Genomic DNA, 108,782 nt, shown 5'->3' on the forward strand with positions numbered 1-108,782 from the left:
TATTGTGCAGCCATCGGCCAACTTGCATCAGTAAGCCGTGCAGTGTGGACACGTCAGGCTACTGGTTGGTGTAGTCCATGAGGAGGGACAGAAGACCCAAAGCTTCTCTATTTCATTTCTGGCTCAAGAAAGAAAAATATCTCGTTGACTGTCCCCAGTGATGACAGGCTCCATTACCTTGATTTCCTGAGGGTCAGTGGACTTAGGAAACTAGATAAAATATGAGTATTTTAAAAATAGTCCACATTGAACAAGACCACCTGTTAAAGGCCAACTCTACACGTAATGTGTTTTTGCTTAAAAACCAATCATGGTGAATTGCCAAGCAGGCACAGCTTTTCCTCATCCAAGGTTTTCTCTTCCAAGGACTTGCTCCTTTATTTAGTGTTGTTACTCATCTGCTGGACTGACCATTCCCATCTTTTATTTATGCCTTTTGGAGAAAAATGTATTTGCATGGAAAATGAAAATCACCTCGTAGGCCAGCTTCCCCTCTTGGTGATGGTTTGTTCTTTAAAGGAACCAGTGAGTCGCTGGCTCCCCCCTTCTCATTTCCACTCTCACCCACCCACCCCTCACCGGAAAAAAGGATACGTTGTTCCGTGAGTGTGTGTGGGTTTCTTTAATGGGATTCAAGTTGTCAGTGTATTTCTCACTTGTACTCACGTTTTGTTTCTCAGACATGCCTTGTCTCCTCATATTGATCATGATTAGGGATTTGCTAAGCGCTGATTTGCCGGACACAATAGCATTTTGTCTTCCCTTGGAAACAACTGGAAGGTAGGCTTCTAAATCGCTGCCATTGCATTAAAGGAAATGTACCCAATCCCAGCTGCTGTGCTGTCTATGAAGTATTTTGTTTCGGCTCTTAAGATTTCATACCCAACGATATTATCGAACATATTTTCATTTTTTATAAACTGCATTTTCTCTGATTCCCATTTAAGTGCTTGCCCTTTGTCTTATCATTCATTGGGAAAGTAATAATTGTTTTCTAACAAGTATTAGGGCAGCTTCATTTATTCTACTGTCTCAGACCAATAAAAATAAGTGTGCATTTCAAAGAGTTCCTGGATGGGCTTTCCTAGGACTGCCTGTGAGTGTCTGCACATTTGGGACCCAGAGAAACTTCAACCCTGTGGTTTGGTTTTGGCCTTTGTTGTTGTTAAGTAAGTAGAAGATTTTTTAAAACAAACACCTTAGCCCATTCGGAGTGTGTTTTGGTCTTTGTGGCTGGGCCTTACTCCTGGTGCTTAGAGTGTTCAGGGTATCCCTGCGACCTGACCTTGGGCTCCCCGAATGTCCTTCAGAGAAAGCAAATCACGTATTTCCTGAGTATATGGGGATTCTTCCTGAGTATATGGGGAGTCTCTGTGTGACTTAAAGAAAAAATACTCCTATGCTTTACACAGTAGGTTGAAAGTGTCATGTGAGATGTGGATTCACTTAACTGGTCTGAGAACTGACTCCATCCTCACTTGCTCCCTGCTTGCATTGGTGGGGCCGGCTCTGGTCATCACCTTTGATCCGTGCACATGGAGCCATTCATTCATTGCTGCTTAAATAGCTTCTGATACCTTTAGGGCTGGGTTTACTGCTCTGCTGTGGCCTCACGTTCAGCTTGAAGCTGTGTGCTACTGAGAAGTCGGCACCTCTCAGCGTTGCAGTGAATGACCTATCCACCCATCACCTCCGAGGCCAGCAAATGGGTCGCCCTCGGGCCATGCAGGGCATGACATTTGTTACGTTTTTGAAAAGGTGTGAATTTGTAATGACTAATAACCACTTTCTGGGAAAGTGTCCCATTTCCTGTCACCCTGCCACGCTGGGGCCTCACTGCAGGGGCCAGAGGCACAGTGAAATGGTGCCTCCGCCTAGGCAGTACACAAGGTGGGGCCTCGAGCGGATCCGTGGGTGTTGGCACCAGCAACAGGCTGCTGTGCTCTCCGCGGTCACCCGTTGGGTGCACCTTCCTGCCGCCCCTTCAGCACCCCTCCAGCTTCCCCACCCCCTCCTCCCTATTGATTCTCCTTTGGCTTAGGGCTTTGGCATATTTTTAAGATACTCGTAATAGTTAAGACACAGGGCTTCCTATGGCCCAGGCCTACTTCTGAGCTCTCTACGGGCATGTGGGATGACCCAGGAGTATAGCTGACCCTTGAGTTCCGGGGTTAGGGGCACTGATGCCTGAGTCAGAAACCTGCATGCAACTTCTGACTCCCCCGAAGTAGTATTAATAACTACTGTCTCCTGTTGACCAGAAGCCTTACTGGTAACATAAACAGTTTATTGCTTATTTTGTGTATGTGTTATATGCTGTATTCTTAAAATAAAGTGAGCTGGAGAAAAATGTTTAGGTTGTTGCAAATAGTTGACAAAAATGTGCGTGTAAGTGGACCCGTGCAGCTCACACCCGTGTTGTTCAAGGGTCAGCTGTACTTCCCAGCTGCACTGTGCAGCTGGTGGATTGGCCCCTGCTTCAGCCTGCATGGAGCCCCCACACAGTGCCGTGTGCAAGCATTCGCCCCGTTCATCCCTGCGGCCGCCCAGCTTACAGACTCCATCACTGGCCCTTGGCAGTACACTGCATGCGGTCAGGCCAGCGGGTAGTGCAGGGAAGTGGGGGAGAGATCTGGGTGAGCTCTCAAAAGCTTGCAGCATTAAAGTAAAAACAAAGTATTAAAATGGTTAAAGACTGGGTGCAGAAGCTACACAGCCTGGGCTCCTGCCTGCACTCACTGGCCTGTGTCTCCTCTGTGGAACGGAGGGGGTGGGGGCTGCCCTGCCGCCTCAGGGTCAGGACTAGGTGTCTGCGGGTGATCTGTCAGCACAGCTCCGGGGCACCTTACGGACCACTACCGTCTGAATTTCTGTCTTCCGCCTACCTCTAGCTTTGACCCTGCTCGCTTTGTTCCCTCATCTGAAATCTTTGGTCCTGTTGGTTCTGGGTGCTTCCGTTCAGCCCAGACGGCTGGGTGGTGTCCCCTCCCTGGTCACGGTCCGCCAGGGTGACAGACATTTGCTGCTGGCCGGATTTCCACTAAGAACCTGGGAGTCTGGGCAGTGGGCAACCCAGTCCGCCACAGACTGCCCCGGAAGTGATTCTGAATGGCTCTGCAGGCGATGTTACTGCCCCCACTGCCTGTCTCTTAGATGCACGATCCAATGTTGGCTGCATCCGTTGCATTTTGCTTTTATACCCGTCTTCACAGCTATAAAATGGAGCTTTTTAAAGTTACCAGTGCGCAGGACAAAAAGACTGGTCCAACCTCAGATCTGTTTTCAAAGAGGTGAAATAAAAAACTCAGGTCACCCCCATTTACAACTAAGAAGAAAGCATGCGTTTCATTCAGTAAACACAGCAAACAACTTTAAAAATTCGCTTTAATTCTGTATTGGGACCAGTGAGGGGCCCAGCGGACTGAGGCTGAGGGGAGCGCTGTTCCTGGTAGCTCCCAGCCCCCGAGGTGAACTTCGCTGACACCCCCTGACCTCTGTGGGGAGACAGCTGGCCCCGGTTTCTCTTGTGGAAACAGTTTACTCGGGAATTCTGAAGGTCTTGGTGTCTGGGGAAGGGTGTGCATGTTAGAAATCCACTCTGAACTTTAGAGAAGCCATCTGCTTGGCCTGAAGGCCTGCTCGGAGTCCACAGCGGGAAGGGGTTGCTTTGCGTCCCTGGGGCACTGGGCACTTAGGTCGCCAGCACCTGAAGACCCCACGTCTACTCTGCCTTTGGAGGCCTCTCCTCCCGAAGCCCAATCTATTTCACTGTTTTTGTCCTGTTAGTCCTAATGGTGACAACGTATGTTTCAAAGGGAAATGAAAATACATCAAAAGGAAAAAAAGTTAGAATAAATGTGCAATGACTCTTCACTGTTAGGTCAAAGTGCCACTTCGTGGAGCAGCAGCCACACAAGATAACCTTACGGGGTCTGGCCAGAGCGTCGCCTTGCCCACTCGTGTCCTGGACTGGATCAGTGAAATAAAAAGCTTCGGCTCACCCCCATTTACAACCAAGAAGAATTCATGCCATGGACGCGGCTCAGACCACGGGCACAGCCAGCAGCTCCCTGGCGCTGACCTCCTGGCCGCTGAGCACATGGCTGGGCTCTGAACTCCCCCAGCGCTGACGCCCAGAGCAGGTCGCGCCGATTGAGCAAGAAGGGCTGGGCCGGGCCCTGCCCCGCTTCCTGGGACGCTGAGCTCCCCGAGGAGGTGCCAGAGCAATAAAGCCCGGGGTGGGGGCTCTAAACCAGACGCTGTGTGCTCTCGCTCAGGGCGACGGCGGTGGTTTGGAAACTACTGGCAAGGAACCAAGAGGCTGCCACGAGTCTGCATGTCCAGATGGTTTGTATTTGACTTGGAAGACCCGAAAACCAAACCCTGTAATTTTACTTGAATGAAAGGAATACACGGACTAATTCCTTCCCACATTGGTGGGAGCGGTGGCAAAGCCGACGACGTAACGGGCAGGACCTCGGCTGCAAGCGCTGGAGGTGGGGGCTGCCTGGCATTGGCCGCACACACGTGGGAACTGTCCCGCTCGCTGGGCTTCGCACGCCCACCAGGTGAACGTAAGGAACATTCACAGACCCGGGCGCCCGGCCCCCTCCCTGCCACTGCCCCGTCCATGGGGGGACTTAGCCCTTAGCGGCTGCCATCTGTGTCTCACAGGCGCTGTGGGCACCTGGGCTCAGTAATTCTGTGGGGTGGGGGGGGCCTGTGCGCCGCAGCATGTTAGCGGCATTCTGGCCTCTACAGTTGCCTGGAGCACCACCCACTCCCCATTTGTGACAGCCAAAAATGTCACTGAGCATTGTTATATGTCCCTAAAAGGGCCAAAATCACCTCTGCTTGAGAACCACGGCCGTTGATAATTCTGTTTGGAACTTCGTATAAATGGCATCACCAATACTCTGGCTGTCTTTTCATTCAAGATAATTTCTCTGACATAATCTCAACTCACCCACGCGTTGGTGTGCCCCGGGTATTTGTCCTTTTTCATTGCTGAGTCGTATTCCATTATGGGAATAGCCCGCAGTGTGTCCCTGTGCTCTGTTGGCCACCAACAGTGTCATTTCCATGAGTGGTGGTGTGACTAAGGCTGTGAGCTTTTGCCTACTCAACGTTGGTGCACGAGTGTGCTAGTTTCCCTGGGCACACACCCAGGAGTGGGCGTGCGGGCTCCCAGGTGCTCATGTGTCTAGCTCACATGGTGCTCACACGTCTCGCTCACGTGTCACACCTCCCAAAGTAGTTGTACCAATTTCCACTCCCACCAGCCACAAGAGAGGACGCCAGTCATGGTCTCTGGTCACGGGCTTTAATGTCCTCCACAGTGAATGTAGATAGTCTTCTGATGTGCTCAAAGTCTCCGTGTGTTTGAATTCACGATAGGGGGCTTAAGCTCATAAATATATCCAGAGTGCGCCAGTTTTAATAACACAGTATCCGCTAGTAAGTTATTCTCAGTGACAAATTCTCAGTTCAGAATGACATAAAAGCCTTTTCTTCCTGGGTACCATTGATTGAACGCTCACTGGGTCAAGTGCCAAGCTAAGCAGGTGACATCAGATTGTCCCACAATATCTTCCTATTCTTCGCCCAGATCTTGGGAGGTGGGGCAGGATTAGTCCCATTTAGAAACCGGGAAGCTGAGGCTCAGCTAGTGGCTATTTGCGAAGTGACCATGGTCTAGCCGCCACAGCACGAGTGTCTTCTCCTGTCTGCTCCCACTCCGGTTTCACAACCTCCATGAGACAGGCAGAAACCAGCGTCTGTATTTTCTGGGCAAAGTTCGGATGCGTGGCCAGCAGCTGACAGGAATCCTGGCTCCTGGCTGGGCTCACCCCACTGCCCACCAGGAGGACTCCCCAGCCCATCTGCTTTACCAGAGGGACCCACCGCTGAGCAGCCACCCAACTGCCCCTTTTATTTCAATCACACAGGTGCACCTGATAGCCAATTCCCAAAGCCCGGGGCAAAAAGACTGAAGGCAAATAAATACCGTTGTCTAAAACATCTCCATTGGTTGTCTCTGTAGGCTTTTTAAAAAAATCTTTCCATTTGTGTATTCCAAGTTTTCTGCTTTCTTAGTTTAAAAATATTTCTCCTGTGTCTCCACACCTGAGTGTTGTCAGGCCAGGGTAGCTGCTGGAGTCCCCTCTTCTCGAAGACCAAGGGTCCCCAGTTCTCCAAGGCCCCGCAGCTGGGCCTTGTTGGAACCCAAGGGAATTATCTTGATAATATTGGGGAACATACCTGCCCAGTCTCCATCCTTTGGAATTCAAATACTGGTGAGGCAATTAACATGAAAGTCACCGTATGGATCCGAAGTGCAAGTTTCTGATTCCACGTTTAAAATGCAGGGAATGTGGGCCTTGAAGGCATCGTGTGCCATTCCACTGGGATGAGTTCAGCACAGCCTAAGGATTAAATTCTCCTTTAAATATTTACGGGTTTCCAACTTCAGGGAAAAACATGCCTGGGAAAAATGTCTTTGAGGTTTCTTCAAACACTTGGAAAATAATATGAAAATATTTTTCCAAACCCTGGATGGTTCCAGCCAGAACCCCAATTGCTACTTTCTGTGTCTATAGAGGCTTTTTCAGGCTGTCGCTAGGTCTCAGAATGGCTCAGGGGACTTCTGTGCTGAGAACTTAAACCAGTGTAAGTGGGGTGGGAGTCACTCTGCTCTGGCCAATCTCCAGTGTCAGGAAACAGTCTTTTTTTTTTTTTCTTCCCAGAAATACTTGCCCCAAGTCTACTATTAACCATTCCAGAATCAAACTTTGAGTCAATATCAAGTGTCCTCAAACTTACTAAACCCTCAGTGTCAGGCTTTGCTTGTGGGTACAGGATCAAAAATAAAAGGAAGTGAGAATTTTTACAACTTTGAATTTGGACAGTTGTGAAGTTTTGTAGGTCAGTGGGAGAAAGCAGGACCCAGGTAGCGGGTGGCAACAGTGGGGAGGACTCAGGTCCCAGGACAAGGTCAAGGCCTGGGGGAGCCCAGGGCGGGCTGATGGGCAGTGCTCGGACAACTTTATTCTTTTTCAAAATTATTTTCTCCCTTCTAGGCCTTATGCCTTTCCACAGTGATTTTAGTATCGGCTTGCCTTTATCTACAAACACTTGTGCTGGAATTTTTATTGGAAATGTGGTAAGCCCTAGAGATCAAATTGGGGAGCATTTACAACTTAATTATATGAAGTGTTCCAGTCCATAAGTGTGGTATGTCTCTCCATTTATTTAGGTCTTTGATTTCTTTCATCAGCGTTTTGGTAAAACATACAGGTCATGTGCAAGTTTTGTTTGCTTTATACTTAAGGATTTCATTTTGGGGGGGAGCAATGGTAAATGGTATCATTAAAAAAATTTCAGTTATTGTTTATTGCCAGTTCATAGAAATAGTATTGATTTTTCTATGTTGACCTTGTGTCCTGAGACCTGAATAACCTCATTGCTTCTGTGTCTTTCATCAGGTTCTTTAAGATTGTCTCCATAGACAATGATGTATGCAATAGAGACAGTTGTGTTTCTTTTCTTCCAGTCTGTACGCCTGTGATTTCTTTTTCTCGCAGTATTTCATTGGCCATACCTTCCAATAAAATGTGGCGAAGGAGTGGTAAGACCATAAATGTACTTGCCTTGTGTCTGCCTGAAAGGGAAGCCATTGACTCTTTTCACCATTAAGTGTACTGCCAGTGCGGGATGTTCATAGATGTCTTCTATCAGATTAAGGAAGGCCTCTTCTACTCTGTTTTCTGAGCATTTTTATCATAAGCGAATGTCGTATCCTGTCAGATGTTTTTCTGCACCATTGATACAATCATGTGTCTATTAATGTGATAGAGTGTGTTGATCATATTTAGTACTTCACCAGCCTTTAATTTTTTCTGTTTTTTGTCTGTGTTCATGATGTACACTGGGCTGTACACATTTCCTGTACTGTCTTCAGATGGTTTGGGTGTCAGAATAATACTGGCTTCATAAAATGAATTGTATTCCATCCTCTTATTTTCTGGGAGACACTCTATAGGACTGCTATTATTTCTTCTTTAAATGTTTGGTAGAATTCATCAGTGAAGCCATCTGAGCCTGAAGATTTCTTTGCTGGAAGGTTTTTAACTACAAGTTCAATTTCTTTAATAGATACAGGACTCTCAGATAATCTATTTCATCTTGGATGAGTTTGGGTGAGAAATAGCTCTTATTCATCTAAGTTGTTGAGTTTATGTGTGTAGTGGTGCTGAAGTACTCCCTTATTATTCTTCAGTGTCTGTGGTTTATCTTTGGTGATAGCACCCTTTTATTCTGAATATATGTCCTCTCTCTCTGTCAGTCTTGCTGGAGGTTTGTCAAATAATTGGTCTTCATAAAGTACCAGTTTCTGGCCTTCCTGATTTTTTTTCTATTCTTTTTCTGCTTTCAAATGTCAGTAATTTTTTGTCTTACATCTTTATTATTTCCTCCTGCTTACTTTGGGTTTATTTTGCTCTTTGCTTCTTAAGGTGGGAGCTTCAATTGTGGAGAAAGAAAGATTTGACTGGGGCAACCTTTATTATTTTTCTCCCATTTTTTCTAATGCAGTAAATTTCCCTATAAGTATGGCGTTAGCTGCATCCCACCAATTTTTGATACTTTGTATTTTCATTTCCAATTCAGAACATTTTCTAATATCTCTTTTGAGACTTTCCTGCATGTGCAGCTCAGAGATGTTCCCCCTCCTGTGGCCAGAGAGCCGGGCCCCTAATTCCCACTCTGCTATCATCTTTCGGCCGCTGTCTGCCTGCAGGACCACATGACAGAATGAGGGAAAAGTTACAGGGATCCCGGCCCACATTCTTGGGACCACAGTTTTTCTAATTAAGAGAAGCCCTCTGGCCTTCAGAGTTTAGATGCCTGTCCACCCCACCTCCCTCCTGCAGACCACTGGGGGCTGGCACAGGAGACAATGGAGAAAACACAACAAAGGAAAAATAGCCCAGGGCACTGCCTCTACTCTCCCTGACTCTTCAGAGGCCCCCTGAGGTGTGGCTCAGTCCAGACACAGGGATTCTTTTTCAGGCCTGGTGTGAGGTTCACTTCCAGCTGCCTGTGAGCTCAACCGTGACATGACTTCGGAGAGGCTTGGAAACACACCTCGGCCGCGGCCCCCACAGTGCTTTGAGCTCCGGCTCCTTCCCCAGTCTGTCTGCCTCATTTACTTCTCAGATCCCCAGAGAGCTGCTCCCTACGGCCGTCAGGGGTTGTAGCTGCGTTCAGTGGGAGAGAAGAAGGGCAGCGCTTATCCATCTTGAAGCGACCCAGCCCCCACAGTTGTATTTTTAATTACAATAACTTGTGTGGGAGCCTGTGGTGGTGGAGGCGTCCAGGAGCTACGCACCTCCTGGCATCTCAGGACCCAGGAAGCCAGTCAGTTGGGAAACTTAGAAAGCCATTTGCCTTGACAGTAGCGTGAGGTCACATCTGACCCACACTTGCCTGGGCGCACGTGTGTCCCACATCTTCATTCCACATTGTGCATGTTGAGCTGAATTTTACTGTGCTCTTCATTGGAAGAGTGGAATTCCTGCCCTATTACTATTGGGGAAAGTGAGGTACAGAGAGGAAAACTGGCAGTGATCCTGGCAGAGCTGAGCGCCCCACCTGGATCACGCTGTTCTGACAGCAGGCAGTGGTGACCCCCAGTAGCCTGGACAACCCAGAGGGTGCTTGGGGTCTTGGCTAACAGAGCATGACTCATCTAGGGAGTGAGGCACAGCCACGAATCTATTTTAGGTTCTAATAGTAAGAGCTACCATTTATTAGACCTGTACCTGCACACCGACCACTGTGCACTTCCCAGTTACTAAGCATTTCATAATCCCCATTTACAGATGAGGGGAGTGGGGCCCAGAGAAGGGAAGTGACTTTCCCAAGGGTGCACAGCAAGGAAATGCTATGGCAATTACTCAAGCACAGTCCTATTTTTATGGCAGGATGAATTAAAAAATAAAATTCTGCAGACATATCTTCCAGGTAAACACAGTAAGCTGGCTTATCTCTCAGTGATGTATTTGGAGAGCTGCAGCCTGTTGCTGATAACAGTTTTTCTAATGAATAGCAGATCTGCCCGCGCCAGCAAACACTCTCCGCAGAGACCTTATAAAGATGCTGAGTAGTCAGGGCTCTCTCAGATGACTTTAATTTATTGGCAGGATATGTTAGTAAAGAACAGTTAGTTACCCTTGAGAAGTTTGTACATTTATGGTGTTTTGGTTTGATGGAGAATTCCGGGAAGCCAGAGAAATCTTTCTGCGTAGAGAGCTTCATTTCCCCGCCAAAGCTGACTCCTGCGGTTGGAGCAAGATCGTGTCACCCCTGGGAACTCCATAACCTTCTCGTCCGCTGACCCGTCCCAGTCGTGGTCAGCAAGACTGACTCAGAAAGGTCAAATCCCCTTCTCTCCTTAGGGCTTGTAAGGAGGTGGAACTAGCAATTTCCCCAACTCCCGGTCATTTTGACTAATCTCAGAAACAGGCTGATGAGAGGGGGGTGGCTGCCCCGGGACCCCTTTAGGCTGTGCCTGTGCTCCAAAGGCACTTCTGTCTCTTGCTGGCACCTCACGTAGCTGGTTGCTATTCTCAGCCAGTACCCAGTTTATAACGAGGCTGCAGTTTTATACTGTTTAACAGGTGAGTTCCTTCTGCTCCAGGCTCCCGGGATGCCCTTCTCCTGCAAGTCACCGGGCAGCCATGTCCCGCATTTGACAAAGCTTCAGAGGGTGGGGAGGTATCTACTGGCCTGCAGATGCCTGCCAGTCCCTCCGCGCTGCCCTATTGCCCAGGGCATTTAGGATTCCCTGCCAACTGTCTTCCCTTTGCTCCTTCTGTCCCTTCTTTCCTTATTTTTTCCCCTCTTCTTCCCTTCCTCTCATTTTTCTTTCCTCTTCCTATTTTGCACATTTCCTAAACATTTTTATTCAGTGTAAAACAGGAAAAAAAAAATACCTCCCTAATCTTGTCATTCACATGCATGGATGTTTCTTCTTTCCTTTGTATATTCCTTTTTTTCTTTGTATATTTAGGATTGTACCTGTGACACAATGCTGTTTTCCTGTTTTTGCTTAATATATTTCATATCTTTTTCTCCCCGGCCATGGAAAATGCCATCATTTATAGTGGTTGATCTAGGGACTTCCATGTGCTTCTCTGACTTATCACAGCCTACCAAGAGTTGCTATTGAATCACTGCAGGAAGATATAGGACCCTTGCAGCAGTGTATTTATACTGATCCCTCCCCTCTACTTACTGCTACTGTAGTCACCACATATATCATTTGTGGAGTACATTGTAAACCCAGCGTCACAGAGTTACAATCTAATTTATTTATAGTGTTACAACATCATTTGTTCTTTAATGGGCTGTGCTTTTGATACTGTATCTAAGAAATCATTGCCTAACCCAAGGTCACAAAAAGTTTCTCCTGTTTTTTTCTGGAAGTTTTATAGCTTTTGGCTTTACATTTAGGTCTATGTTCAAGTTAATTTTTGTATATGGTGTGAGGTATAGATAAGAGTTAATTTTTTGCACATGGGTATCCAATTCTTCCAGAACCTTTTGTTGAAGATATTCTCCTTGCCCTATCAAATTTGCCTTTTCACCTTTGCAAAAAAAAAAAATTGATCATATATATATGTGGGTCTGTTTCTAGACTCTGTTCTATTTTACTGATGTGTTCGTCTCCCTTGATGCCAGTTCCATACTTTCTTGCAGACTTTTATAGTAACCATCTTGAACACAAATGTAAACCTTTGTTCTTTTCTCAAAGTTGTTTTAACTATTTTATATTCTTTGTTTTCCATATGCATTTTAGGATCTGCTTGTTAGTTTCTACCAAAAAAAAAAAAAAAGGAGAAAAAAGCTTACTGAGGATTTATTTAGGATTGCATTTTTTATATATAGATCAGTTTGGAGAGTTCCTTAAATTCTGGTCCATGGACACAGTGTATCAGTGCATTTCTCTGTTTATTTAGATCTTTAATTTCTCTCAATGACATTTGTAGTTTTCAAATAGGTCTTGCTCATTCTTTGTGAGATTTAAGCCTAAGTATTTCATATTTTGTATACTATTGTAAGTGGCAGTTTTAAAATTTCACTTTCCAACTGTGATTTGGGTTTGTCTGGTTTTCCTCTCAGTTCTATAAGTTTTTGCCTTAAGTGTTTTACAGCTCTATTATGAAATAGGAATTTCATATACTCTTAATAAGTTGGCCTTATCATAATAATTTCCTCTTTATGTGCAGAAGTAGTCCTTGTTCTGGAAATTTGGAGATATTAATATCACCACCCCAACTTGCTGGGGATTAGCATTAAGTGTGTTGAGTGGTATACATTCTTCCTTCCCTTTATTTTTAGCCTATCTGTATCCTCGTATTTAAAGTTGGTTTTTATAGCCAACATGTGGCTGTGCCTTGCTTTTTTATATAGTCTGACAACCTCTGCATTTTAATTGAAACATTTAGACCATTTACACTTAATATAAATGTCAATATGGTTGGGTTAAGACCTGCCATCCTGTGATTTATCTTCAATTTGTCTTATCTCTTTTTCCCCCCATTTTTCTTTTAGATTAATTGCATAGTTGTCTGATTTCAGTTTTTGTTTGCAGATATTAAAGAGTGAAATTTTATTAGGTAGGGATGTATAGAAAGTACAGGTTTTCCCTAAAGCAATGAGACCACTCATGATACGATGGGGTAAGGAAAAGATCAGTAATAATAGTGAACATTTGGATTTACCTCTGGTTACCACTAGGAAGGAGGATAAACCTGTGCCAGAAGCTGAGGACATTTTATTCCCTAAGCTCACAGTTGTGGGGTCTGTGGTTCGGATCATCACCGGAGCAAAGTGGAGAGCTCTGGAAAATTTGAGAGATTAGGTAATGGGCTAAAAGCCCAACTGTCAGAAATGACGTGCTCGCCTTTGCTGCCCGTTCCCTGGGGTCTCCTTCCTTCCTTCTGCGAACCTCTCTCTCCGGAGCTCATATTCCTTCCTCCAAAGCTTCCCTAGACAAAGGACGCTTCTCCTTAGCGTTGTACAGTTGTTATCCTTTTTAAGCACCGTGCATGGGTTAGCTCACACGTTTCTCCAATATATCAAGTTTTAGGGAGTATTTTGGGGGCTGGCAATGTGCCAGACACTGTATTCAGAGCTTTACCTACATGAGGTCATTTACTCCTTCCAGTGATGGTCCACACTCCTTCTATCCCCACTATTTTAGTATCAAGCCCTCAAGGAAGCTGCTGGGGTTCAAACCTGGGCCGCCCAACGATCAGACCCCATGCTCTTTGCTTGGAGCGCCGTGGAGAAGGCCTGTCATGCTTGGGTCTCCTGTCTCTGTCTTTTCTTCCCCATGGCTAAAATGAATGATAGGTTATTTTACAGGCCTTCTGAACGTCTTCCCCTTCGTGTATCAGCCCTGTGCTGGTGCTGGGAGATGGGTTGGGACCTGGTTTCTGTCTTATAGATGCTTTTTGTAAAAGGAGGGGATGGAACCATCATAGCAGTCGGCTGTTGCCGCAGTGACGCAGGTAGCAGACCACCTGGAACTCTGGCTCTCTCTCGCTCCCACGTCTGCTCAGCTGGAAGTGAGGGCTGCGGGCCACCAGGTCTATGCCAAGTTCAGCTGGACTTGCCTCCAAGCTGCAGGTTGGGTCCCATTCTACGCCACACATCTTCATCCTGTGCCCAGTCCAGTCCTGCACGTGTGACCTGGGGCATGTCCTCCTTGTGGCTGAGGCAGAAACCCCTTGGGCAAAGCAACCAAACGGCTAAGTTCAAAGTCAAGAGGTGGGCAGTACTCTCTGCCCACCATGAGGCCCTGGCAAACCCCAAGGCTTCTAGCAGAGTAAAGAATTGGGACCAATAATTCGGTTTACCTCATCCATTTTGACAGGTGAGTAAAGCAGTCTGCATGATGAATGCAAAAGGGGGGAAGCAGAAGACACGACTAAGGAAGACAGAGAGATGAGCAACGGCGAGCTGCCAGCCACGTGTCCTCACAGGGGAGGGGGGATCTGTGCTGGGTCTTGAAAGGTAGGGTGAACTTCCTCAGGTGGAGGGGTGCAGCATGTGCAAAGGCCTGGGGGCACCAAAGGCCACTGTGGGTTCAGGGAGCAGGAGGAAGTTTGGTGAAACTGAGGTATAGGGTGGATATATGTGTCTGCGGGTGGGGGCAGGGAGCTAGGGCAGTAGAGGAAGATGGGCCCAGAAAGCCGCTGGGAATGAAGCTAATTGAGGTTTTTTAAGCCCTGGAGAGTCTTGGTCAGGTTTGAGTTTTCAAAGGATAATTCTGGCTGCAAAGTGGAAACCAGAGAGGAGGCACAATAATAATGGCTGTCATTGACAGGGTTTTAAATTAAGTGCCAGGCACTTCCTATGCCAGATTGCATTTGAACCTCACAACAAGCTAGTGGAACAGGTATTCATTCTTTCTTAGACATACAAATCAGTGAACTCTTAATTATGTAAAAATCTTTACTCACTGGCCAGGCTTGACGACCTGGCGGCTTGAATGTGCTCACCTGTAGGGGAGGGAAGGGTCAGACCGACTCCCAGCAGGCTGTCTGAGCCATGCACCATCTTCTAGAACAGGCACAGCTGGGGAGGTGGGAGGCAGGAAGGCGTGAGGGAGGCGGGGTGGGCGGGGAGGGTAGGCGGTGGTGGAAGCATTCTGGGTGTGGCTGTGTTTGCGGGGTGCAGGCGGTTGTCAGAAATCACATTGCCGCGTGCACTTCGTCGCATATCTCGCTGACCTCTTGTGAGGTTGATTCAAAAACGCCTCTGCCGCCGCCTGCTGGTGAGATCGGGTCGGTGCGTGCATGGAAGGGGGACCCTGTTTTTGGAACACCTGGGGCACGTGACCTTTTCCCTTCTCAGTTAAGGCTCCTGTGTGCCTGCAGGGGACTGGGAACGCTGAACGGAGCTCGGCAGCAAAGGAGGGGGCCAAGAGTTCTTATTAGGATGAAAGTCCTGAGACCTGACGTAGGTAAAAGACGGGTTTCCTAAATTCCTTTAGCTCCCTCTTACGCATCAAGAGTCAGCCTGTTGAACTTCACCTTCGAGCTGATTATTAGCCAGAGAAGTGAAATGCCTCATGAAAGGGGCGGCCTTGCAACGCAAGAAGGTGAGAAAATGCTTCCTTCCCAGCTCCAGCTAGGGGAGGGGGCACACGAAAAAGAGATAGAGGGGTGACATGTCCTGAGCTGCCCCCACATCCCACCATCCAAATCCTGGAATTGGGAGAAGGGGGGAGGTCTGAGAGCCTCCCACCGCTGCTGTGCAGGGCAGGCTCTGTGCACCTGGATCCTCTCCAGGGAGGGGTGGTGCCGTGAGCCCAGGTCAGGAGAGAATGGCCAGAGTTGGGCCCACGCTTGCTGTAGCACGTTGAAGGGGGGCTGCTAAAAAGACGTGCTGACCCCCCAGAACCTGTGAATGTGACACATTTGGGAAAAGTTTGCAGAGGTGACTGAATAGCTGGTCTCAAGGCGAGGCCGTGCTGGGTTTCCCGGAGGCGCCGTAAATGCAAGGAGAGGTGTTCCTTTAAGGAGCAGAGAAGACGGTGTGAGGATGGAGCAGAGACTGGAGGCACAGCCATGCCTGGAGCCCCCGGAAGCTGGGAGACACAGCAGTGGTTCCTCCCCAAGATCCTCTATAGGGAGCGAGGAGCTGCCCACGCCCGGGTTTAGGCTTCTGGCTCCAGATGGGAGAGCATGAATCTCCCATGTCTTCAGCCCCAGTTTGTGGTCATTTTGTGGCCACCCTGGGAGACTGCTCTTGGCTCCTATGCCTGGGAAAATGGTCTGGGGTGGGGGTGAGCCCCTTCCCCCAGAAAAACCATGAAGACTCTAAACTCTGCTTCCCGCAGGTGGTATTGCAGGAGGTGGGAGCCAGGCACCGCCATGCGCGGCTCTGGCCGGCCCAGCCGGGGACGAGGACCCACAACAAAGATGATGTCAAGTGAGAGAAACCAGGACGCTGCTTCCTGTCAAGCGCAAGTACCACTCCCCACAGCCGCCTGTTAGAAAATGAACACCTCGGCGTGGAAGCAGGTGTGAGGGTGGCCGCCAGTGCCTCGCAGGTGAGGAGGGCACGGCAGGGCGGGCAGCTTGGGGAGATGGTGACGACATGGAGGGCTTCCTGCCCACGGCCTGCACCTCTCCTGTCCAGCCGGGTCTGGGCTCCTGCAGGCGCTCGGGGCTCCGCAGATGGCGGCGGGACAGTGGCTGCCCACAAGACCCCTGCAGGCTCTCGAGGGCATGGGGCCACCGGGACAGCCACTGGAGCTGAAGAACCCAGTGAAGGGGCTCGTGTGGACCTCCCAGACCGTGCAAAGTCACACTGGCCACTGTTCGGTTTTTGCATCTGTAAAGTGTTACTTGATCACTAGAGAAGTAATCAGGGCCAACCCAGGGCATTTCTGGTAAGGAGGCTCTGAGGAGGCGCCTCTTGAGCTGGAGCCGGGTGACTCAGGCTGTGCCGAGTGCTGTGTGGTCTGCGAGCCCACGGCTGCCTGGCCTTCTGCACTGCGCTGCCTGGAAGCTGCTCGGCGCTGCTGCCGCTGCTTGCGTGCTTTCCCCACCGAGGGGCTGCACAGGAGCCCCTGGCCCCACTCTGCAGCCACCCCAGTGCCCTCCTGCGAACACAGCTCACCGTGGATCTGTGTTCGTGTCCCGTGGCTGCTGTAATAAGTGACCACAGCCTCAGTGGCTTAAAACCACATATGTGTGCTGACAGTCTGCAGGTCAGAGTCCAACACGGGGCTCACTGGGTTCAAGTGAAGGTGTGGCAGGGCCCCTTCCCTCTGGGGCTCTGGGAGAGATTCTGTTCCCTTGTCTTTTCCTGCTTCTTGAGGCACCTGCCCTCCTTGGCTTGGGGCCCCACCTCCACCTTCAAAGTGTGTCCCTGGGGTCTCTGCTCCTGTCCTTGCATCCTCTTCTCTGACTCTCACTGCCCCCCGCTCTCCTCGTGAGCACACCGAATCCATAGTCAGATTCAGGATTATCGCCTCACTTTAGGATCCCTGGTCCCACTGTAAAGTTGCTTTTACAGTGTACGGTGGGGTGAATAGTATCTCCCCAAAATTCATGTCTACTCAGACCCTCAGAATGTGATCTTCCTTGGAAATAGGGTCTTTGCAGATGTAACCAAGTTGTGGTCACACTGGAGTAGGCTGCCTGCCCTACTGCGCCATGCTGCCTGGTCAGTCACTGGCAGCTTTGTAAGGAGAGGGACGCTTGGACACAGACACGCAGCCAAGGAACACAGGTCCCCTCCCAGAGGCCCTGTTGATGACTTGATTTTGGACTTCAGGCCTCTGGAGCTGTGAGAGCGTCAGTTTCTGGTGTTTGAAGCCGCCCTGTCTGTGGCCCACTGTTGTGACAGTCCTAGGAAGCTAATGCACTGTGTGCAGTGACGTGGCGAGGAGAAACTGCCGAGCCGGGAGGGGCTGTAAGGTTGGAGACGGATGTGGAAGGGGGCCAGGCTGGGGCTTTGAATCCCTGCACTGCCTCTTAGCTGTGTGCATGCGGGGAGGTTAGGCAGCCCCTCTGGGCCTGGGTTCCTTCACCAGTGAGAGGGTAGGGAAGCGACACATACGCTCACCGTCGGTGTGAGGGCTGCGCAAACACAGTGTGGGCCTGCATATTGTAAGTTTGATTCAGCAGGTAGTGAGTGTGGCCTGTGAGGGCCGGGCGGGTGCTTGGAGAAAGGGCGTGGTGGTTCCTTCTCCCGTGATGGCAAAGTGGGGGTTGAGCTAAGGCCAGTGCAAATTTCCAATTCAAAGGTGTGGGCAAGGGGGAGGCAGGTCTCAGCCTCAGCTGGGTAGGAAGTGTACTAGTCTGCTCAGGCTCTGTAATGAAGTGCTGCAGACCATGGACTTAGCAGAAATTGATCTTCTCACAGATCTGGAGGTTATAAGTCCAAGGTCAAAGGGTCAGCAGTGTTGGTTCCTCTGAGGCCTCTCTCCTTGGCTTGTAGATAGATGGCTCTTTTGTCACTGTGTCTTCACAGTGATGTCCCTCCATGTGTACCTGTGTCCTAATCTTCTCTTCTCATAAGGACAACCAGTCAGGTTGGGTCAGGGTCTACAACAATGACCTCATTTTACCTTAATTCCCCACTTAAAGACCTATTTCCTACATACAGTCATACTCAGAGGTACTAGGAGCTGGGATTTCAACATAGAAATTGGGGGGACACAATTCAGCCCACAACAGAAATACAAAATATTCCCTGGGATTTTTCAGTAGAGGTTGGCTATTTGGAGGGGAAATATATGGCTTTTAGAACATTTTCTCGTAGACAAATCTGTTGCTACCTGACATGATCTGTTAGTTAGACTTTGCTGCCTGAGAAAGCATCCCAAACTGTAGGGTCTTCAAACAATGGCTGTGCAGTCTCACCGGGGCTCACCGAGCAGCTGTAGGTGACTGCCAGCTTGGCTGGGGCTGAGGGTGAGGTTGTCGGCCCACAGGCCTGGCAGTGGGTGCTGGCTGTCAGCTCCAGGTGCCCTCTCATCCTGTGGCAGGCTAGCCTGGGCTTCTTTACAGCACGGCTGTCTCTGAGAATGAGAGACTGAGAGTGGGGGCTGAAGACACCTTGAGTGCCTAGCTTGGAACAGGTGCCCCCTTGTTTCTGCCATCATCTATTGGCCAACGTAAATCACGTGGCCAATGCCGGCACAAAATGGTGGAGAATTAGACTCCACAAGTCTAAGGGCAAAGGTGTGAGGACTCAGAGAGGTGTGATTCATCGGGAGCCTTGACTATGATGATTCACCACATGGTGGTCATTAGTCTTCTGAACAGACATTTTTAGCTTTGGCTTGAATTGAAAGTAAGACCCTCTGAGCCACAGACCCCAGTCATTCAGCTGATGACAAAGGGATAGGGCATGTGCGGCAGGATGAGATGGTTCTTGCAGTCGCCCCCAGGTTGGAGCACCGGCTGGGATTTGCACATCTGCAGGTCTCCTGATTTGCTTACTCACCCAGCCAGAGTCTGTCAGTGATTCTGGAAGGCCTGCCTTCCATTAGGGGGTCTTTATTGCCCATTTACCAGGAACACTGAAGCCACCCCATCCTTTAGAAATAGACATCTCAGTTTATCTTGGTTTAGGCAAGAAGGAAGACAGAGCCCTGGCATGTTCTACTCAAGAGATCACTGGGGATGAATGACTTCAATTGTCTTTGCCACGCAGTTTCTTGGGACTCAGAGATGATTCTGTTCCGGCAAGCAAGCATTTGGTGAGCACCTGCTGTGTGTGCACCACAGTGTCATAAAAGGAACTGATTGGTCCTTCCTATTCCTGTTGTATAATCCTGTGCAAGAAAACACCCAAAGTTCAGTGCCCAGAGCAACAACGGTTTATTTTGCTCACGCGTCAGTGGGCCTAGAGGACCCCCTCCATGGCGGTGTGTGTTCTCATGGCCGCAGGTCGGCGCTGTTGGCTGCCGACTCCCGTCCACAGGGCAGCTTGGGCTTCCTCACAGCATGGCGGTGTGGGTTTCTAAGAGCAAGTACCAGAGGAAGAAGCGGAAGCTGCCAGTTTGTTAAAGCCTGGCGCCGCGTCACTCCCACCACATTCTTGGTTGTGCAGTTCAGAATTAAGAGAGTAATGTCCTTGAAAATTTATCTGTTCATGGAACCTCATAAAGCAGCCTTCATTGGAAATAGGGTCTTTGCAGATGTAATAAGTTAAGAGGATGTCATGGGGATTTAGTGTGGCCCCAGTCCAATGAGAAGAGAAGACACAGATCTGAAGCTCTAAGGGGCAAGCAAGGATCCTTTCCCACAGGCTCCAGAATAGTATGGCCCTGCTGGCACCTCGGTGTCAGGCTCTGGCCTTGGGCACTGCAAGACAGTGAGTTTTTGTTGTTTGTTTCAGACCCCCAGTGTGTGGTCATTTGTTACAGCAGTCCAAGGACACTAATGCACTCCTTCACCCTGCTTTTCAAACTTTGACCATGAATGATACTTATTTGACTACCTTCTGGGGTGGGATGATGGGGGGTACTCCATACGAGGTAATGCTTGGCACGGACAGTATTTATAGAGACAGGAGTGTTGACATTTTGGAGAACAGTAATAGAAGGGATGATTCCAAGTGAGCCTTCTCAACAGTTAAATCATTTACTACAGTGGCACTGTAAGTGGGTCTATTATGTTCCCATGTTACAGATGAAGAGTCTGAGGGACAGAGAAGTCAAGGCATTTGTCCCAGGTCTCAAGCCAGGAAGTGGTGAGCTAGGACCCAAGGCCCAGCAGGGCACCTGGGAGCTCAGTGTCATGAGATGTGTGGGGGCCCCTCCCCAGCAGGAGGGATGGGGGCTGTGATTCCTGAGCTTGGGCTGCAGGGAGACCAGTTGCCATTCTCTCCGTGCCCCTCTCCCCTGGGCTGGCACAGAGGGGTCCAGCTCATGTGAAGACCCAGCACACACCCTGGGGGACACCGTCTGGGAGAGAACAAGCAGCATCTGGAGGCCTGGCTTCCTCCCAGGCTGACAGAAAGGTTAGAATCCTCCAGAAACACCACACCCTGGCTGTGAAACCCAGGGCCCATCCTTCCTTGGAAAAGCTTGGTTTTCACCTAGGGAGAAAGCAGTCCCCGTGACATCATTTGTCAGAGGAGCTGGATTTCCTGCGGAATTCCCAGTGTGGTCATGGCGTTGCCCAGCTCCTGTGCTTGGGCACTGGAAAGGCCAGAGAGGGCGGAAACTGTGCTGATGGCAGAAACCCAGGTGGGTTTCGGACACGGGTGAGCAATATCAAAGCAGCATGAGCAAGGGATCTTCTATGAAGTTGTGAAATGGCCTCTCCCCTGTTTGTAAAGATATAAAGACTCTTCTCCATGGATCATCTCATCAATCTGGCCTTTGGGTGTGTCCACCCATAACTTGTTTTCCCGTTCATGTTGCCTTGGTCTCACTTGACTGACCAGCGGTGGACATCTGGTCCACCAATGGGCCAATTCAACTCTCTCCATAGGAAGTTAGAAGTGGGAGGAGTCTGGGCACAGCCCAAGCTGGTCCTGGAACTAGGGAGATGTGGGCCCCCAGGCTGGTGGGGTGGTCATGTTCCCAGGGAAAGGGCAAGGCCTGGCTGTAGAGAGAGAAGTAAGGACCCCTGCGCGGAGAGGTGAGAAACACACAGGAGGTACTTCCAGGGTGCCTGGCACCCTCCTGGGCTAAGTCTAGTTCTTTGAAGGTCTTGACTGTGCTTGGGTTCACAATGACCCAGTATCCTCCCAAGATACACTAACTTGAGTGGGTTTCTGTCACTTGCAACTTGAGTTCATTGAGACATTGACCAGATTTCCCCACCAACAGGGCTTGCACTGCCCCCGTAAGGTGCCTGCCAACATAAGGCGTGGAACTTACATCTCACAAGTCAGGCAAATCCATCCTGCCGAGCCCCTGGAGGACCACACAATTGGCACCTGTCAACACAAAGGTGTCACCACCTTTCCTGTCCTTTCGGTTCCTCATCATAAGATGGTATCCCCATGTCTCCTTGACTCAGATTGTTAGTGGTCTTTGCTGGTGAACTGAGGCTCAGGGACATTCTGCAGGGTGTGACAGGCACAGACAAGATGCTAGAGCTCCCCAGCTTGGCTCATGATGTCTAGTTCAAGAGATCCCAGTGAAAACAACTGGTAAAGAAGATACTGGTGTGAGTTCGAGACCCATCAGTTCTGCGGCAACCGTGTAGAGATAGGAAAGACATACGCTGATCTTTGCCTCCAAGGATTAAATCTCCACGGCCATCTGGTGTGGCCCCATGGTTCTATACTGACGTGTCCTCCCATCAGCCCACCCTGATTCTGAGGAAGTGGGGTGGGTGGGCAGAGGGATGGAAACTTCCAGGATGTCATGACCAGGCCTAGGCATTTCTTTTTCCAGGCTGGGCTTCATTCTGACCAGAAGCACCTTTTCCTTTGTCTCAATGTCTCCATGACTTAACTCCTGCCTGGGTAGCAAACAGGATCCTTTACTGGGATTTCCAGGGACAGAAGTAGCCAGTTTTTTCCCAGGAAGATTCTTGGGTGTATCTGGTCCTTTCCCATCCAGGATCTCCCAGAAGCCCATGTTGCCCATGACACACCATCTTATTCAAGTTCAACTGTTATTTTTCGGAAATTAGATTCTCAGATTGCACAATGATGGAAAAGTTGGTCAAAATTGAATTTCTCTGACCCTCTTTTTTACTTTATTGGCTCTAATCACATTATTAACTAACACTTGCTATGTGCCAGGCCCTATTCTAATTATTTTCCATATATTAACCTTTTAATATTTTAACGGCAACCCTGAAGGAGAAAGATGCCGTTATCAGCACCTCCCATTTTACAGATGGGTAGCCGAACACGAGGCTAACAGCTCGTAAGTGGAGGAGCTGGGATCGGAACCCAGTTTGATGGATCCAAATGATGGCACCGGCCAGCCAGCTGTGGACTCAGTCTGCCCCTTGGGTGACCCAACCTGGGGGGCAATTTTAGTTCAGAGAGGCTGCTGAGCTGAGCCCAGACACAGCTGCTACACGGCGGAGTCAGGATTCACGCTTATGCGTCTAGCTGCACCAACGGGGCTCATTCTGCAGAACTACCTGGCTTAGCCCCCTAAGACGGACAGGGGGTCTTCTACTAGGAGACCTCCTGTTGAGTGTCTGCTCAGTGCCAGGCACTGTGCTGTGTTTTCACATATCTTGCCTGCAAATTTTATATTTCCCTGTTAGGAAGTGTGATCTATACCTCTCTCCTTGACCCTAGGTGGGATCTGTGATTCCATCAGGAGTGTGGCAGAAGTGATGTTCTATGACATCCAATGCCAGGTCCTCAAGGGTCATGCACCTGTCACCTGGTTTTCTTGGGAGGCTTGCCCTGGGGGAGTAGCCCTGAGACTGTCGTCCTAGAAAGGGCATGTGGAGGCACTTTTGTCAACAACTCCAGCTGTGCTCCCCAGACCGGGTGAGCCAGCGTGGGTGTCCAGCCCAGCCAAGTCTTCAGAGGTCTGCAGCTCAGGCCAACAACATCTGAGGGCAGCCATGGGAGGGACCCTCTGGAAGACCATCTCACTGGGCCTGTCCCAGACTCCTAACCTACAAACTTAGGAGCAGAATTAAATGGTTGTTTCCAGCCACTACATTTGGGGATAATCTGTTACACAGCATTTGTAACCATCACAGACTTATGGGCATATTAAAGAGAAATGAAATAGCTCTGAAACTCCTGGTGGATTCACACAGCAGCAAACCCAAGCTTCCTAATTAATGGCCTCAGGTGACCTGGTTTAGAGACCAAGGTCATGGGCCTTGGTCCTGGGCTGCCTCAGTTGAATTTTCAGTCCCACCACTCAGTAGCCAACTGGCCCTGGGCAAGTGTCTTCACCTACTTGAGCCTCAGTTTCCCCATCCATAAAACAGGGCCAACAGTGGCCCCTCCCCTCATCGGGTTGTGAGAGGGTCATGGCCAGTGAGCCCTGGGCACAGTGCCCAGCCTATTTAAGTGCATGCTGTGAGTGAGGGCATGATCAGATGCCAGGCCATGGAGGCTTAGGGGCCAGATGAGAAAGCAGGGGGCAGACGAGAAGACCACAGAGGGAGGAGAGGAAAGGAGAGAGGAAGGCTTGGTGGTGTTCAGGGAGCCAGGGCAGTGACTGCCAGGCTGGATGGGAGTTGAGAAGCCAGCCAGCGGATGGCATTGTTGAGAGGTGCCCTCAGGTTGCAGGTCTGCCAACAGTGCCCCCAGAGTGGCAGGGTGTCCCCAGAGCCCCGCTGGACCCGCATGGAGCCACAGAGTTGACTTGCAGAGCGTCAGTAAGGCCGTGGAGGTCAGAGTTAGCAAAGCTGTGGCCATTTCAGCATGACACCCCACCCAGTGCTGGGCCAGTGAGAGACCTGATCCTCTGCAGCTTCCCCCCTACCCCACGTCTATTCCACTCCCCTGCACCCAGTGTCCAGTGGTGCACATGGTGGCAGCAGTTGAGTGGGCAACAGCATGAGTTCAAATGTCAGTGCCTCCACTTGGGAGGTGTGGGGCCCTCTCTCTCTGCACCCAGTTTCCTGATGGTGACGGCACCAGCCTCCGAGGGTTGGTGGGGTGGGGGATGGGACAGGATGTGCACGTGCAGCCAGGTGCCTGAGAGCTGTCTATTAGTAGTATACCGCCTCCTCTCCCTTTGGGTTTGCTCTTTGTCAAACCAGGGACTCTTCTGGAACAGTCTGGTCACCACTGAATACTCCAATGCTTGGAACGAAGCCTGGCACATAGTAGGTGCTCAAGTATTGGATAATGACAGCTGAGAATGATGCTTCAAAAACTGAGAAGAAAAAAAGTAAAAGAGAAAAGATAGCAGAGGATGTCTGTGTTACTCTTTATCTGCATTTAAGCTGCACCAAAATGTTAGGCAAGGGTTTCTTCTGGCTTTCCGAACCCATGTCACACATGCCCTGCCAGTCACCCTTCTACCCTCATCCCTGCCCACCCACTCCCCATCTCTGTGCCCCTGGCACCCGTGCTCTGACCAGTCTGGGTGCCCCAGCCTGACACCCCCAGAGGGTGCCTGCTCACACCGCACAGCACAGGGCTGCTGCACTCGCTCCATAGGCGCGGGCTGACTCTGTGGTTCCATTCAGGGTTAAGCAGCAGGAGTGGGGGATAGGGGGGTGCAGGCTCCTCCGGCCCTTGTCGGCGCTCAGCAGGTCCACCCTGGGTGGTGTCTTTAGCTCCTCCGGCCTTGACTTCTTCACCTGCCTACGAGGGCTGGATTTACATGTTTCATGGTGATTTCCCCTGGCTTTAAATGGACGCTTACTTACTTGCACATACAGGTTAAGGATGCTAAATGCCTGCGGGCAAAATGTAGTTAAGAGCAAGGTTTGAACGTGCGCTGCCTGCCGTTCACTAGCTATGGGACTTGGGACGGTCTCTCGTCCAGGCCTCGGCTGCGAGATCTGTGAAGTGGAATAATTTCCACCGGGCTGTAATCCTGTGAAGTGTCCGGGGACAGAGACGGTGAAGCGCCGGGCCAGGCCGCGGTTTTCCTGCCGGCTTGCGGGAAGGTCCCCGAGTCTGGTCCCTCCCTGTTCTGCACCCTGGGACTGGCGCCTGCGTCTCAGCGCGGCCTGGGTGTAGAGGGTGGGAGATAGTTACGAAGCTTGTATTCTGCGCGACGGGAGCCCCCGCCCCTGCCGATCTTATTTGCTAGGATCCCGGAGGTCGCCTCCCTGTTCCCATGTTCCAGTTAAGCGGCGAGACAGTTGGGATTTGGGAAGTTGGCAAATCCCCGGTGGAAAGTGCTTGGCACCGCGCGGGCGCATGGGAAGCGCTTAGTGGAGACAGTAGTTTTATGGTCACGGTGAGGAAACAGCGTGTCCTCTTCTCAAGCCGGGATCTTAGCACGCGGGTGGTCCGCCCTGATCGGCGGCCCCTAGACCCAGCGCTGGCGCCGCCGGGTGTCCTGGAGGCTCGCGGGGCGTGGCGACAGCGGAGGGGCGGAGACGTGGTGACGCAGACCAGACAGCACTGCGGGGCGGGGCCTACGGGGCCCGGGCAGCCTATAAGAGGCGGCGCGTCGGGCGCCACGCTCCACTGCATCCCTCGGCGGCCCGGGTGTCCCGAGACCCGCCCTCTGTGCCAGCTGTGCCCGCGCTGCCGCTGCTGCACGACGCAGGAGACGCCGGAGAGGTGGTGCTTGGAGTCCTGCGGAGGTAAGTGTGACCCAGTTTCCTCTCCTCTCTGAAAGCGGCGACCGGAGGAGCTGAAGGAAGCTGAGCAATGCCATCTCTTGGCTCACTGTGCGCGGGCACTACGCTGAGCGCTGCCTGCATCCCAGAACCGGGCTCAGCGCCGTGCCCAGCGCCGTGCCCTTTCACAGATGAGGAAACCGAGTCTCAGCGAGGACAAGTCGTTTGCCCGAGATCTCACAGCCAGGAAGCGAGGGAGACGGGACTGACGGCAGGTCCGAACCCCTTGAGGCTCTGTACTTGAGCCGACTTTGTGAGATTAGCTAGCATCTGTTGCGTTCCTGTGTACACAGTGGGCGTCAATAAATGGGAAGTTGGTGGCACAGACGTGGCAGGAATTTGAATATGTCTACCCACGTGTGGATGCCCGGGTCGATCCTAACGGTGTATGCATTCTGCTCAGCAGTTTACAGGGCCACGCCCCTTTATGATTTCATTTGCTGCAACCTGCGAGGTAGCCTTCCTCTTCCCGTATTTCAGATGAAGATACTGAGGGTCAGAGAGGTGAATTGAGCTGTCCAGGCGGAGCTGGAGCTGGGACTGGAACCCAGCTCTGCCTGCCTCCAAAGCTCCAGATTGATGAGTCCAAGCAGGGGGCATGTCTGAGTTCCTGCAAGCTCGGGAACACCAGTCCTGGGTCTACAGCCAGAGCGGGTATCTGCATATACTGTGGGGAAGAGTTGTGCTGGGAGCTGAGGGCTTGGCTCTGCAGTCCTGGGGAGACTGGCTGCCCTAGGTGGACAGAGCCATGGTCAGCCCCTCCTGCCGTGTAGACCCAGAGCCTCCCTCACCGAAGCGCTGGGTTGACAAGCCGGAAGGGGCTTAGTTGATACCTGCTCATTGAAGTCCAGCTTGAATCGGGCACCTTTTAGTCAAAAGGTGAGCTGCTGTTCTGGCTGAGAGAAGCAGCTGGGAGCCTGTGCGATGCCCAGCTTGCCTTGCGACCATGGTGGGTTTCTGTTTCCACCTTGAGCATTTGGGCCCCTTGTTCTGGCGGAATAGGTTGAGCTTGCCTTCGTCAGTGGGCATCCGGGGTCCAGGGTCTGACCAGTGAGTGACCAGGCCCTACGGAACAAGAGGAGGGCTGTGCCGCCTTCCCCAGATAGACCAAGGGGGCATCTCCTAGGGTTTCTGTGGGTTCTGTGAAACTGATTTTGTGCTTCCTCCTCTGACCTGGCGGTTCCCACACAGGAGAAGGAGCAGAAGGTGTGGGGGCTGGAGTGCCTGCGTGGCAGGTGTGAGACCCCATGCCATGCCCTTTACCTGCATTATCATCTTTGCAACACCTGGGTGATAGGACTCTTGATGCCCATTTCAAAGAGTAAAACACTCAGGCTCAAAGAGGTGACATGCACACGCAAGGCCCCCTGGCTGGTGTGCCACCGCACTGTCACATCTGCTTGGTTGCAGACCCTACACTCCTAACTGCTGCCTCCTGCCTCCTCAAAGACACTTCTCTGCCCAACCACTAGCTCCACCTCTGCACCTGACCTTCACACAAGGTGTTGCTTTGCCTGGAGAGGGGCTCCAGGTGAAACAGCTGTCAGCAGAATTGAGCCCGAGCTCCAAGTCTCCCACGATGCACCCTAGCAGGAGAATGAAGGGGGTGATGTTGATTTTTTATATTCTCTGAAGATGTAAGAGTAGGAATAATAATGACATTTATAATCATTCCAGTGGCTGACATTTACTACTAGTAGCATACACTTGCCATGGCCAGACATGCCCAAGGTTACATGGGTGATCTGACTCTTTTGTGAGGTGGGCACGTGCTGGGCATGGGTCACTGCTGGCTCTCAGAGTCCTGCCTCCAGACCAGAGAGCAGAGCTGGCTTGGTGGGGGAGGCCGGGAGCCTCAGCAGAAGAACATGAGGCCTCCGGAAGTGCCCATACTCGCCCCTCCCCAAAGACCCCACGTTGGATATCTGGCTTTTTGTAGGTTGCATTTGAAAACTGGCTTTTAGAGGCCAGACCCCCGAATGCTGACCCCTGTGGCCTTGCAGGAGCAGGAACATTTCTTTTCTCTGTCACCAGCGTGATTTACTATGTATTGGAGGTGCCTCTGTGTCTGCTTGCTCACGACCTAGGAGGCTTTTTTGTTTTTTGCAAACTCACTGGTTTTTGATTAGTCCCAGATGTTATAAACCCAGCATCGCTCAAAGAGGCTGATGGTTTGTCAGGAAAGGAAAACACAACACAGACATCATCTCATCTTCGGTTCATGAATCTAAATGATGCTCAGACCTTCACGGGATGGGGGTCCGGAGCCTCTTGTAAAGTCCGAAGTGGAGCCCGCTCTGCTCTGGAGCCCGGCGGCTCAGACAGGTCTGGGTGGGGGTTGGTAGGACCAGCCATGCCCTTTTTTCTTTGTTTTCCTTGAAAAAAAACTTTTATTGTGATAATATATACATAAATATAAAATTTACCACTTTAAAGTGTACAAGTCAGTGGCATTTAGTATGTTTGCAATTTTGTGTGGCCATTACCACTGTCTAGTTCCAGAACATTTCCATCATCCCAGAAGGACACCCCCTCACCATCATTAGCAGTGATCCCCGTTCTCTTCCCGCAGCCCCAGGCAACTGTTACTCTGCCGTCTCTCCCAATGGACTTGCTTATGCTGGAAGTTTCCCTGCATGGAATCATGCAGTTTGTGGCTTCTTTCACCTAGCATGATGTTTTCGAGGTTCACCCATGTTGTGGCGTGTGCCAGAGCTTCACTGCTTTTTCACGGCTGAGTAATATTCCATCGTCATCTCATTTATCCATTCTCGCACTGATGAAAGTTTGGGCTGTTCCCACCTTTTATGCTCTCGCGTGATTTGAGTAATGCTGTCAACCTTTGTGTGCACATTTTTGTTTGAACATTGTTAGTTGGTTTGGGTCTATGCCCAGGGGTGGCATTGCCAGGCCCCTTGGTGACTTTATGTTAAATGGATTGAGGAACCCAGGCTCTCCTCTTTTTGGCTTCCTTACTGACGAAGCATTGACTCAGGCCGTCTCATTCCACGACAGATGGAGGCCATCTCGCAGGCACAGGGAAGTCTGGCCTCTGGGTGCCTTGGGGGAGGTGTTGCCATTTCCGCAGGGTCATGGCAGCAGCTGGCAGGGAACCCTGTCTGCAATGTTCCTTGGAGAAGCCCTGCTTTGCGTCTCAGGCTGTGCACTTGCGGGTACTTGCCGACAGACAACCCCCTTTCAAGGCTGTGAGGACGGACAGTTTCTCATGATCCAGCCAGAGCGAGATTTGTCTTCTCTGATTGTCTCAAGTGCTGTGTCAGCTTAGGCAAAAACCACAGATTCAGGGGAAAAGGAATAGTCCTAATGAGGATTAGACAACTTCTGAACTGTCGTTTAAAAAAAATTACAAATTATGAAATCCCACAGTTTCAATCCGAACTTCTGGACTGTGTCCCGTTGTGAGTGCAGAGTGGCAATATCCCAGAAGGAAAGAGAATAGAGCTTCCATTTAGCTTGCTGTCAAGTGGGCCTGGAACTGAGCCTACCTCAGAGTTCTTCTGGATTGGAAAAAACCCACTCGATCTCTCTAGGCTCAGGAGCTGGCATCCAGCTGGCATCAGCCGAGATTGACCCAAAAAGAGACTGAGACGCCCTTCCTGGGCAAAGAGGCAGGTTCTCCGGCAGGAGAAGGTGATGGTGGGTGGGTGGGGAGCTGGCGAGAGTGCATTAAGCTGAGGGGCCATGTGTGTGCAAAGGCCTGGAGGTAGGGAGGGGACTGGCACCCTTGGAGAATGGCAGGAAGTTTGGTGTGGCAGGAGTCTAAGCATCTGTCCACAGAGCAGCTCGGGTTTGCACTACAGGTGGGTGAGCTGGGCTGAAGTAGGGTTTCGTGCCACAAGCTTTGAAGTGGCATTTGTACTTGAGAACAGGTCACTCCACAATGAGCAGTGTCCCCCAAAGTGTGGGGAGCCCGTGTCTGCTGGTCCCCAAGGTGACTGAGCGTGTGCGCAGATCCAGCAGCAAAGACCCCAGTCCAGGAGCTGCTCTTTCAACTCTGTCGTCCTGCTATGGCGAGACAGATGTCTCAGGCGGCGCCCTTTGTCCCCATGGCCTCCCCCCAGCCCTGAAGCCCCTTCGCAACAGAGAGAGAGCGCTCTTTACAACAGAGCATTTGGCTGGCGTCAGTGCACAGCTGAGAGGTCCTGCCCTGGTCGCGTCTCCATTGTGTTACATTTTGCTCCTGCCTGGCATTCAAAGCAGAAGTGGTCAGGTTCTCTGCAAATGGTGGGGACAGAAGTTACCTTTTACAAGTAAATTTCTTTGAACCCCCCAGTACTGGGCAGCCTAAGTGTAAATACAAAATATGTATTAGTACAGATGGTAGGAAGGTGGGGAAAGCTTGGGAAGATGTGCACTGAGGTTGGAGGTGGGAAATGCTGGATTAATGAGGGGCGTGAGGAGACTTGAGATTTGAGGAAATTTATTATAATCTGGAGCATCGGTTCTCAAAGTTGTGGGGGAGTATAACTCTTTAGAAATGCAGATTCTCAGGCCCAGCTAAGGGTGGGGCTGGTAAATTGTGTTTTAATGCAGCTTCCAGCACTTTCTGGGGCAGGCTTAGATGGGAGACCCGCTGCCATGGAAGGCTGGTGAAGACTGCCCTGGAGTCCTGGCATGAAGATGGGGTGGGGGCAGCTGGCTGGTGGGAGTAGTTGTGGAGCTGCAGGGGAGGTTCTGCCCACAGGGCCTGGGGGGGTCTAGAGGAGTCACATGGCATGAAGGGAGGGAGTGCTTGGGAGCCCACCTGGGCACCGCCATCCAGGGTTGAGCGGCCCCCTGAGCACAAGCTGCTAGAGTTTTCATGGCCTTTCTTCTGGGAGAATGCCCAGTTTGTTGGCACTCATTGCTCTGGGGCCTGAGCAGGTGACGTGAGGATTCTAGGTCTTCCTTGGGGCATATTCAGAGCCCTGTGCCCAGGAGCTTGTGAACTACTTCTATTTGGGAGCCCTAAACATGCCCTCTGAAAGAATGAGTTATTTACACAACAGCATTTCAAATGTGTGTGTGTGAGTGTGTGTGTGTGCGTGTGTATGTGTGTGTGTGTGTGTGAGTGTGTGTGTGTGTGTGAATCCTCTGCCTCCTGCCCCAACCTGCCTCTCGACACAGCCAGTCTGTTCTCACTGGGGGAAGCACCGGGCCTGCTGAAAACTCTGTTTATTCCTGGTTATCTGCAAGTCTTCACTGGGACTGAAGATGTTTTCAGCTTTGGCCTCAGTGCACAAAGTGCCCTCTCAGCCTTGGGATGAACTGGGCCCTGTCTGGGAGAGCCCCGTCTGGTCCAAGTGGAGGCCCCCGCCAGCCTCAGGGCCTTATCTGGGCTTCACTTTGAAGGGCTGCCCTGGGCCGGGCCCCAGCCTTGTCTCAGCCTTGAGGCCCTTGCCTCCTGCAGATTCAGATTGGCCTCCTCACGGCCAGCCAGGCTTCTCGGCTGCTTTCTGCAAAGGAAGCCAGCGCGGTTTCTGCTGTTTTAAACAACTTGGTATTAACGTCTAATGTACTAGAGAGCAAAGCATTCCCACGCGTTGCCTGGCTGGCAGTTGTCGCAGAGGGCACGTGGTGGTTCCCCCCCGACTGGCTCCCTGGGCCCTCCTCTCGCCCCACCCCGAAGCATAACCATTTCCAGACTTTTAATGGCAGAGCTTGGTTTTGCCTGGGTTTGAACTTTAGATAAGCAGATGATGCATGTTTGATCACGGGAGTCTGGCTGCTGTGTGCTCCTTCACGTTGCACACTGACAGGATTCCAAAGCATACACCAGACCTATCGCCATCAGCTCCCATGCACACTGACACTCCTCTTTGTATTTAGGGTGAAATCACTCCTTGTGGCTTTCACGGCCCCTGGCCATCTGGCCTGTCCACCTCTGAGCCCATTTTCCCCGCTCTACCAGCCTCGCGCTGTCCCCAATCCTGCAGAAACAGTGACCACCTCTGAGCTTTTGTGCTTGTGGTTCCTGCTGCCTGGAGTTCCATTCCCTTGAGATCCCAGTGGGCACTCGTCCACCTTTTATGTTTATCTATTGCTGTGATGTCTCTTCCCTCGTCCCATTCCCCAGGGCAGCCTGTCTTGTTCACTCTCATATCCTGAGGGCTCCTTGGCCACCTGGGAATTGCCATCCACAAAGCAGTGTGGAAATTCCATAGCCTGGTGCTTTCGTTTTCTTGAGTCATGTGTCTTCGAGCTGGGTTCAGAACCAGTGTCCATGCCTCATCCTCGCAAACACCACCCAATACCTGTGAATCATGCATTTCTGGCAGAAGGCTGGTCCAGGTTCTGTCTGCCCTGTAGCCTGGAGCAGAAATGATCTGGAAGGCCTGAGTTCACCCAGGAGTTGAAGGGAAGGGAGTAGGCCTCAAATCACCTGGTGCTGCCGCCGGGCTCTGTAGAGCCACTATTTTTGTAGTCTTCACCCTCTCCCTCCTCCAGCCCTGGGCAGCCTGCAAGGGAAGGACGGGGCCTGTATCCTCCTCCGTCCAGCGATACTTCCACAGAGGGTTTACAGAAACCGGCTGGGTCAGGGCAGGCAGGGAACCCCCACCCCTGCGGGGAGTCTGGTACTAACCCAGATGCTCTTCCCTGGAGGTTCTGCCCAGGCCTGGGACCTGCCTGAGACACTCCGAGTGTCCGCCCGCCCTCCTCTCCGCCTCCACTTCATTCCTGGCATTTCTGAGTGGTTTGTGGGTGGGACTCTGGTCTGCCCTTGGCCTGGCTCGCATTTTGAGTTCTCCTTTGTGCTTCTGAGGAAGAGCAGAGTCTGGGGGCACTGCCCGGCCCTTGGGGTCAGCTGCTGTCGCACACGAGTGCCTCACTGAACGAGGCCGGTGGACATGGGACCCGCGTGAGGGCTGCCCCGATGCTTTGAAAAGCTGCTGCACGGCCAAGCCAGGATAGGCAAACAGTCGGAGTGTGGCAGACACACCGCTGTCCTCTGGCGTTCCCAATGACCGTGAGCACGTTGCTTCTCTGTTTTAAGCCTCAGTTTCCTCATCTGTAAGATAAGCCTAAGAATTGCAGGGCCCCATCAGTCAGTGGAGAGGATGAATTCTGAGCTGCTGAGAATAGGGGGGGCCAGGACAGCGTCTGCTGCTTCATCTGCACTCACCACTCTGTTTGTCTGGTTAATGCTCACTGGGGAATAAAGTTAAACAAGCCTCGGTGCCAGCCCGTGGTGTGCCGGAGCCGGCTCATTAAGTTCAGTTATGTTTTCAGAAAGGTTGTGAGCCAGTTCAGCACAACCATCATGAAACATTCTATAAACTTACAGTTAAGTAAGTCATTAAAAACAGGGAACAAATACTGAAAACTTAACCTGCCCTAATGCTTACCGGCACTTGGCTGTCATCTCTGTTCTGGAGGCTGCTGGTGTCCATCCCATCCACGTGGTGGGAAGACCGCAGAATGGTGCATTATTGCCAGTCTCCACCAGAAACGCTATGTCCAGTGACCTCACGCTGGTGGCTCAAAGTTGGGGATATTTGTACTAAGGCGACTGGCAAATACTATAAATCAGGGCACTTTGCTTTTTGCTTTTCTGAGCAGCCGGCACACTGTGGTTCCAGCCTTGAGGTAATTGGTGGTCTAGCTGGAGATGCAAATAGGAGCAGACACAACACAGGGTAAGGAGTTCTAGGGTGCTCACAGACCTGTTAACTCAGCTAAGACTGAGCCCTGGAAGGAGTTCAAACTTCATGGCAGCAGTGGCATCTGAATGGGGTCATTGTCATCAATGAGAACGACCAAGTACATTTGTACAGGTGGTTCCTGGCCAGATGGTCAACATTAATGCTCCAGACTTGGTTCATGACATCTTGGAACTATCTTCCCGAGAAAGCTGGGAAAAAGTGGCCATAGCTCCAGGCACATACTGAGTAAAGTGTGTTTCAAATTCAGGGGAGGTTTATTTCCTGCCCTGCAAGCATTAGACATTTAATAGGATTTTTAAACATTAGATTTTGTCTCAAGGCAGAGGTGGAGCTTTGAAATAATGTGGCGGACAGAGAGCAGTCCTGTTCTTGGCGTTCCCCGTTAGTCATGCCAGCCCTTAAACACTGCGTCTGCGGTGCGTTCTGCAACAGCAGCATTTATGAAACCTAACGCTGAGTACTCACGTTCATGACCTCATTCATTCCTCATCCCACAGCTCAGCCATGACCCCAGCCTGCCCCCTCCCTGGCCAGGCCAGGCAGGTTGATCCTTGCTCATCAGGGAAGACTCAGGTGAAGGGTCGCTGCCTCTGGAAGCCCCCTGGAGCTCAGGCGCACCCACAGACCTCTAGGCTTGTTCACCACTGAATCGCCCGTGTCTGACAAGTCCCTTAATTCCCCTCTACCTTATAGACATGGAAACTGGGGCCCAGAGAAGCTACATGCATGTCAAAGACCACACAGCTGGGGGGCAGTGTCAGGAGCCAACCCAAATCTCTGCTCCCAGAACCCGTGCTGCAGTCTGGAGCCAAGGAGCTGGCATCTTGCGAGGTCCTTATACGGCTCTTCTGATCTCACTGGGGGGAGGAAGAAATCTGTACATCATGCTGTAAATATTTATGGAATACCAACTCGGCAGACATTGGCGATTCAGTGGTGAATAAGCCTGCAGGTCCGGGGTGTGAGTAAGCAGTGAACCCGGGGTTAACCAAAGAGCAGGAATGAATCTGCCCAGCCTGGGCCCGGGGAGGGGGCAGCTTGGGGTTATGCAGTGAGCTGTGGGGGCAGCATGTGCAGAAGCAGAGAGCTTGGCACAGCCTTGGAGCTGACGGATGACAGGCTTCGTCCTGAGATTCGTCTTTCTGGCAGACTTTCCTCAACACAGGCGGTGGCCCGGGCGAGATGACGCATTGAACTTAAGCCGAGTTCCCTTTCTCTCCACTGGGAACACGAGGGTCTGCTGAGTCCCTGAATGTGCACAGAGCCTGTCGGGGTGGAGGCGTGGTTTTGGAGCTGAGATTGCAGTGGCACCGTGTTGAAAGTTCCTAAGTTCCCAGAAAGCTTGATTCTGCCTCAGACTAGCCGTGCAACCTCACAAATACCAGGCAGTGTCTCCTGGACTCAGTTTATTTTCAGTAAAATGGGGTTGAAAACAGCTACCTGCCTGGCAGAGTTCACACGCATCCAAAAACTCTGGGCAGCACTGCAGGAATCTGACCTGCCCTTGCCAGGCTCGAGTTTCGCTGTTGCCCTGGGACTTGACAGCTTCGTTGGTCTCCCTTCCCCCTCCCTGGTGGCCCGATGTCTGATATGTTCTTCTGGGACACTGGTACCATTATCTTATTTGTACTCTTATTAGCTCTGCAGCTGTGGCAAAGGAGAGCAGCGTCGTCCAGAGGGCATTTCTACTGTCCCGTACAGCCGCTCGCAGCACGTGTTCCAAGCTACTGGTAAGAGGCCAGAGGTGACAGAGCCTCAAGGAGGGCCTCTCTAGGAACGAGGTTTGCTCTTCACAGCCCTGGGAGAATCAGAGAGCACCCAGCGATGTCAGACATCAGCTTGTCACATCTGACTCAGAGGCATGTCAGCAGTCAGATGGGTGCCAAACCTGGTGATGGAGGCTTGTTTTGGTGAAGTGTCACCGCGAAGGAAAGGTTTCACTTCCCTGGGCCAATACCCAGATGCCTCCTCATCGACAGCGCACTGTCTGCCTTGGAGGCCAGTGCCTGAGTTCCGCTGAGCCCAGCAGTCTGTCCAGGAAACAGAGAGGGGGTGCAGGACTGCAGTGTGAGTTCGCATTGCCTGTGGGGGGCCCTCCCCTGCAGGAAGCCCACTCCTGCGGAAGGCGGGGTGGCAGTAAAGAAAGGGCTGTGGGGCAGATGCCTTTTTCTGCTGCTGGTTGCATGACCTTCGGCAGGTTCCTGAAGCTGACCCCAACCTCTGGATCATCAGGAGACAAAAAGGGGTAGCAGCCCGGGTCTAACCCTGCACATGCACCCTGCACACACCATAGTCAGGTGCACAAACACACAGATGTGTGTGTGTATATGTGTGTGTGTGTAAGTACATATACAATATAGCCATTAACTATACAAAATTTGGTTTATGTTAAAATTTATACAAGTCGTACCATTAGCGTAATATCCAAAACTTGCCTTTTGAGCCCATCGTATTTGTGATTTACTTATGCTGCCACTCACAAAGCTGTAGCTCGTCTCCTTTTACCTGCTATACAATATTCCACCCTACAGTTTATTTACCCATGCCCTACCTGATGGCTGTTCGGGTTGTGCACACTGGCGATTTAAACCAGGTTTTAGTCTAGTTGAATCACGGTGGGGTCACATAAGCAGTTTGCATCTCATGCCTTTGGGGGTGCCCTGTCCCTCAAGCTGTTTAAGTGTAAAATGAAGCAAATTGAATGTTGTCATGATGCCAGAGCGGACGCTCTGTGACGTCAGCCTCTGCTCTCACTCCGTCTCCAGTCTTAATCCAGCTTCGGTGTGTTTTGGCCTCTCTCTCAGCCTGGCCTTCTGCAGCTGGAACATGTTCATATATGGTGGTGTGACTAACCCGAGAGAGAACTTGGGGCACATAGAGGTTCTGCATTGCTGGTTTGATTCCCAGTGAGGCGAATGAGCACGCAGAAGTCCTTCCCCAGTGCCCCCGGGGTTCTGCCCCAAAGGGAACTCCTTGGGACGGAGGGCACGTCTGACCCACTCCGAAGAGAGCCAGGCCTCCCCTCTGGCCTGCAGTTATTTTTATCCGAAGCAGTGGCTGGGTCAGGACCCTGGAGAGCTTCTGGGAACTCTCAGAAGCAGAGATGGGGGCCACCCGTTCCCACAGCTCCTTGGCCCGGCTCTCCGCCTCCTGGAGTGCCCGCTGGGCCTGCCCCTCCCTGCCCTGCTCCCGTCTTGCCCCTGAGGATGCCCTCTGGCTGTCGTTCTGCGGCCCCAGCCAACCTGGCTGGGGAGACCCTGGTTGATGCTGATGTGTGAAGAGCAGGGGAGCCTTGGTGAGAGGACTGGGCCTCTCTGGGCTCCGGACGGCTGGCATCGAGGCCCAGCTGCCACCCTCCATGTCCAGGTGGGATTCTGGAGCCCCGACCCCCACTCCCTACACTGTCGTTAGTCAGCCCTGTCCCACTGGGTGGGGCTGTGGGCGCTCCTGGAGGCCAGGGACAGTGTCCTCTTCATCTTCATGTCCCAGGGTCCAGCACAAAGTAGGTGCCTGGTGAAGGTCATTGGGGGACTGGCCTCCTTTTCCTTGGAAATAAAGCCGAAGCAAGAGGCATATATGAGCACCCTACTCACGCCCCGCCTTGTCGTCTTGGATCAGGAGGAGGACCGTGGTGCGTGATCCTTTAGTGGAGGTGGACCCCTGCCCCCAGGGAGAAAGGAGCGAGGTCAGCATGTGGAAACCCTGGCCCTCAAGGTGTCCCCCCAGTTCCAGTCTCGGTGCTTCCGCTTACCAGTAGGGTGGCCATGGGCTCACTGCCATTTTCAGCCTCGGCTTCCTCATCTGTAAAAGGGAGTCAGGACAGACAGACCTCCCGGTTGTCGTGAGGACTGGAAATGGTGAGAATGAGGTGAATGGCCCACGGAGGGGCTCAGGAGGGCTCTCGGGGGGGAGCGCAGGCTCGGCAGGAGTTCCCCCAACCAAAGTCGGACCTTGGAACGTAAAGGCAGTCAGTGTGCTCCAAGGCCGGGACGGCTTTTCCTAAGAGGCGTGCCAGGGAAGGTAGGTCAGTAGGACATACTGTTTGGGAAAAGGGGCTGTAAGCCGAGAGACAAGGAAGGGCCATCCAGTTGCAGTGCACATGAGGGCGTCGGCCTGGTGCCGCGCGGGCGTGAGCCCAGCTGATGCGATGAGCCCGAGCCCCACGGCCCCCAGCCCAACACACGCAGGCTCAGGGCCCCAGGGACGCTCTTTGGGAAGTTCCCCTCCAAGCCGGGGCTACGAAGGTCCAGGAGGCCCACTGCCTTCTGTCCCCGAGGCTCTGCTGCTGGTTTTGGTCCCTAACAGGTCACGGTCCTGAGAAGGTCGTCAGGCACTAATTACCCACATGAACCAGCCTTAGGGCCCCACCTGCAGCGGCTGTAACAGGCTCAGTCTGGAACCGGCAGGCGAGGCCGCATGATTGGTCATCTAGTGGTCTGCCGGGCAGCTCGGGGTGAGAGTGGGGTGGACACACACTTCTTGGTGGCCCTCCTCTCCTCCCACTGTCACTACCTCCAAGGATCGATGGGCTGGTGAATGTTGCTCAGCTGAGTGGCAGCTGGGTCCCCGGCTGGGTTCTGGGTGACCGCATCACAGTGGTGTGGGTGGTGCCTGGTGGAAGGGCTGAGATGACAGGGGCCGTGAGTAGTGATGGTCCAGGGATGCCTGTTAACCAGTTTTGGTAAACTGAGCCTTACTTCACAAGGACTGGAAAGTTCGCTACTGCCGTTGGCTCCTGGCAACTCCCTTGCTAATGTGTAATGGCTTTATCAGCCTGTTTTGGGGGCAGGAGATGGAACTTGATTCAGGCTGTAGATGCCCCAAGTCCTGAGTGGGTAGAAATGCCAACTCAAAATTAGAAAAGATGAGCAAGAGAAATTGAGTCCAGGAGAAACAGTGCCAGGACATCCTGTGGGGAGCCCGGGCAGCTTGCCTTCGCCTGAGTCCCGGCTCCGCCATTTCCTGGCTGGGTCATTTCGCTTCTGTGAGCCTCAGTTCCCACACCTGCAAAGTGGGAGAATGGGGTCGGCTCTGTTCGGTGCTCCGGCCAGTGCTGTCGCTGGGTTGGCACTGACTGGCTTCCTCTCCCGCCGCCCTCTGCTTCCTTTCAGAGCTCTCGAGTGCCCACATCTGCCTCAGAGGTCCAGGCTGCCCGTCGCCCCAGACTTGCTGCCGGTGTGGAGCCATGCGCTGTGTCCCAAACTGCATTGTCCCCGTGGGGCTGGTGTTGCTGGTCTGTGGGACCCAGGGCTTCTTCCTGCCCAATGTCACGCACCTGGAGAAGCTGCTCAGTAAATACCAACAGGACGAGCCCCACTCCCGGGTGCGGAGGGCCATCCCCAGGTCGGACAAGGAGGAGATCCTCATGCTTCACAACAAACTTCGGGGCCAGGTGTACCCTCTGGCCTCCAACATGGAGTACATGGTGAGCGCAGGGCTCCCACCGAGGGTGGGACCTGGGCTTTGCCCCCCTTTGGTGGGTGTGTGGCAGGCTTGGGGTCCCCTGGCAAGAGAGAGTCCCCTGTGCCTGCTCTTGACCCCTGCCCAAAGGGCATGCATGAGTTCACCGTGCAGAGGCCACCTCACTGCCAGCACCTCATGTCACCTCTCCACAGCCCACCCGGGCACCCCACTCCAGGCCCTCCTGGGCTGACCTTTGGGCGAGTCCAGTCCCCACCCCGCCTCCTCCTAGCTGTGTGACCTTGATGTCTCCTTAGCCAGTGAGAGCTCAGCTTCCCCTTTGAGAATCCCAGCTTGCGGGGTTCCTCTGACAGTCCGATGACCTGATGTCATAAAACGCTCCCCCCTGGGTGGAGGCATCACTGGTGTTACTGTGCCAGCTCAGTGTCTGTGCTGAGCCCCCTCTGTCAGAGCAGCGATGGGAGGCCGAGTCCGGGAGAGACGGGGTCCTGTCGGAGAGGGGAGGTGGAGAAGGGATGCGGGGGCCCTCTGTGGATCTGCAGGAACCCTGCACTTAGTCGCCGAAGAGCATCAGAGCTCCGAAGCCCAAGTCTCAGCCCTGCCTCGGCTCACGAGGTCCGGTTCTGCCTGCCCGTGTCCCGTCCTCCCAGGACTGCCCCTCTGCTTCTCTGGCGCGGCCATCGCTGCTCAGAGCCTTGTGCTCTGACATCGGTGGTGCTCATGGACGGGACTGTGCCTCGTGCCTGCGAGCCCCACACTGTCACTCTCTGTGCCCTCATCAACTGTAGGGCAGATGGGGGACTTCCTAGTTGGGCAGAGCACCCCGGGGCGAGGCTGTCCTTGGGAACTCATTACACAGCCATTTCTCTTCTGCCCTCAAGAAAACTGTCCAGGCAGTTACCCTGAAGGGGCTACGGCTTGTTTTAGGAGCAAGAGCAGACGCCCTTTCAAACTACTAATGCGTCGGCAGCCTGTGCAGACCTTTGTAGGGGTAAAAAATGCAGAGAATTAGGGGCTTTGGGTGAAGACTGCCCGCATCCATTCTGGGACCTGACGATTCGGCCCCAGGCCTTATGGGGAAAGGACACCCTCACTTCTCTCCGGACAGGTCACCCCACTTCCTGTGCCACCTCCCACCCAAGGCCCCTCTTTGCCTCGGCCTGAAGCCTGCCCCCCTCGGGATCCTGGCTGCCTCCTACCTCTCCTCGGGAACAGGCTGGGTGTATGCTGGTCTTCCCTCGCTGCTCTGCACCTGTCCGGTGCTTTTCTGGAACATTCAGCACAAGGGAAGAGAGCTTAGCTGTGCAGGAGGCAAGTGGGACACCTGGACAGCCCCTAAGGAGACCGCCATGCTTTCCTGCTTGCTTTGTGGCATTGCAGGATTGGAATCAGGATCTGTGTCCTTAGGTCTGAGTCGCCCACCTGTCAGGGAGCTAATCCTCCATGGGTGCTGTCGGGGCCCCTCCAAGGAGGGCGCCACCAGGCAGGGAGTCAGAGGCCCAGGGCGGCCTGGTGGCTCCTGTTTCTCCCCAGATGAACAGCACTGATTTGAGAGTGTCTTGAAAACGTAGCTTCCTGCTCAACCCTGCCTGCTGGGGCTTTGAGCCACAGTCCCCAGAAGGAGTCTCAGACCCCAAAGGCGGATTTGAAAACTCCACGTCTTAAGTGGACGGGCGCTGGAGCTGACCTGCCTGGGTTTAGGTGGCTGCCCCTTGCTGGCTGTATGACTTTGGGCAGATTACTTAGCCTCTCTGTGTTTATGTTTCCACATAGCACAATAAGGACAGTAAAAAACTTCTTCAGAAATGTAAAATCTAATTTGCTGGCCAATTTAATTTCAATGAATTTCAAAATTCTGTCCAAAAAAAAGCTTCTTCACAGCCTTGTTTGGAGGAGCCAGTGAGCTAATGCACGCTAAGGACCAAGTAAATGTTAACTATACTGTCGCTGTTATTATTTTAGTGAACTGGGACTAGCCCTTGGTGACGGCCTGCAAACAGATGACTCCCCTGGAAGCCAGACAAGATTGCTTGTTAGTTTTGACTTTCGGGCTGTTTGACCTCAGGCAGGTGACTTGACCTCTCTTAGCCTCCAGGTGTTTTTGTCTGCAGCAATGGAAAAATAAAGCCTACCCCAAGGGCTCACTGTGGGAATTAAAAAAGAAAATGGCGCTCCTGTTCTCTGGCAAGTGGCAGGTGTTCAGAGGCTGATGGCAGGCTCCGAGGTACAGGGCCCTGGCACATAGTATAAGGTGCTTGGAAAGTTAATTTCCTTACTATCCCATGCCATTTACTGAGGGCTACTTTGCACTTCATGTGGGGTGGGGAAGGAGGTGATGATGTCTGCTGTAGTTCGACCTTCCGCCAAAGCTGAACCCTATTCCAGCAGGTGCCATTAGCCGGCTTAGAGATAGGGGCACAGGCGCAGCGCGGTAACAAAGCTGCTTGTCCAAAGTCATACAACCAGCAAGGGGCCGAGCCTGGCATCATATGCGAGCCCACCTATCACTCTCACCAATGCCCCGCGTGCCCTGCTCGCTCCCTTTTCCCGCCTTGAGTAGCTCCTTTGATGGGCAGGCAGTGTCCATCTGTGCCGTCCCCGCAGCAGGACCCAGACTGGCTGGGAGGCACGCCTCCAGGTGGGGAGCACAGGCTGAGGGGAGGTGGGGGGCGGCTGGGGACCAGGGAAGACCAGTGAGGACTGAGGGCCACAGAGCCTGACCGCACCACACGCGCATGCGTGATTCTGGGTGGTAGTCAGGACATTTAATACTGCCGTGGGCAGGGCAGGCGTCAGGAGAGTGTGAGTTCGCCGGGAGCACCACACGACACCACTGAACACCTGACTGCCAGCCCCACACCCCTTTGTTTGGAGAGCGTTGCCTTGAGGCCCTACTGTGCCCATGTGGCTGAGCCGAGAGAAGGGTGGGAGGTGAGGAGGGGCCCGGATGGGGGTGTCAGCCTCATGAGCAGGGAGGGGAGTGCCCGTGAATGCCGGGCTCTCGCCCACCGAGTCCTGTTGCAGACAGGATGTCAAGGCTGCACGTCTGTGGCCAGAATTTCAGAAGTCTTTACCCCCAAGAGATTCCCTAAGTCGGCCTTTGCCTGCCGCGCTCCCCTCCCCACTAAGCTGCAGGAAAATGCTGAGGACTCAGACCAACCGCCAGCAAGGTTCAGGTTAATGGTGACCCGCGGCACAGAATAAATAGTGAACTTTGGAGAAGCTGGTGACATGACCCCACACCTGCACAGACTCTGCTTGCCTCCCCGGGCCCTGCGAAGGGCCTTAGCTGGCCACTTCGAGAGGGATCTTGGTACGTGTGCGAGCTGCCCCGCCCCAAGGCCCCCCTCTCCCGGTGGACAGGGTCAGGTGGTCCCCTCCTTGGAGATGCACTGATGAGCTCCGTGCAGGTGGCTTGTTTAGGGGAGTGATCCATGAGCCCAGAAGACAGGGAGGAGGCCGTTCAACACTGGGGTGTGCTGTGGGGGTCTCGGGGTGGGGAGAGGGTCTTGGATCTGCCGGGATCTGCTGAGTAAAGGGAGCTGCAGGGGGATCACCCACCTGGGGGCATTTATTCCCAGCCTGCCCTCCATTGGCTGAGTGGCCCCCAGGGTGCTGGCGCCTCACTACAGGCTGTGCTTGGGCTCTGGAGAAAGATCACAAAGAGACGCAGAGGCGGCACAGGGCTTGATAGACGCTGAAGTTGGGGGGCCCAGAATATCCAACCAGTGGAGGAGGGCAGTGGGTCAAGGGGTGTGACTGAGGCCCCCACAGGCATCTTCCTGAGGGCAGGACTTGCCCCTGGTGTTCAGGAGTCTTAGTTACCTGGGCTGGAAAGAGCCGGCAGGACAGGAGGAGAAGAGAGGGATGTGTGGCTCCCTGATATTCTGCATGGGGGTCGTGGGGGAGCCTCAGCTGGGTCAACAGGTCCTGTGTTCTCAGGCAGGTCCCAGGGCCCTGTCTGACTGGTGGGCACCTGCTGCATGCCAGAGCCAGGGACCCCCACCTGCCCGCGTGCTCCAGTGTCTGCCTAGGGATGCTGGAGGTGGAGTGGCAGCTGGCTCGCAGAGGGCACGGAGGGCCGCTTGGCATCTGTCCCTCCGCAGGAGAGGGATGACCCTGGGCTTTGTTCTCCACGTTCTTTCCCCAGGTTGTGTGTGTTCCCCGGCCAGCTGGGAGCCGGGATGGGCCGGGAGGCCTGCTGCAGATTCTCTGGCCCAGGCCCCTGGCCCCTGGCCCCTGTTTCGGGCCGGGCTGTGTGGGAGGGTGCAGCACTGGGCGAGTCGAGGGCGTTTCCTGCTGTTTTTTAATATAACAGTAAAATAAACAGACCATGAAATTCACCATCTCAGCCACTGTAAGCACACAGTTCATGGTATCAAGTACATTCACACTGTGTGCAGTCGTCCCCACCGTCCTCCTGAACGACCTTCATCTCCCCCCGCTTCCGAGGTGTGGGGAGCAGGGCTGAGAAGAGGGACTTGCTCAGTGTCCCTGTGAGCTAGAGGCTGAGCAGGACTGCAGACAGCTCTGGACCCAGGCTCCTCTGGGTTCTTCACTGACCAGCCACTGCCTGCCGGAGTCAGGAACCCAACCAAAATATGCAGGGGACCCAGTGCTGAAGCTGAAACAGGGCCCTTGGTTCCCCTGGGGCCCGAGCTGGGGGCATGGCTGCGTATTTGGTTCTTACCTTCATCCCTGCCTCTGACCTCCCGGTGCCTGGTTCTCCCCCGCAGACCTGGGATGAAGAGCTGGAGAGGTCGGCGGCCGCGTGGGCACACGAGTGCATCTGGGAGCACGGGCCCACCAGTCTGCTGGTATCCCTCGGGCAGAACCTGGCCGTCCACTGGGGCAGGTAGGAGCCTCCGTGGTCCCCCTCCTGTGAGAACTGGCCGCCTCTGCTGGGCACCTACTGTGTGCTGGGCTCTGTGCTCGTTGTCCTTCGCTGCACTTAGCCCTTGGACCACCTGCAGAGGGAGAGCCACCAACCCAGCCATTTACATGTGGGGAAACTGGCTGAGCGCCCAGGACCGCTTCCAAGTAACGGGTAGGAAGCAATCCAAGCCTGGTTGCTGACCAGATGTAGATCGCTGGGCCGGTTTGCAGAGCTCAGGCTGTGTGTCCCTTCACCCTTATGGTTCTTGAACCCCAGTTGCAGCTGCCAGCAAGGAGCTGGCTGGGGAAGCTGGGAAATGGGAATGTTTGCTCTCTGCTGGCAGGTCATTAGTGCTTCTCCAACCCAGCCTGTTGGGTTCTGCTCATTCTTAAGGTTCCACCTTGTGGGCAGGCGTCCCTCACCTTCCCCTTGCTCATGCCCAGGGGTCCTCCAAGGCCTCCTGGCCTGGCAGTGCCTCTGGCCCCTTGCAGGAGGTGGCTGACAATAGTCTGTTAAATGTCACCCACTGGCCTTCCCCAAAGTCAGCTGGGCCACGTGCCCGAGCACCTAACCCGGCTAAAAGTCCCCTCCCGGCTTGAGAGCTGGTTGCATGAGAGGAAGTGGGGGTGTCTTTTGAGCCTTTGAGACGTACTGATGGGCCAGGCATCGTGCTGTGCACACGAGCCCTCGAGTCCCGACCCAGGGGGAGCCAGGCCCTCAGGGACTGCATTCATTTTTCCCGGCTCATCAAAAAGCTGGACTGGACTTGAAATATCCCTTCGAAAGAGAAGCCAGGGTTTGCTTGACTTGAAACCCAGCTATTTCCCAGGTCCCTAAGCTCTGGAGATTAATTTGGCCACAAGCAGCTGCACTTTCCTTTAGGTCAAAACCTGGGCAGGTGTCACCCCAGGGCCCGAGGACTTCGGGAAAGTAGATCAGCTCCGTGCTGTTGTTTTCCTGTGAATTACACTTTTTATAAAATCACTCTTGCATTAAAAGAAAATGTCTAAAAGGGGAAAATGTGCATCATTCCACCGCCCTGGATCAGTTCCTTTCATGTTTCTGGTCCTCTGTGTAGCATTTGGCTGTAAGCCAGCATATTTTTATGTGGTTGCAACTGTGGCCAGAACAGCTATTAATTCTTTTTCTCCCCCTTTAATGCAGTTATCAGACAAGTTTTCTATTTCATAGCTGTCTTCCGTTGTTGTTGTCTCATTGGAATCATTTCATTAGGGTAACTTGTGGGACTGACAGGTTAAAGGGCACGAAGACTCCCCCCCTCTGGTGAATGTTGCTACCGTGCTGTCCAAGGAGCCCCTCATTCTCAGGGTGCCTCGCAGCAGCCGGGGATCACTCCACAGCCACCTCTGCCCAGCCTGGAGGCCCCAGGGACGTGGACGGGGTGCTGGGGGTCCTGCCACCCTGTAGCTCCGTTGCTGTGTGGCCGAGTGCATTTCTGTCCCCAAGCTGGCCCCAGGAGCAGAGGCCGTTTCCTCGGCCACGTCGCTGACCGCGACCAGTCGCTCTGTGTTCTGCCAGTAATTGTTACAAGACCTCTAACTGCCTGGCTCACCGCAGGACTCTGAGAAGTGGCCACCACTCCTCATGTCTTTTCTCTTCATTGAAACCGCTTTGTTTACACTGGTGACAGCGACTGGGGATTTGCCTCCAGTTTATTTTTCTTCCTTGTAAGAAAATAATGGATGCCAGCCTGGTGGACAGGGATAGGGCGGGCATTGACCTCCAATGATGGCTGTCCTTGCTGGGGGCGAGTGAGGGCTCACATGGGAACACCCTAAATGGGAGGCCCTAGAAGGCTTTGCCCACCTGACTGCAGAGCTCTGTGTACATGAAGGGACCGGCACCTTGCTTTCTGCCTGGATCCCAGTCCTCGGGGCCGAGCGGTGAGCCAGCCACAATGGATGGTGCAGAGACCAGCGGGGGGGGGGGGGGGGATGGACCCTCCCGCCCTGTCCCCCATTGCCAGCTACTTCCCGACTTCCAGACCTCCGGGGCTGTGGTGGGTGTCCCATCTGTGTGTCACCTGTTCAATTATTTACTTACTACTTTTCTCTATATTGACCTAAATGAACTCAAGCTTAAATCAAGTTTTGTTTTAAGCAATGCTCTCTGCAAGATATGGGGGTCATGGGCTGCATATATTTTCCCAAATGTAAGTGAAAATGAATACAGAACTGTTAATGTAAAGAGTGACTCACTAGGGGCCAGGTAAAAGCTTCCTGTACACACAGGTGGCATGTGGGCCACCTGTGGACATTCCTGGAGCCCAGAGGGACTCCAGGGACATCAGGTGAGCTCCTGAATTTGGCACTTTTTACTGGTGCTGGCTGGGATCTGGGGCTGTTTGCCTGCCCTGAGGATGCGGTGCCCCAGCTGCAGTCCATCTGCTGGGTGTGTCGGGGCTGGGACGTAACTGGCTGGTCTGCCCCGGCAGGTATCGCTCCCCCGGCTTCCACGTGCAGTCCTGGTATGACGAGGTGAAGGACTATACCTACCCCTACCCCAGCGAGTGCAACCCCTGGTGTCCAGAGAGGTGCTCCGGGGCCATGTGCACCCACTACACACAGGTAACCCTGCAGGCTCAGGCCATGACTGCAGCCCTGTACCCCCAAGCCCAGTCACTCCCACGGCCCCTGCAGGATCGTACCCGACTGGAAAACCTCTGTGCTGTCACTGCCTTGATTTTTTTCCCTTTAATTTGGTGCTCCTCAAACTATAACTTGGGGGGGCAGAGCATCCATGACCCATTCCCAAGTATGGAAACTGGGAGTAAGCACTAGAAACCCCCGTGGCAGTTTTACATTGCTAAGGCATTGTACCTGTGGGGTGTGTGTGTTGGGGGGAGGGGAGGTGATATGTCTGGATCTCAGTGGGTTAGGGAAGGAATCCGGTCCTTCAGCCCTCCTCACGGATCCCCGTGGCCAGCCCCCTGTAGACGCAGGTCAGACCACATTATACTGCCCTAGTGTGCTTTGCCCCTTGAGCTCTGAGGCGTGGATATTGTCTTCTCAGATAGTCTGGGCCACCACCAACAGGATCGGCTGTGCTGTGAACACCTGCCGGAGGATGAACGTCTGGGGAGAGGCTTGGGAGAACGCAGTTTACCTCGTCTGCAATTACTCACCGAAGTAAGGACGAGAGACGGGCTGTATGGGTTGGGATGCTCGCGCTTGCCTCCCAGGGAGGCCCCAACTGGCACCAGCTGAAACGGTGAAATCTCTTCATTGTCTCACATAACAAGGCAGCTAGAGGTTGGTGCACCCAGGTCAGCTTAATAGCTCTGCAGTGCCAACGAGGACTCAGCCTCTCTCCATCTTCCTGCTGTACTAGCCTCTCCTCACAGGTCCAAGATGGCTGCGGAGTACCAACATCACATCTTCCCAAGCAGAAAGGGAAGAGGATGGTAGAAAATGGCTCTCTTCAGGCCTTCTTAGCCCTGGCCTACTTTCTTCCTATGTCATTGGCCAAAACTAGACCAGTCACAGACAAAGGGGAACAAGACTTCCCCAGATGGTTCTGACCAGTGAGCATGGCTCTGCAAGTCATCCTCTGGGACCACCTGCAAGCCAGAGGCAGGAATAGCTGTTGGCTGGCCCCAATATGGTCTGCCAGAGTGACTTTATTCCTCTGCAGATATGCAGTAGATAGCACTCTGGAGCCCAGGGCTTCATGCTGGGCCTAGTGGGTACATCTTTGTATTTCCATCCTTGAAGGAGCACACCAAGTCTTTCTGTTGTAGCCCCGGCCTCTTCACATCCTGATACAAGCAGAGTGCCACCTATCACTCCACGTGGCCACGTCATTGCTCATCAGACAGATGTGTGCTCTGCTCACCCAGTGCGTGGCTTGTCGTCTGCACACTGACCGCTGGGCCGGCTGCAGCCCTAGCACCGTCCCTGCACACAGTGGGCCCCGACACATATTTGCCCCGTGACTGGATGGAGCAAGAATGACATCATGTATTTAGTTTGGGTCAGGAGTGACCGTGAGGAGGTGGGTGAGGGAAATCACTGAGGTTGGGAGGGAAATAGCTCGCCATAAACTGCCGGGCCTGCCTGTGCGGGCAGTGTCTCCGCAGTGCACAGGGGTAAGGGCAGGGGGACTATGTCATCGCTTGGAAGGGGTGCAAGCCTTGTGGAGGGGCAGTAAGCTGGTCCACGATGGCGGAGTTCCTGGCAGAGTGGTAGCTACGGAGTGAGAACAACTCGATTTGACTCTTTATATAAAAAACCCACCAGGAAGTCCTATCAGAAATACAATTCTTCCATTTTTAGCCCCCACCCTTTACTTGAAAAAATAGTGTAGGCACAGTAGAACACACTAATCTTAAGGGTGCAGGCAGCCTGATCGGTTCTCACACGTACAGACGTGTATTCGGCTGCTTGGTCCCACCATAGCCAGGCGCCGGAGACCGGGGGCTGAAACCACAGACATGTATGTTCCCTTGGCTCTGGAGGCTGGGAGTCCCAGATCAAGGTCTGGTGGGGTCGGTTCCCAGTGAGGATTCCCTTCTGAGCTTGCGCCTTCTCCCTGTGTCCTGGCCTGCTCTTTTCTTGGTGTATACAGAGAGAGAGAGAGAGAGAACATGAGAGACACACAGCAGGGTGTGCTGGGAGAGAGAGAGATGTACGGACAGAGGGGGCGGGAGAGGGCACACAGGCTGGTGTCTTCCTGTAAGGACACTGAAGGACTCTTAGGACCTCACTTAGCCTTAACTACCTCCTCAGAGGCCCCACCTCCAAATGCACCCACCCTGGGGTTAGGACTTCAACATAAGAATTTGGGGGGGCACATATTCAGTCCATACTGTACGTATATACCTGTGTAACTACCACCAGGTCAAGATAGAGGATATTTCCAGTGCCCCAGGATGCCCCCCAGAGGGGCCGCCATTCTGATGTCTCTCCCTGCCAGTCAGTCTGCCTAGCTGGACCCTCATGTGACTGGACCGGGCAGAGATGCCGCTCATGTCCAGCATCTCCCGCTCAGCACCGTGTCTCTGGGATCTGTCCATGGTGATGTGTGTTTGGTGGGCCTGTCTTTTTCATTGCTGCATAGTATTCTGGTGTCCACAGCTGCATTTGTCAAGAGTGTGATACTCTAGCCAAGAAGAAGGCTCCCCACTGGCACCAGGCACGGGGTCAGGGGCAGAGAGGGCTCGCAGGTGGTTCTGGGCTCAGATCCTTTGGGCAGGGGTGGGGATGGGGGGGGTCTTTGTGTGAGGGAAGGACACTTCACAGGGTCATGAGAGGAGAGGAGTAAAGGGGTTGGCCACAGGCCGTGGGTACAGGGCCTGGCATACAGCCCACACGCTCTTAACACTAACCTGGGGTCATTACTCCCAGGACACAGAGGAACGGTCTATGCCAGAGGAAATACTGGACCCCAGATATGCTGACAAACTTGGCAGGGCGAGAGGGACAAACCTGTCTGGGGGTCCAAACAGTCTGAAGATGGTCTGAGCCTCACCCAGTGACAGGATGGGATCCGAGGCAGTGCCTGGTGGTGGTCCACTGAGGGAGTCTTCCTGAGGCCCCGTGAGTGCCTAGCCAGCCCAGATATCCAAGCAGAGGTGGGCAACTCTGCTCGCACAGGAGGTCTGTAAGCACAGGAGGACGCTGTCCCTTCATCACCCTTGATGTGTGAGGGCTGGAGAAGTGTGCCCACTGCCTGCTCTCCCAGGCCTAACACCACATGGCCGTTCCACTGTGAGCACTTTGTCTTCCGGCCAGCTCAGCAGGGCCCTCCCTGCCTCCCTGGAAAGCCGTGGCTCCCGTACGAGTCTGTCGATTGAGCAAATGCTCACAGAGTGTGCAGCGCTCACCACCAGCAGGGTCCTGGTCTCGGGGTGTCCACTCTATGAATTCTCAGGGCAGCCTCCTGCAGCACCCCCATTACAGGGCAAGAGACAGGCTCAGGGCTGCGGCAGCTGGCGGGGGTCCAACTCAGGGAAGCTGGAGGAGGCTGGGGCCAAGCTTGGCCTAGCAGTGGGGATGCAAATCTCTTTCCTGAGTGAACAAACAGATGACTGGGTCAACCACAATGGAAGTTTCTAGAAGGTATCAGAGACAGGTCCCTGGTCACTGAGGCTCCAGCAGGTGCAGCCCAAGGCCCAGGCGCTGCGAGGACTTTGAGGGTTCCGCTCACCCCATGCTGCCTGGCCCCGGGGGAAATCCCCCTGAGCGGCCTCTGGTCATCCTGCCCCAAAAACTTCAGAGGGAGGTGGATGGTGCCTCTGACACCCAGTCCTGAGGGCAGAGAGGTCAAAGGCTCTGAACTCCACAGCCTGGGCTTAAATCCCAGCCCCTGCACTTGCCCCCTGTGCAACCTCAGGCAAGTCACTTGGCCTCTCTGAGCCACAGTTTCATCCTCTGAAAAAGGGTTGAATTCCAGCACATCCCTCCTGGGGTGCTGGAAGGATGGAGTGACCTGGGCTACTATGAATTTGGAGAACATGAGGTACCCCTGGAATGTGCTGACTTTTACTCATTTGAGAAATGCCTTAAAAGAGGGATCCCAGCAGCTTTCCAGTGCACAGGCGTTGGGGCTAGAATGGGGGTGGCTGACTGTGCAGAATGGTGTGAGGGGAGCTGATGGGCAGGTGTGGGGCTAGGAGGCGGTTGGCACATACGCGCACGTGACAGGCCAAAGGTGCCAGGGTGAACTTGTAGCTCCTGGCTGGGATTCTTCTAGAATTCTCTGGGCTGTGCAGGAAGGGCCCAGGGCTGCTGCCTCTCCCCTTCCCCCTGTGCCACCCTCCCTCCTCCTCCACTGAGAGGCCCAGGAGAGGGGTGAGGAGCTGTTCCCAGGTGCCTGAGCGGCCCCCTGACGTGTGTTTGGTCCGTCCTCAGGGGGAACTGGATCGGAGAAGCCCCCTACAAGACCGGCCAGCCCTGCTCCGAGTGCCCGCCCAGCTACGGAGGTGGCTGCAGGAACAACCTGTGTTACCGAGGTAGGAAATGCCATCCTGGTTCCCGCTGCCTGTCGTCTGTCATAGCACAGGTTACACAAGGTGGGAGAGCTGAGCAGGAGTCCAGGGCGCCCCGGCTGGCCTCAGCCCCTCCCCTGCCGCCCCATCACAGACTCGGGGTTCAGCCCCCACTCTCTGGGACATCCCCCCAGCAGGCACCTCAGACTCTGAGCTGGACGCGGACGCAGCGTCGATGCAGACACGCCCCTGACCTCACGGTGCCCGCAGCTTGGTGTAAAACAGAAAATAGGCGAGACATTTCAGGCGAAGGACAAGACTGTGATGTTGCAGGCGGGCTCCTGGCTGGGCAGCGGTTCCCTCTGGGCTGTTAGACTCTGTCCTTCCCCTCGTCACCCACCGGCCGCCCACCCCGGGCTGCGTCTTGCTCATCCTTTGCCAGAGTCCTCATAACCCTTCCCGCTGCCTCTGCCCTTGCACTGCCGCTCGGGAAAAGTGAGCTTTCAGAGACATTACATTTCCCGCCATTTGCTGCTCGTCAGCCATGCATGATGTTCCCACTGTCCCCAGTAATGCACGATTTTTGTGCCTAAAACATTTCTCACAGTTTAGAATATTTCTCAGGCTTTGTCCCAGGAGGGGCCCAAGTGGGCCCAAGGGACTGACCATGTTTTCATGATTCAGATGCATATTTTTCACGTGGCTCCATCAACAGACTTTGGGAGGGTCAAGAAGGGCCTTTCAGGAGGGCTGGGCATGCGGAATGCAGAGAGAGCAGCCACTGCGTCGGACCCCTCTTCCGGAGGGAACATGGGCTCAGCCTGCTGGGCTCTGGGGGAGGGAACAGATAGGCCAGCGCGGGGGTCCCAGACCCTCTCGGGGTTGCCCTGGCCAGTGTTCGCCACTGATTCTGCCCATGTGGGGAGGGGTGGGTACAGGAGAGGCAAGGATCTGGGCATCTGACAAACCAGCTGGGCCGCTGCCCTGGGCCATGAGTCGTCTTGGGGGGCTGAGCCTCCAGGTGCAGGCTTGGAGCTGGTTCTCAAACCGCCTGATCACTCTGCCCACCAGCACAGGAGGTGTGCACGTCCGTGACCTATCTCAGGCTCAAAGAAGAGAGCCAGTGCCTTTGGTAGGAAGGTGCTGGCACTTGCTGTGTGCCAGGATGTTGCCGGGGGACACCAACTGGGGTAGCTGTGGGGTCCAGACCATCATGGTCCCACCCTCATGGAACTGGGGTCCAGCGGTGTCCCTGTCACAGGGAATGACACACATCTTCTTGGGGAAGAGCTCAGGGTAGGGGCCTCGGCTAGCATCTAGTGGAGGCAGGCGGGCTCCCCAGAGCAGGAGGTCCTAAGGGGGATGACAGCCTAGTAAGGAGAGAAGGGAAAGGCGTTTCCAGCAGGGGACCAGCACGCACAAAGCCCTGGAGCAAGTGGGCAGTGTGCATGAGCCTGGGGGGCGGAAAGCCCTGCACAGAGGCGTGGATGCCGGTGGGGCCTGCCACGCGGGACCGGCTCTGCAGCGCCTGGTCACTGGAATTCCTCCCGCTCACCCTTCAGGCGAGCCTCGTCATTGTCCTTTAGAGGGGGCTCCTCCTGCCTGGCTTTATCCCTCTGACTCCTGGCTCCTGAGACAAGCATGGGATTTAGAGACCAGAACAGCTGCTGTAGGGATATCCACCCCGCCACACCCCATGGGCACCCTGGGTGGGCTGTGTCCCCCCATGCCTTGGTTTCTGAAAGTGGGGGAATGTGCCAAGCCCTGGGGTCCTGGGAGGGCTGCTGTGGGGTGGGGTTGACCCTCAGGCACGTTGGGCCCCTTGCTCATGTTCCTCAGAAGGGTCAGGTCCCCCGGCAGGTCCTGAGTGATGGTCTGGGGACTGTAAGGGAGGGATGCCCACCGGGCTCCTCTGTAGGGCCCTCACCAGTCTCTGCTCACATCTGATTGCATCGCAGCGGGTTTGTGGTGGGCTCCATGTGCATGAGCCGGAGTGGTAAGGTTGGGGCAGTCCCTGCTGTTACCATGGCTTTGTGAACTTGGTGTTTGGCTTGTGTTCTTCGAGCCTCAGTTTCCCCATCTGTCACTGTGATGGGAATAGTCCCTCAGTAGCAGATTTGCTGGGAGGATGCAGAGAGATGGGACTGAGTAGCTGGCACAGCCACCTGCACGTGGTGCTCTGTGAGCACAGAGACGCGGGGTGGGGAGATGTGACTGCTCTTACCATCTTGCCTGGGTTCCCCTGTCACCTGGGAGAATTGCAGCCCTGACCCTGTCTGGGGGGCCTCATCCCCCTCAGGTATTTGGCAGACATGTTCTCCTTGGAAGGACAGCTCTGGTGTCACACCTCCTTCAGGGAGCCTTCCCTGACCACACAGCCAGCCAGTGTCTCTGCCTCTGGGCTCTTACAGCACCAACACTCTCCTGAGCCTTGACCACCTGTTACAATGGCTGGTTCTCTCTGGAGTCTCCAGGGGCATGTAGCAGGTGTGTTCTGCTTGGCATCTGAGCACACATCTCCCCAATATTCACAGAAGGTCCTTTTCAACGAACAGATGCACACAAAGCTACCTTAGATGCTGGCTTACCTACCCAGTGAAGCATCTGTACTTGTTTCTTTATTTTTGGTGGAAAACACCCAACATCATTTGGCAGGCATCCCAGTTTTCTTAGCCAACCAGGCAGAAAGTCTCCTGCAAAGTGGCTTATCTGCATAAGCTACTTAATAGGCGCTTATGGAGGGTGCCCGGCAAGGCTTTGACCTACAGTGGAGATGGAGCGGGAACAAGCATCGACTGTAAGAGAAGCCTCTGTTCCTCCAGCCATTTGCTGTGTGCTGATAAAGGTCATGGGCTTTGGGGAAAAGTGGGGTGAGCCACTTTCTAGCAGTGTGAGCTTGGGCAGGTAGCTTAGCCTCTCTGAGCCTTGGTTTCCCTTTTGTGAAACGGAGCCGATCATGCTTCCTCAGGCAGTGAGAAGATGACTTGAAAGCACGCCCAGGACGGGCCGAGTCAGTGGGTAATCGTTCGGTCCACATTCAATAAACAATGGCTATGAACTTTGTCACCACTTACAGACCAGGTGGGACTCTGGACTGATGTAGCAATGCTACGAGCCCGAGCCCAAGACCCCTGGTCCAGAGCTGGACGGTGCGCACAGTAACCTTACAGTGACCTCAGGCACGGAATTTCCCCAGGCCCACGCTGGCCCACCAGGGGATCTTAATTAGGATGTGCTCAGATCCAGCCCGTCCTCTGGGTAAGCACTCCACTTTTCATGTGTGTGTTTGGGGTGAGGACTGTCTGCCCATTTTCTTAAATAGTGAGCCCTCAAATGCTTTCGACTGCTCAACCGAACTATATTCGGCTGCATAAAGCCATGATTATGATGTATAAAAATCCTAAAGGCCAGTGGAAGAAACCCTGGCTTATTCCAGAGACAGCCCTGGCTTTCAGCGAAGGGCAAACGTGAATAGCCACATTGACAGGAAGAGCAGCCCAGAGAATCTGTGGGTGCCAAACGACATTTGCAAACCTAGCATCTTCGTAAAGATTTCACCTAGTTTTTGGCTGCAAAGAGTGCTTTCAGAATTCCCTTCTTGAATGTTTTTAAACTTCACCGGGACTTTTTTGTTTTTCTCGAAAAGAACTCGAGGGCAGTATTCTTTAAGGGTTTTGGTCATACTTCATTCAGCGACTTTTGTTGAACAAGTACTATATGCTGGGAGCTGGAGTTACAGTGGGATATGAAGCAGGCTGGTTCCCGGCTTTGGGGAGCTCGCAGCTGGGGTAGTGGCAGCAGGGGGGACAGTCCAGCTGGGAGCATGCTGCCCAGCAGTGGTATGTGGTGGCCCACGGTCTCTGACGACAGCAGGACTGGGCCTCAGATTGCCCTTCACCTCCGGCTCACACCACATTCTCTGCCCAGGTTGGTGTCCGCCTGGGGTGGCAGTTTTGCCATGGCAACTGGCCAGTGAAACAGGCGCAGGGCATCCCAGCCTTGAAAAGCATCGAAGGGTCATGCATTTGCCCTTCCTGTGGATGCTAGTTTTGTATGGACGCGATACCCTTGGTCTGCCCTTTGGAGAGGAGAGTAGCTGCTCTTAAGGAGAAGTGGGAATAAGGCCAGGGGCTGATGTGCACCTGAGGAAACTTGAATTTGAATTGAATGACACAAAGAGACCTGCTCAGGTGTTTCTTAGCTCCTCCTTGAAATTGTTCTGATCCAAACACGTCTATGGTCTTTTCCACTGGGGGAGCTCTGAAGGCAGGGGTTTCCGGCTCTGCTCCGTGGACATCCCTGGGGGACCGGAGTGCACACTATAAAGGTAAAAACAGATCCCACAGCCAAGACACACATCGACCATCTTTGACAAGGCCATGCAAGCAAATGAAAATAGCCAAGTTGTTTTCCTTTGGCTGGAATTCAGTTTGGTATCCTTGTGGCCTGATTAGGAATTCTGATGAGCAGTTAATACTTGCCTTTCATGAAGAAAACTGGAAGATAAATAAATTGATGCTTATAAAAAATGTCTTCAAACAAAGGGGTCATGGTCATGGTTGGAGAACTATTAATATTTGGGTGGGGACGAGATGGGGACCCAGCGGAGTCACTCTTTAGTAACCAGGACTTGGGTCCTTGGCCAGATGTCTGTGGCAGGTCCGGTGTTATTGGGCAGCGAGACTTTGGAGCAGAGCAGGGAAATGAGTTGGTCAGGTGCTCTCGATGCACAGGGGTGCGGGAGGAGCAGGATGTGCTGGTGGTGAGCGGCAGGGCGCCCAGGAGCGTGGGCACGGGTCTTTGTGCATCGTGATGGGCACGTAAACAAGGAAGACCCGCCCCCAGTGAACAACGAAGGCCGGAGGGACCGCAGGGGAGCAGCTCCAGTTTGGAGTCAGCAGCTTCCTGAACTCGCTTCTTTGGGCACAGTCGTGTGCAGGGGGTGGTGGGACAAGAAGCCGCTGTGACAATCCGGGTGTGGGCACTGGGCCCTCTCACCTCTGGTCAGCCCCGCTGCCCCGGGGAACAAGGCAAACCAGCGAGCAGAGAGCCTGTGCCCACCTCCTGGCTGGTAGAATTCCACCTTGCCAGCGCTGCTCAGCAATATAACTTTCTCTTTGCCGCTGAAATGACTCTTTGTAAAAGAAAACCTCAGACGGGTTTCCAAATTGCTTTTCTGCCCCCACTGAAGTGCATTTTGTTGAATCCCAGCATGTTGTCTTTTTCTCCCTCTCCACTATTAAGAAGAGACTTACAACCAAAAACCTGAAACGGACGAGATGAATGAGGTGGAAACAGCTCCCGTGCCCGAAGAGAAACACGTCTGGGTCCAGCCGCGGGTGGTGAGACCCCCGAAGCCCAAGAAGGCCCCCACGGTGCACTACATGAGTGAGTCGGCCTCGCCCTCTGCCTGCCCCCTGCACACCTCTGAAAGGGAGCCTTTTTCTCGGGGTGGCTGGAGGGGGGGAGCTGGTGGGTTGAGAAGTCTCCAAGTCAGCAAACAGTAGGGAACAGGGTGGGGCATGGCTTGCAAAAGCACGACTTTAAGACGTTTTTTAAAAATGATATTTTTAAGTCCTTTCAAAAGCAAGCATTATAGGAGCTGTGCTTGGGTGGCATTTTTGTCCCTGGGCAGGTATTTTAAGGTAAGACCTTGTCCTTTCAAAGGGGATCTGGGCTGAAATGGGTTCCTTCTGGAAGCACCAACCTCCGTAAGGGAGAGCGCCGGGCGTGGGCGTGCAGGGTGGAGGCCGGCTCCAGTGGGCTCCTGCCCTTTGCCATGTGCCAGCTGGTGACCCGGCCAGCCGTCACACTCGGCTCTCTGAGACTTGATCTGCTCATCCATAAAAAGGGGGCAGTAATGCCTGTGGGGGTTGCTGGGCAGATTGTTTGAAGTAAGGGGGGCCACCCCATGTCAGCTGAGATCCCCCTGACTGTGAGAGCGAGGGTATCCAACAGCCGCCCGCAGGCGGCGAGTCGAATGTTTTCCTGAGACCTCTGGAAGTCCCTGGCTGCTGAGCGTGTTCATGCTCACCCCTGGGCCTGCTTTCCCCCTCCTGGGCTTCCGGGCGCCTCCCCTTCCAGGGCTTTCTCCTGTCCACCCTCACCTGCCTGGGCTGGAACTCAGCATTCCCCTGTTCCCGGCATAGCGCCTCCACTGCAGGTCTGGGGCTCTGGAGGCGGGTTTCTTACAGTCACCCCGCACGCACGGGCAGGCTGCCCCTGACCCTCTCTGTTGCCCCTAAGCCTCAAGCAGCATAAAACTGGCCTCAGCCCGGATGCTGATTCTGGCTCGCCTTTCTCAGAAACCTCTCCTGGTTTCTCAGCTGCTCTCTCCCTGGCCCCACCGGCCTCTCCAGCCTCTTGGGCCTTCGGGTGTCTTTCCCTCAGGATTTCTGCTGTTTAATCACTCTGCAGCTTTCTTTGGTGAGGAAGTATGCTGGTGTTCTCATCTGTCCAGAAGTTCAAAACAGGTCCATTGTTTTTAATAATTTATTATAAAATTACAGTATAATAAATACCATTTTGTTACTATAACACTACTGTGAGATTCTGGTATGTCCCTAAAAATAAATAAAAAAGGAAAGCTTGGCAAAAATCATCTTGGCTTGAGGGGAGACCACACCGTCTTGGCTGGGTCCCCCCGTCCCTGGCTGGATAAGGCTCTGAGGTCCCGCCCTCTGTGACTGTGAGGGGCTATCGGGCACTTAGTGTGTGCCAGGCTCCCCTCCCAGGCCGCGCCTACTCTCTCATTTAATGCTCTCTGGAACAGCACCTGCTCTCCTTACCCCCACCATTCATATATGCGGAGACGGCCCTCAGAGAGGGGAGGGTCACACTACTACTATGAAGTGGTAGGTCTGGGATTGGAACCTCACAATGGAAGCCTGCGGCCTTTGGGCAATGCTCCTGCTCTCGGTATGGCATGAATTCCAGAATGTTCCAGAAAGTTCCTCAGAGTTGGGGAGTGGGGTCTTCTAACTCATACTCACCTTCCTGCTTCTTGCTGTGACGTGTATTTCTGCATTTCCCTCCTAGCCCAAGTTGTCAGGTGTGACACCAAGATGAAGGACAAGTGCAAAGGGTCCACGTGCAACAGGTGAGGTCTGGCTGCGTGCCTCTTTCGCTGCTGCCCTTTGAAGCACCTGCTGGGGGTTATGGTCATGTCACAATCACTCAGCTGGTGGCCACACAAACCAAGCTGGGCAGAAACTCACAGAAAAATGGCATCCTCTACTTTCAGCACAAAAGTTGTGCTGGGTTGAATAGAAAGATTACTCAGTTCTTTTCATGTCCTAAACCAGACTGACCAGGACATCCCACACTTCCCTGTGCATGGCATGCAGAGATGATCCATTTCTGTCAACCTAGACCAGGGTTTCTCAATCTGGGCACTACTGACATTTAGGGCAGGTGATTCTCTGTCCTGGGTACTGTAGAATGCTGACTGGCATCTCCGGCCTCCACCCACTGGGTGCCAGGAGCACCCCAGCTCCCAGCTATGGTGACCCAAAATGTCTCCAGAAATTGCCCAATGTTCCTTGGGGGATAAAAGCGCTCCCACTTGATAACCTTTGACCTAGAGAGTTGGCGCAAGCTCTGGGTCTCCTCCTACCTGGACATATATTCCAGTTATGTGTTTCGTCTCTGCTGGGAGGAGGTGCCCAGATTACAGGGGCTCTGGGTTATTGGTTCAAAAGGAATTCCCCAGCTGTAGGAACACCGGATGTGCACGTAGTAAGTGCGCTACAGACACGGAGGTCTTGCCAGTGCTTTTGTGCGGCTGGGGGCTCCATCCCACCTGTGTGTGTGAAGCGGGTCACAGCGTGGCCCAGAGCTCTGTGCAGGGAGGATCAGGGCTGGGGCAGCAAGAATGTGGGGCTGCTGTGTAATCTGAGAAGGGCTGTTTCGCCATGGGCCTCCCCGTGGAAGGCCTGCCGCGTCCCCCAGCAGCTGAATGACCTCAGCCGGCTTATGGAGTTGTTCAGTATTGTCCGTCAGATGTTGGAGGACGTCTGCCAAGAGGAACAAGCTTGGTTTGGGCCGTGCTGTGCTTCCTCGCAGTAAATGGCCAGCAGGTGCAGCGGCCTCACGCAGAACCTCAGGTTCATGGTAGGAAAGCCGTGGCATCCAGAGGCGGGTCCTTATTAATCTTCCTGTGGATTCTGGCATCCATTCGCCTACAGCTGAATCACAGTGTTTAAAGCAGATGCAAGAGGGAAGGTAGTAAGTGCTCTTTAATACCGTGGGGATTTGGGTTATGGTCTGCCAGGAGAACACGTCCCCTAGTCTTTGGCCAGAATGTTGTGAAGTAGACTTGGAGCAACCCAGTCTGAGGTCCTGCAAGGCCTCACGGACAGACCCAGAGCAGCTGGCGATAGGCCAGCACTGCCAAAGTAAAACCATCGATTTTATGGTGAGATGAGCAGGACGTGGCCATGGTGCTGGCGGGATGGCCAGCACCGCGCACGGTGTTAGGGGACGTTTGCACATCTCTGTGCTGGGCAAACGGAGAAGAAAGCAGGCAGCATCTGGAAAGGGTGTGCACCTTGCACACTCACAGATCTGGGACCTCAGGACACTTCAGAGTTGTCCCTTTGTGACCGTGCCTTTCTGCCCTGCAAGCTCGTTATGACAGCATCACACCTGAGCACGCAGGGGAAAAAGTATGTGGTTGGGAGAACATCCCTTGTCAGACATCACCGAAAGAATGCCAGAGTCAGGGTAGATGGGAGCCTCCCCAAACAGGGAGAAGGCAGGGGCCCATCCACATGAAGACAGTTAGAGGCCGCCAGTCGAGCCTCTACCTCACCCCAAAGGCAGACGGGCGACCGTCCAGTCTCTCGCATGGAAGCCTTCCCACCCCCTGGTGCATCAGTTTTGTGTACATGGTGCTTTTATAAAAGTAATACTGACTGGACTTTTGTTCTGATTTTAAAAGGTATTGGTGTTTTTTGTAAGTAATTCAAGAAAATACAAGAAAAGAGTGTAAAGAAAAAACACAAGGGTCCCCGAATCTCTTCTGTATCGGGAGCGATTTGCTGTGGTCCTTCGGGTCTTTTGTCTCCGCACTGGGGAGGCTGATGCTGCTCACGCAGCCTGTGTGTCGCTGTCCCACGTAGGCTTTCCCAGAGTCAATGAATAGTCCTCAAAAACTTCAGGTCTCGCGGCTGTGTGATCCTCCACCTGAGGGTCTGCTTGGCCGTTGCTTCCACACCCACTGGCTTTATTTCCGGTTCTTCCCAATTATCCACAGATGGAACAACATGTAGTTCTGACTGCCTGACTTCCTTCTGGAGATGCACACTTACAAGGGAAAGAATCGGGGGCCATGTCTTGTTAAGTCTTTCTGGAAAGACTGATTCATACTTGTTCACGGACCTGAGCACCATCACTGAGTTTTATTCCATGAAAAATGCCTGCAGCTTGACACCTAGAAACAGGCACCCCCTTTTGCTCTGTCCTTCCAGTGGCCGATGTTGCAGGGCTGGTCTCGGGGCCCTGAACTGCGAACTGTCCATCTAGTCATGTCTCTGCCTTCCACGGGAAGCTTAAGTCTGTACACGTCGGATTGAACCTGAGGAATCTGTATTTGTGTGGCTATAAACTTCAGCCCGAGTAAATGGTGACCTGCTCAGAAGCAGTGGATTCTACATCCCTGAAACCCTGCTTTCTGTAATAATAGAGCTACTGAATTAAAAAAAAAAACCAAAAAAACCTTGATAAACTCTGATGAGATTTAACAACAAGTTTTCCTCTGAGACCCCTTTTCTTTCTTCCCATCAGATACCAATGCCCAGCAGGCTGCCTGAACAGCAGGACGAAGATCTTCGGAACTCTCTTCTATGAAAGCGTAAGTGTGGCTAATATTTCTTCAAACGGCTTGTGTGGACTCCTGCCGTGTGCGTTTAAAGAAGGCTGGTGGTTTTCATGTGAGGGGATTTTCTTTCCACTCCCTAGTCCACCCTCACGCCCGTAGAGCTGATCCGGGCAAAGCCACCTTTGGGAAGTGGGCTGACTCTCGTGAAGGTTGGTCTGCATTTCCGACCGAGCATTAATATGCTCCACTGAATGGGGAGAAAGGGCTGTTTGTCACTGTTCTTGCTTTGAAAGCAACTCGGGTGAGTTTTTTTAAGATAAGCAATCCCAGGAACAAAGACATGTTCTAAAGAAGTCAGAAGTGGGGTGAGCTTGGCTTTCTGTGGGCAGAGAACAAACATCGTGGGTATTTTGAAAAAGACGGCTGGCAGAGCTGACTTCACGTGTGCTCACGGGCCTGCCCCTCCCCCCCAGTCCTCCAGCATCTGCCGGGCCGCCATCCACTACGGGATCCTGGGCAACGAGGGGGGCCTGGTGGACATCACTAGGAACGGGAAGGCCCCCTTTTTCGTCAAGTCCAAGAGAAACGGCGTGGAGTCTTTGAGGTAACTATTCTGCCATCAGGTCTCCTTAAAACTGTTTTTCTCATGATGGAAATACTGTCAAAACTTTGAAAACTACTGAACATATAAAGAAGCAGAAAAAAACATCGAGATGCCTTGCTCCCCTAACTCAGAAATCGCCCCTTAAGGCGAATTAACAGATTTCTTCCAGTGCGTTTTCCTGGGTGCGTTTAAGTAGGCTGTTCCGCATCCTGCTTTTTCTCCCATCCTTGAGTTTGTAGGCTGATTCTTCATTAGCCTTTTTTCTTAGTTCCTAGAGAAGTAGGCTTTTTATTTTAAAAAGATACTGACTTTTTCCACAAGGTCATGTTTTGCAAGTAAGGTGTATGGTGGGCGATGGGGCAGACCACCCTCGCCATTCTGCGCTTTGGGGACTGGCAGGGAGGCCACGCGGAGCGGCAAAGGGCCGTCCCTGCATCTCTTCGAGGACTCAGAGGCGTGAAGTTGCCGGGAGTGTGGAGCCCAGCGGGGGCTCTGGGATCACACAGATATGGCTTTACCTCTTCCCTGCTGTGTGACCTGGGGCCAATTTTTCATCCCTTGTGGGTGGCAGAGCCTTCCCTTGTAAGTGAGGGCCACGGCAGGACCCAGGGCTGATGTCCCCAGCTAGTCCGCAGCGTGACAGTGCGCTGTTGAAAACTAGAAACACTCCCACAGTGGCTAGGAAAGAGCTAGTGCCGCAAGCCCTCAGCATGCTCCTCCCCATGCCCAGGAGCTCCCTCCCCACCCAGGACCTAGTGCCTGGCCTAGCAGGGGTGCTGGGGACCCTGCCACAGCTCTCTGAGCAACGCCAGCTCTCTGCGCTGCCGCAGGGAAGGCACTGAGCAAATGCTGCTGCCATTGTTACCGTTGTGGGGCCACTCAGAGCATTGCACAAACTCCGTGAGTCATGCCCGGTTGACAGGGCTGCCTCTTCTGGCGGTGTTGCAAGCTTCCCTCTTCCGTCTTAGCTACGGACTTGTGGGATTATGTGGACAGAAAAGAGCACGAAAGTCCACAAGGGCGCAAAGAAGATTTTCAGGAGGAAGGTGCAGCTGTCATTTGGGTGAACTCAACACGGGCCACGGCGACGCCCGTCCCAGAGCTACCCTGGTCCCTCCCAATGCCCAACTTTGCATCAAGAGCGGGTCTGTCACATTTTAGAATTCAGGGAGTCCATGAACATCCACACAAAGCAAATCAAAGCCTTATTTTCACTAACCTCTAATTGAAGTGATACATTTCCTTCTGCTCTGAATGTCGGCCCCAAATCACAGTAGCAATAGCAGGGCCGGTGGCTCTCACTGGTAGAAATCCAGTTCCTGCTGACATCGTGAAGCACTGTCCCTGCTGTCGTTACCCTGAAAGGACAGCGGCCAGAAGACTCAAATCTGGGTTCTGCTTTAATGCATTAACGAGGAAGCACAGCTATTACTCTGATGCAAATGTGTCCTAACACTCTGATAGCGATATTACTAATCATGGATTTCCTTTTAATATTTTAAAGTTGTCATATGTATTTTAAAATCATTTTTCTGAGAAGGGTCCTTAGGTTTCCCCAGGCTTCCCCAGGGGGTCTGGGGCACTTGGGATGTTTTAAGGGCTTTTGGGCTGATGGGAAACAAGTAGGAAAATGTAAAGTTGAGCTATAAATAACATAAATGCTGGAGCAATCATGTCCTTTTGGAAGCAATTCTGTTTGCATTTACCTAATGTTTTCTTTTGCAGCAAATACAAGTCTTCCAGCTCGTTCACGGTGTCAAAGGTGAAAGGTAAGTGGGCTGGTCTTTTGGTACATGACCATAATACACAGGTTACCTTGGGTTTCCCTGAAAACATCATTCCCCTTCATTACCAATTCAATGTTCATCATGCCTGCTAACATTGCAAAGGCTTTCTAAACACATCTGACCTTGGCCCTAGATACCTAAACAGGCCTGGGGTTCTCAGCTGAATGTCCCAGAAATTCTAATGCCTGGGTCTAGATGGCTAATAGGTTACAGAGGGAGTGTCAGTTTCTACTGATTGATCGATGCTACCTGGAGCATTTTTCATTGAGAAGGATTCCGAGATCTCATTCTCGGCTCAGCAGAAAACAGGGCTTGGTAAATGAGTAATGACTGCCATGGACAAGAGAGGGGAACATGGAGAAGTGCACGGCCCGCATTTGCCATCTCTGGCCCGGCCTTCTGTGCTGCTTGGTGTGCTCATTATGCATCCATGGGGGAGCACGCTGTAACCGCAGGTGGAGAGACGGGTTATAGTCGTCCAACTGGGGGTAGGCTCAGGAGGGACTCAAGGGCACCCGCCCAGCGCCTTCCCCAGAACCTGCCTGCCGACCCCTCCTTTCCTTAGGGAAACCTTTCCTTGCCATTTGCCCTGGATGCAAGAATATCTGACTAGGCATCTTTATAAAAACACATAGCAGTTTTTTTTCTTTATTACAAAATTAATGCCTGTTTATTCCAGATAATTTAAAAATACAGAGAAGCATTAAAACAAAGACTTGACCTAAATGCCACCAGTCAGAGATAACCATCATGAACATTTGGGTGAACACCTTTACAGTTTATTGTCTCTATGATGAAGAGTGCATACCTTGGTAACATATACATGGATGTACTTTTAAAAATTCAAATGGAATTTTTAAGTCCGGAAACCTAATTCTTTTTCAAATAATAAGGTATGGGGAAGATACTTCTGTGCCTTTAAGTAGTCCTCCAACCTGATTTTAATGATGTCCCTGGCATCCCATTGTGTATCAGTCCCTTGATACACTAAACCAATCCCCTTTGCTGTATTGCTGCATGGATGTTTGTTTGGCCCTCCAGATGATAGGCTGGACCCGGGATTAGTGTACTGCCGTCCTCGGGGCCAAATCCTGCCTGCTCTCTGTTTTATTGGCAGAGCTGTGCACACTTACCCATCATCTGTGGCTGGTTTATGCTACAACTGCACAGTTGACTGATTATGATGTAGACCATGGGGCCCACAAAGCCAGAAATATTTACCCTCTGGCCCTTTAAGAGTCTGCTGAGCCCTGGGCTAGCAGAGGACATGCTGTCCGAGACTGCAGGTGGCCAGGTTTAGAGCCATTTTCTTACATTTGCTCTTTAAACTAATGTGACCTGAAGAAGAATTCTAGCCTGCGAGCTGGAAACCTGGGCTCCCGCGGCGGCCTGTGTGGCCTCAGGGGGTCTCTCAACTCTCCTGGGCGTCAGCTCCCTCATTTGTACCTGCTGTGGGTGAGGCTCCCGCGTGATAAAATAGGAGAAAGGCTTCAAAATCGAAAAGCCTCAGGAAGCAAAAGTGTCACTGGCCCTAGGGAAACGCCTGAGGGTGACAACGCCCTGGAGCCTAAACACACTCAGGCCGTGGATCTTGTCTCACCTCCTGAGTGGCCCTCGGTGAGGTGCCAGGATCCCCAGGACTCGGCGCCTGCTGGGTGCCCATCCCAGCTCTGCCCCCGGGCCCAGTGAGGCCCCGGGACTTGGGTGTCCAGCAGCCGGCTTCACAGGCAGTAGAGTGAGGCCCAGGCTCGCCCACAGCTGACACTCTCCCCTCGTGTCCTGCTTCCAGTGCAGGACCTGGACTGCTACACCACCGTGGCGCAGCTCTGTCCGTTTGAGAAGCCGGGGACCCACTGCCCGAGGTAAGGCTCCCCAGCACCTGCTTTGCAAACAGGAGTTCTGAGAGAAGAAGGCACCCTGTGGGCTGGGGGTCAGCTCAGCTCACGGCAGTGAAACACACCCGAGTCCTCACCTTGGCCCCTGTGTGTGTACACCCGGGACAGGGGCACTTCCTGCTCAAAGTCGGGAACCCACCAGACCTTTCCCAAGACCACTGGCTCTCAGCTCTGCTTCACACAGGCGTTATGGGAGCAGCATTCAGAAGAGCAAATTGTTGGCTCCTGCCCAGACCCCCCAAATCTGAATCTGTAGGAGGAGCCCAGCAAGGCTTCCTCATCTTTAGAAGCTTCTGGGTAAGCCCAGTGTGTAGCTGGGCCCGGGACCCCTGCTCTGGGAACTTAACTGAGCAAATGATAGCCCCGCTTGGTGTTACCTCCAGTCCCTGGAGAGGGTGCAACACCGTTGCAGAAATGGCTTCACTGGCCACAAAGCCCTTCGCAGCGCCCTCAGACACACCCGTAGATTCGTCATTCTTGGTCCCGCAGGTCAGCCTGGAACTCGGCCGCTGGGTGCACGTGTCCCCTGCAAATCAGCTCATTGATTCTTTTACTTTATCTGCTGTATTTCCTGTGGGTCACTTTAGAACTAGCTCATTAAAGCCCAGCTTTTTTGAGGCCTAGTTTGCACACAATAAAACCCACCCACTGTAAAGTGGACAAATCGATGTGTTTTGGCAGATGTGCACAGTCACACGGCCACCACCGCAGTCAAGATAAGGGGTGTTTCCACCCCCAGGAGGTTCCTGTAGTCAGCGCCTCCTTCTGCCTCCTCCGCAGCCCTGCCAACCACCCGTCTCCTTTCTGTCGCTGTACTTTCACCTTTTCTAGAATTTCACGTCAAAGGAGACTTTTGTGCCTGGTTTCTTTCACCGTGCATAGATAGTGCTTTTGAGATTCATTGCTGTTGGGCGTATGGGTGGTTTATTCTTCCGTGTCGCTGTGCAGCCTTCCAGGCTGTGGACGTGCCACGGTTTGTGTCTAAGGAGCAGGTTTTACGTGTGTCTGCCTAAACCTTAATTGGCTGATATTTGAAGGATGATGCATCACAGCATAAAGCAAGCCTTTGTCTCTGCAGTACCTTTTAGGTCCTCTCGGAAGCAAGGCGGTGTAGCATCCTGTGGACTCTTAGCCTGGGCCTAAAGGCCTCTGGCTTCTCGAAGGGAAAGATTGACCTTAAACCCAATAGGTGGAGCCCCTGAGGTGTGGGCAGGGACGAGCCCCGGGAGGGTGTGGCGAGGGAGAGCCTGGCTGGCGTTCCTCCCTCTCAGAATCCTGCCTGTCTTGGGACCAGGCTGCTTCTGGCACCATTTGGGTCTCTTGGTCCCTGGGCTGCAGGCCAAGTGAACTGTTCCAGATAAAAACGAAAGACCTTTTCTTAAGTAAATCTCGCACTTTTTGCTGGTGCGGATCTCTTAACCCCCCTAGGGCCCACCCACTTCCAGTTTGAGGCTCTTTCCCTATCCCCCATGCCAAAGACAAGGATGTGGTGACTGTCAACGGTGATCTAGCCCTTTCCGCCTCAGGTTATCAGCACCCCTTCCCTGGAATATTCTGTGATTCACTGAAATGAGGTCCCTCCACCCTTTCCTCCCCCACACAGGGAAGTGGCCTTTAAAAATCGTATTGATTATAATCTCCATAATGTACCCACAGTATGAACCAGCCAACACCCAAAAATGGGAGGTGTGACCTCTTACAATCCTATACTCACCTCTCCTAGATATTTACTCCCTTTAAACCTAGTTTGTGTGTCTTTTTAGATGGAGTATTTTAATTCTATATGCACTGTTTAAGAGGAGAAAAAATACCTTTACCACTGCTAGGGTGGGCGTGGTGTAATTTTTTCTTAAAGAGTAAATGGCATGGTAGTTTCCTTCCACCTAAGAACTTAGAATCTGAACTTCAGATAGAGGGCCACTGCTTCTCTGGAAGTTTTGGTTTCTGCTGATTGTAACCATCACACAAATGCCTCTTGTTCTCCAGAGTTCATTGTCCAGCGCACTGCGAAGATGAGCCATCCTACTGGGCTCCGGTGTTTGGAACCAACATCTATGCAGACGTGAGTATGCTGGAATTTTCAGTGACCACCTCTCAAAACATGTTAAGACCTCAGAAACCACGTTCCAAGGTCTGGAACACCAGAAACCCAGGATCTCTCATTCCTGTGCCTCTAGCTAAATTTAGAACACCCACTTCTGTCACCGTTGCCCTAGTTTCCCAATTTATAGAGATATTAGTCCACCTAATATGCTTATGAACACAGATGCAGGTGCACCTCCTCTCACACAAACATTGTCATGGTTTGGTTAATTGGCTTCTGCTGCTCCGTTGACATGCATGTTGAATGTGAAGGCTTTCAGAGTCTAGACTCCCCAGGGACTTATTAATCTTGCAGCTCTGCTGATGCGCCTATAGATGCTGGTTCTCTCTACTCACTGTACTCCTTGGCTATGTGCTCACTTAACTAAAAGCACACAGAAGAAAACACAAGTTACACGGATGTACTGCTTGTTAATAACCAGTCTTATTATACTGGAGTCTGTTCTTCATATTTCCCCCTTAACTTTAGCAGGGAAGTGTTAGCCTGATTTTTAAAAAGTGAATCCCCCAAACATAATCTCTTCCCTCCAATTAAGTGCATGGTGACCCAGAAGATGTGAATGTGGTCACAACTCTGCCCAACAGGCTGTGTGACCTTCTTGCTAAGTCACTTACCTCTCTGTAAAATGAGCCAGCTGAGATATTCTAGTCTGGGAAAACTTCTAGATCTAAACTTCCATGTTTAGAGCGGCATCCCTCCATGTTTAAGTATGCTAATATTTTTACTCAGCCTTTTCTCATCTTCATTTTTATGGTTCTCCCCCAACCCACCCCCACCCTTGCCTCCGTCTACAGTCATTTGTTCTAGATACCTGTAAATGTGAAGTGACTGAGTTGTGCAAAATCTAAGCAACCTTCATGGCTGATCTTTTTTCCCCATGTTTATTCTTTCTTCTTTAAAGGAGTCTTTTCTTCTCAAAAGCTGTTCAGCCAAAATTGAGTTCTAAAAGTTTAATGATGGAGTAAAATAATGTATATCACTTATTACATTAAAATGTTTGAGCCAGAGTCTGCTATTAAAAGACAGAGATTTTGATTTTAAAATGATTTAAAAATAAAGGGGCCAAGTGATTCCAACCAAATGCAAAAAACAAATAAAGCAGGAGTGGCAATATTGCTGTCTGATAAAGTAGAATTTAAAGCTAAATATTCAGAGTGGTAAATATACAATGTAACTCATTATGCAATGGTTCAAAAGGTACTCTTTATGCAGATATGAAAATCAAATCTGTACGCACCAAACAACACAGCCGCTAAACATATAAAGTAAAAACAAAAAGGTTAGAAATACAAGGAGAACTTGATGAAAATTTAGTAATAACATAAAGCTACCTTTTATTATGTTTAGGTTCTTTAAAAAACACCATCTCTAGGTATTGTTATCCCCATCTTACAGAGAAGGAAATTGAGGCTCAGAATAACCTGCCCCAAATCACACAGGGGTACATGGCAAAGGTGAGATGCCATGAGGGTGTGTCTCGCTTTAGACTCTGTTCGTTCCCTACTCTGTTCTGCCTTTCTTGAATGTACCTGTGCTCACAATTACACTGATGTGAGCAAGCATGTGGGTGCAAACCTGTACACAGTCTTCAGCTACCTTGTTCACTAGGGCTCTGAGCTTTTAGAACCACAGCGCTCATGACAGGGCTTAATGCACAATAATCGTTCTATGAATGTTGAAAGGATAAATAAATGAAGATACTACGGTTGTCAATGCTTAAACAGCTATTTGGGAAACGAAAGGAGGAAGGAAGAAAGAGAAAAAGTGAGGAGGAGGCAGGGAGGGCAGAGGTAAGCAGTAAGGAGGGAAGCTCCCCACATTTCAGAGGTTCTTTTCTGGCCTCGGTTTCTAGGTCACTCTGTGTTCTGGGAAATGATGATGCCTTTTGGAAAATGTCTGTTTAGCTAAGAGATTTATTTTGGGAGAGGTGTCTCCACATCTTCAGAGGGCCCAACGGCCCCACAGTTCCTGCCTGTTCACCCAGAGCGCATTACTTGGCAGCCCCCTCTCCTTGCGGCGAGCTGAGGGCAGGAGAAGCCTAAGGGTGTGGCCTGAAGAGCAAGGTCTGGGTCAGAGGATGGGAGTTTACGCCCCAGTTACGGGGTGGTGGGCAAGCCTTCTCCCCATTTGAACCTCTGTCCTCTATCTGTCCCCCTCCCCGTCTCCCTGGGTGGTTGGATGAATTCTCACACTTGTACACGCATCAGAATCCTCTGAAGGGCTTGTTCAAACAGGCTTCTGGGCTCCGTCCCCAGCATTTCTGACTCAGTGGGTCTGGGGTGGAGCCAGAGAATCTGCATTTGCTGAAGCTGCTGGTCTGGGGCAGCACTTTGAGGACCACTAAGTTAGAGATGACAGTCCCCTGAGCTTCTCCACAGTAACAAATTATGACAGTCGTGCTGTCTGTCTTTGTAACTGGCATCTGTTGAGCAGCGCCGGTTGCCAGCCTGCACCCATCCCTTGACCTTGTGTAATCGTCACGCTCGCCCTTCCAGGCTGGTATCGTCCCATGTAGAATAGGGTGCAGCTTGCTGGCTCTGGGTGGCAGTCCTGGCTCTGCTGTTTGCAGCCGAGTGATTTGGGGCAAGTCATTTAATCTCCCTGAATCAGCCTGCCCCTCTGTTAAGAGGGAATGATAATAAGAAGAATACAGCTTATTAGGGTCACTGGGAGATTATTATATCAACTCAGGATGTTACTATTATAATACACATATTATGCAATATGTAGTATTAGATATATAAATATTATAATATATATAATATACACTCAGAACAGGGCCTGCCTTGGTAAATGCCTCCCAAAGCTACTATGATGATCCCCACCTTATACTGAGAAAACAGAGCCTCTGGGAGTTACAACAGGTCATCTGAGGCCACCCAGCCCACAAGGGGCGGAGGCAGGACTGGGCTCCAGCCCCTCTCAGGCCAGATCTCTGCTGACAGCCGCTGTTAACACATCTTCAGATACTTGTGTAGCATTGGGCCCGAGAAGGGGAAGCTGCTGAAGGGAACCAGAGCTGGTGGGAGAGGTGTGAGGGGCCGCAGGAGGGAAAGGGAAGGAGGGGTCTGCCGGAACCAGCGCCTGAAGATGGGTGTTTTGATAACAGATGCTAACTGCAACTACGGTTTGAGAAAGATCTGGCTCACAGCTCGATGTCATCACGGAAAACTAATGCGCCCCTGGTAGCAGGAATTCCTCAGGGACGGGAGGCAGAGGACGTCACTGGGCGCAGAAGCAAAGCCCAGAGCCTCTTAGCAGTGTTTAGTCGGGCCTGTGGGGGCGGCGGGTTTGCGACACCAGAGGGATCAGGTCCCTGCGGGCACTTGAACGGGAAGTAGCCCCGGGGCCTCCCTCCTGGTGACGCGGCCAGCAGAGTGAGCGATGCCTGGAGGGGCAGAAAAATGCCAGTTCTGCCCGCCTGTGAGAACAATAAGCATGTTTGTACTCACAAAGCTCACCCCATTACCGGAATTTAGAGGGACTATAAAAAGATCATTTCAGTGCAAAAGTCTCCCTGCTTCTCTGAGATGGCTGCAGATGGATTGCTTCTTAATCTTTGGGACACAAACCCTTTTGAGATCTGGAAAGCTGTGGATCCTTTCCTCAGGAAAAAAGAAAGTCTTCCTTGTCTAGACAGAGTGACCGACTGTCCCCGTTTGCCTGGGACTGAGGGCTTTCCTGCGTTCAGTGCTAAAACCAGGAAAGTCCTCGCCAGCCCTCGAGGCTCCCAGAGTTCTGCCCGCGACTTTGGGCCCTGGCGGATCCCAGAGCTCACTCGGGGCTGAGCAGCGCTGCCGTCCTCTGGGCGCTTCGTGAAGAAGGCAAGAGGCGTTAGTGCAGGATTAAAGCAGCCAGCCTTCAGTTGCTAAGAAAAGCAGACCCGAAAGCAAGAAACCCGATTCTCAGGTCTTCGCTGTGAATGTCCGCTGTGGCTCTGAGCCACCCCACCTTTATATCAGCGAGGTTAACCTCCCAGGCAGCGGGCGGGCCAGGGGACTTCTGCTGTGAGGTGTTTTTCTTCTTAGGCAAAACCAGCCCTTCTCTTCAAGGGCCTGGTATGCAGGGCTGACGGCTTGAGAAGGAAGGTGTCGTCTCTGACGCGCTGTGGGTGCAGGGCGGCCCTCACGCGCTCCAGCTGATACTCCACATTGGTGTTTTCAGAGCCCTCTTTAATCCATCTGCTCATGTCTGGTGTTAGGAATCTGTTGGATGCATTGTTTGTCCCATTCAGAGGGCAGCTCAGGGTGCATCTTCAAGACAGAGATGGCCAGGGACAGTGTAGAGGATGGGGCAGCAAGGGGAGTCAGTGGGCTGTGCCGCCCGCTCTCACAGGTGCCCTGCTTGACCCGGAAAGTGCTCTCCCCTTTGCCCCATCACTGGGCCCCCTGGATCATCCAGAACCATCTCCCCTCCTGAAGTCCGTCATTGCGTCACCTCTGCAGAGTCCTCTGGCCACGTGAGGTCACAGATTCACAGGTTCTGGGGATCAGGACGTGGACATCTTTGTGGCCATTATTCTGCTGGCCACAGATGTACAGACAATACACTCAGCCAGACCTCACTCGAAATCTCTGCAAAGCCCTTCACTGTCTGCATGGCCTTGGCAAAGTTACCGGGTCTCGCTGAACTTAAACCCAGGATTGCTGGCCTGCGAAATGGGAATACCACTAGTTATCCGTCTCGGAAGATGGGATCAGATAACACGCAAGAGGCAGTCAGCCCAGGGCCTGGCATTGAATCAGACCTGAGTGAATGTCCGCTCTGCTTACTGTGAAGGATGCCATTCACCCGACGGACGGATTAGCTCAGCTGTGACTGCAGGCCTGGCTGCACCCGAGTCACCAGACACATGTTTAAAATGCCGAGTCTTGGCTTCACCTCAGAAGAGTTGAATCTGGTGGGGCTGGGAGGCGAGGGGGCCCTGGGCACAGTCCTCATGTCCCGACGCTGCAGGGGGCTCTGAGTTGCAGGCTGATTGAGACCCACTGTCAAGGCCAGTGTTGGATTCTGGCACAGACCAGATGACAGGGTCATAGAGGTGGCAGGAATGTCACCTACCCAGTGCTTAACCCGGAGCGTGCATCAGAATCGCCTGGCCCTTCTCTGGAAGACCTGAAATCGGCAGGTCAGGGGGTGGCCAGGAGCCTGCAGTCTTAGCAAGGTCTGGCACCCCCACCTTTGAATGAATTTCCGCAATTTTAAGAAATGCTAATTACTCTCAGACACTCCATCCTGAAGACCATTTTTCTACTAGATAAGTTAAGAACCTAATGAAAATGTTATTTGAGGGCTTTATGACCCAGGAACTGGACTTCTTGACAGCCCTAGAAGACAGCACATCCTGACCCTGCTTGAAACCCAGCAGGTCCCTAAGCCCCAGCACAAACCTGATGCCCAGTGTGGACCCCACAGCCTGGTCTGGCCTCCTCCGCCATGCCCCGCCTGACTCACCACATCCCAGCCACCCTGGCCCTCTTTCTGCTCCTTGGACACAAAGAGTTCCCTCCTACCCCAGGGCCTTTGCACGCGCTGCCCCCTGCCTGGGATGCTCTGTTCGCAGATATTCCCACGGCTGTGGCTGGTTCTTTTTGTCATTTAGATCCAAGCTCAAATGTTACATCATTAGCCATCTTCCCTGGTTAACTGTTCTGAAAGAGCCCCCGCTAGCTGGTCATTTTATCTCATTATCTGTTTTTATATTCTTAGCTGCAGTTGTTTGTGTATTTATTTACTAGTCTGTCTCCCTCGACTCCATGAAGGCAATGCCCTGCTCCCCACTGAACTCCCCTGCATCTAGTACAGTGCCTGGCACTCAGAAAATATTGCTGAACAACTGAACAAAATAAATGGATGATGGATGCCTGGTCTTTCTGGAGAGACCACAGAGGAATCACAGTGGTTATTTCCTAAGGGCAGGGGGGCCGGCACCCCACCCACTAGGCCACCGATGGCCAGCCCTTTACTTCACCTGGCAGCCCAACTGCCTTGCCACTGACCATGGTCCCTCCTGTGCTTTCAGACGTCCAGCATCTGCAAGACAGCCGTGCACGCAGGCGTCCTCAGGAGCGAGAGTGGGGGCTACGTGGATGTAATGCCCGTCGATAAAAAGAAGACCTACGTGGGCTCACTCAGGAACGGAGTTCAATCTGAAAGGTAGGGATGTGACCTCTGACTCTTGACGCCCACACAGCCAAGGGCGGCCCCTGGGGGGCCTGGGAGGAGATCCAAAGACGTGGCCCCATGAAATAAAACCCGGGGAAGCTTGCATCAGTCCCTACCAGAACACAGAAGACAGGCCTGTTGTTCTCTATTCCTTTCTTTTTTCAAAGTGAGAACGTTTTCTATGACTGCATGTTTTTGTAGAAAATTTAGAAACTGCCAGATAAGCCCAGAGAAAAGCAATCATCCGTAACGTGTTAGCTGGGGGGCGTTGCTGTTAGATTTCTGGTGTGAATCCCTCTGGCCTTTTCCTGTGTGTGTGAGCCTGCGTTTTCTCCCCCACGAAACAAATGGGTTCAAATTATGGTTACATAATGGTTATGTGTAGCTACATTGTAATATAGTTCCATTTTGTTGCTCATGAAACAGGGAAGAATCTAGAGGCCTACAGAATAGGCTCTGCTGCTTACCAGCTTTGTGGCCCTGAGCAAGCCACCCCATTTCCTTGGACCTCAGTTTTCTCATCTGTGACATGGGAAAAACAATGACCTCTCCCTCGAAGAGCTGTTGGGAGGATTCATCGCAATGCCTGTCTAGTGCCTGACAGAAATAAGTGCTCAGGAAGTGAGGGTTATATTTAATACTCTGTATTTTCACTTACTAGATCATAGAGGTCGCTCCTAGAATCTACTCCCACGTGTCCCTGCTGCCTAGGGCGTCCCGATGAGCGCGGCACACCTCCCGTCCCACTTGGTCATTTAAGCTCTTTGCACCCTGGGGGCGGCTGTCGCTCTGAGGAACATCCTTACTAGGGCACATGTCACGATCACGATTGTATCCTTAAACCCCTGGAAGAGGTATTTCTGGATCAAAGACTGTGCAGGCTTCTAACGCTGTAGGCACACCTCTCCAGAATGTTCTTTAGAAAGGGCGCAGCGCTGTTTCAGGGTGCCAGTCCATGTTCTGGCACATGCTGCTCACCCTCACCTGTGTCTCTGTTGTCCATGGAAGCAAGTCGCAGGCCTTGGAACCCAGAGACCCAGGCCTGGGGGTTCCTCTTGAGCGCTCCGAGGTCAAACAAGGCACCAGCCCTTCCCAGGCCTCAGTTCTTTTATCTGTGAAATGGGAATGATCATCACACATTCCAGGGCAGATCCCACTTGGGGCATGTAGTCCTTTCTGGGGCTGTTGTCACAAAGTGCCACAGGCTGGGGGCTTAAACCAGATGCCGTCTCACAGCCCTGGGGGCCGCAAGTCCGAGGCCGAGGTGTTGACGGGCCTGGCTCCCCCGCAGCCTCTCTCCTTGGTGTGTGGATGCCGCCCTCTCCTGTGTCCTCATGGTCGCCCCTCTGTAAGGGTGGGTCTGTGTCCTGACCTCCCCTCAGAAGGACCCCAGTCACAGGAGCAGGCCCCACCCTAATGACCTCATATGGACCAAATCACCTCCTTCAAGGCCACCACCCCTTGCACAGTCGCATTCTGAGGGACTGAGGGTTAGGACTTCCAACGTAGGGCCGTGGAGGAGGACCCAGCTGAGCCCATAACAGAGGGGAATGCTGCGTTTGGGGTCCCCTTTAGACAAGGGGTATAAGTCAGGACTATAACGTGTCCTGGGCCCCTTGAAGCTTAAGCTTTCACGACTTCTTGGGCTTGGCCTCCAGCCTGGCCCTCACATCCTCCTTGGGGAACTTTGGAGCCTCATGATGCCGTCCTGAAGATGTGTACTGTCAGGTGACCCGGAGTCCTGGGTCCGACTTCCCAGGGGCCCTGCACGGTAACACTGCCACCAGCCTGGGCTGCTAGGGTTAATAACTTCTGCAGTTTCTCCTTCCACGTGTGCAGCCTTTGTGTGGGAAAAGCTTAATGAAGGGAAATTCCACTGATTTAATGGGAGGGAAATGAAGCAGCTTGATTAGGTGGAATTTCCTGGCCAGGCGGGAAAGAAATCCCAGGATACCCGTCTACTGAGCACTTTGTACTCCTTTAAGAGCAAACGGTTTTGTGAGAAGTGCAGTAGCCGGCTTGGTTCTCTGCCTGTCTCTCCCTGGGAGCTTTTCAGCAGCTCCCTGAGGGCTATGACAAGGACTAATTGGGCGGCCCCCACAGGTGGGCCAGGGAACCAGGAGGGGGTCCCCAAGGTGGCTTTTTTCCCTACTATCAGCCCCCACCCGCATGTGCTGGGGAGGCCAGGCCCATGGTCCTTTCTCTGTTCCAGAGGGACCCGCCTGAGTTGCTGCTGTCATTATAAGTACCTCCCAGGCAGCCTCTCCCTGGCCTGAGAGCGGCTGACGCCCACTGCGCTGTGCAGAAAGCTTCAGTTTCCACAGCCCCTGCAGGGTTCAGACCCTGCTTCCCTTCCTTCCTGGATTCTTTCTCCCAGGCCTGCAGGCATGGAATCTGGAAGGATGCTTGAATGAGTTCCTCAAAGTCCTGTGACTCAGTTTCCCAGCCTGTAAAGGGGGAATGACAGCACCGACACCCTGGGGGGCAGCTAGGCAGGAGTGGGTCTCAGTGGGTCCCCCCAGCCCAGCAGCGTGCAGACCCACCCAGAGCTGGCTAGGAGAGCAAGTTCTCGGGCCCACCCCCAGCCTGCTGACTGAGACACTCTGGGACTGGGCTCGGCAGTCTGTGGGCACACGCCCTGCGGGGTCCTGGTGCACGCAGAGGGCGAAAGCTGTTACCATGAGGGTGGGTGGAGGTGACCGTGTCCTGACACCCACAGTCAGCGCCGTGCATGATCCTGATACTTGGTGACGGTCACTTGTTTAGAACACATTGGCAGCCTGCCAGGACCGGTGCTGGGCACCGTGGGCACTGAGAGGAGGGAGTCCACTTGCACGTACAGAGGGAAGAGGCCAGGCCAGGCAGCACTTGGGTCCACTGGCGTTAGGGACCCTGCTCCATGGTTCGCCAGCTGGGTGTCCTTGGGCAGGCAGTCTCCCCAAGACACGGTCCCTCCTGCAGGGCTCTTAACCTGTGGTTCATAGGAAGTGGCCTGTAAACCTGGCGGCCCTCGTTTCTGTGACGTAACTTCTAAGGTGTGTTGCAAACCCCGAGACACTGTGTTTCTTTTCACATGGGGTCAGGTGGCTCAACACTAAGCAGCAGCCTGGGTGGACTGTGTGCAGGACGAGGGAGAGGGCATCGTACAGGAATTGTTCTGCATGCACTTACCCACCAGAGTTATACCCTCAGTGAGACCCTCAGCACAGACCCCCCAGGGAACAGCCACATCTGTGCCCTCACGGACCTGTTGTCCAGTGGGGGGACAGACGATGCAGGAAAACTTCAGTAGCAGGGCACAGGGTGACCTTGTACAAAAATAGGTGCAGGAGCTCAGCCCAACAGGCAGGACCCCATCTAACTGTCTGGAGGCGCCTCCTTGGTGGCGTGGCTCCAGCAGAGACGAGGCGCGGCCATACGCCCATCCTCTCCTTGGTTAGGTGGGACTTTAGCAGCCCGATTCACAGAGACTGGGGCTGGGAAACCTCCCTGGAGCCTGTTCCCATTAGGGACTGTGGGAACCAAGCCTGGGGCTGGAGGGTAGCTCTGTCCCCAGTGGCTGCTGGGACCCTAGAGTGGTCACAGTCAGTCCCCAGGGAGAAGTGGCCGGACATATTGTGATCCATTCACAGCACACTCCTCTAAATTTAGGAAATCCTTCAATCAAACAAACAAAATCCTCCTGAACAGAATTCTCAGCACTTGGGCCAGAAGTCGGTTCCACTTCGAAGTGGCTTTGGTTTGGCAGTGGTCTTGTTTTAGAAGAGGATTTCCTGAAAGTTTTGGAAGATGACAGGGCAGAACTGGGGTAACGTAAGAGGACAGGTGCCTTCTCTCTCAGCCACGTGCCCCTGAAGGCTGGCAGAGGAAGGAGACGGTGTCCAGAGCAACTTGTGATGTTGGGAACTGGGGTTTGTCCACATATTCTCAGGAAGCAGCTGGACATCTGAAGAAATATTGATTCAGGCTTTTTTCTTAGACCACGACCGTTTTTTAGGACAGATTTCACAAGGAGATTGGAGTAATGATAGGTAACATTCTTGCCTCTTGGTTTTAACAAACATAACCCATATCCAGAGGTAGATGGTATATATGTGGATGGACTTCCATCAGAATAGCAGATTGATTCAATAAGCATTTATGGGACAGCTGCTGTGTGCTGGGCACTGCCCCAGGGGCTGGGGCCACAGCAGGGACAGCAGAGACAAGTCTTCCCGGGCTCTGGGGCTCCCGTCCACTGTGGCATGTCCAGCAGACACATATAGGATTTTAAAGTTTCTCATAGCCACAGGAAAAAGAAACAGAAGGGAAAATTTTAAATAAATTTTTGTTTAACCCAGTATAACAAGTAAGTATCAATAGGAAAATTATTGATAAAAAATTTGCATTCCTTTTTTTCTCCATAAGATCTCGGGAGATCTTGGTGTGTATTTTATACATAAAGCCCATCTCAGTTTGGATGAGCCACACTGCAGGCACACCGGGCAGCCCAGCCGTGGGCGTCCCCAGGGCCGGGGGTCTGAAAATCTCTCCATGTGTCAAGAAAGTCTAGGACGCAGAAGGTGCTGAGCTGCTACCTCTGGGTCTACTGAGCTCTGCACTCTCCCCCAAGCCGGGCTGCACCAAGGCTGGCCATGTGCTCGGCTCCCTTTGCAGCGCAGACTTTCTCTCCCCCCACCCATTGCCCAGTGTTCTCAGATCTGAACGCACGTTAGCTCCTCTAATCTCCCGACAGCAACATGAGGCAGGGGCAGCAGTTACCCCCATTTTACCAGTAAGGATAGGGAGGCACAGAGAGGTTAAGTGACTTGCCCAAAGCCATCCAGCTAACAAGGAGCAGAGCTGGGACTTGAACCTAGCATCCACCCTGTTGACTCCTTATTTCAGACAAGTCACTGCACTTGGGGTACAGGCCCTTCCCAGAATACTTGGGATACTTGTTTCTAACTTAAAAAATATTTGTTAGAAAAGAAATATATAACTTAATATTTAAATAGTAAGTCTAGGGAGCAGAAAGCAAGAGTCCCCCATAGGCACCCCCTTACTCTGCTCATTGCTTATTTAAAGCTTTTTCAGACTTTTCCCCCATATATAAAAATAAAAATGGAGATCGTCCTATACACACTATACTGAAACTTTTTCCCCTAAAAAAATATTTTATATTTCATGAACTATGATGCAGTGATGTGTATTTCATGAATGACTCCTTTCATGGGAGTAATTCTATCATCACTGCATGTGCACCCGGTGTGTGCCAGACACACCTGCGTCTTCCTGATGGGGGATGAGGTTTAAGCCCAGTAGGAATGACGGAGTTCACCCCGTGGGTGCACAGCCCTGAGCCGGAGGCGTCCCCTGGATGCGCTCAGCAGCTTTTTACAATGTCCCTGTGGAGTGGGTACTTTTATGAACCCTGTTCTACAGATGTGGAGAACTGATGCTTTGGGAAGTGGGTTAATCAGCCCAAGGTGCTGCAGACAAAACCTGAAGCTGTGTCTGTCTGACTCTTGAATTTTCCTGAAAGATCAGTAGATGGGTGAGACTCTGGGAGAACAGGGTTTGGAATCCTAAAAAAACTGGAAATAAACACACACACACACATGCATATAACATATACATACATATACACAAACATGTGCATGCATACAGATAAATAATATTTCTTAATTAAGAAGTTGTTTATTTCAAAAGCCAACAGAATACAAGTGTTCCTCTTCTGCTGTCCTTTTAGCACTGGGTTCCATGACCCCGTGCGGCGAGCTGCCAACTTGTGGGCAGGTCCTCGGTTCCTCCCAGGCCAGGTCACCCTGCTTCTAGAACTGCCAGCTGTCCTCTGTCTTAACTCCAGTCTGTGTCATGTGGTACCAGATGGCATTCCACGCCCCAGAGTAATCTTCACCGGCAGGGGCGGTCCTGCAGGGCGCAGCCCCCTGGACCTCCACCTCCTGCCTCCCCAGGGGCTCCAGCATCTGGGGGTGGCCAGTGTCATCCTCAGGGATGGTGGAGCCACAGCCCATCTGTTCAAGAGAATGGTTAGGAAAGGGTCCCGGAGCCTCGACAGACCTGGGTCCACATCCCCGCTGCACCTGGAATAGGTGTTGGATTTAGACAGATGGCGTCACCCCCCAGAGTCCTAGTGCCCTTCTGTGAGCGAGAAGAGCTAGAAGGGCTCGTGGGGTGGCTGCGAGGCGTGGGCAGGGTGGATGGCGTAAAGGACTTGGGCACGCGTGGGACACGCATGTTGGGCTGAGCCGCTGCACAGGGGTGAGAGGTAGCGCCCAGGGCGGGGGAGCGGCCGCAGGAGGGCCAAGAATCAGCCTCCAGGGCTGAGTTGGTGACACCCCCTGAGGCTACCGACACTGGGCATTTCTCAGAGGACCGTCACAGCTCAGCTCCAACAGATGAACGTTCCTCGGGAGCTGAGTCAGCGGAAGGGAACTTCCAGAAGCTTCCTGGGCCAATTCAGGTTCTTTCCCAGTTCTAGAGGAATATTTTTGTCTTGACTTTTGTCTCTTTCTCTTTCTTTCTCTCTCTCTCTGCCTTGCTTCCTCCCTCCCTTTTTCTCCTTTTTAAAATAAGATTACAGAAACTTCATGAAATTCTGAAAATAATGTTAAGAAATTGCTATCCTTGAAAATCCCCTGTCCAGAAACAACCAGTGTAAACATTCTGGTATGTTTCCTTCCAGATTTTTTTCTGTTTACACACAAACACCTGATTTCTTGGTGGTCTGTTTTTGTCTTTTACCAAAAAAGCATCAGCCTGTCTGTGTCATTTCAATGTCTGCACACTATGCCACTGTGCAGACACGCTGCTGTTTCTTTACCCTGCTGGCGGACATCCACTTTGCTTCCTTTTTTTCTTACTGTAATAAGCAACACGGCAAAGAACACCTTTGCACAAGCCCGTGGGCCTTTCCTGACCACTGCTTTGGGTCACTTCCTTTTAGCAGAACGGCCACATTCGATCTCCTGTAACGCTCAGTGTGTCTCTCTCCTGTTTAAATGCTGCCCCCAATGGCTTCCTACTGTGATAAGAATAAACTCCGTTCCCCTTACCACGCGAGGTCACCCTGATGTGACCCCCACCTGCTCCTCCGCCCTCCCAGCACCCTGCCCCTCAGCACAGCACCTCGCGCTGGCCCTCTGTCTGTTCCTCAAACACAGCAAGGCCATTCTCACCTCAGGGCTTTTATCCCTGCTGCTGTCTGACCTGGAACCCCCAGCTCCTATCTTTTCCTGTGGCTGGGTCCCCCCTGTCATTCAGGCCTGCACACGCCGCCACTCCCTGAGGACGCACTCCCCTGCCATTGCCTCACAGCCGCGCTCCTCCTCCCCGATCCCCCCCAACCCTGTCAGCCCCTGCGGTCTTCCTCCCGGGGCCATCTCTCTCTGAAATTATTTCTTAGGCATAGTCAGTGTTTATCTCCCACACCCAGAAGGTAAGCTCCACAAGGGCAAGAACCCCATCAGTTTTGTTGACCCCATGTCCCCAGCACCAAACCCAGTGCCCACCCGGCACATTGTAGGTGCTCAGCAAGCATGCTTTGAATGACAGACCCGTTGCTGAGCTCAGGAATTTATTCAGAACTGGTTGAGGAGTCTTAAATAACTGTTATGAAAATTGTTCAATACCTTTTATGAAAAATGCTCAGAAATGCTGTGCCAGTTTACACTCTCTTCGTGTTTGTGTGTGAATTTCAAACTAATCCAAAGAGAAAACCAGAGGGCAAGAGTTAGAAGAGAAGGGCGGGAGGGTTATTTTATAATTGGTCAAATCACACTTGTTTTTCATCAGACGTGCACAGCTGTCAACTTAGCAGAACTAGAGCATAGAAAATGTTTGAGGCATGAACAAATGGGGCCCTCCCCAAAGGCTTTTTTGGGCACCCCAACCAAGAGGAATTGTCTGCCTGGGGCAGTGGACGGGGCCGACACTGGGTGTCGCAATGGCACCCCGACATCCTCAGTGCACTGCTTGATGTGTTAGGAAATACACACCCCACTCAGCAGGCATGCTCATGCCTCTCAGGTGGCTGGGCTGCTCGATGGGGGTGATGGTAAGTCTGGGTGAGCCACCCAGGGGTTGCCTCCAGGGCAAGCCATCCTTGGGGTTCCTGCCTGGATGAAAGCCCAAACAGGCCCCTGGTCCCTGAGTTGCTTGGGGCCCCCTGACTGGGAGAACCTGCTGCCCCACAGAATTTCCAGTAATAAGTCAGAGACAAAAACCCTGGTATTTTTCCCCAGCATGGTTTGCCCACCCCATGGAATAGCCCTGTGGCTCGGGGCAGTTCCCCGAGACTATTTATTTGGGCAGAGAATCCAGAGAAATCTTGCATCTTCTCCCAGAAGCCTGAGGAGAGCCCTGGAACATGAGCTTCCCAGAGACCAGGAGGGCAGCTGGGTCAGCCCCAGCCCCTGCAGAGCCAGGCTCGCCACCCCATGGCCTTGTGGGGAGGCTGCCAGCGGCTGGCATGTTGCTGCGTCTGGACCCGGCTTCTCATCACAGCTCCATCTCGCCAAGCACTCCCATCTGATACACATCTCAGAGGTTCAGTCCCAGGGTGGCCAAAAGCATGGAGCTGCTGCAGGGGAAGGTGGTGAGCAGGAATCCCATGCAGCCTGCCTCCTGGGGTTGCTGACCCTCAGCAGTCTGAGAGGGTGAGGGCCATTCACCTAGTTCCACGATTTCTATTCTGGGGCCCTCTTGTCTGCAGCAGGCACTTTACAGGAAATTGTGCCTAACTCATGGCTGCACTGTTGTTAATCTTGTGCTCAGACTCATTCATAATAAGTAAATGCAAATTAAAACTGTAACTGGATGCCATTCCTTACTTTTGATGGGCTGAGAACCAAAAGCCAGAATACTGCTCTACTGGCAAGCACATGTGTTCAACGGACTGCCTCGTGCACTGTTGATGGCGTCGTCCGTTGGCACAGGCTCTCGGAAGGGCAATTTGACACGCTGTCCAAATCACAAATGTGTGTTTCCTTGGCTCTGGGATTCCACTCCTTGGAAGACAAGGTTGCTCTCCGTGCCATTGCTTGCAAAAGCAAAGGGTTTGAATTCACTGAATATCAAAGAACAGGGACCCAGTTAACCCAATGGAATGGTGTGCGGTTGAATGAAAAGCAATGAGGAGGCCCGTTATGCACAGAAAGCTGTTTAAGACAATCACGAGTGTCCACGAGGAGGTGGAGAAACCGGAAGCCCCTGGGGCACTGCTGGTGGGAACGTACAGTGGTGCAGCTACGGAGGAAAACAGCTTGGCAGTTTTTTAAAAAAGCTGAATATACATTGAACATTCAACCTGGCAATTCTGCTCCCAGGCCTGTACCCACAAGAGTGTGTCCACACAGACACTTGTAGACAAATGCTCATAGCAGCATTATTCACAACAGCCCCAAATGGAAAGAATTCAGCGTCCATCAGCTGAGGAATGGATAAATAAAATGCAGGCTGTCCCTATAATGGAATATTGTTTGGCAATATAAAGGAAAGAAGTACTGATTCATACATACTCCAGCATGAATGAACCTTGAGAGCGTGACGCTAAGTGAAAGAAGCCAGTCCCAAAGGCCAAATATTATATGATCCCACTGAGACAAAAATGTCCAGAAGAGGCAAATCCGTAGAGACAGAAGTTGCCAGGGCCTGGCAGAAAGCAGGGGGAATTTATTATAAGTGGACCTGAAAGATCTTTTGGGGTGATGTGATGATCTAAAACTGGGCTGTGGACATGATTGCAAAACCCTATAAAAATCACTGAATTGTACACTTAAAAAGGGTGAATTTTATGGCGTATTATACCTCCCTAGAGCTGTTCTGAAAAACTTTTAGTCAACTTAAGGTTTTAACTCCTATCTTAAGAGGGTAGTTTTTTCTAGCTGTATGGCCATGGGTAAGTCAGTTAACTTCTCATTGCCCTCATTTCCTGACCTGCAAAATAGGGATACTATCACACTTCCCGAGGAAGGAGGTTAAAAAGGCGTCTGCAAAGTACTTCGCACAGTGCTGGGCACAAAATCTGCCCCATTGTAGTACCAGTGGCACATGCATTATAGCTATAATGTCATCCTGTTCATCAGTTGGACAGACGGCTGGCATTTGGTTTGACAGGTGGTTGCAGAAACCAGGCAGAAGTCTTGGAGGATGAGATCAATTCAGACAGACTGGGGCCAGTAAATCCTGGAGTTGAAAGAAAATAACTTAACACCCCTGACCTAGATTCAGAACCAGGCCCCTTTGCAGAGAGAGTGGAATTTGCCAGCTGTTCCTGGCTGGGGCTGGCTCCGTTTGCATCAGCTTCAGAGAAATGTCCCCCAGCCTGTGGGACACGGGGGGCGCTCGGCTCTCCCTTCTCAGCACAAGTCCCTGTAGAAGGCCCTGCAGATCTTTCTGTAACAGGTCCTCTCCCTTCTCTTTCAGCTTGAGGACCCCTCAAGATGGAAAAGCCTTCCGGATCTTTGCCGTCAGGCAGTGAATGTCCAGCGCCGGGCAGAAGGGGGCATCTTCAAGAGGGCTTTGGGTTTTGCTTTTTATTTTTATTTTATCATTTGGGGGGTGGGCGGGGGATATGGAGAAGCAGGAAACTTCCTTTGAATGGTGTTCAGTGTCCCACCCTTCCCGCCTCGGTCTCATCTCCGCACCACGGAGAGGCGGCATCCTCAGGATCCTGGCCGGACAGCTGGTGGCCCATCCTGCTGACACCTGGCAGGTCTCCTTCTGGGCGCTCTCCTTGCACAGCGTCCTGAGATGTCCCTTGCCGTGCGCTCTTCTGTGGGTGGAGAGAGGATTCCAAACCTGCAGAGAGCAGGGGCTGGGAGCTCACGCCAGGAGCCATTCAGGGGCAAGGGGAGGGGCACTTGAGCACGCAAAGGGTGAGTTTCAGGAATGGAGAAGAACGTACTTATTTAAAAGTTTTAAAAAACACAGTCCGTCCCTATCAATGAAGAAAAATAGGTTTAATGTTTGCTGGTCAGACAAATGGGCCGGAACAAGGGGGCGGGAGATGTGAGACCTGGGCTCCTCCCTGGCACCTGCCCCCGCTGGCACCTGCCACATGCAGGCTGGCTCTCTACACAGCAGTGCTGGTTTATTCCGAGTTCAGCAGGAACTCCAGAGATTTATCTTGTCTTTGTCTCTCCCTCTATCCACGTGGCCTGTCTGTGTGCTGCCGTGACCTTTGGTCTCGTTGAGGACGAATGAACCAGGACCCTTTCTTTACCTGCTCCCCACTATGGCTCATGGCCCAGCCCGGACTTGTTCCTGCACCCCATCTCACACCAGAGGCTTTGCTTTGCAAGCGATTCTGTTTGAAGTCCCCCCCACCTTTTTTTAAAACTCCTAGTCTCTTTCGGCTCCTCTGAGATGCCTAAGGACGGCCAAGAAGGGTTGTTTTCTTGCTGCTTTTTCAAATGACAAATGCGTAGGCTCACCCTCCATCAGATGACCTATTTTTTAGCAGTGAGAGGAATGGATTCCTTAGGACATTCCTTGCCTACGTTGGCAGCTGATGGGAAGGGGAACCGTTTGTGGTTATGAAACCGTCCTGTGGCGTGATAACAAGAGACGGCAATGTTCAGGCAGGATTTCTCTTCCTGTTTTCATGAACAGTTCTTGCCAAATGTTCCGCGGGCTCCGAGGAGCGCGGTGCTCTCTGGCTTCCATCGCTTTATAAAAGCTCATCGTCAGCCCAGGCCAAACACCCACAGTGAAATAAAATACCCTTTTGTAAATAGCATTTCTGTGCAGAAAGTAAAATTCCACCCCTTCACCACCAGGCTGGCCCATAGGTCACTTTTGTGAATGCCCGGTTCACATTCGATTTCCCTCTCCATCAGAATGTTCTGGAGGCAGAGGAACCAGGAGAAAGTAAAAAAAAAGGAAGAAAGAAACTAAGTCTGGACAAGGCCCTCTACCTGGGGAATCAGGTGGCAGCCTGTTGCTGAGACCCTCTAATTAATGCAGAAGCGGAAGGTAAATCGCTGCCCCGCCTTAGAGAGTTTGTAAAAGCGAGGAAACACCAGCCTGACGGAGCTGCAAGGAGCCGCCTGCCCTGTTTCCTCAGGTGGGGTGAGCTCGCCGTGATTCGTAGGCTCTGACTCTTCAACCCCAAATGACAGAGCGAAAGAATTTGGTCAGCCTGTCGGGTATCGTGTCTGGTCACAGCCAGAGCTGCAGACTTGGAAACCTCTGGACTCGAGGTGTCGTGCTGCCGGACCTGGGCTTCATGGGACTTCTGCTGTGTCACCAGCCTTGGAGGCTGTGGTTCCGGGGAAACTGCACATTCAGGTTTTAGAGTCAGTGACAGTCCAGGGGTAGCCCGGTGGGTTTCCTTTTGAATCATCCCTTGAGGGAGAATCTGGAACTGCCAGTTTGTGTCCGTTCCATCTTTTTAAAATTAAGAAGCCAGGTTCCTGAATCCCTCATTAACTGGCCCGTCTAATGGGACAGAAAGTCCTCGCCCAGACCAGAGCTTGCTGTCTTTTTTGTCCTCAAAAACATTTTGAAACTGGAACAGTTTTTTCTTCTGAAAATGGAACCAAGGTTGCGAAGTATAAAAAGCCCTCAGTGGGAGACCACCTCTAATTGTGTGTGTTCAAGGGGTGGTTGTGTCATTGGTCCTTAACCCATAAAAACATGACACATCAGGCCAGCAGTGTTCCTGGGCCTCCTGCCCCCAAAATGACATGTTTCTGTTTCCTCCAGACCTTTGCCCCACCGTGTTCTGATTTTTCATATTGTCTGTAGGCTCACTCAGCCCGCAGCTTACGTGTTTGCTTTTTTCTATGAAAAATATTGTATTTTACTACTTCCCGTGTACAAAAGTTTATTGTAAATTTTGTGTGTGTGCTTTGCATCAACAGGGACCACGTTGCTATTGTTTCAATAAAACCGGTTTGATTTCTAAAACGTTTCTGCAATGTATCATTTTACAGACAAATCCTAACAGCTTGTAAAATGAAACATTTAGAACCTCCTGGCTCTTGGCTCTTTTGTTTATGACACTTCTACCAGGATCAGCGCACATAGGCTGGAAATTGCTGTGTCCCCAGTGTCTCTTCCTGGTCTTGTAAGGACCATCCACCCCTAGGACCTCAGTTCATTTTAGTTACCCCCTTAAAGGCCCCATCTCCAAATACAGTCAGGGTGGAAGTTAGGGCTTCAACACAGGAATCTGGGGAAGGGGGACAGAACCCAGCCCATGACAGTGACCTTCTTCCCAGGCACCAGCCCCTTTGTGTAATATTGCAGGCATGTCCCTTGCGTTCCAATGCGCTTGGCTGATGTTTATCTCTTCTGCTTCCTCAGCCCCCCTACACGACAAGAGCTCGTCTTTTCCTTGATGGCAGGGATAGCTTTTCTGGTTAGTAAATATATTTCAGCTTTTAAAATGTTGATATAAGAAGAGTATGTAAGGAATTGTGCAGCTGGGTTGCAAAAATTACGGGGCTTGGACAATGACGACCAGTGGTCACAAGGCACTGTTGACTCCATGGATGTGCCCCCAGCAGCAGCTCCCCCAGGGTCTTGGGGGGCCTCCCTTCCCAGCCATCCTCCCTCAGAATCAGCAGCCTGCCTCGGCACCCCTCTTCCTCTTGCATCAGGACCTTCTTACATCCCAGGACTCCACAGTCACGTGCCCCAACCCCTCGTCCCCAAATGTGTAAAAGTTGTGGCAGTGGGGGTGGGGGTGGCAGGAGGAGGGAGCCTGCGCTGCTCCTGCAGAATTCATCCGAGACAAGGCACAGATCTGCAGGAGCTGGTGACAGGCACAGATCTGCAGGTGGAGCCTGGCGGTGAGACCCGCTGACAAGCTGCAGGTGGAGCCTGGCGGTGAGACCCCCTGACAAGCTGCAGGTGGAGCCTGGCGGTGAGACCCTTTGACAAGCTGGCGCAGGGGCAGAGAGTGTGGACCCGGGAGTCCCCAGACTGCCTCCTCCTCTCACCAGCTGTGGGACCTCAGACAAATCACTCTGCCTCTCTGGGCCTCAGGTTGCTCATTTATGAGGTGGAAATTTAATCACAACAGCTGTGCAGCAGGGTGAAGACTGAATCCAGTGAGCTCAAAAGTGCTCACAGGGAGGGCTCAAGTAGTGGTAACCATTGCACTGGTTGGGATATATTTTGGCTGCAGATAACAGATGCCCCACCTAACGGCCCTGCGATGCATTAGAAATTCAGCCCAGACCTGCTGAGTCGGAACCTCCCGGACAGTTCCAGCACCTGTGTGTCCACAAGCCCTCTGGGTGATTCCAGAGCTTGTCCCCACTGGAGTATCACCACCCTAAAGACATCCGGGTATCTCAGGTGAGCAGCTGGAGGCGAGTGACTCCAGGGCAGCGGCTCGGTGATGTCAGGACCCCTGGTGACATCGCTGCAAACCCCTCACCCCCCGCCTGCGGTCAGGATGGCCACCAGGCCCCACGCCATCCCCACATGTTGAGGGGACTTCTCAAGCACTTATCCCGGGACTCCTACCTACCACTGTGGTCAGGCCCCTGTTACATGAAGCCAAAGGCATTCCTAATGGAGACTTCAGCAAAAACTCAGCACCTGAATTATATTTGACAAGTGTGATTAAGTTAAGAAGTCCTTGTAAGAGGTGTGTGCTTCCTAAACGAGGTGACATCAGCTTGGTGCCCAGCCGGTCCCCAGCACAGAGGAGGCACTTGGCTCAGGTGAATCCCTTTGCCATCTTCTTGAGTTGGGCAGGAGGGCCAGTGGGCCTAGGCTGGTGACTGTTGTGGGGAAAGGAAACACCCTGGGGACCACGGCCGCTCTTGATGAAAGGGGGAGACAGCAGGTGAGCTGGGAGCCTCCTTGCTGACCAGCGGCCCGTTCCCGCCAGTGCGGGGACAGCCGGGGCACATCGGGAGGCCTCTGGCCCACCTCAGAGCCAGGCCAGGCACTGACGGAGGGAACTGGTGAGGGCTTGTCCCATACAAGTCAGGTGCCATCTGAATGCCATCCAGGAGATTCTGGGAGGTTCTCGGAAGAAGGCTTCCAGTTCTGCTGGCAGGATGAAAGAGTCAAACAAATGTCATGAGGTTTTCATGCACTACGCCTTTGGCACATCATTGGTTGTGTTTTAAGGGTCTAAAAGATTTGTTAAGCCCCAGTAGGACAAGTTTTGGTTTGGTGTGAAAAATCGGAAGGAAGGTGGATAACCAACCACACAAAATAAACCAACTAAAACGTGCTGATGTCAGGGCCGCCGATGTAGCTGCCGAGGTCAGTTATTTTCCTTTTTCAGCATGGAGTTGCCACGCGCTGAGGACCCAGGAATCCTTTGCCCCATGTCCCCCTTTCTCTGCATCCCCAGGGACCTTTGGGTGGGGCAGAGAGGGAGAGGCAGGCCTCTGCTAGGAGCCAGAATCAGGCCTTAACGTCAGCCTGGTCCTGGGTGGAAATCTGTCTGCCTGTGACCTGCACCCACTGGCATTCGCTCTCTGTTGCCAGGCCGTGGAGCAGCGGTCCGTGGGGCTGTGTGTGCACCGGACGCTAAGCACACCTCCAGCGCGACCTCATTCAATCCACACCCCCACCCCACGGAATCCCAGTGACCCGGTCCTTCCCACTTTCCGCTCTGCCATCCTCCTTGTGGCATTTGTCCGAGTGGTTGAAAGGTGACCACTTGACCGTCCTGGGAAGGAGGAGTGACAGTGGGGAAGAGCGAAAGCCCAATTGCAGCTGACTCCGGCCCTTTAATTTTGGATATTGTATTTTTCAATTCTAGGATGTCCAAATGTCTTTTTCCAATTTTCTAATTCCCTGTGAAATTTCTCACTTTTTGTTTTATTTTATGTGTCAAGAGCCTATTTCAAAATAAAGCCCCGTTCCGAGGTTCCAGGAGGACTTGAATCTGGCGGGGGGAGGGGTACTGTTGAACCCAGTCCCGCAGGTTGACGCCTATCCTGCAGGCCGAGAGCGTAGCAGCTGATGGTCCACATGACCTCTTACCCGCCTGGGCAGGGGGCTTGGGGATCCATTGCCGTCCGCTCTCCAGGGTCTCTGCTCAAGCCCTTCACAGCTCTTCTCCATGGAGCGGTGCTCTGGGAATTGGTGAGCGGTGTGACTTCCGTTGCTAGTCTGTGTACGTTCCCATTTTTCCTTTTTAGTCCCTCGTGTTTTGAAGCTTTGAAATCTTCCCATATGAACTTCTGAGGGGCAGGACCCGGAGCCAGCGGGTCTGGGTTCAAATCCAGCCCCTGCCATTGATGATCTGGGAGACCTTGAAATGTGCCTCGGGCCCTCATTCATAAAATGGGGACTATGACAGCAGCACTTTGCACAGCTGTTATGAGGCTCAGACAAGTTAACATCGTTTTTTGAAAGCATTTGGGAACCTGGCACATTACACAGGCTGTATGGGTGTTAGTTGTTACTGCTGCTAATACCATTATTTTAATAAATGTATCGTGCATTCCGAGGATTTTTTCTCTCTAAAACCCTGCCCTGGGCCTCCAGGTTTTCCTGCTGCTCTGACTTCTACCTCAGGGAAGGGGTCATTTTTAGTTCTTGAGTTTCTAGACAGACTTTTTTGTTTGTTTTTAAACTTTTTTTTTTTTTTTAAACCTCATTTCAGACTTGCGGAAAAGTTGCAAGGCTGGTTACAAGAGCTCCTGTGTGCCCTTCGCTCAGATTCCGCAGACAGTCGCTTTAATGCCCTTGTGTCTGGACAAATCCCTCGCTTTTTCTTTTACGATGTTAACATTCTTTAAAGATTACTGGCCAAATCTGTCGTAGACTGTCCCTCACATTGAGTTTGTCCAGCGTTTCTTCATATGAGATTCAGGTTACGTATATGGGGCAGGGGTCTGACGGAAGTGACGCTGTGTCCTCTGTGCGCTGTAGCAGGGGGAACACAGCTATTTGCCGTGTGGCCGATGTGACTTCAATCACTTGGTTCAGGTGGTGTCTGCCAGATTTCCCCACGATGAAGTTCCTGTGTTTTCTTGTACTAAATCATTCTCTCGTGGAGAGAGATGTTGAGACTAAGCAAAATATCTTAGTCCCTGTAAAACCTTCACTCACTCGTTTTAGCCTTTATTGATGATTCTTGCCTGAGTAAGTATTTTATGACAGCTGGCAAAGGGCGACTTTTTAAACTACACTATGCCTTCCACATTTATTAATTATAAGGAAAACGTTCCCCTTTGTCCCTGTTCACTTGTTTACTCACACACACACACACGTGTCGTATTTTATATTTTATAAATGTTATATATTTATGTATACTTTATATATTTTATGTTATTTATATATATTACATATATACACACACACACATATTGGTCCAGGCTCAGTAGTTCTGGTTTTATGCTGTGGATTACAGGGCTTTCCTATCATTTTTCTATTTATCGTATTTATCTTGCTGTCCTTCGTTTTAATTTACTTTGGTGCCTAAGCCATCCCAGATTCAGCCATGGGAGCCCTTTCCAGCTGCCTTCCCTGCCCTCGGGACACGGCCCCAGTTCTGGCACGGCGTTCTGGCACCACGTTCTGGCACTGCGTTCTGGCACCGGATGTTCCCAGCTCATCTTGTACCTTCCTAGCTGCGGTCCTGGAAATACCATTTCTCCAAGGAGCCCTTTTAGTGGAGATAGTATCTAAATAGACATAAAACTATCTGCCAGAGAAAATAGGTCGAAGGATGGGATGCTCATGTCTCAAACAACAAATCTCATGAAGACATAGCAGAAGTGGGTAGAGTGGTGGGTCTCCCACTCTGCCCAGCCTCACCTGCTGCTGGGAGGGCAGAAGCCTAAGGCCAGGCACATGCATGGTGGGCCAGGCAGTGAGAGGGGCTCACATGAAAAGGACGCCAGGGGAGGGCGCTGGCCACCAGACACTGGGTCCTTGGCGTTCTAAGAGCATGAGGGAGGAGCCAGGGGGCATCAGAGGAAGGAGAGCCGGGGGTGGGCGCAGGGAGCCCAGGCTGCCGAGAAGGGAGGGGGCCCAGCCCGGGGGCGCCAGGAGGAGAAGGAGGGGCTGCAGGCCCAGGGAGCTGCCCTGCGGGCAGAGAGCTGGTGGGCAGGGCAGACAGTGCCAGGCTGGGGAGGGACCCAAGCTTCCACTCAGGGAAGCAGGAGCCTGGGGAGGGTCCCAGTCAAGGAAAGGGGGGCTCTGCCCTCCACTCTCAAAGGAGAAGAGGGGATGGAGGGCCCCCTGAAGGAACTGATTCGGATTTGAAGCAACAAGGAAACCTGATTGACCAGTTTTATTCTACCAAGCTGGAGAACTGAGGTCAGGTTCATCATAGGAAAAATGAAGCGGCACCTTATCTTGCACACCTGGGCGCGTGGCCTGGCAGTGCGTGGGGCCGCCCATTCTCATGCTGCTCCTCACCACAGGCCCCTGAGACAGGGGTGGCCTCCCCACTGATGCGGAAACAGGCCCAGGGCGGCTGAGCACCTGCCAGGTCCCTGGCTGCGGGTCCCACCGCCAGTCAGCCTGGCCCCTCAGCTGCCCCCCGGCTGGGCGTCCTTCCAGCTGGAGCCATCTCTGGCCTGCCTGTGCGTTCCGTGGGGCTCTGAGAGTCGAGACCAGAAGCCCGGCTGGCCCTTCCATCTGCCTCCCCACTGGGGTTGGCCTGGAAACAGTCCACTCTGGCCAAATGGGTGTCTGAGGCGGAAGCATTTGCTGATGGACACAGACATGGCCTTGTCACACAGGGGTGCTTGGGCGCAAGTATGCAAGGGCGGGGGGACTGTCGCAGAGAGGCCCTAGGTCGGCTCTGTGAGCACCTCCTCTTTCCCCAGCTGACCTGAGCAGGCCAGGCCTGGAGCAGGCGTGACGGTCAAGAACCACCTTCCTGGGCTCCCGAGGCCACTGGGACGACATGCCCCTCCCAGGGGAGGCTGGCAGAGCCACGGGATGTCTGATCCCAGGTGGAAAATTGAAACCACACTTCCCCGCCACTTCTCCATTGGTCACTGGACAGGGACCGCATAAACAGCTTAATTCGAACCATACCACCTCCACCCTCTGCTCTTTCCCAGGGCTGCCCCCTGCTCACTTTGGGGAGGCAACCAACACGTGTGATGTCCAAACCCAGGCCTGTCTGCTCCTCTTCGTGGAGCTGAGCCTGCTGGGACATCGGGTCTTGTCTTCACAACCACCTATAAAGGACAATGAAGCCCACTTGTCAGATGAGGAAACTGAGGCTTGAGTCAACTCACTTGGCCAAGGTCATGTGGCCAAGGCCTCCCCTAGACCCAGCTGCCCTTTGTGAACGTGGGGCTCCCCAGGGACACACAGCCGCTGCTTGCACGGCCAGAACTGAAAGCCTGTGCGTGTGCCGGCCCCACCCCAACCCGCCGGGTGCAGTCAGTGGGTAGAGCTCCGTCTCTGAGCCCCTGCCTTGGAGCTGAGCTGGGCTTCACCCCAGAAGTGTGGCCACAGAAATCTCTGCACTGCTGTCTTCCAGGGACGTCACCCCCCAGGTCCTCATGTTGTGTCCTCAGCCCTCCCTGTGCCCAGGGCCGTTTTCATCCCCAGCACCACCAGACCGGGGAATAACTGACAAGTCAGGAGCCCACAGGTTAGAGCCCCAGTGCGTCCCTTCTGACTGTGTGACCTCGGGCAAGTTTCTTAACCTCTCTGAGCCATGCTTTCCTTTCCTTATCAGTACAAGGGGACAAAAACAGCATGTGTTTCATAGTGGTTACGAAGATTTGATGAGGTACTGTGTGTGTAAGGCGCTTGAAACAGCATGTGGACTGTTTACTAATGCTAACGGATTATAACAAAGGCTTGCAAATGTGTTTGCTAATATCGCAATAGGACGTGAATAGTTATAAAAATAGCTGAGCAAGGATGTGTGCTAATACCAACGCACTTTGATGAATGTGTGAATAAATAAACACAAGGTTGCCTGACTAACCCTGGATAAACGTGTGCATGAGCCTGGTCCTGTGGTCTGGGGTGTATGTGTGCGTGCCTGCACACGTGTGTGCATAGGAGTAACTCGAGAGCCCAAGGGAAAGGGAGGGGACGAGAAGTATGAATACGTCTGATGCAACGGAGCCGCTATGCCCAGAATTAGTGTGAAGCAAGCTGTACCTCTGAGACCGTAGGGTTGAAAACAGATAGCTACCAGAGTCCCAGAATGTCCTGGGTTAGGTGCACTGCTGTTCTCAGCTCTTTACAAATATTAACTCATAAATCCACATGTGGTGGGTGCCATTATTAGCCCCATTTCACAGAGATGGAAACTAAGGCACAGAGAGGGTAAGAGACTTGCCCAAGGTCACACAGCCTGGAAGGAACAGAACCAGGATTCGAGCCTGTGGTAGGGTCAGAGTGCACACTCCGAGCCGCTAGGCCTGCCTCCTGTACAGGAGCCCCTGACCTGGAGTGTGTCTCAGCCACGTATCAGGACCATGTGACAGGATGCACTGACTGGGCGTGGGAGCATCAGTTTCATAACAAATCCTCCAAACAGGGCTCAGCATCGCTTCCCCAGCACATGGGTTGAAACCAGAAGCACACTCTTCAAAAGCAGCAAGTCAAGAAAGATAAGGACAGGCTGGGGCTAATTGATTAATTTACAAATTGGAAGCGACAGGAGGGAGTGGGCTGGCCACATGTGCCTAAGTCCTGGGCCCAGGGAGCCAGAGCGTCCAGAGGGCACACGGCCGGGATGACCCAGCAGGTTGGAATGGGCTGTGGGCCAGCGGGTGGCAGGTGACGCATGGCAGTCTGCTACCCGTGTCTCATGCTCCAACCTGGCATGTCCCCATGAGATGGTTTACTTCCCGACTCCGATCGTCGCACTGGAGTTAAATCAAAGACAGTCCTGTTCTTAGGAAATACACACTGAAGTGTTTGGGAATAAAGAGACTGACATCTGCAGTTGACTCCCAGACGGCACACACACTCACACAATAAAGCAAATGGGGCAAATGATAAAGCAAAGGGCCAGTGAAGCTGGGTGGAGGGTGCACGGTACATGCAAGTAGCCCCAAACTGTGACATTGCATGTGCAGCCCGGCACCTCTCTCTCAGGCTGTGGACGTCCCCCAGCCATGAGACACACCTGTGTCCTCTCAGTCTGCCTGCTGCAGGTCATCCAGCTCAGGTGGGCGGCCCACTGCTCAGAGACCATGGGTGCCCTGGGCAGCCTGGCCTCCTCCTCCTGGCTCCAGTCATGACGAAGCGCCCACGACAGGAGGCACGGGGCTGATGAGGTGGTTGGTTCCTTGTCCTCAAGGCAGACCCCGCCCCGCTCTCAGACACAGGGCAGGGCGTTCCGAGGGTGAGGAGGGCCTGAGGGAGCCCGGCGGCCTGGGGTGGGTGGGCATCGGGAAGGCCTCCAGGTGGAAATAGTTTATGACAAGACCTGAAGGAGGAGAAGAAAAGCTCAGAAGGGGGCAAACTGTTTTTCAGCAAACCTGTGAGTTAAATACTATTGGCCGATTTTGTGGGCGGGAATTGAGGCCCACAATTAAGCTGCCCTGTGGTCTGTGGCTAGGATGGCGGCCCTGGGGTCCACAGTGGGACGTTGCCACTGCTTCCATCATGTCCAAGGAGACAGGAACCCCCTAGTGCATATGGGGAAACCGGACCAAGGGTCACCCCTAAACCTGCCCTCTGAACGTCTCTGTGTTCCTGAGCTGCTTGGATGCCCTGGGGAGCGTGGGAGCACACAGGTGTTGACCTGCAGGTAAGGAATCTGGGCACGAGTCAGGCCCAACTCGGCCACTTTTAAGCCCTGTGATTTTGAGTCTTAAACCTCCATCTTCTTGTCTCTGAAACAGATATTAGTGGTGCCCAAAGCTTTGGCTCGAGGCTTGACGAGCGTTGTAATGACCATGGCAATGCTAATCAGAGCGGCAATCACTGCGAGCTAAAACACTTCATCATTCTCCCCATTTGCGGCCCAGATGCTAAGGAACTAGGCCCAAGGCTCACTATCCGGCCAACTCCTTTCCTCCCAGACTATGTGGGTTTGTTTTTCCGCTTGTTGCTTTGCCAAAGCGAGAGTAACAAACCCCGCCACCTGCCACTTAGTAAGAGGAAGATTGTTATTATAACCAAAAGGACACAGGTTGCAGCAGGAAAGCCCGTGCGTCCCGGCCTGCAGTGTCCTTAGACTCTGCACGTGTCCTGGAGGCCTCTTCCTCTGTGATCTCTGCGTGGGCTTCCAGGGCCTGGCGACCCAACCCCAAAGTATCGTCAAGGGGAGGGAGTTTCAAGGCTGGCCCCGGGGTAGTCCCAGCGGTGTCCTTGTTTGGCCTGGCCCGGGGGCCTCAGCTTACCTGGAACAGCTGTCTGCAAAACGGCCCCAGGAGGCTTACTCCCTGACGGGTGGCGGTGGTAACAGTGTGGTCACGTGACAGCTGCGGGCAAGGAGTGCAGGCAGCCGGGCAGGATTCCCAGGGGACCGCTGCTGTCTGCTGAGCTATTTCCCCAGGAATTCTTTAGACTATGAACCATGTCTATCTCCCTGATAACAGAACCGGAGGGGTCACGCCATCCTCAGCACTCAGGATGACCGACGCCTTCACGGGGTGGGTGCGTGGAGGTGCCTGAATCCCAACAGGGAGGCGAGGATCAGGAACAGCGATGCTCCGCAGCCAGGCTGTGACGCTGCTCTGACACTGGCTTTGCACGGCCACGAGAGTGGACTTGCTCATTCCACCCACAGATGCGTTCTCAGAGCACATGCTCTTGGTGGAGTGCAGGGACAGAGTGGTTCCTGGAGGCGCCGTGATTCCGGGGAGGCAGATGGTGGGCCCACAATCGCCTGCAAGAACGGCAGTCAGAGGCGTGTGGTGCCATGAAGTGGGGCTTTCGAGTGTGCGGCCAGGAAGGCTTCCTGGAGGAGGAATCTGGTCTTTATCCGAGGAGCAATGGACTACAGCCATTGAAGCTGTCATCTGGGGATGATGTGATTAGACTGGCATTTTGAAAGAGTATTCTGGTGACAGGGTGGAAAATGGATTGTTGGAGTCCAGAGTGGAAGCTGGAAGCCAGGCTGGAGGTCATCGCCCAGCCTTATGAGAGGCCTCCAGCTAATTATTTCCCAAGCATTTCCCTCCGCCCTGAGCCAGAGGCAGCTTGGGGTGGTGGATATGGGGATGGAGAGAAGTGGGGGGATTGAGAGATACTAAGGCAGCTACATGGATAGGACTTGGGGGTGCACAGGCTTTGCAGAGCAGGTGCAGGCAGGGTCAGAGCCTCCTGTGGAATGTGTGGCTCCATGAAACTGGCCAATGGTGGTGACTACTGTCACTCCAGGCATCGCTAGGCTGGGGAGGGAGGGAGAAAGAAAAAAATCTATGTTATTGCAAATTAATAAAATACAAAATGTCATCTACAGTACAACATTATTTTCCTTTAAAATGTACAGATAAAAGACTGAAAGAAAATTCACTGATGATGAAAAGAGGTTCTCACTGAACAGGGGATTTTCTTCTTTTTACTTTTCTCTATTTCCCAAATTTCATTAATGATCATGCACTCATGCTACAGTTAGGGAAAATCACACATGAAAACATATGTATGTCTGATCAAATCCATGCCTCTAATGGAGGTAGTTTTTCAATGTTTTCCAGGGAATAACTCTGGCTGTTCACAGCAGGGAGAGGGAGCTCCTGGCGCTGGGACTCAACGGCCCTTGGTGTCAGCCTCGCCCATTTCCACTAGGATTTGCCAGCCAGACACAGCCTCACCCCTGAGAGCCTCTCTGGGGAAGAGTTTCGTTCCAGTTATTAAATCCGAGCTTGTGGAGTATGCTCTGAATTCTAAAAGTTCATCATAAATTCATTTTTTTAGCTTAAATGTTACATTTCCTCCCGTTCTCCCAAAGAAATGTGCAAAGCCAGCCACAGCTTGATGTGGCTGACATTTTCCTGCAGCCCTTAGGCCTTTCAAAAAAGAGGTGGTGCTCCCTTCCCTGGCTCCAAAAGCCAGGAGAGATGCTCTGTGTTATTTCATTTCTGGCCCCGAGAAGATAGCACATGGGCAGGGAGAACCACTTTGAAGAAACCTCCACCATAAATCCTGTCTGTTTGCTTGGGAAGGACAAAAGATTGGCTGGGATCCTTTTAACACGTGAGCCTGTGAGGCTGGGCATGATGCACTGGTACCCTGACATTTGGGAAGCCTCTAGGGAAAAACACAGCCACATACCAGCGAGCAAAACCACGCCACTCCCAAAACATTGGGAGGGGATGGCACACAGGGGCCTCTACAGCCTCCAGACAATAATTTCTAAAGGGCCTCCCTCTGCTTCAGTGGGTTCAGCAGAACTGGGGGCGCGGAAGACTCTGACCCCTTTAGGGTCCTGGTCTGCAAAGCGTAGGACTCTTCACTGAGTTCTCGTTCCAGTAGCCCAGAACTCAACCAGCAGGCATGACAGGTGATTGTCCTTCCTGGAAGAAACCTGAAGGACAAACTTCTGCCCGGACAAAATAGTAATAGTAGTGGCAGTGATAGGGTTATTCTAACAATACAGTTGACCCTTGAACAACTTGGGAGTCAGGGGTGCCAACCCCTGTGTAGTTGAAAATCCACGTATAACTTTTTATTCCCCCAAAACTTAACTAATTATAACCTACTGTTGATTTTATGGTAGTAAATGATCAACTAGATTAGTTTTTACTTATATTTTATGCATTCATGACATACCTAACTTTTCTTAATATTTTCGATATTTCTAGGCTACATGGCTCATCTGTGAGTTTTTCAAATTGTTGCAGATCTCCCCCAAATTTTCCAATATACTTACTGGAAATCTGCATTTAGGTGGACCTGCACAGTTCAGACCTATGCTGTTCAAGGGCCAGCTGCAGGGATAGCAGCAGTGATGACGGTGGTGCTGTGGGGGTGGTGATAATAGAACAGTGATCAGAGCAGTAATAGTAATTAGTAGTAACAGCATACATTCAATTCAGCAAACATCTATTGAGACCTACTGTGTGCCGAGGCCTATGCTGAGCCCTCATAGAGCTTAAACTCCCCTCCTCTGCTCCTCTGTCCCTGACAACGTAGAGCGCCCGGGAGTGAGGGGGCTTAAGGAATAGAAGGTCCTTGTAGTCAGTCCTGGCCTGGAGGTGCCACCCCACCCCCACCCCACCCCAGAGTGTGGAACACTGTTTGTCCTCAGCGCCTGAACTAATCCATTGTCCAACTTCCCCCCGACCCAGTTACATAAGTGTTCCTTGAGGCCCGGCCACTTCCAGATGGCCCTGTGGCCCAGCCCACCAGCTGCTCCCAGGATGTGAGCCCTGGTCACGCTGCATTCCTGGGGCCTGGAATTCCCGGGGCGGCCGACACGGAGCAGCCGCTAAAGCGCAGGGAAGGCCAAGGGCACTGAGTCATTTGTGCTCCTGGCTCTTCCCGAGAACAGCTGCACCCAGGGGCGGGGCTGGGTCCCCGTGACCCCAAACATCTGGGCCCTCAGCACAAACCGGCCTCGAGGAAGGCACGTTGGCACCCCCCTCCCAGCCCTCCCAGTCTGCCCCGTCCCTCCCGTGCTGCCTGGACACGGTCCCGGCCCCTCCCGTGGCATGAATCCCCCCCACCTGCCCTCAAGTCATCCATCCTCCAGGCATGTCCAGGGACCCCCGGCTTCCCAGACCTCCAAGCCCATCACGATCACCTGGGAGGCTGGTTAGGGTGCCCACTCGGGGCCACAATCCCATAGGTCTGGCAGTGGGCCCCAGATCCCTATTTCTGACAAAGTCCCAGGCAGTTGTTCCTCAGACCAAACTTTGAGAAACACTGAGACAGATGGTATAGTCTTATTTTATATGGCATATGATATACACCCAAGGGAGGATATCTATTTTATCTCTGTATACGTACAGATAGATACATAGATAGACATAGATATAGATGTAGTGATATATGTTAGTTTCCTGTGGCTGCCGTAACAAATAACCACCAACTGCCTGGCTTAAAACAATAAAAGCGCATTCTCCTACCGTCCGGAGGCCAGAAGCCTCTAAGGGCTCTAGGGGAGGGTCCTTCCTGCCTCTTCCGGCCCCAGAGGGCTCCTGCATTCCTTGGCTTGCGGCTGCTTCCCTCCGCCTCTGCCTCTGTCTTCGCATGGCCTCTCCCTCCGTGTGCGTCTCCTCCTCCTCTGTCTCTTACAGGACCCATGTCCTTGGATTTAGAGCCCACCCAGATGACCTACCGTGATGTCATCTTGAGATCCTTAACTTAATCACATGTACAAAGACCCTATTTCCAAACCAGGCCACGTGCACAGAGTCAGGTATTAGGACCTGGACATATCTTTTTACGGCCACATTCAGTCCACTACATATTTTATATTCATACACTCGTGAATTGGCCTCTAAGCAGAGAGACAGGAAAGGTAGCTGAGCCCCACTGCGCCCCGAGGACGGAGCTTCAGGCTGTGGCCCTGGCCCCTCTTCTAAGTGGGTGGGCTTGCGCTACAGCTGGGAAGGCTGCGGACCAAGTGACAGGTCTTCCCCTGAGACCACAGCCTCTGGTCGGCAGCTGCCCCGCGGCACTGCACTCTTCACCCCTGACGGTCTGCCCCCCTCCCGGCTTCTCCTCGTGGCTTCTCCCCTGCCTCCTCAGAAGGCCGAAAGGCCAACCTGGGCCTCTTCCCTTCTCACTGGCCCCATCCTCCCTGGCAAAGCTCATACCATCCCTGGATCAAGTGCCACTGACATTCAGCAACCCCATACCCATACTTCCCATACTTCCACTCTTGCGTCTTCTGAGCTACATAGTGCCGGAGAGTTCCAGGGCCAGCTGGCCACTGGCTTCTCCACTCAGATGCCTTCAGGATATTGTGACTGACGGGCTTGGAGGTAGTCTGTCGGAGCCCCTGTTGTCCTGCCTGTAAGATAAGGACAGTGGTCCGTGGCCTTGGAGGGCTGCTGCTAACGCACAGGGAGATATGGCAGTAAAGCCGGGCACAGGGTGAGCGCTCAGAAGCAAGGTCCGCGTCTCACAGGGCAGATGCAAACCGTACGTACAGGCAGGCAGGCAGGGGAGCCCAGGGCCGGGAAGCAGGGCTTCAGCCAGTTTCTCCCACATTCCAAGGTCAGGGGAGGCGATCACTCCCCAACGTCTAGGAAGAACCTACCCCTCTTTCTTCTCGGTGCATGAAATTTAAAGCCAAGGCCACAACTTTCCTGCCCTTCAGCAGGGAGCTTTGGGATTTAAGTGAAAATCTCCCATGGAGAAGAGAATCAAGAACTTGAACTTACTTTTACTAAGGTACAAATGACCGACAGCAGATCATTTCCCAAGAAAGAGCGAGTGCAAGGAGCCTGGCCTCCGTGTCTGGTCAGGTCAGCAATCAAGGGGCCCCTCCCATAGGTGGTGGTGCCGAATTGCCCACCACCAGGGGGCAGCAGAGCACCAGGGATCAATTCATAAATACAAATTGGTGGGGGGGGGTCTGAGTTAATCTCTGGATAAGGTGCAGAAGTCCTCCCCACCCGGTCTAGGAGCCCCTCTTCCTCCTTCCACCTGCATGTGTGCTCCATCTGCACGGTCTCCATGGACCGCCAGGCGGCTCCTGGTGAAGACCAAGTGAAGCAGGAACCCAGTTGCTCAGACCCAGTTTTGCACAAGGGGACTGAAGCGCTTTCCACGTTACCCAGAGAGGATCCTAGGGACCAGCCCCAAAACTGCAGACCTCTTGATGCCTCAAAGTGGGGTCTCCTCGCTTACCTGGGACTTTCTTGGAAAGGCAGTTCTCCTGCCCCGTCCCAGACTGACAGCCTCGGGATCCCTGGCGGAGGGCCTGGCAATTCAGGTTTTCCCAAACCCTCCACGGATTCCCGTGCAGCTGAGCTCCCAGAACCCCTGCTCTCAGTGAATCAGGCAAGATGGGGACACCAATTTCTTCACAGACACGTGTCCACGGTGCTCTGAGGAAGAAAGGGAAGAATAGCGTGGTGCCGTGCGGTGTGGTGTGCTAGAGGGCGGTGGGTCTGGGGCAGGGGCCAGTACTGTGAGCCTCTCTCTGTGTAGGCAGGTAGGTGGTGAGGGTGCAGATGGGTGAGCACATGGTCACACAGTGTCGTGACCCAGCCCAAACTGATTTCCAGGAGGAGGAAATAGAAAGTGGTCGTAGGGTTACCATTTCTCCAAAATGAGCACTTCTGTGACTAAAAAGAAGCCCCAGGACCTTTTCCAGATGCTAGAATAGAGGTTGCCCAGTTGGAGGCACCAGAAAGGAGGGGAACCCACTGCCTGGATTCAAATCCCTGCTCCACACTTATGATCTGGGCCACCCTGCTAAGGACAGCTTCCTGCCCTGTACAGTGGGGACAATAATAGCACCCAGCAGATAAACTGTAAACTGGTCGTGGGGGCGAAATGAGATCATTCCCGGCCCAGAGTAAACACTCAGCCAGCGTTAGTGAATTTTCTGAATTCACGGGTCCTGTAAGTGATAAAAATCTATGTCCTGGTCTGACTGTTTGTTCCTCAGAGGGTTGAACAGAGTCACCGTATGACCCAGCAGGTCTACCTGTACTGGCACCGCCAGGAACCGGAACCGGTGCTCACCAAAACCTGGCCCTGGAGGCTCACGCAGCAGGATCTACCATCGCCAAAAATGGGCACCACCCAAATGTCCATCAAATGATGGACAGATGAGCAAACTGTGGTCCATCTGTACAAAGGAATGGTACCTGGGAGAGAGAAAGGAGCAGGGTACTGACACCAGCTACAGCGGATGAGCCTGGAGAGCAGAATGCTGAGGGAGGGAGCCCCCGAGTGCGTAATTCCACAGAAATGACGTGTCAGAACAGGCAGACCCACAGGGACAAGAAGTGTGTCCGTGGTTGCCGGGCGGTGTTGGGGGGGAAATTGGGGGTGACGCCTAAGGGTACAGGGTTTCTTGAGGGATGAAGATACGTTCTAAGATGGTAGTGTTGGTGGCAGCATGACCTGGAAGACCCGAAACGCCATTGAGTCGCACACTTCAGACTGGTGAATCGCGTGGTGCGTGAATCAGACCCCAAAAGAGCTGTTAAAAAAATAGTCCTGTTTTCCCCATGAGATGCCCTAAAGCTATTTTTATTGTTTATGGGAGGGGGGAACAGGGCAACCTATGAACATTTAAAAATTTCCCCAGTTGGTGCCCAAGAAAAAAGGTTAGAAAAGGTATTGAGTTGAATCCACTGTCAACTGAGAAGGCTCTGTGCGTTGTTTCTAGAGGCTGCAGGCTTCCTAGTTGGATTTTGTCTGTAAATAAAGCAGATGCTGTGGTGGGCTAAAGCCCCAAGGATTTTCAGGGGCTGGAGGCTAACTTATCAGGAAAATTCCAGCATCTCCAGGCCCAGGGAGCCGAGCTTCCAGGCCATAGCTGCTCTCGAAGGCTGCCGCCAGGGAAGCCCGCCCAGGCCTTATCTCCGGGAGGAAACGCCCCCACCCTGCCCCAGATGTTTGTGCAGGAGCGGCCCAGGCAGTCACGGCTGGGAGGCAGCCCCACAGCCCGGCCAGAGAAAGCGCCCCCTCTGCCCTGGGGCGGGAGGGTCACGAGGGGACGGAGGGGCGCCTGGCATGCAGGGTTCCCATGGGGCCAAAGGGTTCTGTGCCCCCTGCTCAGACCCTCCACAACACCCTGTCGTATCCCATGGCCTTCAGGCTAGGGGTGGCCCTCAAGTCCCACAGCCTGTCCCCTGCCCACTTGTACAGGCACATTGTCAGCCAACCACTTCTCCAGCTCCTCTGCACCCTGGGGCCCTCGCATGGACCCCAGCAGGTCCGGCCGTGCGCCCAGGGGCAGACCGCTCCTCCAGGGCCGCGGACCCCATTGGGAGTGTGAAGAGCCCAGTGAGAAAGCGTGCCCAGGTGAGAGTCAGGCTCAGGGACGAGCCGGCATCACCTCCCGGCCCACAACGGCTCCCTCTCCACAGTCAGCTAACTGCCCTCTCATTCTTCCTGCTGCAGCTCCCCTCTGCCCCCGGCCCAAGAACCTTCCAGAATGCTCGGCACTCTAGGGCTCCTGGGCTCACGTTTGACAGTCTGGTGGCCTGTTTGCTTCTAGGCCACACTGACAGCTCCTTAAGGGCCATGCTTGCCTTGAGACCCCCTCTACACACCCACCCGTGCACCCCACACCTGCCCTGCTGCAGGCTCTCTACATAGGCATTTAATGGAGGGGGTGCATTTCCAAAATTCTTTCTCTCCCATTGTTTCATTTGGGCTTCACCAGGCACCGGAGGCAGGAAAGGCTATTGCTCCATTTTATAGATGAGAAGCTGAGCCTCAGAGGACCCGGGCTAAGGCCAGCTGCTCCCCTTCCACCTCCTGGGGTTTCCAAGACTGGGGAAGAGAGCTGCCAGCTGAGACGCAGTGCTGTCCACAGCCCCTCCCTGGGATAGCGCAGCTCCTTGAAAGGATGCTGAGCAGTCAGGCCTGACCAGGGCAAGAGGTCCTGTGCCCTTAGGCCGAGAAGAGTCTGTCCTATGGGCTCAGACTGAGCCAGCACTCCCGGCCCTGGGGCAGGCAGTGGCCAGAGTGAGAAGAGCCCCTGGCTTCCCCACCCAGCCTCAGACCCACCACGCCAGCACCATCTCTCTCCCTCACTAGGGAAAGAGGGATGTGGACCTAGGAGACCCAGAGGACCACCCTTCTGGAAGCAAATGTGGACAAGCTGTTCAGGCCAGCGAGAGGACGTGGCTCTTGGCAGCCAGCTCCTGCGACAGCCCAAACAGGCAATAGAACTATCTAGAAACTGCTGCCGGACCAGGTTCAAGCCCTGGCTCCTCTGTCCCCTGGCAAGGTGACCTTGGGAAAGCACTGAACTTCCCCACACGCTTTCTCCCCCAAGACAGGAGAGGGGGTGCATAATAACACTATGAGGGGGCAGGACAGTTGTGGTGTTCAAAGGTCGTGTGGATTGGTACCTGGTGGGCACAGTGCCTGACATGTAAAGGGTCCTCGATTAATGTTACTTATTTGTAAAAAGGTTGTTTATTTGCAAAATGCATTGGAGATCCTCAAGGAAGAGTCAGAGAGAAAACTGCATTTTTGGAGACACAGGCACCAAGTGTCCGTCTGTGAAGGGGGAGGAGCTGTGGGTGGGGCTGGGGGCTGGGGGCTGGGATGAGAGCAGGGGCCCTGCAGCTGGGAGAGCTGGGGGACATTGGGAGAGCGGGATGGAGCCCGGCATGGAGGGCGGTGGCTGTGGGGGTCCGAGCTGCTGACACAGCTGAGACCATCTGGTCAGAGAGCAGCGGGAAGAGGAAAGGGTGTGTGGAGCACTGTTGCCATGGCCGATGGACTAAGGCCTCTCCACGTCGTCTGAAGCTCCTTGCTGCTTGCGAGGCAAAGAGGAGCATGTCTCTCTGAGGACTGCACCTTGCTGAGTGCTGTGGGGCCGCAGCACTCACCCAGGTGGCACACGGCTGGCAGCAGCTGACAGCAGGGGGGCCAAGGCCCAACCAGGCGGAGGTGGCTCTGAAAGGGGGTTTTTAAGGTCACTGAAGGCAGAGTAGGGCCTGCGGGAGCACCAAAGAGCCCAGGGCACGGGGAACTGGCCGTCAAAGTAGAAGGACCTGGCTGGGCAAATGGGGTTTTTTATTCCCGAGCACAGTGTATCAGCGTCCTGCGGCTGCTGTAGCAAATGGTCACATACTTCACAGATTAAAGATGCATAACCATATTAGAAGGCCCAGAGAGCATCTCACAGGCTAAATCAAGGTGTGGGCAGGGCTGTGCTCTTTCTAGGGGCCCTGGGGGACCCTTGTTTCCTCTGCTTTCTCCATTTCTAGAAGCCACACCCTCGTTGTGCACCACCTGACCTCTGCTTCCGCCCTCCCATCTCCTTCTTGACCCCCTGCCCCCCTCTCATAAGGACGCTGTGACCTCTTCGGGCCGACGGGATTATCTGAAATAATCTCCCACCTCTAGGCCCTTAATGTAATCACCTCTCATGTCTGTCTTCTAAGGCTACATGTCCGCGGGCTCTGGGGATCAGAGCATGGATGCTTTGGGGGCCATCATCCCACCTGCCACCCACTCTGTACTTGTATTATTGGGGTGGGCAGCCCCTGCCTAAAAGTGTTGGAACATTATTCATATAGTTTTGACTTTAGGGTTTTCATATAATAATTTCTCTTCCTATAGGGGTCACCAGTGTCCTTCCCAGCTAGGAAGGGCCATGTGACTCGGGGGACCGGTGTGTGAGCAGAGGCGGCATGTGCCGCGGCTGGACTGTGCCCTTGAAGAGAATGAGCGCGGGCTCCTTTCACCTTTGCCTCCTCTCCACTGTTTGGCACGTCGACATGATGGCAGGACCTGCAGCAATCGGTCTGGGTCCAGAGAGGAAAACCACGTGCTAGAGATGCAGAACCGCCCCTAGAGCTCCAGACCCCCTTCCTCTGGACAGGGAGAGACATAATGTCTATCTCGTTTAAGCCAGTGCCTTTGGGGGCCACTCGGTCATAGCAGCTTGGAGTACGCTAACCACACACGTAGACACCCGTGTCTGAGAGGCTGCCCCAATCCGCACAGTGCTGGTGACCCCGAAGGCCTCCTCCCCCCTCCACAGGTCACCTCTGCTCTCCCGCCCCCCCTCCCCTCCCTACTCCCTCCTGCTTTCTGAGCGCTTCCTCCACAAACTACTCCCACCAAATCCTTGCCTTAGGCTCTGTGTCTGGAGGATCCAACCTAAAACAAAAGGTAGAGGGGCTCGTGAATATTGTGGGGTGACTAAGCCTTCCCTTTGAGCTGCCCTCGTTTTGTGGGGAACTTCCCTGGAATTTGGGGGGTGCCCCTGTCTTGAAGTCCCTCTGGGCCTGTGCTGAGCCTGGCCTTAAGTCAGAGCATGAGTCACAGCTAAGAAGCCAGAGCCACATGATGCCCCCCCGGACACTTAGGTCTCGCCAGCCGCTCTGCCATGGCTGCCTCCCCTCTAGCCTTTCATCTGCCCCTCCCCAGCAGGAGGCGGCCAAGCTCAGAGCCGGGCAAGCAGCCTGGGTCACCGCCAGGAGGCAGCTCCCTGCCCACGCCAGGCTCCCCGAGGCCCGGTCAGGGTCCCTGTGCTGACTCGGGCCTGCCTGCCTGGCCGGGCTTGGTGTGGAGCCCAGGGGCTGACCTGGGCCTGCTGCCCGCCCGCCCTTGTTCCTTCTCTCCTTCCCTCCGCTCTCCTGACGCTGACCTCAACTCACTTTCTTGGCCTCCAGGCCCTGCACGCTCTCATCCTATCGCCAGGGGTGCCCAGACATGCTGATGAACTTACCAGGGCAGCGGCCTTGCTGCGCTCCAACCTGCAGAGGCCTTTGCCAAGTCGGCGGACAGGCCAGCCTGGTGGACCCGGCTACCCCAGGCCAAGGCCAGGGACCCTCCTGCAGAATGGCGACTGCTGGAGCACAACTGCCCTCAGCAGCGTAAATGGGCCCCCGGAGGCCGAGAGCGGCCCTGCCCACGGCCGCTGCCTCCCCACACTCAGGGCAGAACCTAAGCCTTGCTCCAAGAGGCCCAGGCCCTGCGCACCAGCCGCTGCAGGGAGAACCGCTCCATCCTAACTCTGTCAAGCTCTCCAGAAACCCCTTTCCCAACACCTGACTCTAATCCGCCTAAACATCAGCCCATGGAAAGTTCTGGTTGTCTCCAACGAGCTTCACAGAAGTGGCTCAATCAAGATTGTTTTTTGTCATGGCCGTTGAAGAAAGACTTGATTGTGAGGTTTGCAAACCACTCTTTCCTAAAGGAGAGTCCCATTTTCTTTCAGATGAAAAGAAGCTTCTTGATTCAAAAGACAACTTTGCCTTTAGTGGACTGTGAGCCCTGAGACCGATGAATCTCTTATCTTTTCTCAACCTCACTTGTTTCCTCTGAAGTAAGTCGCTTCCATGTCCAAAACTCGATTTGGGGGATTATCAGTTCTCTTTGGAGCCCCTGCAGGATGAACCCAGAGCACTGGGGGAAGGGTCCTTTACACTTTAGTGTTTCTCTTTCAGGAGAATAGTACCTGCTTCCATTTGTAAGTGTTTATGATGCGCCACACCCAATCCCAGTTTCTGTCCACTACCTCCCTGTCAGGTGGTCCAACTACTGTCCTCATTTTATAGATGAGAAAAAGGGACTCAGAAAGGTTAAGTGATTTGCCCAAGGACACACAGCATGTCTCCAAGGGACACAGGTGCCCAGGCTGACTCACTGCAGAGTGTAGAAGATTTGAAATCAGCATTTATTTAACTCTTCTGTCTTCTTGTGGGTTTTTGTTTTCCCAAATCAAAACCAGTTGCTGTTTTTGATTTAGTTGGATTCTGGTAGGACCTCCCCAAAATGCAGAAGATGCCTTTCCGGAATAACTGGGAACCATTTACACAATAGCTGTCAAATGTGTTTGCAAGAAATAAATTATATAGAATAACACTTGAAAAGCTGTCATGAATCTCTGTGGGCAGCCTTGTCTACCCCCAAATTGGTTCCAGCCTTTTGAAGAACATGTTTTCCCTCTTTTTTCCATGTTTGTTTGTCTCAGCTTCCCTTTCCTTGCTCAGATTTCCCAGACTTGATTTCCCAAGAGGCTGAGTCAAAGCCTCCTGCTCACCTAAATGTTACAGGGCCACCCTGACTCCCAGTCATCTTCATCCAGGCAGAGTCACCAAGGGGAGGCGTGCTGTCCAATGTGTGGCAGTTTGTTGGGGTTTCCCTCCCCAGGGCTCCAGATTTGGGGGCCCCCTCATAGAGTGGTCACAGGCCATCCCATCAGCCTGAGCTTCTCCAAGCCCCTCTGTCGGGGGTCCCCACCCAGACCTCCTGAATCGGCCATGCCCAGGAATCTGCATTTAGGTGCATGTGTCACTTTCAATCCCTTGCTCTCTTGAAGAAAAATATCTTAGGCAGATGGAATCCTGTGCCGCAGTTCCCAGGACACAGCCAGGAACCTGGGGCCTCAGCTGAGGTTTGTTCACCTAAGAGTTCTTGGAATGATGCAGGATTCCAGCACCCCCAGCCTGGCCGGCGGTGCACCCCAGTGCGTGCACCCCTGAAGCTTTAAGAGCAGCTGAAGAGCTGAGAACAATGTTCCATGGCGACATACACAGTTGCTTCAGCTTTGACAGGAGCATCTGCCTGTTTCTACCTTCTTTTCCTTCAAAACATCCAAAAAAATATCCTTCTTTGAAGAAAAGAGGAATTCTGTCATCCATGTGTTTCTGAGCACATTGATAACAGGGAAGACACAAGCAGCTGAGAAAAACACTTTATTAGGAGTTTGCAATGATCCACGCATTTATGCGGCAAATTCTTGCCTGAGCTGCTGTTGCACACAGGCACAGAGGTCAGTCACAGGCCTGGCCCTGCCCACCCCGGGCTGGCGGCAGGGACAGACCCCGTGACTAGGTATTCAATCAGGGGCTCAGACCCAGTTTGAGAAGACAGGAATGTTTCTATGAGATCTGAAAGAGGCGGGGGCTGTGGGCCTTGAGGGGGGCTTGAGGGACCGGGGGCTGGACGAGCATTCCAGACAAAGGCAGCCCCCCCAGGGAAGGCCTCTCGGTGGGAAGGGGCTTGGGGCATTTTAGGAACGGAAGCAAGCCGGGGTGTGGTGAGGAGGCCTGAGATGAGTGTGCCACGCTGAAGGTTCCAGAACACACTGCCCGCGCTCCTTGTGTTTGGCCTCACAGACACGAACCAAGTGAGAGCTGCCTCTGACCATCCGATGTGACATTCCGAAGGTGTCCCAGCCCCGGTCAGCTCGGCCTGTGGGGAAGTCGTCCACATGCTCAGAGCCCCGCTTCAC

The 108,782-nt window shown here is 52.9% G+C and overlaps 1 protein-coding gene and 2 long non-coding RNA genes across 8 annotated transcripts in view; 1 reads left to right on the forward strand and 2 right to left on the reverse strand.

The window, feature by feature from the left end:
• The first annotated feature begins 25,375 nt into the window (after positions 1-25,375).
• Positions 25,376-85,987, forward strand: CRISPLD2 (cysteine rich secretory protein LCCL domain containing 2). Of its 5 annotated transcripts, none has more exons than XR_001855872.3 (16): positions 25,376-25,751; positions 38,563-38,876; positions 43,609-43,727; positions 46,204-46,336; positions 46,782-46,897; positions 50,621-50,721; positions 55,942-56,085; positions 57,736-57,796; positions 60,484-60,550; positions 60,991-61,121; positions 62,847-62,890; positions 64,698-64,770; positions 66,790-66,865; positions 72,930-73,063; positions 83,501-85,051; positions 85,143-85,987. XR_001855872.3 is itself a non-coding variant. In XM_073226629.1 (16 exons), exons 3-16 carry the CDS (start codon positions 38,637-38,639, stop codon positions 81,734-81,736), a joined length of 1,857 nt encoding a protein of 618 aa, XP_073082730.1. In that variant the 5' UTR covers positions 25,636-25,751; positions 35,091-35,181; positions 38,563-38,636; the 3' UTR covers positions 81,737-83,466. The 5 variants fall into 5 exon arrangements, 4 of the variants coding, with proteins under 4 accessions (XP_017533184.3, XP_073082729.1, XP_036849715.2 ...); XM_073226629.1 differs by lacking the exons at positions 83,501-85,051; positions 85,143-85,987 and adding exons at positions 35,091-35,181; positions 81,319-83,466 and having other exon boundaries at positions 25,636-25,751; XM_017677695.3 differs by having other exon boundaries at positions 83,501-85,987.
• Positions 85,988-90,373: 4,386 nt separating this feature from the next.
• Positions 90,374-101,960, reverse strand: LOC118967521 (uncharacterized). Of its 2 annotated transcripts, XR_012126918.1 has the most exons (7): positions 101,550-101,960; positions 100,745-100,944; positions 99,013-99,902; positions 97,815-97,904; positions 95,341-96,333; positions 94,119-94,421; positions 90,374-92,199 (listed from the first exon to the last, which is right to left on the reverse strand). It is a non-coding gene; the product is annotated as an uncharacterized lncRNA (long non-coding RNA). The 2 variants fall into 2 exon arrangements; XR_012126919.1 differs by lacking the exon at positions 99,013-99,902.
• Positions 101,961-108,544: 6,584 nt separating this feature from the next.
• The window catches only part of LOC140847036 (uncharacterized), a 2,555-nt gene continuing 2,317 nt past the window's right edge, over positions 108,545-108,782 (reverse strand). Inside the window, exon 2 of the long non-coding RNA XR_012126634.1 lies at positions 108,545-108,742. This is a non-coding gene — a long non-coding RNA (uncharacterized lncRNA). The remainder of the gene's footprint in view (positions 108,743-108,782) is intronic.

Source organism: Manis javanica, chromosome 17, assembly GCF_040802235.1.
Source record: "Manis javanica isolate MJ-LG chromosome 17, MJ_LKY, whole genome shotgun sequence".
NCBI classification, from domain to species: domain Eukaryota; kingdom Metazoa; phylum Chordata; class Mammalia; order Pholidota; family Manidae; genus Manis; species Manis javanica.

What these genes read in the sequence shown, in the direction of transcription:
- CRISPLD2 (XM_073226628.1), top strand. Translation starts at nt 25,391, where the DNA reads ATGGTCACGGTGAGGAAACAGCGTGTCCTCTTCTCAAGCCGGGATCTT. An exon ending in AAAGGGTCCACGTGCAACAG is followed by an intron (nt 57,797 to 60,483) that starts GTGAGGTCTGGC and finishes TCTTCCCATCAG; the next exon opens with ATACCAATGCCCAGCAGGCT. An exon ending in AACGGCGTGGAGTCTTTGAG is followed by an intron (nt 61,122 to 62,846) that starts GTAACTATTCTG and finishes TTTCTTTTGCAG; the next exon opens with CAAATACAAGTCTTCCAGCT.